Genomic DNA, 144,179 nt, shown 5'->3' with positions numbered 1-144,179 from the left:
GAATGTGTCTCTGTGATTTATGGTTTTCTCTGGGTAAATGCCCAGAAGTGGGATTGCTGGATCCTATGGTAATTCTCTTTTTAGTTTTTTAAAGGAACCTCCATACTGTTCTCCATAGTGACTGTATCAATTTACATTCCGACCAATAGCGGAAGAGGGTTCCTTTTGTCCACACCCTCCCCAGAATTTGTTGTTTGTAGATTATCTGATGATGCCGATTCTAACAGGTGTGAGGTCTTACCTCATTGTAGTTTGGATTTGCATTTCTCTAATAATTAGTGATGTTGAGCAGCTTGTCATGTGCGTCTTGGCCATCTCTGTGTCTTCTTTGAAGAAACGTCTATTTAGATCTTCTGCCCATTTTTGTATTGGGTTGTTTGTTTTATTAATATTAAGCTGCATGAGCTGTTTATATATATTGGAGATTAAACCTTTGTCCATTGATTCGTTTGTGAACGTTTTCGCCCATTCTGAGGGTTGCCTTTTTCCATTCCCGTTTTTTTAACAAAGAAAGCAAGCAAGCAAAAGAAGCAGAACACTAATGTGCGTGAAATATGCCTCTTGAAACTGTCGTTTTGAAATATGGACGTCTTTTGAATTTTTTGGTCGATATATGACCCCAGGATTTGTTTTCAGGGCAGGTGTCATTTACAGGCCTGTAATGATTTGGAATATCCACTGACCATTAGCGCTGGGATTAAAGCTGCTGTTGTGTGAAACGGCCACAAGGTGGCAGCAGTTCTCCCTTACCAAATCTGGTTACTAGGGCAGCAGAGCCTCAATGGAAGTCGCCTTCTAGATTGGAATGTAGAACGGAATGTGCCAGGAGAAAGCCCCTCAAGTTTGTCTCACTACTTCTTGTTCGTGTTTTTAATTTATTTTTTTATTTTTTATTACAGCAAGTTTGAGTACAACGTTTAGCTTGTTGTAGGTGTGCAAGAGGTGGTTCTTTTACACATATACATATGTCTGTTCTTCCTGGGATCCTTTTCCCATGTACGTTATGACAGAATGTTGAGTAGTCTTCTCTTGGTACTCCGTAGGTCTTTGGTGATTATATACGTCTACTGTGTTTGTATATGTCTGTTAACCCCAATATCGTAATGAATTCAATCCTAACACCTTTCCTTTGGTTAACCATAAGTTTGTTTAATGAATCTGTGATTGCCCTTCTCCGTGGAAATATCTGCCCTGGTATCTATTTATACGTAACACCTATAAGTGATATGATATGATATATGTCTTTCACTTTCTGACTTACTCCAAGTCACGTGATTACCTCTAGACTCATCTATGGTGCTGCAAATGGCATTGTGTCCTTTTTTTCCTTGGCGAATATTCTGTCTTAGCGAGGTCCATTTTCCGCAATGTGATTCCCTGAGGGCTGAGGATTAGCTGACCTGGGCAGCCTGACCCTGCCGGCAAGCCCTCCCCAGGTGTGCCTGTGTTGAGGTCAATATAAACAGCACTCCAGGCAGCAATAGCCCCTGCAGCTGTGCCTGACTCCATATTCTCTGCCCCGTCAGAAGTCACGGGGCTGTGCTGGTGTGAGGGTGTGAGTGTCCAGGGCTTTGTGGGTGGCCCGGTGTGAGTGGGGCTCTGCTGGACTTTCTGCAGGAGTTGCCAGGCTGCCACCTGTAAAGAAGAGGATGTGTCACCCATAACTTCCACTGGAATATCTCTCCGGGCTGAGGTGAGGAAGGAAATAAAGGAGTGGGTTCTGGGACAGGAGGGGTATCTCAGGCAGGGCAATGGAAAGCTTCCAGAAGAGCGCCCGTGGCCAGGACCATCCTGGCTGACCTGCAGGCACCAAGTTGGCCTGCGTGCTGTCGCTGGTGTGGCTCCACGGCCCTTCCTCTAGGCTTTCAAGCCCTTGTACATATTCAGGTGTTTCACCTGGGAAGGGTGGGAACAGTTCAGCAGCAGCTGGCCTGGGGCTCAGCTCACGTTTACTCACAGAGGCCACGGCATGGTCCCACAGCTTTGCAATAAGGACGCTCCTTGCGTGGGCGGGCGGGGCTGCTGGCTGTATGGGGGATGATTCCCCACCTCTGACCAATTCCAGAATTGTTTACCACTGGAGCAAGTGCCTTGGTTGTGTTTCCCTCTGTATAACTGTTAGGTTCAGATTTTTTTTTCTTTTTTGGTTCAAGTTAGATTTTATTCCTCTTTTATGTATTTATGGATATAAGCATGGAAATAATTCATTCTTATAAATACATCAGTGTGAATGGAAGAACTTTTTTTCTGTTTTATTTTTACATTTTATTTTTAAAAATTTTGAAATTTAATTTTATTTATTTTTTTATACAGTAGGTTATTATTAGTTATCTATTTTATGCATAGACATGTATACAGGTCAATCCCAATCTCCCAACTCATCCCACCACCACCACCCCATGGCTTCCCCCACTTTGTGTCCATACGTTTGTTGTCTACCTCTGTGTCTCTATTTCTGCCCTGCAAACCAGTTCATCTGTACCATTTTTCTAGGTTCCACATATAGGCATTAATATACAATATTTGTTTTTCTCTTTCTGACTTACTTCACTCTGTATGACAGTCTCTAGGTCCATCAACTTCTCTACAAATGACCCAGTTTCATTCCTTTTTATGGCTGAGTAATATTCCATTTTATATATGTACCACATCTTTATCCATTCGTCTGTCTGTGGCCATTTAAGTAGCTTCCATTACCTGGCTATTGTAAATAGTGCTGCAATGAACATTGTGGTGAATGTGTCTCTGTGATTTATGGTTTTCCCTGGGTAAATGCCCAGAAGTGGGATTGCTGGATCCTATGGTAATTCTCTTTTTAGTTTTTTAAAGGAAGCTCCATACTGTTCTCCATAGTGACTGTATCAATTTACATTCCCACCAATAGCGGAAGAGGGTTCCTTTTGTCCACACCCTCCCCAGAATTTGTTGTTTGTAGATTATGTGATGATGCCGATTCTAACAGGTGTGAGGTCTTACCTCATTGTAGTTTTGATTTGCATTTCTCTAATAATTAGTGATGTTGAGCAGCTTGTCATGTGCGTCTTGGCCACCTCTGTGTCTTCTTTGAAGAAACGTCTATTCAGATCTTCTGCCCATTTTTGTATTGGGTTGTTTGTTTTATTAATATTAAGCTGCATGTGCTGTTTATATATATTGGAGATTAAACCTTTGTCCATTGATTCGTTTGTGAACGTTTTCGCCCATTCTGAGGGTTGCCTTTTTCCATTCCCGTTTTTTTAACAAAGAAAGAAAGCAAGCAAAAGAAGCAGAACACTAATGTGCGTGAAATATGCCTCTTGAAACTGTCGTTTTGAAATATGGACGTCTTTTGAATTTTTTGGTCGATATATGACCCCAGGATTTGTTTTCAGGGCAGGTGTCATTTACAGGCCTGTAATGATTTGGAATATCCACTGACCATAAGCGCTGGGATTAAAGCTGCTGTTGTGTGAAACGGCCACAAGGTGGCAGCAGTTCTCCCTTACCAAATCTGGTTACTAGGGCAGCAGAGCCTCAATGGAAGTCGCGTTCTAGATTGGAATGTAGAACGGAATGTGCCAGGAGAAAGCCCCTCAAGTTTGTCTCACTACTTCTTGTTCGTGTTTTTAATTTAATTTTTTATTTTTTATTACAGCAAGTTTGAGTACAACGTTTAGCTTGTTGTAGGTGTGCAAGAGGTGGTTCTTTTACACATATACATATGTCTGTTCTTCCTGGGATCCTTTTCCCATGTACCTTATGACAGAATGTTTAGTAGTCTTCTCTTGGTACTCCGTAGGTCTCTGGTGATTATATACATCTACTGTGTTTGTATATGTCTGTTAACCCCAATATCGTAATGAATTCAATGCTCACAACTTTCCTTTGGTGAACCATAAGTTTGTTTAATGAATCTGTGATTGCCCTTCTCCGTGGAAATATCTGCCCTGGTATCAATTTATAGGTAACACCTATAAGTGATATGATATGATATGTGTCTTTCACTTTCTGACTTACTCCAAGTCACGTGATTACCTCTAGACTCATCTACGGTGCTGCAAATGGCATTGTGTCCTTTTTTTCCTTGGTGAATATTCTGTCTTAGCGAGGTCCATTTTCTGCAATGTGATTCCCTGAGGGCTGAGGATTAGCTGACCTGGGCAGCCTGACCCTGCAGGCAAGCCCTCCCCAGGTGTGCCTGGGTTGAGGTCAATATAAACAGCACTCCAGGCAGCAATAGCCCCTGCAGCTATGCCTGACTCCATATTCTCTGCCCCGTCAGAAGTCTCGGGGCTGTGCTGGTGGGAGGGTGTGAGGGTCCACGGCTTTGTGGGCGGCCCGGTGTGAGTGGGGCTCTGCTGGACTTTCTGCAGGAGTTGCCAGGCTGCCACCTGTAAAGAAGAGGATGTGTCACCCATAACTTCCACTGGAATATCTCTCCGGGCTGAGGTGAGGAAGGAAAAAAAGGAGTGGGGGCCGGGACAGGAGGGGTATCTCAGGCAGGGCAATGGAAAGCTTCCAGAAGAGCGCCCGTGGCCAGGACCATCCTGGCTGACCTGCAGGCACCAAGTTGGCCTGCGTGCTGTCGCTGGTGTGGCTCCACGACCCTTCCTCTAGGCTTTCAAGCCCTTGTACATATTCAGGTGTTTCACGTGGGAAGGGTGGGAACAGTTCAGCAGCAGCTGGCCTGGGGCTCAGCTCACGTTTACTCACAGAGGCCTCGGCACGGTCCCACAGCTTTGCAATAAGGACGCTCCTTGCGTGGGCGGGTGGTGTTGCTGGCTGTATGGGGGATGATTCCCCACCTCTGACCAATTTCAGAATTGTTTACCACTGGAGCAAGTGCCTTGGTTGTGTTTCCCTCTGTATAACTGTTAGGTTCAGCTTTTTTTTCTTTTTTGGTTCAAGTTAGATTTTATTCCTCTTTTATGTATTTATGGATATAAGCATGGAAATAATTCATTCTTATAAATACATCAGTGTGAATGGAAGAACTTTTTTTCTGTTTTATTTTTACATTTTATTTTTAAAAATGTTGAAATTTAATTTTATTTATTTTTTTATACAGTAGGTTATTATTAGATATCTATTTTATGCATAGACATGTATACAGATCAATCCCAATCTCCCAACTCATCCCACCACCACCACCCCATGGCTTCCCCCACTTTGTGTCCATACGTTTTTTGTCTACCTCTGTGTCTCTATTTCTGCCCTGCAAACCAGTTCATCTGTACCATTTTTCTAGGTTCCACATATAGGCATTAATATACAATATTTGTTTTTCTCTTTCTGACTTACTTCACTCTGTATGACAGTCTCTAGATCCATCAACTTCTCTACAAATGACCCAGTTTCATTCCTTTTTATGGCTGAGTAATATTCCATTTTATATATGTACAACATCTTTATCCATTCGTGTGTCTGTGGGCATTTAGGTTGCTTCCTTTACCTGGCTATTGTAAATAGTGCTGCAATGAACATTGTGGTGAATGTGTCTCTGTGATTTATGGTTTTCTCTGGGTAAATGCCCAGAAGTGGGATTGCTGGATCCTATGGTAATTCTCTTTTTAGTTTTTTAAAGGAACCTCCATACTGTTCTCCATAGTGACTGTATCAATTTACATTCCGACCAATAGCGGAAGAGGGTTCCTTTTGTCCACACCCTCCCCAGAATTTGTTGTTTGTAGATTATCTGATGATGCCGATTCTAACAGGTGTGAGGTCTTACCTCATTGTAGTTTGGATTTGCATTTCTCTAATAATTAGTGATGTTGAGCAGCTTGTCATGTGCGTCTTGGCCATCTCTGTGTCTTCTTTGAAGAAACGTCTATTTAGATCTTCTGCCCATTTTTGTATTGGGTTGTTTGTTTTATTAATATTAAGCTGCATGAGCTGTTTATATATATTGGAGATTAAACCTTTGTCCATTGATTCGTTTGTGAACGTTTTCGCACATTCTGAGGGTTGCCTTTTTCCATTCCCGTTTTTTTAACAAAGAAAGCAAGCAAGCAAAAGAAGCAGAACACTAATGTGCGTGAAATATGCCTCTTGAAACTGTCGTTTTGAAATATGGACGTCTTTTGAATTTTTTGGTCGATATATGACCCCAGGATTTGTTTTCAGGGCAGGTGTCATTTACAGGCCTGTAATGATTTGGAATATCCCCTGACCATTAGCGCTGGGATTAAAGCTGCTGTTGTGTGAAACGGCCACAAGGTGGCAGCAGTTCTCCCTTACCAAATCTGGTTACTAGGGCAGCAGAGCCTCAATGGAAGTCACGTTCTAGATTGGAATGTAGAACGGAATGTGCCAGGAGAAAGCCCCTCAAGTTTGTCTCACTACTTCTTGTTCGTGTTTTTAATTTATTTTTTTATTTTTTATTACAGCAAGTTTGAGTACAACGTTTAGCTTGTTGTAGGTGTGCAAGAGGTGGTTCTTTTACACATATACATATGTCTGTTCTTCCTGGGATCCTTTTCCCATGTACGTTATGACAGAATGTTGAGTAGTCTTCTCTTGGTACTCCGTAGGTCTTTGGTGATTATATACGTCTACTGTGTTTGTATATGTCTGTTAACCCCAATATCGTAATGAATTCAATCCTAACACCTTTCCTTTGGTGAACCATAAGTTTGTTTAATGAATCTGTGATTGCCCTTCTCCGTGGAAATATCTGCCCTGGTATCTATTTATACGTAACTCCTATAAGTGATATGATATGATATATGTCTTTCACTTTCTGACTTACTCCAAGTCACGTGATTACCTCTAGACTCATCTATGGTGCTGCAAATGGCATTGTGTCCTTTTTTTCCTTGGCGAATATTCTGTCTTAGCGAGGTCCATTTTCCGCAATGTGATTCCCTGAGGGCTGAGGATTAGCTGACCTGGGCAGCCTGACCCTGCCGGCAAGCCCTCCCCAGGTGTGCCTGTGTTGAGGTCAATATAAACAGCACTCCAGGCAGCAATAGCCCCTGCAGCTGTGCCTGACTCCATATTCTCTGCCCCGTCAGAAGTCACGGGGCTGTGCTGGTGTGAGGGTGTGAGTGTCCAGCGCTTTGTGGGTGGCCCGGTGTGAGTGGGGCTCTGCTGGACTTTCTGCAGGAGTTGCCAGGCTGCCACCTGTAAAGAAGAGGATGTGTCACCCATAACTTCCACTGGAATATCTCTCCGGGCTGAGGTGAGGAAGGAAATAAAGGAGTGGGTTCTGGGACAGGAGGGGTATCTCAGGCAGGGCAATGGAAAGCTTCCAGAAGAGCGCCCGTGGCCAGGACCATCCTGGCTGACCTGCAGGCACCAAGTTGGCCTGCGTGCTGTCGCTGGTGTGGCTCCACGGCCCTTCCTCTAGGCTTTCAAGCCCTTGTACATATTCAGGTGTTTCACCTGGGAAGGGTGGGAACAGTTCAGCAGCAGCTGGCCTGGGGCTCAGCTCACGTTTACTCACAGAGGCCACGGCATGGTCCCACAGCTTTGCAATAAGGACGCTCCTTGCGTGGGCGGGCGGGGCTGCTGGCTGTATGGGGGATGATTCCCCACCTCTGACCAATTCCAGAATTGTTTACCACTGGAGCAAGTGCCTTGGTTGTGTTTCCCTCTGTATAACTGTTAGGTTCAGATTTTTTTTTCTTTTTTGGTTCAAGTTAGATTTTATTCCTCTTTTATGTATTTATGGATATAAGCATGGAAATAATTCATTCTTATAAATACATCAGTGTGAATGGAAGAACTTTTTTTCTGTTTTATTTTTACATTTTATTTTTAAAAATTTTGAAATTTAATTTTATTTATTTTTTTATACAGTAGGTTATTATTAGTTATCTATTTTATGCATAGACATGTATACAGGTCAATCCCAATCTCCCAACTCATCCCACCACCACCACCCCATGGCTTCCCCCACTTTGTGTCCATACGTTTGTTGTCTACCTCTGTGTCTCTATTTCTGCCCTGCAAACCAGTTCATCTGTACCATTTTTCTAGGTTCCACATATAGGCATTAATATACAATATTTGTTTTTCTCTTTCTGACTTACTTCACTCTGTATGACAGTCTCTAGATCCATCAACTTCTCTACAAATGACCCAGTTTCATTCCTTTTTATGGCTGAGTAATATTCCATTTTATATATGTACCACATCTTTATCCATTCGTGTGTCTGTGGGCATTTAGGTTGCTTCCTTTACCTGGCTATTGTAAATAGTGCTGCAATGAACATTGTGGTGAATGTGTCTCTGTGATTTATGGTTTTCTCTGGGTAAATGCCCAGAAGTGGGATTGCTGGATCCTATGGTAATTCTCTTTTTAGTTTTTTAAAGGAACCTCCATACTGTTCTCCATAGTGACTGTATCAATTTACATTCCCACCAATAGCGGAAGAGGGTTCCTTTTGTCCACACCCTCCCCAGAATTTGTTGTTTGTAGATTATCTGATGATGCCGATTCTAACAGGTGTGAGGTCTTACCTCATTGTAGTTTGGATTTGCATTTCTCTAATAATTAGTGATGTTGAGCAGCTTGTCATGTGCGTCTTGGCCATCTCTGTGTCTTCTTTGAAGAAACGTCTATTTAGATCTTCTGCCCATTTTTGTATTGGGTTGTTTTATTAATATTAAGCTGCATGAGCTGTTTATATATATTGGAGATTAAACCTTTGTCCATTGATTCGTTTGTGAACCTTTTCGCCCATTCTGAGGGTTGCCTTTTTCCATTCCCGTTTTTTTAACAAAGACAGAATGAAAGCAAAAGAAGCAGAACACTAATGTGCGTGAAATATGCCTCTTGAAACTGTCGTTTTGAAATATGGACGTCTTTTGATTTTTTTGGTCGATATATGACCCCAGGATTTGTTTTCAGGGCAGGTGTCATTTACAGGCCTGTAATGATTTGGAATATCCACTGACCATTATCGCTGGGATTAAAGCTGCTGTTGTGTGAAACGGCCACAAGGTGGCAGCAGTTCTCCCTTACCAAATCTGGTTACTAGGGCAGCAGAGCCTCAATGGAAGTCGCCTTCTAGATTGGAATGTAGAACGGAATGTGCCAGGAGAAAGCCCCTCAAGTTTGTCTCACTACTTCTTGTTCGTGTTTTTAATTTAATTTTTTATTTTTTATTACAGCAAGTTTGAGTACAACGTTTAGCTTGTTGTAGGTGTGCAAGAGGTGGTTCTTTTACACATATACATATGTCTGTTCTTCCTGGGATCCTTTTCCCATGTACGTTATGACAGCATGTTGAGTAGTCTTCTCTTGGTACTCCGTAGGTCTTTGGTGATTATATACGTCTACTGTGTTTGTATATGTCTGTTAACCCCAATATCGTAATGAATTCAATGCTCACACCTTTCCTTTGGTGAACCATAAGTTTGTTTAATGAATCTGTGATTGCCCTTCTCCGTGGAAATATCTGCCCTGGTATTAATTTATAGGTAACACTTATAAGTGATATGATATGATATGTGTCTTTCACTTTCTGACTTACTCCAAGTCACGTGATTACCTCTAGACTCATCTACGGTGCTGCAAATGGCATTGTGTCCTTTTTTCCCTTGGCGAATATTCTGTCTTAGCGAGGTCCATTTTCTGCAATGTGATTCCCTGAGGGCTGAGGATTAGCTGACCTGGGCAGCCTGACCCTGCCGGCAAGCCCTCCCCAGGTGTGCCTGGGTTGAGGTCAATATAAACAGCACTCCAGGCAGCAATAGCCCCTGCAGCTATGCCTGACTCCATATTCTCTGCCCCGTCAGCAGTCTCGGGGCTGTGCTGGTGGGAGGGTGTGAGGGTCCACGGCTTTGTGGGCGGCCCGGTGTGAGTGGGGCTCTGCTGGACTTTCTGCAGGAGTTGCCAGGCTGCCACCTGTAAAGAAGAGGATGTGTCACCCATAACTTCAACTGGAATATCTCTCCGGGCTGAGGTTAGGAAGGAAAAAAAGGAGTGGGGGCCGGGACTGGAGGGGTATCTCAGGCAGGGCAATGGAAACTTCCAGAAGAGCGCCCGTGGCCAGGACCATCCTGGCTGACCTGCAGGCCCCAAGTTGGCCTGCGTGCTGTCCCTGGTGTGGCTCCACGGCCCTTCCTCTAGGCTTTCAAGCCCTTGTACATATTCAGGTGTTTCACCTGGGAAGGGTGGGAACAGTTCAGCAGCAGCTGGCCTGGGGCTCAGCTCACGTTTACTCACAGAGGCCTCGGCACGGTCCCACAGCTTTGCAATAAGGACGCTCCTTGCGTGGGCGGGTGGGGTTGCTGGCTGTATGGAGGATGATTCCCCACCTCTGACCAATTTCAGAATTGTTTACCACTGGAGCAAGTGCCTTGGTTGTGTTTCCCTCTGTATAACTGTTAGGTTCAGCTTTTTTTTTTCTTTTTTGGTTCAAGTTAGATTTTATTCCTCTTTTATGTATTTATGGATATAAGCATGGAAATAATTCATTCTTATAAATACATCAGTGTTAATGGAAGGACATTTTTTATGTTTTATTTTTACATTTTATTTTTAAAAATTTTGAAATTTAATTTTATTTATTTTTTTATACAGTAGGTTATTATTAGTTATCTATTTTATGCATAGACATGTATACAGGTCAATCCCAATCTCCCAACTCATCCCACCACCACCACCCCATGGCTTCCCCCACTTTGTGTCCATACGTTTGTTCTCTACCTCTGTGTCTCTATTTCTGCCCTGCAAACCAGTTCATCTGTACCATTTTTCTAGGTTCCACATATAGGCATTAATATACAATATTTGTTTTTCTCTTTCTGACTTACTTCACTCTGTATGACAGTCTCTAGATCCTTCAACTTCTCTACAAATGACCCAGTTTCATTCCTTTTTATGGCTGAGTAATATTCCATTTTATATATGTACCACATCTTTATCCTTTCGTCTGTCTGTGGCCATTTAGGTTGCTTCCATTACCTGGCTATTGTAAATAGTGCTGCAATGAACATTGTGGTGAATGTGTCTCTGTGATTTATGGTTTTCTCTGGGTAAATGCCCAGAAGTGGGATTGCTGGATCCTATGGTAATTCTCTTTTTAGTTCTTTAAAGGAACCTCCATACTGTTCTCCATAGTGAGTGTATCAATTTACATTCCCACCAATAGTGGAAGAGGGTTCCTTTTGTCCACACCCTCCCCAGAATTTGTTGTTTGTAGATTATCTGATGATGCCGATTCTAACAGGTGTGAGGTCTTACCTCATTGTAGTTTTGATTTGCATTTCTCTAATAATTAGTGATTTTGAGCAGCTTTTCATGTGCATCTTGGCCATCTCTGTGTCAGGTTTTAAGATTCTTACTAGTCAGATATATTCCTCTGCGGGAAATATGGGGTTATGAGTCCCTTTCAGTGAGGAAGGTGTAGGTCTTGTCTATTCCATAGTTGGTTTTTGGAACGGTACCTGTGCTTATATCAAACTCTGGTTTTATGCATCACCCCACCTCTCCATCCCCCTTAAGCAGGCATAAGAGTGTTTTCTAAAGGTGAGAGTCTGTTGTCTTCCCTAACTCAGATCAAGTGCAGCCATGTATACAGGATCTTTATAAGTGATATCTTATGATAAGTTTCTTTTTCTGTGTGACTTATTTCACTTAGAATCATCGTACCTGAATCCACTCATTTTGCTGCTACTGTTCTTATGACATTGATTTAATGGCTGAGGGATATTCCATCGTACGTAAGTACCAAAATTTTTTGAACCATTTTTATATTTCCTGGGATATTTATGGTGTATCCAAGTTGAGGTTCTTGTAAGCAGTGCAGCCCTAAATTTGGGGGTGGTACTGTCTTATTGATTTTCAGTTATCCCAACGTATATTCCCTTGACTGGAAGCGCCCTTGGCTCTGTAGCTCTGTTGTTTACTTGTTTTATGGAACACAATGCACACCTCCAGAGAGGCAGTTGGCAATTTACATCCCGCCCATCAGCATAACATGGCTCCCTTTTCTCCAGGGCCTGTCTTGCCTTTTTGGATTTTACCCATTTTGTGGATGTCCCATTTGACTGGAGGGAAGTGATACATCTTTGTAGTGCAGATTTGCATTGCCTGCTTGCTTGCTTGGCCAAAAAGGGCGTATGCGTTTTCTCCTGAATATATTCAGGGGAAAACACATACGCCGTTTTTGGCCAAGTGCATCATTGTCCAAGTTGTGCCTCTCGTCCTGTGCTTTAAAGGCACTTCCAACATACCTTATGAAATCTGTTTCCTGCTATTCTGCCTCTCTTTCAAGTCCACCTCGTTGCCTTCCCTCAACAGATATTTGGACGATCGTTGTCCTTTATTACTCTGACAGTTTGTGAATTGCTGTGCCCCTGAGCTCCATTTTTCAACTCGTTTTTTGTGACCTGAGTGCAAGTCCAAAATTTTGGTTCAGGATCCATACTGGTTCCCGGTGGGTGGCTGAGTCTTTGGTTAATTCTTCTTCCTGCCAGGAATTAGAGTGACATGTGCCCGTCCAAATGCCTAACAGCTACTCTCTCATTGGTTCTCACTCTTCCCTTTCATCCTCTGCCAAGTTGGCAACCTCTCCGAACCAGGAGGGTAAAGGGGCTTTCTCTCCATGTTGGGAGATTGATAGTAAGGTACTTGGAATGTCAAACCGGAGCACCAGGAGAGGGACTATTCGTTGAGTTTTAGAAATCTTTCATATTCACAGTGTGTCCGTCCTCTTAGTTTCCCATACATGTTATAGCTGTAGTAATATTCCCTTCAACCTGGAGAGTATGGACCCATGGATTGGGTGCCATGCATTATTGTTTTAAAGGGTCTGCATTTGCTCACCCAATCTCACCAATCCTCTCAGTCCCAAGTGTCCAGCCTTATGCCACATCCAGCTGTCATTGTAGATAGGGTCATTCCATGTTTCATCAGAGACCCTGAAGGAATTGTAAAGAATTTCCCTGGTGTTTTTAAATTTATTTTTTATTTTTTATTAGTTTCTGCTTTATAACAAAGTGAATCAGTCATACATATACATCTGTTCCCACATCCCTTCCCTCATACATCTCCCTCCCTCCCACCGTCCCCATCCCACCCCTCCAGGTGGTCACAATGCACCAAGCTGATCTCCCTGTGCTCTGCGGCTGCTTCCCCGTATCTATCTACCTTACGTTTGTTAGTGTATATATGTCCATGCCTCTCTTTCGCTTTGTCACAGCTTACCCTTACCCCTCCCCATATCCACTTGTCCATTCTCATGTAGGTCTGTGTCTTTATTCCCGTTTAACCCCTAGGTTCTTCATGACATTTCTTTTTTTTTAAATTCGTATATATGTGTTAGCATACGGTATTTCTCTTTCTCTTTCTGACTTACTTCACTCTGTATGACAGACTCTGGGTCTATCCACCTCATTACAAATAGCTCAGTTTCGTTTCTTTTTATGGGTGAGTAATATTCCATTGTATATATGTTCCACATATTCTTTTTCCATGCATCCGATGATGGACACTTAGGTTGTTTCCAGCTTCGGGCTATTGTGAATAGAGCTGCAATGAACATTTTGGTACATGTCTCTTTTGGAATTATGGTTTTCTCAGGGTATATGCCTAGTAGTGGGTTTGCTGGGTCATATGGTAGTTCTGTTTTTAGTTTTTTAAGGAACCTCCATACTGTTCTCCATAGTGGCTGTACCAATTCATATTCCCACCAGCAGTGCAAGAGTGTTCCCTTTTCTCCACACCCTCTCGAGCATTTATTGTTTCTAGATTTCTTGATGATGGCCATTCTGACTGGTGTGAGATGATATCTCATTGTAGTTTTGATTTGCATTTCTCTAATGATTAATGATGTTGAGCATTCTTTCATGTGTTTGTTGGCAGTCTGTATATCTTCCTTGGAGAAATGCCTATTCAAGTCTTCTGCCCATTTTTGGAATGGGTTGTTTGTTTTTTTGCTTTTGAGCTGCATGAGCTGTTTATAAATTTTGGAGATTAATCCTTTGTCAGTTGCTTCATTTGCAAATATTTTCTCCCATTCTGAGGGTTGTCTTTTGGTCTTGTTTATGGTTTCCTTTGCTGTGCAAAAGGTTTGAAGTTTCATTAGGTCCCTTTTGTTTATCTTTGTTTTTATTTCCATTTCTCTAGGAGGTGGGTCCAAAAGGATCTTGCTGTGATTTATGTCATACACTGTTCTACCTATGTTTTCCTCTAAGAGTTTGATAGTTTCTGGCCTTACATTTAAGTCTTTAATCCATTTTGAGCTTATTTTTGTGTATGGTGTTAGGGAATGATCTAATCTCAAACTTTTACATGTCCCTGTCCAGTTTTCCCAGCACCACTTACTGAAAAGGCTGTCCTTTCTCCACTGTACATTCCTGCCTCCTTTATCAAAGATAAGTTGGCCATATGTGTGTGTGTTTATCTCCGGGCTTTCTATCCTGATCCACTGATCTATCTTTCTGTTTTTATGCCAGTACCACACTGTCTTGATTACTGTAGCTTTGTAGTATAGTCTGAAGTCCGGGAGCCTGATTCCTCCAGCTCCGTTTTTCGTTCTCAAGGTTGCTTTGGCTATTCGGGGTCTTTTGTTTTGCCAAACAAATTTTGAAATTTTTTGTACTAGTTCTGTGAAAAATGCCAGTGGTAGTTTGATAGGGATTGCATTGAATCTGTAGATTGCTTTGGGTAGTAGAGTCATTTTCACAATATTGATTCTTCCAATCCAGGAGCATGGTATATCTCTCCATCTATTTGTATCATCTTTAATTTCTTTCATCAGTGTCTTATAATTTTCTGCATACAGGTCTTTTGTCTCCTTAGGTAGGTTTATTCCTAGATATTTTATTCTTTTTGTTGCGATGGTAAATGGGAGTGTTTTCTTGATTTCATTTTCAGATTTTTCATCATTAGTGTACAGGAATGCCAGAGATTTCTGTACATTAATTTTGTATCCTGCTACTTTACCAGATTCATTGATTAGCTCTAGTAGTTTTTCGGTAGCATCTTTAGGATTCTCTATGGATAGTATCATGTCATCTGCAAACAGTGACAGCTTGACTTCTTCTTTTCCAATTTGGATTCCTTTTATTTCCTTTTCCTCTCTGATTGCTGTGGCTAAAACTTCCAAAACTATGTTGAATAAGAGTGGTGAGAGTGGGCAGCCTTGTCTTGTTCCTGATCTTAGTGGAAATGGCTTCAATTTTTCACCATTGAGGACGATGCTGGCTGTGGGTTTGTCATACATGGCCTTTATTATGTTGAGGAAAGATCCCTCTATGCCTAATTTCTGCAGGGATTTTATCATAAATGGGTGTTGAATTTTGTCGAAAGCTTTCTCTGCATCTATTGAGATGATCATATGGTTTTTCTCCTTCAACTTGTTAATATGGTGTACCACATTGATTGATTTGTGTATATTGAAGAATCCTTGCATTCCTGGAATAAACCCCACTTGATCATGGTGTATGATCCTTTTAATGTGCTGTTGGATTCTGTTTGCTAGTATTTTGTTGAGGATTTTTGCATCTATGTTCATCAGTGATATTGGCTTGTAGTTTTCTTTCTTTGTGGCATCCTTGCCTGGTTTTGGTATCACGGTGATGGTGGCCTCGTAGAGTGAGTTTGTGAGTGTTCCTTCCTCTGATATTGTTTGGAAGAGTTTGAGAAGGACGGGTGTTAGCTCTTCTATAAATGTTTGATAGAATTCGCCTGTGAAGCCATCTGGTCCTTGGTTTTTGTTTGATGGAAGATTTTTAATCACAGTTTCAATTTCAGTGCTTGTGATTGGTCTGTTCATATTTTCTATTTCTTCCTGATTCAGTCTTGGCAGGTTGTGCATTTCTAAGAATTTCTCCGTTTCTTGCAGGTTGTCCATTTTTTTGGCATAGTGTTGCTTGTAGTAATCTCTCATGATCTTTTGTATTTCTGCAGTGTCAGTTGTTACTTCTCCTTTTTCATTTCTAATTCTATTGATTTGAGTCTTCTCCCTTTTTTTCTTGCTGAGTCTGGCTAATGGTTTATCAATTTTGTTTATCTTCTCAAAGAACCAGCTTTTAGTTTTATTGATCTTTGCTATCGTTTCCTTCATTTCTTTTTCATTTATTTCTGATCTGATTTTTATGATTTCTTTTCTTCTGCTAACTTTGGGATGTTTTTGTTCTTCTTTCTCTAATTGCTTTAGGTGCAAGGTTAGGTTGTTTATTCGAGATGTTTCCTGTTTCTTAAGGTGGGATTGTATTGCTATAAACTTCCCTCTTAGAACTGCTTTTGCTGCATCCCATAGGCTTAGGGTCGTCGTGTCTCCATTGTCATTTGTTTCTAGGTATTTTTTAATTTCCTCTTTGATTTCTTCAGTGATCACTTCGTTATTAAGTAGTGTATTGTTTAGCTTCCATGTGTTTGTATTTTTTACAGCTCTTTTCCTGTAATTGATATCTAGTCTCATAGCATTGTGGTCAGAAAAGATACTTGATACAATTTCAATTTTCTTAAATTTACCAAGGCTTGATTTGTGACCCAAGATATGATCTATCCTGGAGAATGTTCCATGAGTACTTGAGAAAAATGTGTATTCTGTTGTTTTTGGATGGAATGTCCTATAAATATCAATTAAGTCCATCTTGTTTAATGTATCATTTAAAGCTTGTGTTTCCTTATTTATTTTCATTTTGGATGATCTGTCCATTGGTGAAAGTGGGGTGTTAAAGTCCCCTACTATGATTGTGTTACTGTTGATTTCTCGTTTTATGGCTGTTAGTATTTGCCTTATGTATTGAGGTGCTCCTATGTTTGGTGCATAAATATTTACAATTGTTATATCTTCTTCTTAGATCGATCCCTTGATCATTATGTAGTGTCCTTCTTTGTCTCTTCTAGTAGTCTTTATTTTAAAGTTTATTTTGTCTGATATGAGAATTGCTACTCCAGCTTTCTTTTGGTTTCCATTTGCATGGAATATCTTTTTCCATCCCCTTACTTTCAGTCTGTATGTGTCTCTAGGTCTGAAGTGGGTCTCTTGTAGACAGCATATATATGGGTCTTGTTTTTGTATCCATTCAGCCAATCTGTGTCTTTTGGTGGGAGCATTTAGTCCATTTACATTTAAGGTAATTATCGATATGTATGTTCCTATTCCCATTTTCTTAATTGTTTTGGGTTCGTTATTGTAGGTCTTTTCCTTCTGTTGTGTTTCTTGCCTAGAGAAGTTCCTTTAGCATTTGTTGTAAAGCTGGTTTGGTGGTGCTGAACTCTCTCAGCTTTTGCTTGTCTGTAAACGTTTTAATTTCTCCATCAAATCTGAATGAGATCCTTGCTGGGTAGAGTAATCTTGGTTGCAGGTTTTTCTCCTTCATCATTTTAATTATGTCCTGCCACTCCCTTCTGGCTTGTAGAGTTTCTGCTGAGAGATCAGCTGTTATCCTGATGGGGATTCCCTTGTGTGTTATTTGTTGTTTTTGCCTGGCTGCTTTTAATATGATTTCTTTGTGTTTAATTTTTGACAGTTTGATTAATATGTGTCTTGGCGTATTTCTCCTTGGATGTATTCTGTATGGGACTCTCTGTGCCTCCTGGACTTGATTAACTATTTCCTTTCCCATATTAGGGAAGTTTTCAACTATAATCTCTTCAAATATTTTCTCAGTCCCTTTCTTTTACTCTTCTTCTTCTGAAACCCCTATAATTTGAATATTGGTGCGTTTAATGTTGTCCCAGAGGTCTCTGAGACTGTCCTCTGTTCTTTTCTTTTTTTTTTTTATTTTGCTCTGCAGCAGTTATTTCCACTATTTTATCTTCCACCTCACTTATCCGTTCTTCTGCCTCAGTTATTCTGCTATTGATCCCATCTAGAGTATTTTTTATTTCATTTATTGTGTTTTTAATCGATGCTTGATTCATCTTTAGTTCTTCTAGGTCCTTGTTAACTGTTTCTTGCATTTTGTCTATTCTATTTCCAAGATTTTGGATCTTGGAAATAGAATCTTGGATCATCTTTACCATCATTATTCTGAATTCTTTTTCAGGTAGACTGCCTATTTCCTCTTCATTTGTTAGGTCTGGTGGGTTTTTATCTTGCTCCTTCTCCTGCTGTGTGTTTTTCTGTCTTCTCATTTTGCTTATGTTACTGTGTTTGGGGTCTCCTTTTTGTAGGCTGCAGGTTCGTAGTTCCCGTTGTTTTTGGTGTCTGTCCCCAGTGGCTAAGGTTGGTTTAGTGGGTTGTGTAATCTTCCTGGTGGAAGGTACTAGTGCCTGTGTTCTGGTGGATGAGGCTGGATCTTGTCTTTCTGGTGGGCAGGTCCACGTCTGGTGGTGTGTTTTGGGGTATATGCGGACTTTTTATGATTTTAGGCCACCTCTCTGTTAATGGGTGGCGTTGTGTTCCTGTCTTGCTAGTTGTTTGGCATAGGTTGTCCAGCACTGTAGCTTGCTGGTCTTTGAGTGAAGCTGGGTGCTGGTGTTGAGATGGAGATCTCTGGAAGATTTTCGCCGTTTGATATTATGTGGAGCTGGGAGGTCTCTTGTGGACCAGTGTCCTGAAGTTGGCTCTCCCACCTCAGAGGCACAGCACTGACACCTGGCTCCTCAATTTGGGATGATTTTTTGTCTATTCATGTATTCCACAGATGCAGGGTACATCAAGTTGATTGTGGAGCTTTAATCCGCTGCTTCTGAGGCTGCTGGGAGAGGTTTCCCTTTCTCTTCTTTGTTCTCACAGCCCCTGGGTCTCAACTTTGGATTTGGCCCCGCCTCTGCGTGTAGGTCTCCGGAGGGCATCTGTTCTTCCCTCACACAGGACAGGGTTAAAGGAGCAGCCTCTTCGGTGACACTGGCTCACTCAGGCCGGGCAGGAGGGAGGGGCACGGAGTGCAGGGCGAGCCTGCAGCGGTAGAGTTCAGCGTGATGTTGCACCAGCCCGAAGTGCGCTGTGCGTTCTCCCAGGGAAGCCGCCCCTGGATCCCGGGACCCCGGCAGTGGCGGGCTGCACAGGCTCCCTGAAGGGCGGTGTGGACAGTGACCTGCACTCGCACACAGGCTACTTGGCGGTGGCAGCAGAAACGCCAGTGTCCCACGCCCGTCACTGGGCTTCACGATTTCAGTCGTGACTCGCGCCCGTCTGTGGAGCCCCTTTAAGCAGCGCCCTTAATCCCCTCTCCTCACGCACCAGGAAACCAAGAGGGAAGAAAAAGTCTCTTGCCTCTTTGGCAGCTCCTGAGTTTTCCTGGACTCACTGAGGGCTAGCTGTGGCACATTAGCCCCCTTCAGGCTGAGTTCTCGCCGCCAGGCCCAGTCCTCTCCCTGCGTTCTGACCGAAGCCCGAGCCTCAGCTTCCAGTGCCGCCCACCCTGGTGGGCGAGCAGAAAAGCCTCTCGGGCTGGTGAGTGCCGCTCGGCCCGATCCTCTGTGCGGGAATCTCTCCGCTTTGCCCTACCCAGGTATATGGGGAGTTTCTTGCCTTTTGGGAGGTCTGGGGTCTTCTGCCAGCATTCAGTAGGTGTTCTGTAGGAGTTGTTCCACGTGTAGCTGTATTTCTGGTGTATCCGTGGGGAGGAAGGTGATCGCCACGTCTTACTCTTCCGCCAATTTACCCGGAAGTGTTGTTTTGTTTTGAAATTCCTTTTTTTTTTTTTTTTTTTGCGTTATGCGGGCCTCTCACCGTTGTGGCCTCTCCCCTTGCGGAGCGCAGGCTCCGGACGCACAGGCTCAGCGGCCATGGCTCACGGGCCCAGCTGCTCTGTGGCATGTGGGATCTTCCCGGACCGGGGCACGAACCCGTGTCCCCTGCATCGGCAGGCGGACTCTCAACCACTGCACCACCAGGGAAGCTCTGAAATTCCTTTTTATGGTGGGTTTGAACTGCTTCTCTCTGTTATGTTTCCTAACTCAGTTCAAGTGTAACCATGTTTCCAGGATCTTCATAAGTGATATCTTATGATAATTTCCTTTTCTGTGTGACTTATTTCACTTAGAATCATTGTACCTGAATCCACTCATTTTGCTGCTACTGGTCTTATGGCATTGATTTCATGGCTGAGGGATATTCGATCGTACGTAAGTACCAAAATTTTTTGAACCATTTTTATATTTCCTGGGGTATTTAAGGTGTACCCAGTTTGAGGTTCTTGTAAGCAGTGCAGCCCTAAATATGGGGGTGGCTCTGTCTTATTGATTTTCAGTTTTTCCAAGGTATATTCCCTAGACTGGAAGAGACCTTGGCTCTTTAGCTCTGTTGTTTACTTGTTTTAGGGAACACAATGCACTCCTCCAGAGAGGCAGTTGGCAATTTATATCCCGCCCATCAGCATAACATGGCTCCCTGTTCTCCAGGGTCTATATAGCCGTTCTGGTTTTTACAAATTTTGCAGATGTCCCTTTTGACCAGTGGGAAGTGATACTTCTTTGTAGTGCAGATTTGCATTGCCCGCTTGCTTGCTTGGCCAAAAAGGGCATAGGCGTTTTCTCCTGAATATATTCAGGAGAAAACGCATACGCCCTTTGAGGCCAAATGCATAATTGTCGAAGTTGTGCCCCTCTTCCTGTGCTTTACAGGCGATTCCAACGTACCTCTTGAAATCTGTTTCCTGCTATTCTGCCTCGCTTTCAAGTCCGCCTCGTTGCCTTCCCTCAACAGATTTTTGGACGATAGTTGTCCTTTATTACTCTGCCAGTTTGTGAATTGCTTTGCCCCTGAGCTATATTTTTCAACTCGCTTTTTGTGAGCTGAACGCAAGTCCAAAATTTTGGTTCAGGAACTATACTGGTTCCAGGTGGCTGGCTGAGACTTCTGTTAATTCTTCTTCCTGCCGGGAAATTAGAGTGACATGTGCCTGTCCAAATGCCTAACAGCTACACCTTCATTGGTTCTCCCTCTTCCCTTTCACACTCTGCCAAATTGGCAACCTGAGCGAACAGGAGGTTAAAGGGGCTGTCTCCCAAGTTGTGTGATTGATAGTAAAGCAGTTGGAAAGTCAAACGTGAGTACCAGGAGAGGGACTGTTCGTTGAGTTTTAGAAACCTTTCATATTCACAGTTTGTCAATTCTCTAGGTTTCCCGTACATGATATAGCTGCAGTAATATTCCTTTCCACCTGGAGAGTTGGGACCCATGGAATGTGTGCCATGCATTATTGCTTTAAAGGGTCTGCTTTTGCTCACCCAATCTCACCAATCCTCTCAGTCCCAAGTGTCCAGCCTTATGCCACATCCAGCTGTCATTGTAGATAGGGTCATTCCAGGTTTCATCAGAGACCCTGAAGGAATTGTAAAGAATTTCCCTGTTTTTTTGTTTTGTTTTTGAAATTGCTTTTTATAGTGGGTTTGAGCTGATTCTCGCTGCCATGTTTATGCCAGTCTAGATACACTTGATTCCCTTACGGGGACATATCAATACATAGGTTTTAAGATTCTTACTAGTCAGATATATTCCTCTGTGGGAAATATGGGGTTTTGAGTCCCTTTCACTGAGGAAGGGGTAGGTCTTGTCTATTTCATTGTTGGTTTTTGGAACGGTACCTGTGCTTATATCAAAGTCTGGTTTTATGCATCACCCAACCTCTCCTTCCCCCTTAAGCAGTCATAAGTGTGTTTTCTAAATGTGAGACTCTGTTCTCTTTCCTAACTCAGTTCAAGTGTAGGCATGTTTACAGGATCTTCATAAGTGATATTTTAAGATAAGTTTCTTTTTCTGTGCGACTTATTTCACTTAGAATCATCGTACCTGAATCCACTCATTTTGCTGCTACTGGACTTATGACATTGATTTCATGGCTGAGGGATATTCCATCGTACGTAAGTATCACAATTTTTTGAACCATTTTTATATTTCCTGGGATATTTAAAGTGTACCCAAGTTGAGGTCCTTGTAAGCAGTGCAGCTCTAAATTTTGGGGTGGCTCTGTCTTACTGATTTTCAGTTTTCCCAAGGTATATTCCCTAGACGGGAAGCGCCCTTGGCTCTTTAGCTCTGTTGTTTACTTATTTTAGGGGACACAATGCACTCCTCCAGAGAGGCAGTTGGCAATTTACATCCCGCCCATCAGCATAACAAGGCTCCCTGTTCTCCAGGTCCTGTCTTGTCTTTCTGGTTTTTACCCATTTTGTGGATGTCCCTTTTGCCTGATGGGAAGTGATACTTCTTTGTAGTGCAGATTTGCATTGCCCGCTTGCTTGCTTGGCCAAAAAGGGTGTATCCAGTTTCTGCTGAATATATTCAGGGGAAAATGCATACGCCATTTTTGGCAAAGTGCATCATTGTCGAAGTTGTGCCTCTCGTCCTGTGCTTTAAAGGCAATTCCAATGTACCTCATGAAATCTGTTTCCTGCTATTCTGCCTCTCTTTCAAGTCCACCTCGTTGCATTCCCTCAACAGATATTTGGACGATAGTTGTCCTTTATTACTCTGACAGTTTGTGAATTGCTGTGCCCCTGAGCTCCATTTTTCTACTCGTATTTTGTGAGCTGAATGCAAGTCCAACATTTTGGTTCAGGAACTATACTGGTTCCCAGTGGGTGGCTGAGACTTTGGTTAATCCTTCTTCGGGCCGGGAAGTTAGAGTGACATGTGCCCGTCCAAATGCCTAACATCTACTCTCTCATTGGTTCTCCCTCTTCCCTTTCATCCTCTGCCAAATTGGCAACCTGTGCGAATCAGGAGGATAAGGGGCTTTCTCTCCAAGTTGGGAGATTGATAGTAAGGCAGTTGGAATGTCAAACTGGAGCACTAGGAGAGGGACTATTCGTTGAGTTTTAGAAACCTATCCTCTTCACAGTGTGTCCATCATCTAGGTTTCCCACACATGTTATAGCTGTAGTAATATTCCCTTCAACCTGGAGAGTTGGGATCCATGGAATGGGTGCCATGCATTATTGCTTTAAAGGGTCTGCATTTGCTCATCCAATCTCACCAATCCATTCAGTCCCAAGTATCCAGCCTTATGCCACATCCAGCTGTCATTGTAGATAGGGTCATTCCAGGTTTCATCAGAGACCCTGAAGGAATTGAAAATAATTTCCCTGTTTTTTTGGTTTGTTTTTGAAGTTCCTTTTTATGGTGGGTTTGAACTGATTTTCGCTGCCATGTTTATGCCAGTCTAGACACACTTGATTCCCTTATGCAGACATATCAATACATAGGTTTTAAGATTCTTACTAGTCAGATATATTCCTCTGTGGGAAATATCGGTATTGAGTCCCTTTCACTGAGGAAGGTGTAGGTCTTATCTATTCCATAGTTGGGTTTTGGTATGGTACCTTTGCTTATATCAACTCTGGTTTTATGCATCACCCAACCTCTCCATCCCCCTTAAGCAGGTATTAGAGTGTTTTCTAAATGTGAGACTCTGTTCTCTTTCCTAACTCAGTTCAAGTGTAGCCATGTTTACAGGATCTTCATAAGTGATATCTTATGATAAGTTTCTTTTTCTGTGTGACTTATTTCACTTAGAATCATCGTACCTGAATCCACTCATTTTGCTGCTACTGGTCTTATGACATTGATTTCATGGCTGAGGGATATTCCATCGTACGTAAGTACCACAATTTTTTGAACCATTTTTATTTTTCATGGGATATTTAAGGTGTACCCAAGTTGAGGTTCTTGTAAGCAGTGCAGCCCTAAATTTGGGGCAGGCTCTGTCTTTTTGATTTTCAGTTTTCCCAAGGTACATTCCCTAGACTGGAAGCGCCCCTGGCTCTGTAGCTCTGTTGTTTACTTGTTTTTGGGAACACAATGCACTCCTGCAGAGAGGCAGTTGGCAATTTACATCCCACCCATCAGCATAACAAGGCTCCCTGTTCTCCAGGGCCTGTCTTGCCTTTCTGGTTTTTACCCATTTTGTGGATGTCCCTTTTGCCTGATGGGAAGTGATACTTCTTTGTAGTGCAGATTTACATTGCCTGCTTGCTTGACCAAAAAGTGCATATGCGTTTTCTCCTGAATATATTCAGGAGAAAACACATACGCCCTTTTTGGCCAAGTGCATCATTGTCGAAGTTGTGCCCCTCTTCCTGTGCTTTAAAGGCCTTTCCAACGTACCTCTGGAAATCTGTTTCCTGCTATTCTGCCTGCTTTCAAGTCCGCCTCGTTGCCTTCCCTCAACAGATTTTTGGACGATAGTTGTCCTTTATTACTCTTCCAGTTTGTGAATTGCTGTGCCCCTGAGCTCCATTTTTCAACTCGTTTTTTGTGAGCTGAACGCAAGTCCGAAATTTTGGATGAGGACCTATACTGGTTCCCGGTGAGTGGCTGAGAGTTTGGTTAATTCTTCTTCCTGCCCGGAAATTAGAGTGATATGTGCCTGTCCAAATGCCTAACAGCTACTCTCTCATTGGTTCTCCCTCTTTCCTTTCATCATCTGCCAAATTGGCCACCTGTGCGAACAGAAGGTTAAAGGGGCTGTCTCTCCAAGTTGGGAGATTGACAGTAAAGCAGTTGCAAAGTCAAACCAGAGCACCAGGAGAGGGACTACTCGTTGAGTTTTAGAAAACTTTCGTATTCACAGTGTGTCCATTCTCTAGGTTTCCCGTACCTGTTATAGCTGTAGTAATATTCCCTTCTATCTGGAGAGTTGGAACCCATGGAATGTTTGCCACGTGTTTTTGCTTTAAATAGTCTGCATTTGCTCACCCAAGCTCACCAATCCTCTGTGTCCCAAGTGTCCAGCCTTATGCTACAGTCAGCTGGCATTGTAGATAGGGTCATTCCTGGTATCATCAGAGCCCCTGAAGGAATTGTAAAGAATTTCCCTGTTTTTTGGTTTTGTTTTTGAAATTCCATTTTATAGTGGGTTTGAGCTGATTCTACCTGCCATGTTTATGCCAGTGTAGACACACTTGATTCCCTTACGGAGGCATATCCATACATAGGTTTTAAGATTCTTACTAGTCAGATAAATTCCTCTGCGGGAATCATGGGGTGTTGAGTCCTTTTCACTGATGAATGTGTAGGTCTTGTCTATTCCGTATTTTGTTTTAGGAACGGTACCTGTACTAATACGAATCTCTAGTTTTATGCATCACCCCACCTCTCCTTCCCTCTTAAGCAGGCATAAGAGTGTTTTTATAAATTGGAGACTCTGTTTTTTTTCTAACTCAGTTCAAGTGTAGCCATGTTTACAGGACCTTCATAAGTGATACCTTATGATAAGTTTCTTTTTCTTTGTGACTTATTTCACTTACAATCATCGTACCTGAATCCACTCATTTTGCTGCTACTGGCCTTATGACACTGATTTCAAGGATGAGGGATACCATCGTACGTAAGTACCACAATTTCTTGAACAATTTTTTTCTTTCCTGGGATATTTAAGGTGTACCCAATTTCAGGTTCTTGAAAACACTGCAGCCCTAAATTTTGGTGTGGCTCTCTCTTATTCATTTTCAGTTTTCCCAAGGTATATTCCCTAGACTGGAAGTGCCCTTGGCTCTGTAGCTCTGTTGTTTACTTGTTTTAGGGAACACAATGCACTCATCCAGAGAGGCAGTTGGCGATTTACATCCCACCAATCAGCATAACAATGCTCCCTCTTCTCCAGGGCCTGTCTTGCCTTTCTGGTTTTAACACATTTTGCGGATGTCCCTTATGACCGGTGGGAAGTGATACTTCTTTGTAGTGCAGATTTGCATTGCCCACTTGCTGCTTGGCCAAAAAGGGCATAAGTGTTTTCTCCTGAATATATTCAGGAGAAAACGCATACGCACGTTATGGCCAAGTGCATCATTGTTGAAGTTGTGCCCCTCTTCCTGTGCTTTAAAGGTGATTCCAACCTACTTCTTGAAATCTGTTTCCTGCTATTCTGCCTCGCTTTCAAGTCTGCCTCATTGCCTTCCCTCAACAGATTTTTGGAAGATAGTTGTCTTTTATTACTCTGCCAGTTTGTGAAATGCTGTGCCCCTGAGCTCCATTTTTCAACTCATTTTTGTGAGCTGAACGCAAGTCCAAAATTTTGGTTCAGGACCCATACTGGTTCCCGCCGGGAGGCTGAGCCTTTGTTTAATTCTTCTACCTGCCGGGAATTTAGAGTGACATGTGCCAATCCAAATACCTAACAGCTACTCTCTCATTGGTTCTCCCTCTTCTCCTTTAATCCTCTACCAAATTGGCAACCTGTGCGAACCAGCAGGTTAAAGGGGCTGTCTCTCCAAGTTGGGAGATTGATAGTAAAGCAGTTGGAAAGTCAAATCGGAGCACCAGGAGAGGGACTATTAGTTGAGGTTTAGAAACCTTTCGTATTCACAGTGTGTCCATTCTCTAAGTTTCCCGTACATCTTATAGCTGTAGTAATATTCCCTTCAACTGGGAGAGTTGGGACCCATGGAATGGGTGCCACACATTATTGCTTTAAAGGGTCTGCATTTGCTCACCCAATTTCACCAGTATTCTCAGTCCCAAGTGTCCAGCCTTATGCCACATCCAGCTGTCGTTCTAGATAGGGTCATTCCAGGTTTCATCAGAGACCCTGAAGGAATTGTAAAGCATTTCCCTGTTTTTTTTTGTTTTGTTTTTGAAATTCCTTTTTATTGTGCGTTTGAGCTTATTCTCACTGTCATGTTTATGCCAGTCTAGACACACTTGATTCCTTATGGAGACATATCAATACATAGGTTTTAAGATTCTTACTATTCAGATATCTTCCTCTGCGGGAAATATGGGGTTTTGAGTCCCTTTCACTGAGGAAGTTGTAGGTCTTGTCTATTCCGTATTTAGTTTTTGGAACTGTACCTGTACTAATATCAAACTCTGGTTTTATGCATCACCCCACCTCTCCATACCCCTTAAGCAGGCCTAAGATTGTTTTCTAAATGTGAGACTCTCTTCTCTTTCCTAACTCAGTTCATGTATAGCCATGTTTACAGGACCTTCATAAGCGATATCTAATGATAAGTTTCTTTTTCTCTGTGACTTATGTCACTTAGAATCATTGTACCTGAATCCACTCATTTTGTTGCTACTGGACTTATGACATTGATTTCATGGCTGAGTGATATTCCATCGTACTTAAGTACCAACATTTGTTGAACCAATTTTGTCTTAACTGGGATATTTAAGGTGTACCCAAGTTGAGGTTCTTGTAAGCAGTGCAGCCCTAAATATTGGGGTTGCTCTGGATTATTGAATTTCAGTTTTTCCAAGGTATATTCCCTAAACTGGTAGTGCCCTTGGCTCTGTAGCTCTGTTGTTTACTTGTTTTAGGGAACACAATGCACTTCTCCAGTGAGGCAGTTGGCAATTTACATCTCGCCCATCAGCATAACAAGGCTCCCTGTTCTCCAGGGCCTGTTTTGCCTTTCTGGTTTTTACACATTTAGTGGATGTCCCTTTTGACCGGTGGGAAGTGATACTTCTTTGTAGTGCAGATTTGCATTGCCCGCTTGCTTGCTTGGCCAAAAAGGGCGTAGGCGTTTTCTCCTGAATATATTCAGGAGAAAACGCATACGCCCTTTGAGGCCAAATGCATAATTGTCGAAGTTGTGCCCCTCTTCCTGTGCTTTACAGGCGATTCCAACGTACCTCTTGAAATCTGTTTCCTGCTATTCTGCCTCGCTTTCAAGTCCGCCTCGTTGCCTTCCCTCAACAGATTTTTGGACGATAGTTGTCCTTTATTACTCTGCCAGTTTGTGAATTGCTTTGCCCCTGAGCTATATTTTTCAACTCGCTTTTTGTGAGCTGAACGCAAGTCCAAAATTTTGGTTCAGGAACTATACTGGTTCCAGGTGGCTGGCTGAGACTTCTGTTAATTCTTCTTCCTGCCGGGAAATTAGAGTGACATGTGCCTGTCCAAATGCCTAACAGCTACACCTTCATTGGTTCTCCCTCTTCCCTTTCACACTCTGCCAAATTGGCAACCTGAGCGAACAGGAGGTTAAAGGGGCTGTCTCCCAAGTTGTGTGATTGATAGTAAAGCAGTTGGAAAGTCAAACGTGAGTACCAGGAGAGGGACTGTTCGTTGAGTTTTAGAAACCTTTCATATTCACAGTTTGTCAATTCTCTAGGTTTCCCGTACATGATATAGCTGCAGTAATATTCCTTTCCACCTGGAGAGTTGGGACCCATGGAATGTGTGCCATGCATTATTGCTTTAAAGGGTCTGCTTTTGCTCACCCAATCTCACCAATCCTCTCAGTCCCAAGTGTCCAGCCTTATGCCACATCCAGCTGTCATTGTAGATAGGGTCATTCCAGGTTTCATCAGAGACCCTGAAGGAATTGTAAAGAATTTCCCTGTTTTTTTGTTTTGTTTTTGAAATTGCTTTTTATAGTGGGTTTGAGCTGATTCTCGCTGCCATGTTTATGCCAGTCTAGATACACTTGATTCCCTTACGGGGACATATCAATACATAGGTTTTAAGATTCTTACTAGTCAGATATATTCCTCTGTGGGAAATATGGGGTTTTGAGTCCCTTTCACTGAGGAAGGGGTAGGTCTTGTCTATTTCATTGTTGGTTTTTGGAACGGTACCTGTGCTTATATCAAAGTCTGGTTTTATGCATCACCCAACCTCTCCTTCCCCCTTAAGCAGTCATAAGTGTGTTTTCTAAGTGTGAGACTCTGTTCTCTTTCCTAACTCAGTTCAAGTGTAGGCATGTTTACAAGATCTTCATAAGTGATATTTTAAGATAAGTTTCTTTTTCTGTGCGACTTATTTCACTTAGAATCATCGTACCTGAATCCACTCATTTTGCTGCTACTGGACTTATGACATTGATTTCATGGCTGAGGGATATTCCATCGTACGTAAGTATAACAATTTTTTGAACCATTTTTATATTTCCTGGGATATTTAAAGTGTACCCAAGTTGAGGTCCTTGTAAGCAGTGCAGCTCTAAATTTTGGGGTGGCTCTGTCTTATTGATTTTCAGTTTTCCCAAGGTATATTCCCTAGACGGGAAGCGCCCTTGGCTCTTTAGCTCTGTTGTTTACTTATTTTAGGGGACACAATGCACTCCTCCAGAGAGGCAGTTGGCAATTTACATCCCGCCCATCAGCATAACAAGGCTCCCTGTTCTCCAGGTCCTGTCTTGTCTTTCTGGTTTTTACCCATTTTGTGGATGTCCCTTTTGCCTGATGGGAAGTGATACTTCTTTGTAGTGCAGATTTGCATTGCCCGCTTGCTTGCTTGGCCAAAAAGGGTGTATCCAGTTTCTGCTGAATATATTCAGGGGAAAATGCATACGCCATTTTTGGCAAAGTGCATCATTGTCGAAGTTGTGCCTCTCGTCCTGTGCTTTAAAGGCAATTCCAATGTACCTCATGAAATCTGTTTCCTGCTATTCTGCCTCTCTTTCAAGTCCACCTCGTTGCATTCCCTCAACAGATATTTGGACGATAGTTGTCCTTTATTACTCTGACAGTTTGTGAATTGCTGTGCCCCTGAGCTCCATTTTTCTACTCGTATTTTGTGAGCTGAATGCAAGTCCAACATTTTGGTTCAGGAACTATACTGGTTCCCAGTGGGTGGCTGAGACTTTGGTTAATCCTTCTTCGGGCCGGGAAGTTAGAGTGACATGTGCCCGTCCAAATGCCTAACATCTACTCTCTCATTGGTTCTCCCTCTTCCCTTTCATCCTCTGCCAAATTGGCAACCTGTGCGAATCAGGAGGATAAGGGGCTTTCTCTCCAAGTTGGGAGATTGATAGTAAGGCAGTTGGAATGTCAAACTGGAGCACTAGGAGAGGGACTATTCGTTGAGTTTTAGAAACCTATCCTCTTCACAGTGTGTCCATCATCTAGGTTTCCCACACATGTTATAGCTGTAGTAATATTCCCTTCAACCTGGAGAGTTGGGATCCATGGAATGGGTGCCATGCATTATTGCTTTAAAGGGTCTGCATTTGCTCATCCAATCTCACCAATCCATTCAGTCCCAAGTATCCAGCCTTATGCCACATCCAGCTGTCATTGTAGATAGGGTCATTCCAGGTTTCATCAGAGACCCTGAAGGAATTGAAAATAATTTCCCTGTTTTTTTGGTTTGTTTTTGAAGTTCCTTTTTATGGTGGGTTTGAACTGATTTTCGCTGCCATGTTTATGCCAGTCTAGACACACTTGATTCCCTTATGCAGACATATCAATACATAGGTTTTAAGATTCTTACTAGTCAGATATATTCCTCTGTGGGAAATATCGGTATTGAGTCCCTTTCACTGAGGAAGGTGTAGGTCTTATCTATTCCATAGTTGGGTTTTGGTATGGTACCTTTGCTTATATCAACTCTGGTTTTATGCATCACCCAACCTCTCCATCCCCCTTAAGCAGGCATTAGAGTGTTTTCTAAATGTGAGACTCTGTTCTCTTTCCTAACTCAGTTCAAGTGTAGCCATGTTTACAGGATCTTCATAAGTGATATCTTATGATAAGTTTCTTTTTCTGTGTGACTTATTTCACTTAGAATCATCGTACCTGAATCCACTCATTTTGCTGCTACTGGTCTTATGACATTGATTTCATGGCTGAGGGATATTCCATCGTACGTAAGTACCACAATTTTTTGAACCATTTTTATTTTTCATGGGATATTTAAGGTGTACCCAAGTTGAGGTTCTTGTAAGCAGTGCAGCCCTAAATTTGGGGCAGGCTCTGTCTTTTTGATTTTCAGTTTTCCCAAGGTACATTCCCTAGACTGGAAGCGCCCCTGGCTCTGTAGCTCTGTTGTTTACTTGTTTTTGGGAACACAATGCACTCCTGCAGAGAGGCAGTTGGCAATTTACATCCCACCCATCAGCATAACAAGGCTCCCTGTTCTCCAGGGCCTGTCTTGCCTTTCTGGTTTTTACCCATTTTGTGGATGTCCCTTTTGCCTGATGGGAAGTGATACTTCTTTGTAGTGCAGATTTACATTGCCTGCTTGCTTGACCAAAAAGTGCATATGCGTTTTCTCCTGAATATATTCAGGAGAAAACACATACGCCCTTTTTGGCCAAGTGCATCATTGTCGAAGTTGTGCCCCTCTTCCTGTGCTTTAAAGGCCTTTCCAACGTACCTCTGGAAATCTGTTTCCTGCTATTCTGCCTGCTTTCAAGTCCGCCTCGTTGCCTTCCCTCAACAGGTTTTTGGACGATAGTTGTCCTTTATTACTCTTCCAGTTTGTGAATTGCTGTGCCCCTGAGCTCCATTTTTCAACTCGTTTTTTGTGAGCTGAACGCAAGTCCGAAATTTTGGATGAGGACCTATACTGGTTCCCGGTGAGTGGCTGAGAGTTTGGTTAATTCTTCTTCCTGCCTGGAAATTAGAGTGATATGTGCCTGTCCAAATGCCTAACAGCTACTCTCTCATTGGTTCTCCCTCTTTCCTTTCATCATCTGCCAAATTGGCCACCTGTGCGAACAGAAGGTTAAAGGGGCTGTCTCTCCAAGTTGGGAGATTGACAGTAAAGCAGTTGCAAAGTCAAACCAGAGCACCAGGAGAGGGACTACTCGTTGAGTTTTAGAAAACTTTCGTATTCACAGTGTGTCCATTCTCTAGGTTTCCCGTACCTGTTATAGCTGTAGTAATATTCCCTTCTATCTGGAGAGTTGGAACCCATGGAATGTTTGCCACGTGTTTTTGCTTTAAATAGTCTGCATTTGCTCACCCAAGCTCACCAATCCTCTGTGTCCCAAGTGTCCAGCCTTATGCTACAGTCAGCTGGCATTGTAGATAGGGTCATTCCTGGTATCATCAGAGCCCCTGAAGGAATTGTAAAGAATTTCCCTGTTTTTTGGTTTTGTTTTTGAAATTCCATTTTATAGTGGGTTTGAGCTGATTCTACCTGCCATGTTTATGCCAGTGTAGACACACTTGATTCCCTTACGGAGGCATATCCATACATAGGTTTTAAGATTCTTACTAGTCAGATAAATTCCTCTGCGGGAATCATGGGGTGTTGAGTCCTTTTCACTGATGAATGTGTAGGTCTTGTCTATTCCGTATTTTGTTTTAGGAACGGTACCTGTACTAATACGAATCTCTAGTTTTATGCATCACCCCACCTCTCCTTCCCTCTTAAGCAGGCATAAGAGTGTTTTTATAAATTGGAGACTCTGTTTTTTTTCTAACTCAGTTCAAGTGTAGCCATGTTTACAGGACCTTCATAAGTGATACCTTATGATAAGTTTCTTTTTCTTTGTGACTTATTTCACTTACAATCATCGTACCTGAATCCACTCATTTTGCTGCTACTGGCCTTATGACACTGATTTCAAGGATGAGGGATACCATCGTACGTAAGTACCACAATTTCTTGAACAATTTTTTTCTTTCCTGGGATATTTAAGGTGTACCCAATTTCAGGTTCTTGAAAACACTGCAGCCCTAAATTTCGGTGTGGCTCTCTCTTATTCATTTTCAGTTTTCCCAAGGTATATTCCCTAGACTGGAAGTGCCCTTGGCTCTGTAGCTCTGTTGTTTACTTGTTTTAGGGAACACAATGCACTCATCCAGAGAGGCAGTTGGCGATTTACATCCCACCAATCAGCATAACAATGCTCCCTCTTCTCCAGGGCCTGTCTTGCCTTTCTGGTTTTAACACATTTTGCGGATGTCCCTTATGACCGGTGGGAAGTGATACTTCTTTGTAGTGCAGATTTGCATTGCCCGCTTGCTGCTTGGCCAAAAAGGGCATAAGTGTTTTCTCCTGAATATATTCAGGAGAAAACGCATACGCACGTTATGGCCAAGTGCATCATTGTTGAAGTTGTGCCCCTCTTCCTGTGCTTTAAAGGTGATTCCAACCTACTTCTTGAAATCTGTTTCCTGCTATTCTGCCTCGCTTTCAAGTCTGCCTCATTGCCTTCCCTCAACAGATTTTTGGAAGATAGTTGTCTTTTATTACTCTGCCAGTTTGTGAAATGCTGTGCCCCTGAGCTCCATTTTTCAACTCATTTTTGTGAGCTGAACGCAAGTCCAAAATTTTGGTTCAGGACCCATACTGGTTCCCGCCGGGAGGCTGAGCCTTTGTTTAATTCTTCTACCTGCCGGGAATTTAGAGTGACATGTGCCAATCCAAATACCTAACAGCTACTCTCTCATTGGTTCTCCCTCTTCTCCTTTAATCCTCTACCAAATTGGCAACCTGTGCGAACCAGCAGGTTAAAGGGGCTGTCTCTCCAAGTTGGGAGATTGATAGTAAAGCAGTTGGAAAGTCAAATCGGAGCACCAGGAGAGGGACTATTAGTTGAGGTTTAGAAACCTTTCGTATTCACAGTGTGTCCATTCTCTAAGTTTCCCGTACATCTTATAGCTGTAGTAATATTCCCTTCAACTGGGAGAGTTGGGACCCATGGAATGGGTGCCACACATTATTGCTTTAAAGGGTCTGCATTTGCTCACCCAATTTCACCAGTATTCTCAGTCCCAAGTGTCCAGCCTTATGCCACATCCAGCTGTCGTTCTAGATAGGGTCATTCCAGGTTTCATCAGAGACCCTGAAGGAATTGTAAAGCATTTCCCTGTTTTTTTTTGTTTTGTTTTTGAAATTCCTTTTTATTGTGCGTTTGAGCTTATTCTCACTGTCATGTTTATGCCAGTCTAGACACACTTGATTCCTTATGGAGACATATCAATACATAGGTTTTAAGATTCTTACTATTCAGATATCTTCCTCTGCGGGAAATATGGGGTTTTGAGTCCCTTTCACTGAGGAAGTTGTAGGTCTTGTCTATTCCGTATTTAGTTTTTGGAACTGTACCTGTACTAATATCAAACTCTGGTTTTATGCATCACCCCACCTCTCCATACCCCTTAAGCAGGCCTAAGATTGTTTTCTAAATGTGAGACTCTCTTCTCTTTCCTAACTCAGTTCATGTATAGCCATGTTTACAGGACCTTCATAAGCGATATCTAATGATAAGTTTCTTTTTCTCTGTGACTTATGTCACTTAGAATCATTGTACCTGAATCCACTCATTTTGTTGCTACTGGACTTATGACATTGATTTCATGGCTGAGTGATATTCCATCGTACTTAAGTACCAACATTTGTTGAACCAATTTTGTCTTAACTGGGATATTTAAGGTGTACCCAAGTTGAGGTTCTTGTAAGCAGTGCAGCCCTAAATATTGGGGTTGCTCTGGATTATTGAATTTCAGTTTTTCCAAGGTATATTCCCTAAACTGGTAGTGCCCTTGGCTCTGTAGCTCTGTTGTTTACTTGTTTTAGGGAACACAATGCACTTCTCCAGTGAGGCAGTTGGCAATTTACATCTCGCCCATCAGCATAACAAGGCTCCCTGTTCTCCAGGGCCTGTTTTGCCTTTCTGGTTTTTACACATTTAGTGGATGTCCCTTTTGACCGGTGGGAAGTGATACTTCTTTGTAGTGCAGATTTGCATTGCCCGCTTGCTTGCTTGGCCAAAAAGGGCATATGCGTTTTCTCCTGAATATATTCAGGAGAAAACGCATACGCCCTTTGAGGCCAAATGCATAATTGTCGAAGTTGTGCCCCTCTTCCTGTGCTTTACAGGCGATTCCAACGTACCTCTTGAAATCTGTTTCCTGCTATTCTGCCTCGCTTTCAAGTCCGCCTCGTTGCCTTCCCTCAACAGATTTTTGGACGATAGTTGTCCTTTATTACTCTGCCAGTTTGTGAATTGCTTTGCCCCTGAGCTACATTTTTCAACTCGCTTTTTGTGAGCTGAACGCAAGTCCAAAATTTTGGTTCAGGAACTATACTGGTTCCAGGTGGCTGGCTGAGACTTCTGTTAATTCTTCTTCCTGCCGGGAAATTAGAGTGACATGTGCCTGTCCAAATGCCTAACAGCTACACCTTCATTGGTTCTCCCTCTTCCCTTTCACACTCTGCCAAATTGGCAACCTGAGCGAACAGGAGGTTAAAGGGGCTGTCTCCCAAGTTGTGTGATTGATAGTAAAGCAGTTGGAAAGTCAAACGTGAGTACCAGGAGAGGGACTGTTCGTTGAGTTTTAGAAACCTTTCATATTCACAGTTTGTCAATTCTCTAGGTTTCCCGTACATGATATAGCTGCAGTAATATTCCTTTCCACCTGGAGAGTTGGGACCCATGGAATGTGTGCCATGCATTATTGCTTTAAAGGGTCTGCTTTTGCTCACCCAATCTCACCAATCCTCTCAGTCCCAAGTGTCCAGCCTTATGCCACATCCAGCTGTCATTGTAGATAGGGTCATTCCAGGTTTCATCAGAGACCCTGAAGGAATTGTAAAGAATTTCCCTGTTTTTTTGTTTTGTTTTTGAAATTGCTTTTTATAGTGGGTTTGAGCTGATTCTCGCTGCCATGTTTATGCCAGTCTAGATACACTTGATTCCCTTACGGGGACATATCAATACATAGGTTTTAAGATTCTTACTAGTCAGATATATTCCTCTGTGGGAAATATGGGGTTTTGAGTCCCTTTCACTGAGGAAGGGGTAGGTCTTGTCTATTTCATTGTTGGTTTTTGGAACGGTACCTGTGCTTATATCAAAGTCTGGTTTTATGCATCACCCAACCTCTCCTTCCCCCTTAAGCAGTCATAAGTGTGTTTTCTAAGTGTGAGACTCTGTTCTCTTTCCTAACTCAGTTCAAGTGTAGGCATGTTTACAAGATCTTCATAAGTGATATTTTAAGATAAGTTTCTTTTTCTGTGCGACTTATTTCACTTAGAATCATCGTACCTGAATCCACTCATTTTGCTGCTACTGGACTTATGACATTGATTTCATGGCTGAGGGATATTCCATCGTACGTAAGTATCACAATTTTTTGAACCATTTTTATATTTCCTGGGATATTTAAAGTGTACCCAAGTTGAGGTCCTTGTAAGCAGTGCAGCTCTAAATTTTGGGGTGGCTCTGTCTTATTGATTTTCAGTTTTCCCAAGGTATATTCCCTAGACGGGAAGCGCCCTTGGCTCTTTAGCTCTGTTGTTTACTTATTTTAGGGGACACAATGCACTCCTCCAGAGAGGCAGTTGGCAATTTACATCCCGCCCATCAGCATAACAAGGCTCCCTGTTCTCCAGGTCCTGTCTTGTCTTTCTGGTTTTTACCCATTTTGTGGATGTCCCTTTTGCCTGATGGGAAGTGATACTTCTTTGTAGTGCAGATTTGCATTGCCCGCTTGCTTGCTTGGCCAAAAAGGGTGTATCCAGTTTCTGCTGAATATATTCAGGGGAAAATGCATACGCCATTTTTGGCAAAGTGCATCATTGTCGAAGTTGTGCCTCTCGTCCTGTGCTTTAAAGGCAATTCCAATGTACCTCATGAAATCTGTTTCCTGCTATTCTGCCTCTCTTTCAAGTCCACCTCGTTGCATTCCCTCAACAGATATTTGGACGATAGTTGTCCTTTATTACTCTGACAGTTTGTGAATTGCTGTGCCCCTGAGCTCCATTTTTCTACTCGTATTTTGTGAGCTGAATGCAAGTCCAACATTTTGGTTCAGGAACTATACTGGTTCCCAGTGGGTGGCTGAGACTTTGGTTAATCCTTCTTCGGGCCGGGAAGTTAGAGTGACATGTGCCCGTCCAAATGCCTAACATCTACTCTCTCATTGGTTCTCCCTCTTCCCTTTCATCCTCTGCCAAATTGGCAACCTGTGCGAATCAGGAGGATAAGGGGCTTTCTCTCCAAGTTGGGAGATTGATAGTAAGGCAGTTGGAATGTCAAACTGGAGCACTAGGAGAGGGACTATTCGTTGAGTTTTAGAAACCTATCCTCTTCACAGTGTGTCCATCATCTAGGTTTCCCACACATGTTATAGCTGTAGTAATATTCCCTTCAACCTGGAGAGTTGGGATCCATGGAATGGGTGCCATGCATTATTGCTTTAAAGGGTCTGCATTTGCTCATCCAATCTCACCAATCCATTCAGTCCCAAGTATCCAGCCTTATGCCACATCCAGCTGTCATTGTAGATAGGGTCATTCCAGGTTTCATCAGAGACCCTGAAGGAATTGAAAATAATTTCCCTGTTTTTTTGGTTTGTTTTTGAAGTTCCTTTTTATGGTGGGTTTGAACTGATTTTCGCTGCCATGTTTATGCCAGTCTAGACACACTTGATTCCCTTATGCAGACATATCAATACATAGGTTTTAAGATTCTTACTAGTCAGATATATTCCTCTGTGGGAAATATCGGTATTGAGTCCCTTTCACTGAGGAAGGTGTAGGTCTTATCTATTCCATAGTTGGGTTTTGGTATGGTACCTTTGCTTATATCAACTCTGGTTTTATGCATCACCCAACCTCTCCATCCCCCTTAAGCAGGCATTAGAGTGTTTTCTAAATGTGAGACTCTGTTCTCTTTCCTAACTCAGTTCAAGTGTAGCCATGTTTACAGGATCTTCATAAGTGATATCTTATGATAAGTTTCTTTTTCTGTGTGACTTATTTCACTTAGAATCATCGTACCTGAATCCACTCATTTTGCTGCTACTGGTCTTATGACATTGATTTCATGGCTGAGGGATATTCCATCGTACGTAAGTACCACAATTTTTTGAACCATTTTTATTTTTCATGGGATATTTAAGGTGTACCCAAGTTGAGGTTCTTGTAAGCAGTGCAGCCCTAAATTTGGGGCAGGCTCTGTCTTTTTGATTTTCAGTTTTCCCAAGGTACATTCCCTAGACTGGAAGCGCCCCTGGCTCTGTAGCTCTGTTGTTTACTTGTTTTTGGGAACACAATGCACTCCTGCAGAGAGGCAGTTGGCAATTTACATCCCACCCATCAGCATAACAAGGCTCCCTGTTCTCCAGGGCCTGTCTTGCCTTTCTGGTTTTTACCCATTTTGTGGATGTCCCTTTTGCCTGATGGGAAGTGATACTTCTTTGTAGTGCAGATTTACATTGCCTGCTTGCTTGACCAAAAAGTGCATATGCGTTTTCTCCTGAATATATTCAGGAGAAAACACATACGCCCTTTTTGGCCAAGTGCATCATTGTCGAAGTTGTGCCCCTCTTCCTGTGCTTTAAAGGCCTTTCCAACGTACCTCTGGAAATCTGTTTCCTGCTATTCTGCCTGCTTTCAAGTCCGCCTCGTTGCCTTCCCTCAACAGGTTTTTGGACGATAGTTGTCCTTTATTACTCTTCCAGTTTGTGAATTGCTGTGCCCCTGAGCTCCATTTTTCAACTCGTTTTTTGTGAGCTGAACGCAAGTCCGAAATTTTGGATGAGGACCTATACTGGTTCCCGGTGAGTGGCTGAGAGTTTGGTTAATTCTTCTTCCTGCCCGGAAATTAGAGTGATATGTGCCTGTCCAAATGCCTAACAGCTACTCTCTCATTGGTTCTCCCTCTTTCCTTTCATCATCTGCCAAATTGGCCACCTGTGCGAACAGAAGGTTAAAGGGGCTGTCTCTCCAAGTTGGGAGATTGACAGTAAAGCAGTTGCAAAGTCAAACCAGAGCACCAGGAGAGGGACTACTCGTTGAGTTTTAGAAAACTTTCGTATTCACAGTGTGTCCATTCTCTAGGTTTCCCGTACCTGTTATAGCTGTAGTAATATTCCCTTCTATCTGGAGAGTTGGAACCCATGGAATGTTTGCCACGTGTTTTTGCTTTAAATAGTCTGCATTTGCTCACCCAAGCTCACCAATCCTCTGTGTCCCAAGTGTCCAGCCTTATGCTACAGTCAGCTGGCATTGTAGATAGGGTCATTCCTGGTATCATCAGAGCCCCTGAAGGAATTGTAAAGAATTTCCCTGTTTTTTGGTTTTGTTTTTGAAATTCCATTTTATAGTGGGTTTGAGCTGATTCTACCTGCCATGTTTATGCCAGTGTAGACACACTTGATTCCCTTACGGAGGCATATCCATACATAGGTTTTAAGATTCTTACTAGTCAGATAAATTCCTCTGCGGGAATCATGGGGTGTTGAGTCCTTTTCACTGATGAATGTGTAGGTCTTGTCTATTCCGTATTTTGTTTTAGGAACGGTACCTGTACTAATACGAATCTCTAGTTTTATGCATCACCCCACCTCTCCTTCCCTCTTAAGCAGGCATAAGAGTGTTTTTATAAATTGGAGACTCTGTTTTTTTTCTAACTCAGTTCAAGTGTAGCCATGTTTACAGGACCTTCATAAGTGATACCTTATGATAAGTTTCTTTTTCTTTGTGACTTATTTCACTTACAATCATCGTACCTGAATCCACTCATTTTGCTGCTACTGGCCTTATGACACTGATTTCAAGGATGAGGGATACCATCGTACGTAAGTACCACAATTTCTTGAACAATTTTTTTCTTTCCTGGGATATTTAAGGTGTACCCAATTTCAGGTTCTTGAAAACACTGCAGCCCTAAATTTCGGTGTGGCTCTCTCTTATTCATTTTCAGTTTTCCCAAGGTATATTCCCTAGACTGGAAGTGCCCTTGGCTCTGTAGCTCTGTTGTTTACTTGTTTTAGGGAACACAATGCACTCATCCAGAGAGGCAGTTGGCGATTTACATCCCACCAATCAGCATAACAATGCTCCCTCTTCTCCAGGGCCTGTCTTGCCTTTCTGGTTTTAACACATTTTGCGGATGTCCCTTATGACCGGTGGGAAGTGATACTTCTTTGTAGTGCAGATTTGCATTGCCCGCTTGCTGCTTGGCCAAAAAGGGCATAAGTGTTTTCTCCTGAATATATTCAGGAGAAAACGCATACGCACGTTATGGCCAAGTGCATCATTGTTGAAGTTGTGCCCCTCTTCCTGTGCTTTAAAGGTGATTCCAACCTACTTCTTGAAATCTGTTTCCTGCTATTCTGCCTCGCTTTCAAGTCTGCCTCATTGCCTTCCCTCAACAGATTTTTGGAAGATAGTTGTCTTTTATTACTCTGCCAGTTTGTGAAATGCTGTGCCCCTGAGCTCCATTTTTCAACTCATTTTTGTGAGCTGAACGCAAGTCCAAAATTTTGGTTCAGGACCCATACTGGTTCCCGCCGGGAGGCTGAGCCTTTGTTTAATTCTTCTACCTGCCGGGAATTTAGAGTGACATGTGCCAATCCAAATACCTAACAGCTACTCTCTCATTGGTTCTCCCTCTTCTCCTTTAATCCTCTACCAAATTGGCAACCTGTGCAAACCAGCAGGTTAAAGGGGCTGTCTCTCCAAGTTGGGAGATTGATAGTAAAGCAGTTGGAAAGTCAAATCGGAGCACCAGGAGAGGGACTATTAGTTGAGGTTTAGAAACCTTTCGTATTCACAGTGTGTCCATTCTCTAAGTTTCCCGTACATCTTATAGCTGTAGTAATATTCCCTTCAACTGGGAGAGTTGGGACCCATGGAATGGGTGCCACACATTATTGCTTTAAAGGGTCTGCATTTGCTCACCCAATTTCACCAGTATTCTCAGTCCCAAGTGTCCAGCCTTATGCCACATCCAGCTGTCGTTCTAGATAGGGTCATTCCAGGTTTCATCAGAGACCCTGAAGGAATTGTAAAGCATTTCCCTGTTTTTTTTTGTTTTGTTTTTGAAATTCCTTTTTATTGTGCGTTTGAGCTTATTCTCACTGTCATGTTTATGCCAGTCTAGACACACTTGATTCCTTATGGAGACATATCAATACATAGGTTTTAAGATTCTTACTATTCAGATATCTTCCTCTGCGGGAAATATGGGGTTTTGAGTCCCTTTCACTGAGGAAGTTGTAGGTCTTGTCTATTCCGTATTTAGTTTTTGGAACTGTACCTGTACTAATATCAAACTCTGGTTTTATGCATCACCCCACCTCTCCATACCCCTTAAGCAGGCCTAAGATTGTTTTCTAAATGTGAGACTCTCTTCTCTTTCCTAACTCAGTTCATGTATAGCCATGTTTACAGGACCTTCATAAGCGATATCTAATGATAAGTTTCTTTTTCTCTGTGACTTATGTCACTTAGAATCATTGTACCTGAATCCACTCATTTTGTTGCTACTGGACTTATGACATTGATTTCATGGCTGAGTGATATTCCATCGTACTTAAGTACCAACATTTGTTGAACCAATTTTGTCTTAACTGGGATATTTAAGGTGTACCCAAGTTGAGGTTCTTGTAAGCAGTGCAGCCCTAAATATTGGGGTTGCTCTGGATTATTGAATTTCAGTTTTTCCAAGGTATATTCCCTAAACTGGTAGTGCCCTTGGCTCTGTAGCTCTGTTGTTTACTTGTTTTAGGGAACACAATGCACTTCTCCAGTGAGGCAGTTGGCAATTTACATCTCGCCCATCAGCATAACAAGGCTCCCTGTTCTCCAGGGCCTGTTTTGCCTTTCTGGTTTTTACACATTTAGTGGATGTCCCTTTTGACCGGTGGGAAGTGATACTTCTTTGTAGTGCAGATTTGCATTGCCCGCTTGCTTGCTTGGCCAAAAAGGGCATATGCGTTTTCTCCTGAATATATTTAGGAGAAAATGCATACGCCCTTTTTGGCCAACTGCATCATTGTCGAAGTTGTGCCCCTCTTCCTATCCTTTAAATGTGATTCCAGTGTGCCTCTTGAAATCTGTTTCTTGCTATTCTGCCTCGCTTTGAAGGCCGCCTTGTAGCCTTCCCTCAACAGATTTTTAGACGATAGTTGTCCTTTATTACTCTGCCAGTTTGTGAATTGCTGTGCCCCAGAGCTCCATGTTTAAACTAGTTTTTTGTCAGCTGACCGCAAATCCAATACTTTGGTTCAGGACCTATACTGGTTACCGGCGAGTGACTGAGATTTTGTTTGATTCTTCTTCCTGCCGGGCAATTATTGTGACATGTACCCGTCCAAATGCTTAACAGCTACTCTCTCATTGGTTCTACCTCTTCCCTTTCATCCTCTGCCAAATTGGAACGTGTGCAAACCAGGAGGTTAAAGGGGCTGTCATTCCAATTTGTCAGATTGATCGTAAAGCAGTTGGAAAGTCAAACTGGAGCACCAGGAGAGGGACTATTAGTTGAGTTTTAGAAACGTTTCGTATTCTCACTGTGTCCATTCTCTAGGATTCCTGTACATATTATAGCTGTAGTAATATTCCTTTCAACCTGGAGAGTTGGGACCCATGGAATTGGTACCATGCATTGTTGCTTTAAAAGGTCTGCATTTGCTCACCCAATCTCACCAAAACTCTCAGTCCCAAGTGTCCATCCTGATGCCACTTCCAGCTGTCGTTGTAGATAGAGTCATTCCAGGTTTCATCAAAGACCCTAAAGGAATTGTAAAGAATTTCCCTGTTTTTTTTGTTTTGTTTTTGAAATTCCCTTTTATACTGGTTTTGAGCTTATCCTCACTGCCATGTTTATGCCAGTCTAGACACACTTGATTCCCTTACGGTGACATATCAATACATAGTTTTTAAGATTCTTATTACTCAGATATATTCCTCTGCGGGGAATATGGGGTGTTGAGTCCCTTTCACTGAGGGATATGTAGGTCTTGTCTATTCCTTATTTGGTTTTTGGAACGGTACCTCTGCTTATATCAAACTATGGTTTTATGCATCAGCCCACCTCTCCTTCCCCTTAAGCAGGCATAAGAGTGTTTTCTAAGTGTGAGACTCTCTTCTCTTTCCTAACTCAGTTCATGTATAGTCATGTTTACTGGACCTTCATAAGTGATACCTTATGATAAGTTTCTTTTTCTCTGTGACTTATTTCACTTAGATGCATCGTACCTGAATCCACTCATTTTGCTGCTACTGGCCTTATGACATTTATTTCATGGCTGAGGGATATTCCATCGTACCTAAGTACCACAATTTCGTGAACCATTTTTCTCTTTCCTGGGATATTTAAGGTGTACCCAAATTGAGGTTCTTGTAAAGAGTGGAGCCCTAAATATTGGGGTGGCTCTGGCTTATTGATTTTCAGTTTTCCCAAGGTATATTCCCTAGACTGGAAGCGCCCTTGGCTCTGTAGCTCTGTTGTTTACTTGTTTTAGGGAACACAATGCACTCCTCCAGAGAGGCAGTTGGCAATTTACATCCCACCCATCAGCATAACAAGGCTCCCTGTTCTCCTGTTCCTGTCTTGCCTTTCTGGTTTTTACACATTTTGCGGATGTCCCTTTTGACCGGTTGGAAATGATACTTCTTTGGTGTGCGGATTTGTATTTCCCTCTTGCTGGCTTGGCCAAAAAGGGCGTATGCGTTTTCTCCTGATTATATTCAGGTGAAAATGCATACGTCCTTTATGGCCAATTTCATAATTGTTGAAGTTGTGATGCTTTTCCTGTATTTAAAAGCGATTCCAATGTACTTCTTGAAATCTGTTTCGTGCTATTCTTCCTCATTTTCAAGTCCTCCTCGTGGCTTTCCCTCAACAGATTTTTGGAAGTTAGTAGTCCTTTATAACTCTGCAAGTTAGTGAATTGCTGTGCCCCTGAGCTCCATTTTTCAACTCGCGTTTTTGTGAGCTGACGGCAAATCCACAGTTGTGCTTCAGGACCTATACTGGTTCCGGCTGGGGCAGGCTGAGAATTTGGTTAATTCTTCTTCGTGACGGGAAATTAGAGTGCCATGTTGCCTTCCAAATGCCTACAGCTACTCTCTCATTGGTTCTACCTCTTCCCTTATATCCTCTGCAAAATTTGCCAACTGTGCGAACCTGGAGGTTATAGGGGCTGACTCTCCAAATTGGGATATTGATAGTAAAGCAGTTGGAATGTCAAACTGGAGCACAATGAGAGAAAAAAAATAGTAGAGTTTTAGAAACATTTCATCATCAGAGGGTGTCCATTCTCTAGGTTTCCCATGCATGTTATAACTGTAGTGATATTCCCTTCTACGTTGAGAGTTGGGAACCATGGAATGGGTGGCAGGCACTATTGTTTTAAAAGGTCTGCATTTTCTCACCCTATCTCACCAATCCTCTCAGTCCCAAGTGACCAGGCTTATGCCACATCCAGCTGTCATTGTAGATAGGGTCATTCCAGGTTTCATCAGAACCCCTGAAGGTATTGTGTAAGAATTTCACTGTTTTTTTGTTTTGTTTTGAAATTCATTTTTATAGTGAGTTTGAGCTGATTCTCACTGCCATGTTTATGTCGTTCTACACACACTTGGTTCCCTTACGGAGACATATCAATATATAAGTTTTAAAATTTTTACAATCAGATATATTTCTCTGCGGGGAATATGGGTGTTGATTTCTGTTCACTGAGGAAGGAGTAGGGCTTGTCTCTCCTGTATTTGGGTTATGGAACGGTACCTGTACTAATATCATACTCTGGTTTTGGGCATCTCCCCACCTCTCCTTTCCCCTTAAGCAAACATAAGAGTTTTTTTCTAAATCTGAGACTCTATTCTCCTTCCTAATTCAGTTCATATGTAGCCATGTTTACATTCCCTTCTTAAGTGATACCTTATGTCAGAATGCACCATGGCCCTTGTCATAATAATGCTCCATAACCCCTGTCATCCCAATGCTCCATGCCCTGGTTATCACAATGCTCCATGTCCCTTGTCATCACAGTTCTTATCGTCCTTTTCATCACAATGCTACATGACACTTCTCATCACAATGTTACATGCACTTGTCATCACAGTTCTCCATTCACTTGTCATTGCAATGCTCCATGAACACTGTCATAGCAAGCTCCAAGTGTTTGTCATCACAATGCTACACGACCTTGTCATCAAAATTCTCAATGGCCCTTGTCATCACAATGCTCCATTCCCTTGTCATCACAATGCTCCATGCCCTTGTCATCACAATGCTCCATGACCCCTGTCATTACAATGCTCCCTTACACCTGTCATCACAATGCTTCATGCTCCTTGTCATTACACTGCTCCATGATGCTCGACATCACAATTACACAAGGTCTTCTCATCACAATGCTCCACGGTTTTGCCATCACAGTGCTCCATGCCTTGGTCATCTCAAAGCTCAATGTCCCTTGTCCTCACAATTCTCCACGTCCTTGTCATCACAATGCTCCATGGCACTACTCATCACAATGTTATATGCTCTTGTCATCACAATACTCCATGCAATTGTCATCGCACTGCTCCATGTCCCCTGACATAGGAAGCTCCATGCACTTCTCATCACAATGTTTCACGACCTGGTCATTAAAATTATCAATGGCCCTTGTCATCACAATGATCCATGCCCTTGTCATCACAAAGCTCCATGACGCATGTCATCAGAATGTTCCATTGCCTTCTCATCACAAGGCTCCATGCCTTTGTCATCACAATGCTCCACACCCATTTAATCACAATGCTCCATGCCCCTTTTCATCTCAATGCTCATGAACACTGTCATAACAATGCACCATGCCCATCATCATAATGCTTCAGGCTATTGTCATCACAATGAAATCAAAATGCTCCATGACATCTGTCATCATAATGCACCAGACCCTTGTGATCACAATGTTCCATAACACTTATCATCACAACACCCCAGGACGCTCATCATCACAATTATCCATGGTCTTCTCATCACAATGCTCCATGACCTTTGTCATCACAATGCTCAATACACTTGTCATCACAATGCTCCCTGACACTTGTCGTCAGTATGCTCCTTGAACCGTGACATGACAAGGCTCCATGCCGTTTTCATCGCAATGATCCATGCCCTTTTCATCACAATGCTACAAGTCCCATGTAATCACAATGCTCCATGACGTTGTCATCACAAAGCTCCATGATGCATGTCATCAGAGAGCTCCATGGCCTTCTCCTCACAATGCTCCAAGCCCTTGTTATCACAATGCTCCAAGACCCCTGTAATCACAATGATCCATGCCCATTTTCATCAGAATTCTCCATGAGAATTGTCATCACAAGTCTCCATGGTCTTCTCATCACAATGCTCCAGGATCTTGTCATCAGCATGCTCCATTCCCTTGTCATCACAATGCTCCATGAACACTGTCTTCACAATAATCCATGAACATTTTCAGCCCAATGCTCCATGACCTTCTCATCACAAAGCTCCATGACCAATATCATCAAAATGCTCCATGACCACTGTCATCACAAAACACCTTGACAGCTGACAACACAATGATACGGGACCCTTGTCATCACAGTGCTCCATTCCCTAGTCATCACAATGCTCCATGACCGTGTCATCACAATACTCCATGAACATTTTCAGCCCAATGCTCCATGACCCTTGTCATCAAAATGATCCATGCCCTTGTCATCCCAATGCTCCATGAACCCTGTATTCACAATGATCCGTGATGCTGGTCATCACAGTGCTCCATGACACCTCTCATCACAATGCTCCATGCCCTTGTCATCACAAAGCTCCATGACCCATGTCATCAGAATGTTCCATGGCCTTCTCATCGCAATGATCCATGCCCTTTTCATCACAATGCTCCAAGACACCTGTAATCACAATGCTCCATGCCCCTTTTCATCTCAAGGATCCATGAACCCTGTCATCACAATGCACCATGCCCATCATCATAATGCTTCATGCTATTGTCATCACAATGAAATAAAAATGCTCCATGACCTCTGTCATAACAATGCTCCAAACGCTTGTGATCACAATATTCCATAACCCTTGTCATCACAAGGCCCCATGACGTTCGTCATCACAGTTATCCACAGTATTCTCATCACAATGCTCCATGACCTTTGTCATCACAATGCTCAATACACTTGTCATTAAAATGCTCCCGGACCTTTGTTGTCTGTATGCTCCTTGAACCATGTCATGACAAGGCTCCATGCCTTTTTCATCACAGTGATCCAAGCCCTTTTCATCACAATGCTCCAAGACCCCTGTAATCACAATGCTCCATGCCTTTGTCATCACAAAGCTCAATGACGCATATCATTAGAATGTTCCTTGGCCTTCACTTCACAATGCTCCATGCCCTTGTCATCACAATGTTCCAAGACCCTTGTAATCACAGTGGTCCATGCCCCTTTTCATCAGTATGCTCCATGAGACATGTCATCACAAGGCTCCATGGATTTCTCATCACAATGCTCCAGGACCTTGTCATCACAATGCTTCACGACATTGTCATGAAAATTCTCAATAGCCCTTGTCATTATAATGCTCCAAGCCATAGTCATCAAAATGCACCTTTATATTTGTAATCACAATCCTGCATTACATTTGGCATCACAATGCTCCCTGCCATTGTCATCGCAATGGACCATGACATATGTCATCACAATGCTCCCTGACACCTGTCTTCACAATACTCCATGACATTCTCATCACAATCATCCATGCCCTTGTCATCAAAATGAATCATGTCCACTGTCATCACAATAATCTATGAAACTTGTCAGACCAATGCTCAAAGCCCCTGTCATAACAATGCTCCATGCCCTTGTCATCACAATGCTCCATTTCCCCTGTCATCACTATGCTCCGTGATTCCGGTCATCACAATTCTTCATAACATTTGTCATCACAATGGTCCATGCACGTGTCATCACAAGGCTCTGTGACCTTTGTAACCACGATGCTCCATGAAGTTTTCATCACAATGCTCCGTGACCATTGTCATCAAAATGCTCCATGCGTTTGTCAGAAAAATGCTCCATGACATTTGTCATCACAATGTGCCACTCGATTTTCATCACAACGGTCCACAAATTTGTCATCATAATGCTCCATACACATTGTAATCACAATGCTCCATGCCCTACTAATCACAATGCTCCATTACACTTGTCATAACAATGCTCCATGACCCCTGCCATCACAATGTTCCACGGCCTTGTCATCACAAGGCTCCATGACACTTGTCATCACAATGCTCCAAGACCCCTGTAATCACAATGCTCCATGCCTTTGTCATCAAAAAGCTCCATGCCACGTCATCAGAATGTTCCATGGACTTCCTATCAAAGTGCTACATGCCCTTGTGATCACAATGCTCCAGGACCCCTGTAATCACAATGCTCCATTCCCATTTTCATCTCAATGCTCCATGAACCCTGTCATCACAGTGCATCATGCCCATCATCATAATACTTCTGGCTATTGTCAGCACAATGAAATCAAAATTCTCCATGACCTCTGTCATCAAAATGATCCATGACAATTGTCATCATAATGATCCATGCCCTTGTCATCCCAATGCTCCATGAAACCTGTATTCACAGTGCTCCATGACTCTTGTCATCACAGTGCTCCATGACACCTGGCATCACAATGCTCCATGCCTTTGTCAGCAAAATGCTACATGACCTTGTCATTGCAATGCTCTATGTGCTTGTCATCACAGTACTCCATTACCATTTCATCACAATCCTCCATGAACCTTGGGATCACATTGCTTCATGCCCTTGTCATCACAGTGCTCCACGCTCCTTGAAATCAAAATGATCCATGACCTCTGTCATCACAATGCTCCAAACGCTTGTGATCACAGTGATCCATAAAACTTGTCATTACAAAGCTCCATGATGCCTGTCATCACAATACTCCATGCCCTTTTCATCACAATGCTCCATGACCTTTGTCATCACAATTCTCAATACACTTGTCATTACAATGCTCCCTGACACTTGTCGTCAGAATGCTTCTTGAACCCTGTCACGAAAAGGCTCCAAGCCTTTTTCATCACAATACCCATGCCGTTTTCATCACAATGCTTCATGCCATTGTCATCAAAATATTCCACAAGCTTGTCATCAGAATGCTCCATGACCCTTGTCATCACAATTCTCCATGCACTTGTCAGCACTATGCTCCCTGACCCTTGTCATCATAATGCTCCAAGCCATTGTCATCACAATGCTCCATGAACCCTCTCATCACATTGCTCCATCCCCTTGTCATCACAAAGCTCCATGACACTTGTCATCACAATGCTCGATGCTTTTCTCATCACAGTGCTCCATGCCCTTGTCATTACAATCCTCCATGACCCATGTATCACAGTGTTCCGAGCCCTTGTCCTCACAATGCTCCATGCCCACTCTCATCACAATAATCCATGAAACATTTCAGACCTATGCTCAATGCCCTTCTCATCACAATGCTCCATTACCCCTGTCATAACAATGCTCCATGAACCTTGCCATCACAATGTTCCACAGCCTTGTCATCACAAGGCTCCATGACACTTGTCATCACAATGCTCCAAGATCCCTGTAATCACAGTGCTCCATGCCCTTGTCATCACAAAGCTCCATGACACATGTCATCAGAATGTTCCATGGCCTTCTCATCACAATGCTCCATGCCGTTGTCATCACAATACTCCAAGACTGCTGTAGTCACAATGCTCCATGCCCCTTTTCATCTCAATGCTCCATAAACCCTGTCATCACAATGCACCATGCCCATCATCATAATGCTTCAGGCTATTTTCATCACAATGAAATCAAAATTCTCCATGATCTCTGTCATCATAATGCTCCAAACCCTTGTGATCACAATGTTCTATAACACTTATCATCACAACACCGCATGACGTTCATCATCACAATTATCCATGGTCTTCTCATCACAGTACTCCATGATCTTTGTCATCACAATGCTCAATACACTTGTCATCACAATGCTCCCTGACACTTGTCCTCAGTATGCTCCTTGAACCCTGTCATGACAAGGCTCCATGCCTTTTTCATCATAATGATCCATGCCCTTTTCATCACAATGTTCCAAGACCCCTGTAATCACAATGCTCCATGACCTTGTCATCACATAGCTCCATGAAGCATGTCATCAGAATGATCTATGGCCTTCTCCTCACAATTCTCCATGCCCTTGTCATCACAATGCTCCAAGACCCCTGTAATCACAGTGCTCCATGCCCCTTTTCATCAGAATGCTCCATGAGACTTGTCATCACAAGTCTCCATGGTCATCTCATCAAAATGCTCCAGGACCGTGTCATCATCATGCTCCATTACCTTGTCATCACAATGCTCCATGAATATTTTCAGCCCAATGCTCCATGACCTTCTCATCACAATGCTCCATGACCAATATCATCACAATGCTCCATGACCACTGTCATCACAACACTCCATGACACCTGACAACACAATGATCCGGGACTCTTGTCATCACAATGCTCCATGACCCCATCATTACAATAATCCATGAACATTTTCAGCCCAATGCTCCATGACCCTTGCCATCACAATGATCCATGCCCTTGTCATCCCAATGCTCCATCACCCTTTTATTCACAATGCTCTATGAGCCCTGTCATCAAAACACTCCGTGACTCCAGTCATCACAATGCTTCATAACGTTTGTCATCACAACTGTCCATGCCTGCGTCATCACAGGGCTCTGTGACCTTTGTAACCACAATGTTCCATGAACTTTTCATCACAAAGCTCCGTGACACTTGTCATCACAATGCTCCATGCCTTTGTCAGAAAAATGCTCCATGACCCTTGTCATCACAATGTGCCAGGTGCTTTTCATCAAAACGGTCCACAAATTTGTCATCGCAATGTTCCATTAAGCTTGTAATCACAGTGCTCCGTGCCCTTCTCATCACAATGCTCCATTACACCTGTAATAACAATGCTCCATGACCACTGCCATCACAATGTTCCACGGGGTTGTCATCACAAGGCTCCATGACACTTGTCATCACAATGCTCCAAAACCCCTGTAATCACAATGTTCCATGCCCTTGTCATCACAAAGCTCCATGACACATGTCATCAGAATGTTCCATGGACTTCTCATCAAAATGCTCCATGCCCTTGTCATCACAATGCTCCAAGACCCCTGTAATCACAATGCTCCATGCCACTTTTCATGTCAATGCTCCATGAACCCTGTCATCACAATGCGTCATGCCCATCATCATGATGCTTCCGGCTATGGTCAGCACAATGAAATCAAAATTCTCCAGGACCCCTGTTATCACAATACTCCATGAACATTTTCAGCCCAATGCTCCATAACCCTTGTCATCAAAATGATCCATGCCCTTGTCATCCCAATGCTCCATGAACCCTGTATACACAATGCTCCGTGACGCTTGTCATCACAGTGCCCAATGACACATGTCATCACAATGCTCCATGCCTTTGACAGCAAAATGCTACATGACCATGTCATTACAGTGCTCTATGCGCTTGTCATCACAATACTCCATTACCATGTCATCACAGTCCTCCATGAGACTTGGAGTCACATTGCTTCATGCCCTTGTCATCACAATGCTCCATGCTCCTTGAAATCAAAATGATGCATGACCTCTGTCATCACAATGCCCCAAAACCTTGTGATCACAATGTTCCATAACACTTGTCATCACAACGCTCCATGATGCGGGTCATCACAATACTCCATGCCCTTTTCATCAGAATGCTCCATGACCTTTGGCATCACAATTCTCAATACACTTGTCATCACAATGCTCCCTGACACTTGTCATCAGAATGCTCCTTGAACCCTGTCACAAAAAGGCTCTATGCCTTTTTCATCACAATGCCCCATGCCATTTTCATTACAATGCTCCATGCCATTGTCATCAAAATACCCCACAAGCTTGTCATCAGAATGCTCCATGACCCGTGTCATCACAATTCTCCATGCACTTGTCAGCACAATGATCCCTGACCCTTGTCATCACAATGCTCCAAGCCATTGTCATCAGAATGCTCCATTACCTTTGTCATCAGAATCCTCCATGACACTTGGCATCACAATGCTCCATGCCATTGTCATCACAATGGGCCATTACATATGTCATCACAATGCTCCCTGACACCTGTCTTCACAATACTGCATGACCTGGTCATCACAATGCTCCATGCCCTTGTCACCACAATGCACCATTCCAACTGTCATCGCAATAACCCATGAAACTTATTAGACCAATGCTCCATGCCCTTGTCATCACAATGCTCCATGCCCTTATTATAACAATGCTCCTTGACCCCTGTCATCACAATGTTCCATGCCCTTGTCATCACAAAGCTCCATGACACATGTCATCAGTATGTTCCATGGACTTCTCATCAAAATGCTCCATGCCTTTGTCATCACAATGCTCCAGGAACCCTGTAATCACAATGATCCATGCCCCTTTTCATCTCAATGCTCCATGACACCTGTCATCACAATACTCCATGAACATTTTCAGCCCAATGCTCCATGACCCTTGTCATCACAATGATCCATGCCCTTGTCATCACAATGCTCCATGACCCCTGTATTCACAATGTTCCATGACACTTGTCATCACAGTGCTCCATGACACCTGTCCTCAAAATGCTCCATGCATTTGTCAGCAAAGTGCCACATGACTTTGTCATTACAATGCTCTATGCGCTTGTCATCACAATACTCCATTACCATTGTCATCACAATCCTCCATGAACCTTGGGATCACATTGCTTCATGCCCTTGTCATCACAATGCTTCATGCTCCTTGAAATGAAAATGATCCATGACCTCTGTCATCACAGTGCTCCAAACCCTTGTGATCACAATGTTCCATAACACTTGTCATCACAACGCTCCATGATGCCGTTCATCACAATACTCCATGCCCTTTTCATCACAATGCTCCCTGACACTTGTCGTCAGAATGCTCCTTGAACACTCTCACAGAAAGGCTCCATGCCTTTTTCATCACAGTGCCCCATGCCGTTTTTATCACAATGCTCCATGTCATTTTCATCAGAATACTCCACAAGCTTGTCATCAGAATGCTCCATGACCCTTGTCATCACAATTCTCCATGCACTTCTCAGCACAATGCTCCCGGACCCTTGTCATCACAATGCTCCAAGCCATTGTCATCACAATGCTCCATTACATTTGTCATCAGAATCCTCCATGACACTTGGCATCACAATGCTCCATGCCATTATCAGCACAATGGGCCATTATATATGTCATCACAATGCTCCCTGACACCTGTCTTCACAATACTGCATGACCAGGTCATCACAATGCTCCATGCCCATGTCATCACAATGCACCATTCCAACTGTCATCGCAATAATCCATGAAACTTATTAGACCAATGCTCCATGCCCTTGTCATTACAATGCTCCATGCCCTTGTTATCACAATGCTCCATGACCTCTGTCATCATAATGCTCCAAACACTTGTGATCACAATGTTCCATAACACTTATCTTCACAACACCCTATGATTCTCGTCATCACAATTATCCGTGGTCTTCTCAGCACAATGCTCCATGACCTTTGTCATCACAATTCTCAATACACTTGTCATCACAATGCTCCTTGACACTTGTCATCAGTATGCTACCTGAACCCTGTCATGACAATTCTCCATGCCTTTTTCATCACAATGATCCATGCCTTTTTCAACACAAAGCTCCAAGAACCCTGTAATCAGAATTCACCATGCCCTTGTTATCGCAAAGCTCCATGACGCTTGTCATCAGAATGCATAATGGCCTTCTCATCCCAATATTCCAAGCCCTTGTCATCACAATGCTCCAAGACCACTGTTATTACAATGCACCATGCCCCTTTTCATCAGAATGCTCCATGAGATTTGTCATCACATGTCTCCATGTACTTCTCATCACAATGCTTCAGGACCTTGTCACCACAATGCTCCATTCCCTTGTCATCACAATGCTCCATGACCCCTGTCATCACAATACTCCATGAACATTTTCAGCCCAGTGCTCCATGACCTTCTCATCATAATGCTCCATGACCAATATAATCACAATTCTCCATTCCCACTGTCATCACAACACTCCAGGACACCTGACAACACAATGATCTGGGACACTTGTCATCACAATGCTCCATTCCCTAGTCCACCCAATGCTCCATGAACCCTGTATTCACAATGCTCTGTGTCGATTCTCATCACAGTGCTCCATGACACCTGTCATCACAATGCTCCATGCCTTTATCAGCAAAATGCTACATGACCATGTCGTTACAGTGCTCTATGCGCTTGTCATCACAATACTCCATTACCATGTCATCACAATCCTCCATGAGACTTGGAGTCACATTGCTTCATGCCCTTGTCATCACAATGCTCCATGCTTCTTGAAATCAAAATGATCCATGACCTCTGTCATCACAATGCTCCAAAACCTTGTGATCACAATGTTCCATAACACTTGTCATCACAACGCTCCATGATGCGGGTCATCACAATACTCCATGCCCTTTTCATCACAATGCTCCATGACCTTTGGCATCACAATTCTCAATACACTTGTCATCACAATGCTCCCTGACACTTGTCATCACAATGCTCCTTGAACCCTGTCACAAAAAGGCTCCATGCCTTTTTCATCACAATGCCCCATGCCATTTTCATTACAATGCTCCATGCCATTGTCATCAAAATACTCCACAAGCTTGTCATCAGAATGCTCCATGACCCTTGTCATCACAATTCTCCATGCACTTGTCAGCACAATGATCCCTGACCCTTGTCATCACAATGCTCCAAGCCATTGTCATCACAATGCTCCATTACCTTTGTCATCAAAATCCTCCATGACACTTAGCATCACAATGCTCCATGCCATTGTCATCACAATGGGCCATTACATATGTCATCACAATGCTCCCTGACACCTGTCTTCACAATACGGCATGACCTGGTCATCACAATGCTCCATGCCCTTGTCACCACAATGCACCATTCCAACTGTCCTCGCAATAACCCATGAAACTTATTAGACCAATGCTCCATGCCCTTGTCATCACAATGCTCCATGCCCTTGTTATCACAATGCTCCATTACCCCTGTCATCACAATGCTCCGTGACTCCAGTCATCACAATGCTTCATGACCTTTGTCATCACAATGGTCCATTCCCTCGTCATCAACAGCCTCTGTGACCTTTTTAACCACAATGCTCCATGAACTTTTCATCACAATGCTCTTTGACGCTTGTCATCACAATGCTCTATGCCATTCTCAACACAATGCTGCTCCATGACCCTTGTCATCACAATTCTCCATGTGCTTGTCTGCACATTGCTCCATGACACATGTCATCACAATGCACCATGCGCTTGTCATCACAGTGCTCCACAATATTGTCATCACAGTGCTCCATAAACCTTGACATCTTAATGCTCCATGCAATTCTCATGAAAATGCTCTCTCACCACTGATATCACAATGTTACATCACTATTCATCACAATACTCCGACACCCTTGTAATCATAATGTTCTATGATTCCTGTCTTCACATTGCTCCATGCCCTTGTCATCACAAAGCTCCATGACACATGTCATCAGAATGCTCCATGGCCTTCTCATCACAATGCTCCATGCCTTTGCGATCACAATGCTCCATTACACCTGTCGTAACAATGCCCCATGACCCCTACCATCACGATGTTCCATGGCCTTGTCATCACAAGGCTCCATGACCCTTTTCATCACAATGCCCCAAGACCCCTGTAATCACAATGTTCCATGCTCCTTTTCATCTCAATGATCCATGAACCCTGTCATCACAATGCACCATGCTCATTATCATAATGCTTCAGGCTATTGTCAGCACAATGAAATCAAAAATCTCCATGACCTCTGTCATCACAATGCTCCCTGCCCTTCTCATCACAATGCACAATGTCCTTGTGGTCAAAATGCTCCATGACATTTGTCATCACAAAGATCCATGACCCTTGGCATCACAATGCTCCATGACCTTGCCATCACAACGCTCCATTAGCCCTGTCATAACAATGCTCCGTGACCACTGCCATCACGATGATTCATGGCCTTGTCATCACAAGGCTCCATGACCCTTCTCATCACAATGCTCCAATACCCCTGTAATCACAATGCTCCATGCACCTTTTCATCTCGATGCTCCATGAACCCTGTCATCACAATGCACCATGCCCATCATCATAAAGCTTCAAGCTATTGTCATCACAATGAAATCAAAATTCTCCATGACCTCTGTCATCATAATACACCAAACCCTTAAGATCACAATGTTCCATAACACTTATCATCACAACACCCCATGACGCTCATCATCACAATTATCCATGGTCTTCTCATCACAATGCTCCATGACCTTTGTCATCACAATGCTCAATACACTTGTCATCACAATGCTCCCTGACACTTGTTGTCAGTATCCTCCTTGAACCCTGTTATGACCAGGCTCCATGCCTTTTTCATCACAATGATCCATGCCCTTTTCATCACAAAGCTCCAAGACCCCTGTTATCAGAATGCTCCATGTCCTTGTCATCGCAAAGCTCCATGACGCATGTCATCAGAATGCTCCATGGCCTTCTCATCACAATGCTCCATGCCCTTGACCTCACAATGCTCCAAGACCTCTGTAATCACAATGCACTATGCCCCTTTTCATCAGAATGCTCCATGAGAATTGTCATCACAACTCTCCATGGTCTTCTCATCACAATGCTCCAGGACCTTGTCACCACTATGCTCCATTCCCTTGTCATCACAATGCTCCATGAACACTGTCATCACAATACACCATGAACATTTTTAGCCCAATGCTCCATGACCTTCTCATCACAATGCTCCATGACCAATATCATCACAATGCTCCATGACCACTGTCATCACAACACTCCATGACACCTGACAACACAATGATCCGGGACTCTAGTCATCACAATGCTCCATTCCCTAGTCATCACAGTGCTCCATGACCTCTGTCATCACAATACTCCATGAACATTTTCAGCCCAATGCTCCATGACCTTCTCATCACAATGCTCCATGACCAATATCATCACAATGCTCCATGACCACTGTCATCACAACACTCCATGACACCTGATAACACAATGATCCGGGACTCTTGTCATCACAATGCTCCATTCCCTAGTCAGCACAATGCTCCATGACCCCCATCATTACAATAATCCATGAACATTTTCAGCCCAATGCTCCATGACCCTTGTCATCACAATGATCCATGCCCTTGTTATCCCAATGCTGCATCACCCTTTTATTCACAATGTTCTATGAGCCCTGTCATCAAAATGCTCCGTGACTCCAGTCATCACAATGCTTCATAACGTTTGTCATCACAACTGTCCATGCCGGCATCATCACAGGGCTCTGTGACCTTTGGAACCACAATGCTCCATGAACTTTTTATCACAATGCTCCATGACCCTTATCATCACAATGCTCCATGGCTTTGTAAGAAAAATGCTCCATGACCCTTGTCATCACAATGTGCTACACAATTTTCATCACAACGGTCCACAAATTTGTCATCACAATGCTCCACAAACATTGTTATCACAATGCTCCATACCCTTCTCATCACAATGCTCCATTACCCCTGTCATAACAATGCTCCAATACCACTGCCATCACAATGTTCCATCGCCTTGTCATCACAAGGCTCCATGACACTTGTCATCACAATGTTCCAAGACCCCTGTAATCACAATGCTCCATGCCCTTGTCATCACATAGGTCCATGAAGCATGTCATCAGAATGCTCCATGGCCTTCTCCTCACAATACTCCATGCCCTTGTCATCACAATGCTCCAAGACCCCTGTAATCACAATGCTCCATGCCCCTTTTCATCAGAATGCTCCATGAGACTTGTCATCACAAGTCTCCATGGTCATCTCATCACAATGCTCCAGGACCGTGTCATCATCATGCTCCATTCCCTTGTCATCACAGTGTTCCATGAATATTTTCAGCACAATGCTCCATGACCTTCTCATCACAATGCTCCATGACCAATATCATCACAATGCTCCATGACCACTGTCATCACAACACTCCATGACACCTGACAACACAATGATCCGGGACTCTTGTCATCACAATGCTCCATTCCCTAGTCATCACAATGCTCCATGACCCCATCATTACAATAATCCATGAACATTTTCAGCCCAATGTTCCATGAGCCTTCTCCTCAAAATGCTCCATGCCTTTGTTATCACAATTCTCCAAGACCCCTGTAATCACAATGCTCCATGCCGCTTTTCATCTCAATGCTTCATGAACCCTGTCATCACAATGCAGCATGAACGTCATCATAATGCTTCCGGCTATTGTCAGCGCAATGAAATCAAAATTCTCCATGACCTCTGTCATCACAATACTCCATGAACATTTTCAGCCCAATGCTCCATGACCCTTGTCATCAAAATGATAAATGACCTTGTCATCCCAATGCTCCATGACCCCTGTATTCACCATGTGCTCCGTGACTCTAGTCATCATAGTGCTCCATGACACCTCTCATCACATTGCTCCATGCCCTTGTCATTACAATCAGCCATGACCCATGTATCACAGTGTTCTGTGCCCTTGTCATAAAAATGCTGCATGCCCACTCTCATCACAATAATCCATGAAACATTTCAGACCTATGCTCAATGCCCTTCTCATCACAATGCTTCATTACCCCTTTCATAACAATACTCCATGACCCCTGCGATCATGATGTTCCATGGCCTTGTCATCACAAGTCTCCATGCCCTTCTCATCAGAATGCCCCAAGACCCCTGTAATCACAATGCTCCATGCCCCTTTTCATCTCAATGCTCCATGAACCCTGTCATCACAATGCACCATGCCCATCATCATAATGCTTCAGGCTATTGTCATCTCAGTGAAATCAAAATGCTCCATGACCTCTGGCATAACAATGCTCCAAACCCTTGTGATCACAATATTCCATAACACTTGTCATCACAATGCCCCATGATGCTCGTCATCACAATTATCCATGGTCTTCTCATCACAATGCTCCATGAGCTTTGTCATCACAATGCTCAATACACTTGTCATTAAAATCCTCCCTGACACTTGTTGTCTTTATGCTCCTTGAACCCTGTCATGACAAGGATCCATGCCTTTTTCATCACAATGATCCATGCCCTTTTCATCACAATGCTCCAAGACCCCTGTAATCACAATGCTCCATGCCCTTGTCATCACAAAGCTCAATGACGCATGTCATTAGAATGCTCCTTGGCCTTCTCCTCACAATGCTCCATGCCCTAGTCATCACAATGATCCAAGACCCCTGTAATCACAATGGTCCATGCCCCTTTTCATCAGTATGCTCCATGAGACTTGTCATCAGAAGGCTCCATGGTTTTCTCATCACAATGCTCCAGGAACTTGTCTTCACAATGCGTCACGACCTTGTTATGAAAATGCTCAATGGCCCTTGTCATCATAATGCTCCAAGCCCTAGTCATCACAATGCTCCATTATATTTGTCATTACAATCCTCCATTACATTTGGCATCACAATGCTCCCTACCATTGTCATCGCAATGGACCATGACATATGTCATCACAATGCTCCTTGACACCTGTCTTCACAAAACTCCATGACCTTCTCATCACAATGCTCCATGCCCTTGTCATCACAATGCACCATGTCCACTGTCATCACAGTAATCTATGAAACTTGTCAGACAAATGCTCCATGTCCCTGTCATCACAATGCTCCATGCCCTTGTCATCACAAAGCTCCATGACGCCTGTCCTCACACTGCTCCGTGACTCCAGTCATCACAATGCTTCACAACATTTCTCAGCACAATGGTCCATGCCCACATCATCACAAGGCTCTGTGACCTTTGAAACCACAATGCTCCGTGACCCTTATCATCACAATGCTCCGTGTCCCTTATCATCACAATGCTCCATGCCTTTGTGAGAAAAATACTCCATGACCCTTGTCATCACAATGTGCCACGCGATTTTCATCACAACGGTCCACAAATTTGTCATCGCAATGCTCCATAAACCTTGTAATCACAATGCTCCATGCCCTTCTCATCACAGTGCTCCATTACACCTGTCATAACAATGCTCCATGACCCCTCCCATCACAATGTTCCACGGCCTTTTCATCACAAGGTTCCATGACACTTGTCATCACAATGCTCCAAGACCCCTGTCATCACAAAGCTCCATGACACATGTCATCAGAATGTTCCGTGGCCTTCTCTTCAAAATGCTCCATGTCCTTGTCATCACAGTGCTCCAAGACCACTGTAATCACAATGCTCCATGCCCCTTTTCATCTCAATGATCCATGAACCCTGTCATCACAGTACATCATTCCCATCATCATAATGCTTCCGGCTATTGTCAGCACAATGAAATCAAAATTCTCCATGACCTTTGTCATCACAATGCTCCATGACCCCTGTCATCGCAATACTCCATGAACATTTTCAGCCCAATGCTCCATGCCCTTGTCATCACAGTGCTCCATGCCCTTGTTATCACAATGCTCCATGACCCCTGTCATCACAATGCTCCGTGACTCCAGTCATCACAATGCTTCATGACCTTTGTCACCACAATGGTCCATGCCCTCGTCATCAACAGTCTCTGTGAATTTTTAACCACAATGCTCTTTGAGCTTTTCATCACAATCTCTTTGACCCTTGTCATCACAATGTTCTATGTCTTTCTAAGCACAATGCTCCATGAACCTTGTCATCACAATGCTCCATGCGCTTGTCAGCACAATGCTCCATGACACATGTCATCACAATGCACCATGCACTTCTCATCAAAATGCTCTCTCACCACTGATATCACAATGTTACATCACTATTCGTCACAGAACTCCCTCACCCCTGTCATCATAATGTTCCATGACTCCTGTCATCACAATGCTACATGCACTTATCATCAAAAGTTCGATGACCCCTGACATCACAATGTTCCATAACCCGTGTCATCAAAATGCTCCATGACCCTTTTCATCAAAATGCCCCATGACCCCTGACATCAGAATGTTCCATAACCCATGTCATCAAAATTATTCATGACCCTTTTCATCAAATTGCTCCATGACCCTACCATCACAATGCTCCCTGCCCTTCTCATCACACTGCACAACACACTTCTCATCAAAATGCTCCATGACCTTTGTCATCACATAGATCCATGACCCTTGGCATCACAATGCTCCATATCATTGTCATCACATTGCCCCATGTGCTTGTCATCACAAAGCTCCATGACACATGACATCAGAATGCTCCATGGCCTTGTCATCACAATGCTCCATGCCCTTGCCATCACAATGCTCCATTACCCCTGTCATAACAATGCTCAATGACCCCTGCCATCACGATGTTCCATGGCCTTGTCATCACAAGGCTCAATGACCCTTCTCATCACAATGCTCCAAGACCCCTGAAATCACAATACTCCATGCCCCTTTTCATCTCAATGATCCATGAAACCTTTCTTCACAATGTACCATGCACATCATCATAATGCTTCATGCTATTGTCATCACAATGAAATCAATATGCTCCATGACCACTGTCATAACAATGCTACAAACCCTTGTGATCACAATATTCCTTAACACTTGTCATCACAATGCCCCATGACGCTCGTCATCACAATTATCCATGGTCTTCTCATCACAATGCTCCATGACTTTTGTCATCACAATGCTCAATACACTTGTCATTAAAATGCTCCATGACACTTGTTGTCTGTATGCTCCTTGAACCCTATCATGACAAGGCTCCATGCCTTTTTCATCACAGTGATCCATGCCCTTTTCATCACAATGCTCCAAGACCCCTGTAATCACAATGTTCCATGCCCTTTTCATCACAGAGCTCAATGACGCATGTCATTAGAATGGTAGTTGGCCTTCTCCTCACAATGCTCCATTCCCTTGTCATCACAATGTTCCAAGACCCCTGTAATCACAATGGTCCAGGCCCCTTTTCATCAGTATGCTCCATGAGACTTGTCATCACAAGGCTCCATGGTTTTCTCATCACAATGCTCCATGACCTTTGTCATCACAATGCTCAATACAGTTGTCATCATAATGCTCCCTGACTCTTGTCGTCAGTATGCTCCTTGAACCCTGTTATGACCAGGCTCCATGCCTTTTTCATCACAATGATCCATGCCCTTTTCATCACAATGCTCCAAGACCACTGTAATCAGAATGCTCCATGCCCTTGTCATCGCAAAGCTCCATGACGCATGTCATCAGAATGCTCCATGGTCTTCTCATCACAATGCTCCATGCCCTTGTACTCACAATGCTCCAAGACCCCTGTAATCACAATGCACCATGCCCCTTTTCATCAGAATGCTCCATGAGACTTGCCATCACACGTCTCCATGGTTTTCTCATCACAATGCTCCAGGACCTTGTCACCACAATGCTCCATTTCCTTGTCATCAAAATGCTCCATGAACCCTGTCATCACAATACACCATGAACATTTTCAGCCCAATGCTCCATGACCTTCTCATCACAATTCTCCATGACCAATATCATCACAATGCTCCATTCCCACTGTCATCACAACACTCCAGGACACCTGACAACACAATGATCCGGGACTCTTGTCATCACAATGCTCCATTCCCTAGTCATCACAATGCTCCATGACCTCTGTCATCACAATTCTCCATGAACATTTTCAGCCCAATGCTCCATGAACCTAGTCATCACAATGATCCATGCCCCCTGTATTCACAATGCTCCGTGACACTTGTCATCACAGTGCTCCATGACACATGTCATCACAATGCTCCGTGACTCCAGTCATCACAGTGCTTCATAACATTTGTCATCACAATGGTCCATTCCCGCGTCATCACAAGGCTCTGTGACATTTGTAACCAAAATGCTCCATGAACTTTTCATCACAATGTTCCGTGACCCTTCTCATCACAATGTTCCATGCCTTTGTAAGAAAAATGCTCCATGACCCTTGTCATCAAAATGTGCCACGCGCTTTTCATCACAACGGTCCACAAATTTGTCATCGCAATGCTCCATAAAGCTTGTAATCACAATGCTCCATGCCCTTCTCATCACAATGCTCCATTACCCCTGTCATAACAATGCTCCGTGACTCCAGTCATCACAATGCTTCATGACATTTGTCATCACAATGGTCCATGCCCTCATCATTAACAGTCTCTGTGACTTTTTTAATCACAATGCTCCATGAAATTTTTATCACAATGCTCTTTGACTCTTTTCATCACAATGCTCTATGCCTTTCTCAGCACAATGCTCCATGACCCTTGTCATCACAGTGCTCCATGCGCTTGTCAGCACAATGCTCCATGACACATGTCATCACAATTCACCATGCGCTTGTCATCACAGTGCTCCACAATCTTGTCATCACAGTGCTCCATAAATCTTGTCATCACAATGCTCCAGGCGCTTCTCATCAAAATGCTCTCTCACCACTGATATCACAATGTTACATCACTATTCGTCACAATACGCCCTCACCCCTGTCATCACAATGTTCCATGACTCCTGTCATCACAATGCTACAATCACTTATCATCACAATGTTCGATGACCCCTGACATCACAATGTTCCATATCCCCTGTCATTAAAATGCTCCATGACAATTTTCATCAAAATGCTCCATGACCCCTGACACCACAATGTTCCATAACCCCTGTCATCAAAATGTTCCATGACCATTTTCATCAAATTGCTCCATGACACCGTCATCACAATGCTCCCTGCCCTTCTCATCACAATGCACAACTCCCTTGTCATCAAAATGCTCCATGACCTTGTCATCACAAAGCTCCATGACGCATGTCATCACAATGCTCCATGCTCTTGTCATCACAAAGCTCCATGACACATGTCATCAGAATGTTCCATGACCTTCTCATCATAATGCTCCATGACCAATATAATCACAATTCTCCATTCCCACTGTCATCACAACACTCCAGGACACCTGACAACACAATGATCCGGGACACTTGTCATCACAATGCTCCATTCCCTACTCATCCCAATGCTCCATGAACCCTGTATTCACAATGCTCTGTGTCGATTCTCATCACAGTGCTCCATGACACCTGTCATCACAATGCTCCATGCCTTTATCAGCAAAATGCTACATGACCATGTCGTTACAGTGCTCTATGCGCTTGTCATCACAATACTCCATTACCATGTCATCACAATCCTCCATGAGATTTGGAGTCACATTGCTTCATGCCCTTGTCATCACAATGCTCCATGCTCCTTGAAATCAAAATGATGCATGACATCTGTCATCACAATGCTCCAAAACCTTGTGATCACAATGTTCCATAACACTTGTCATCACAACGCTCCATGATGCGGGTCATCACAACACTCCATGCCCTTTCCATCACAATGCTCCATGACCTTTGGCATCACAATTCTCAATACACTTGTCATCACAATGCTCCCTGACACTTGTCATCAGAATGCTCCTTGAACCCTGTCACAAAAAGGCTCCATGCCTTTTTCATCACAATGCCCCATGCCATTTTCATTACAACTCTCCATGCCATTGTCATCAAAATACTCCACCAGCTTGTCATCAGAATGCTCCATGACCCTTGTCATCACAATTCTCCATGCACTTGTCAGCACAATGATCCCTGACCCTTGTCATCACAATGCTCCAAGCCATTGTCATCACAATGCTCCATTACCTTTGTCATCAGAATCCTCCATGACACTTGGCATCACAGTGCTCCATGCCATTGTCATCACAATGGGCCATTACATATGTCATCACAATGCTCCCTGACACCTGTCTTCACAATACTGCATGACCTGGTCATCACAATGCTCCATGCCCTTGTCACCACAATGCACCATTCCAACTGTCATCGCAATAACCCATGAAACTTATTAGACCAATGCTCCATGCCCTTGTCATCACAATGCTCCATGAACCCTGTCATCACAATGCTCCGTGACTCCAGTCATCCCAATGCTTCATGACCTTTGTCATCACAATGTTCCATTCCCTCGACATCAACAGCCTCTGTGACCTTTTTAACCACAATGCTCCATGAACTTTTCATCACAATGCTCTTTGACGCTTGTCATCACAATGCTCTATGCCATTCTCAGCACAATGCTCCATGACCCTTGTCATCACAATTCTCCATGCGCTTGTCTGCACATTGCTCCATGACACATGTCATCACAATGCTCCATGCCCTTGTCATCACAAAGCTCCATGACACATGTCATCAGTATGTTCCATGGACTTCTCATCAAAATGCTCCATTCCTTTGTCATCACAATGCTCCAGGAACCCTGTAATCACAATGATCCATGCCCCTTTTCATCTCAATGCTCCATGACACCTGTCATCACAATACTCCATGAACATTTTCAGCCCAATGCTCCATGACCCTTGTCATCACAATGATCCATGCCCTTGTCATCACAATGCTCCATGACCCTTGTATTCACAATGTTCCATGACACTTGTCATCACAGTGCTCCATGACACCTGTCCTCAAAATGCTCCATGCATTTGTCAGCAAAGTGCTACATGACCTTGTCATTACATTGCTCTATGCGCCTGTCATCACAATACGCCATTACCATTGTCATCACAATCCTCCATGAACCTTGGGATCACATTGCTTCATGCCCTTGTCATCACAGTGCTCCATGCTCCTTGAAATCAAAATGATTGATGACCTCTGTCATCACAATTCTCCAAACCCTTGTGATCACAATGTTCCATAACACTTGTCATTACAAAGCTCCATGATGCCTGTCATCACAGTACTCCATGCCCTTTTCGTCACAATGCTCCATGACCTTTGTCATCACAATTCACAATACACTTGTCATCACAATGCTCCCTGACACTTGTCGTCAGAATGCTCCTTGAACCTTGTCACGTAAGGGCTACATGCTTTTTTAATCAAAATGTCCCATGCCATTTTCATCACAATGCCCCATGCCATTGTCATCAAAATACTCCACAAGCTTGTCAGCCGAATGCTCCATGACCCTTATCATCACAATTCTCCATGCACTTGTCAGCAAAATGCTCCCTGACCCTTGTCATCACAATGCTGCAAGCCATTGTCATCACAATGCTCCATGACCCTTCTCCTCAAAATGCCTTTGTTATCACAATGCTCCAAGACCCCTGTAATCACAATGCTCCATGCCGCTTTTCATCTCAATGCTTCATGAACCCTGTCATCACAATGCAGCATGCACATCATCATAATGCTTCCAGCTATTGTCAGCGCAATGAAATCAAAATTCTCCATGACCTCTGTCATCACAATACTCCATGAACATTTTCAGCCCAATGCTCCATGACCCTTGTCATCAAAATGATAAATGACCTTGTCATCCCAATGCTCCATGACCCCTGTATTCACCATGCTCTGTGACTCTAGTCATCATAGTGCTCCATGACACCTCTCATCACATTGCTCCATGCCCTTGTCATTACAATCAGCCATGACCCATGTATCACAGTGTTCTGTGCCCTTGTCATAAAAATGCTGCATGCCCACTCTCATCACAATAATCCATGAAACATTTCAGACCTATGCTCAATGCCCTTCTCATCACAATGCTTCATTACACCTTTCATAACAATACTCCATGACCCCTGCGATCATGATGTTCCATGGCCTTGTCATCACATGTCTCCATGCCCTTCTCTTCAGAATGCCCCAAGACCCCTGTAATCACAATGCTCCATGCCCCTTTTCATCTCAATGCTCCATGAACCCTGTCATCACAATGCACCATGCCCATCATCATAATGCTTCAGGCTATTGTCATCTCAGTGAAATCAAAATGCTCCATGACCTCTGGCATAACAATGCTCCAAACCCTTGTGATCACAATATTCCATAACACTTGTCATCACAATGCCCCATGATGCTCGTCATCACAATTATCCATGGTCTTCTCATCACAATGCTCCATGAACTTTGTCATCACAATGCTCAATACACTTGTCATTAAAATCCTCCCTGACACTTGTTGTCTTTATGCTCCTTGAACCCTGTCATGACAAGGATCCATGCCTTTTTCATCACAATGATCCATGCCCTTTTCATCACAATGCTCCAAGACCCCTGTAATCACAATGCTCCATGCCACTTTTCATCTCAATGCTCCATGAACCCTGTCATCACAATGCATCATGCCCATCATCATGATGCTTCCGGCTATGGTCAGCACAATGAAATCAAAATTCTCCATGACCTCTGTCATCACAATGCTCCATGACCCCTGTTATCACAATACTCCATGAACATTTTCAGCCCAATGCTCCATGACCCTTGTCATCACAATGATCCATGCCCTTGTCATCCCAATGCTCCATGAACCCTGTATACACAATGCTCCGTGACGCTTGTCATCACAGTGCCCAATGACACATGTCATCACAATGCTCCATGCCTTTGACAGCAAAATGCTACATGACCTTGTCATTACAATCCTCTATGCGCTTGTCATCATAATACACCATTACCATTGTCATCACAATCCTCCATGAACCTTGGGATCACATTGCTTCATGCCCTTGTCATCACAATGCTCCATGCTCTTTGAAATCAAAATGATTGATGACCTCTGTCATCACAATTCTCCAAATCCTTGTGATCACAATGTTCCATAACACTTGTCCTCACAACGCTCCATGATGTCTGTCATCACAATACTCCATGCGCTTTTCATCACAATGCTCCATGAACTTTGTCATCACAATTCTCAATACACTTGCCATCACAATGCTCCCTGACACTTGTCGTCAGAATGCTGCTTGTACGCTGTCACGAAAAGGCTCCATGTATTTTTCATCACAATGCCCCATGCCATTTTCATCACAATGCTCCATGCCTTTGTCATTAAAAACCTCCACAAGCTTGTCATCAGAATGCTCCATGACCCTTGTCATCACAATTCTCCATGCACTTTTCAGCACAATGCTCCCTGACCCTTGTCATCACAATACTCCAAGCCATTGTCATCACAATGCTCCATTAACTTTGTCATCAGAATCCTCCATGACACTTGGCATCACAATGCTCCATGCCATTGTCATCACAATGGGCCATTACATATGTCATCACAATGCTCCCTGACACCTGTCTTCACAATACTGCATGACCTGGTCATCACAATGCTCCATGCCCTTGTCATCACAATGCGCCATTCCAACTGTCATCACAATAATCCATGAAACATTTTAGACCAATGCTCCATGCCATTGTCATCACAATGCTCCATGCCCTTGTTATGACAATGCTCCATGACCCCTGTCATCACAATGCTCCGTGACTCCAGTCATCACAATGCTTCATGACATTTGTCATCACAGTGGTCCATGCCCGTGTCATCACAAGGCTCTGTGACCTTTGTAACCACAATGCTCCATGATCTTTTCATCACAATGCTCCATGACACTTGTCATCACAATGTGCCACGCGCATTTCATCACAACGGTCCACAAATTTGTCATCGCAATGCTCCATAAACCTTGTAATCACAATGCTCCATGCCTTTCTCATCACAATGCTCCATGACCCCTGTAATAACAATGCTCCATGACCCCTGCCATCACAATGTTCCACAGACTTGTCATCACAAGGCTCCATGACACTTGTCATCACAATGCTGCAAGACCCCTGTAATCACAATGTTCCATGCCCTTGTCATCACAAAGCTCCATGACACATGTCATCAGTATGTTCCATGGACTTCTCATCAAAATGCTCCATGCCTTTGTCATCACAATGCTCCAGGAACCCTGTAATCACAATGATCCATGCCCCTTTTCATCTCAATGCTCCATGACACCTGTCATCACAATACTCCATGAACATTTTCAGCCCAATGCTCCATGACCCTTGTCATCACAATGATCCATGCCCTTGTCATCACAATGCTCCATGACCCCTGTATTCACAATGTTCCATGACACTTGTCATCACAGTGCTCCATGACACCTGTCCTCAAAATGCTCCATGCATTTGTCAGCAAAGTGCCACATGACTTTGTCATTACAATGCTCTATGCGCTTGTCATCACAATACTCCATTACCATTGTCATCACAATCCTCCATGAACCTTGGGATCACATTGCTTCATGCCCTTGTCATCACAATGCTCCATGCTCCTTGAAATGAAAATGATCCATGACCTCTGTCATCACAGTGCTCCAAACCCTTGTGATCACAATGTTCCATAACACTTGTCATCACAACGCTCCATGATGCCGGTCATCACAATACTCCATGCCCTTTTCATCACAATGCTCCCTGACACTTGTCGTCAGAATGCTCCTTGAACCCTCTCACAGAAAGGCTCCATGCCTTTTTCATCACAGTGCCCCATGCCATTTTTATCACAATGCTCCATGCCATTTTCATCAGAATACTCCACAAGCTTGTCATCAGAATGCTCCATGACCCTTGTCATCACAATTCTCCATGCACTTCTCAGCACAATGCTCCCGGACCCTTGTCATCACAATGCTCCAAGCCATTGTCATCACAATGCTCCATTACATTTGTCATCAGAATCCTCCATGACACTTGGCATCACAATGCTCCATGCCATTGTCAGCACAATGGGCCATTATATATGTCATCACAATGCTCCCTGACACCTGTCTTCACAATACTGCATGACCAGGTCATCACAATGCTCCATGCCCATGTCATCACAATGCACCATTCCAACTGTCATCGCAATAATCCATGAAACTTATTAGACCAATGCTCCATGCCCTTGTCATTACAATGCTCCATGTCCTTGTTATCACAATGCTCCATGACCTCTGTCATCATAATGCTCCAAACACTTGTGATCACAATGTTCCATAACACTTATCTTCACAACACCCTATGATTCTCGTCATCACAATTATCCGTGGTCTTCTGATCACAATGCTCCATGACCTTTGTCATCACAATGCTCAATACACTTGTCATCACAATGCTCCTTGACAATTGTCATCAGTATGCTCCCTGAACCCTGTCATGACAAGTCTCCATGCCTTTTTCATCACAATGATCCATGCCTTTTTCAACACAAAGCTCCAAGAACCCTGTAATCAGAATTCACCATGCCCTTGTTATCGCAAAGCTCCATGACGCTTGTCATCAGAATGCATAATGGCCTTCTCATCCCAATATTCCAAGCCCTTGTCATCACAATGCTCCAAGACCACGGTTATTACAATGCACCATGCCCCTTTTCATCAGAATGCTCCATGAGATTTGTCATCACATGTCTCCATGTACTTCTCATCACAATGCTTCAGGACCTTGTCACCACAATGCTCCATTCCCTTGTCATCACAATGCTCCATGACCCCTGTCATCACAATACTCCATGAACATTTTCAGCCCAGTGCTCAATGACCTTCTCATCATAATGCTCCATGACCAATATAATCACAATTCTCCATTCCCACTGTCATCACAACACTCCAGGACACCTGACAACACAATGATCTGGGACACTTGTCATCACAATGCTCCATTCCCTAGTCCACCCAATGCTCCATGAACCCTGTATTCACAATGCTCTGTGTCGATTCTCATCACAGTGCTCCATGACACCTGTCATCACAATGCTCCATGCCTTTATCAGCAAAATGCTACATGACCATGTCATTACAGTGCTCTATGCTCTTGTCATCACAATACTCCATTACCATGTCATCACAATCCTCCATGAGACTTGGAGTCACATTGCTTCATGCCCTTGTCATCACAATGCTCCATGCTTCTTGAAATCAAAATGATCCATGACCTCTGTCATCACAATGCTCCAAAACCTTGTGATCACAATGTTCCATAACACTTGTCATCACAATGCTCCATGATGCGGGTCATCACAATACTCCATGCCCTTTTCATCACAATGCTCCATGACCTTTGGCATCACAATTCTCAATACACTTGTCATCACAATGCTCCCTGACACTTGTCATCAGAATGCTCCTTGAACCCTGTCACAAAAAGGCTCCATGCCTTTTTCATCACAATGCCCCATGCCATTTTCATTACAATGCTCCATGCCATTGTCATCAAAATACTCCACAAGCTTGTCATCAGAATGCTCCATGACCCTTGTCATCACAATTCTCCATGCACTTGTCAGCACAATGATCCCTGACCCTTGTCATCACAATGCTCCAAGCCATTGTCATCACAATGCTCCATTACCTTTGTCATCAAAATCCTCCATGACACTTGGCATCACAATGCTCCATGCCATTGTCATCACAATGGGCCATTACATATGTCATCACAATGCTCCCTGACACCTGTCTTCACAATACTGCATGACCTGGTCATCACAATGCTCCATGCCCTTGTCACCACAATGCACCATTCCAACTGTCATCGCAATAACCCATGAAACTTATTAGACCAATGCTCCATGCCCTTGTCATCACAATGCTCCATGCCCTTGTTATCACAATGCTCCATTACCCCTGTCATCACAATGCTCCGTGACTCCAGTCATCACAATGCTTCATGACCTTTGTCATCACAATGGTCCATTCCCTCGTCATCAACAGCCTCTGTGACCTTTTTAACCACAATGCTCCATGAACTTTTCATCACAATGCTCTTTGACGCTTGTCATCACAATGCTCTATGCCATTCTCAGCACAATGCTCCATGACCCTTGTCATCTCAATTCTCCATGTGCTTGTCTGCACATTGCTCCATGACACATGTCATCACAATGCACCATGCGCTTGTCATCACAGTGCTCCACAATATTGTCATCACAGTGCTCCATAAACCTTGACATCATAATGCTCCATGCAATTCTCATGAAAATGCTCTCTCACCACTGATATCACAATGTTACATCACTATTCATCACAATACTCCGACACCCTTGTAATCATAATGTTCTATGATTCCTGTCTTCACAATGCTACATGCACTTGTCATCACAATATTCGATGACCACTGACATCACAATGTTCCATAACCCCTGTCATCAAACTGCTCCATGACCCATTTCATCAAAATGCCCATGACCCATGACATCACAATGTTCCATAAACCCTGTCATCAAAATGTTCCATGACACTTTTCATCAAAATGCTCCAGGACCTTGTCATCACAATGCTCCCTGCCCTTCTCATCACAATGCACAACGCCCTTGTCATCAAAATGCTCTATGGTCTTTGTCTTCACAAAGATCCATGACCCTTGGCATCACAATGCTCCATGTCATTTTTATCACAATGCTCCATGAACGCTCTCATCACATTGCTCCATGCCCTTGTCATCACAAAGCTCCATGACACATGTCATCAGAATGCTCCATGGCCTTCTCATCACAATGCTCCATGCCCTTGCGATCACAATGCTCCATTACACCTGTCATAACAATGCTCCATGACCCCTACCATCACGATGTTCCATGGCCTTGTCATCACAAGGCTCCATGACCCTTTTCATCACAATGCCCCAAGACCCCTGTAATCACAATGCTCCATGCCCCTTTTCATCTCAATGATCCATGAACCCTGTCATCACAATGCACCATGCCCATCATCATAATGCTTCAGGCTATTGTCAGCACAATGAAATCAAAAATCTCCATGACCTCTGTCATCACAATGCTCCCTGCCCTTCTCATCACAATGCACAATGTCCTTGTGGTCAAAATGCTCCATGACATTTGTCATCACAAAGATCCATGACCCTTGGCATCACAATGCTCCATGACCTTGCCATCACAACGCTCCATTAGCCCTGTCATAACAATGCTCCGTGACCACTGCCATCACGATGATCCATGGCCTTGTCATCACAAGGCTCCATGACCCTTCACATCACAATGCTCCAATACCCCTGTAATCACAATGCTCCATGCACCTTTTCATCTCAATGCTCCATGAACCCTGTCATCACAATGCACCATGCCCATCATCATAAAGCTTCAAGCTATTGTCATCACAATGAAATCAAAATTCTCCATGACCTCTGTCATCATAATACACCAAACCCTTAAGATCACAATGTTCCATAACACTTATCATCACAACACCCCATGACGCTCATCATCACAATTATCCATGGTCTTCTCATCACAATGCTCCATGACCTTTGTCATCACAATGCTCAATACACTTGTCATCACAATGCTCCCTGACACTTGTCGTCAGTATCCTCCTTGAACCCTGTTATGACCAGGCTCCATGCCTTTTTCATCACAATGACCCATGCCCTTTTCATCACAATGCTCCAAGACCCCTGTTATCAGAATGCTCCATGTCCTTGTCATCGCAAAGCTCCATGACGCATGTCATCAGAATGCTCCATGGCCTTCTCATCACAATGCTCCATGCCCTTGACCTCACAATGCTCCAAGACCTCTGTAATCACAATGCACCATGCCCCTTTTCATCAGAATGCTCCATGAGAATTGTCATCACAACTCTCCATGGTCTTCTCATCACAATGCTCCAGGACCTTGTCACCACTATGCTCCATTCCCTTGTCATCACAATGCTCCATGAACACTGTCATCACAATACACCATGAACATTTTTAGCCCAATGCTCCATGACCTTCTCATCACAATGCTCCATGACCAATATCATCACAATGCTCCATGACCACTGTCATCACAACACTCCATGACACCTGACAACACAATGATCCGGGACTCTAGTCATCACAATGCTCCATTCCCTAGTCATCACAGTGCTCCATGACCTCTGTCATCACAATACTCCATGAACATTTTCAGCCCAATGCTCCATGACCTTCTCATCACAATGCTCCATGACCAATATCATCACAATGCTCCATGACCACTGTCATCACAACACTCCATGACACCTGATAACACAATGATCCGGGACTCTTGTCATCACAATGCTCCATTCCCTAGTCAGCACAATGCTCCATGACCCCCATCATTACAATAATCCATGAACATTTTCAGCCCAATGCTCCATGACCCTTGTCATCACAATGATCCATGCCCTTGTTATCCCAATGCTGCATCACCCTTTTATTCACAATGTTCTATGAGCCCTGTCATCAAAATGCTCCGTGACTCCAGTCATCACAATGCTTCATAACGTTTGTCATCACAACTGTCCATGCCGGCATCATCACAGGGCTCTGTGACCTTTGGAACCACAATGCTCCATGAACTTTTCATCACAATGCTCCATGACCCTTGTCATCACAATGCTCCATGGCTTTGTAAGAAAAATGCTCCATGACCCTTGTCATCACAATGTGCTACACAATTTTCATCACAACGGTCCACAAATTTGTCATCACAATGCTCCACAAACATTGTTATCACAATGCTCCATACCCTTCTCATCACAATGCTCCATTACCCCTGTCATAACAATGCTCCAATACCACTGCCATCACAATGTTCCATCGCCTTGTCATCACAAGGCTCCATGACACTTGTCATCACAATGTTCCAAGACCCCTGTAATCACAATGCTCCATGCCCTTGTCATCACATAGGTCCATGAAGCATGTCATCAGAATGCTCCATGGCCTTCTCCTCACAATACTCCATGCCCTTGTCATCACAATGCTCCAAGACCCCTGTAATCACAATGCTCCATGCCCCTTTTCATCAGAATGCTCCATGAGACTTGTCATCACAAGTCTCCATGGTCATCTCATCACAATGCTCCAGGACCGTGTCATCATCATGCTCCATTCCCTTGTCATCACAGTGTTCCATGAATATTTTCAGCCCAATGCTCCATGACCTTCTCATCACAATGCTCCATGACCAATATCATCACAATGCTCCATGACCACTGTCATCACAACACTCCATGACACCTGACAACACAATGATCCGGGACTCTTGTCATCACAATGCTCCATTCCCTAGTCATCACAATGCTCCATGACCCCATCATTACAATAATCCATGAACATTTTCAGCCCAATGTTCCATGAGCCTTCTCCTCAAAATGCTCCATGCCTTTGTTATCACAATTCTCCAAGACCCCTGTAATCACAATGCTCCATGCCGCTTTTCATCTCAATGCTTCATGAACCCTGTCATCACAATGCAGCATGAACGTCATCATAATGCTTCCGGCTATTGTCAGCGCAATGAAATCAAAATTCTCCATGACCTCTGTCATCACAATACTCCATGAACATTTTCAGCCCAATGCTCCATGACCCTTGTCATCAAAATGATAAATGACCTTGTCATCCCAATGCTCCATGACCCCTGTATTCACCATGTGCTCCGTGACTCTAGTCATCATAGTGCTCCATGACACCTCTCATCACATTGCTCCATGCCCTTGTCATTACAATCAGCCATGACCCATGTATCACAGTGTTCTGTGCCCTTGTCATAAAAATGCTGCATGCCCACTCTCATCACAATAATCCATGAAACATTTCAGACCTATGCTCAATGCCCTTCTCATCACAATGCTTCATTACCCCTTTCATAACAATACTCCATGACCCCTGCGATCATGATGTTCCATGGCCTTGTCATCACAAGTCTCCATGCCCTTCTCATCAGAATGCCCCAAGACCCCTGTAATCACAATGCTCCATGCCCCTTTTCATCTCAATGCTCCATGAACCCTGTCATCACAATGCACCATGCCCATCATCATAATGCTTCAGGCTATTGTCATCTCAGTGAAATCAAAATGCTCCATGACCTCTGGCATAACAATGCTCCAAACCCTTGTGATCACAATATTCCATAACACTTGTCATCACAATGCCCCATGATGCTCGTCATCACAATTATCCATGGTCTTCTCATCACAATGCTCCATGAGCTTTGTCATCACAATGCTCAATACACTTGTCATTAAAATCCTCCCTGACACTTGTTGTCTTTATGCTCCTTGAACCCTGTCATGACAAGGATCCATGCCTTTTTCATCACAATGATCCATGCCCTTTTCATCACAATGCTCCAAGACCCCTGTAATCACAATGCTCCATGCCCTTGTCATCACAAAGCTCAATGACGCATGTCATTAGAATGCTCCTTGGCCTTCTCCTCACAATGCTCCATGCCCTAGTCATCACAATGATCCAAGACCCCTGTAATCACAATGGTCCATGCCCCTTTTCATCAGTATGCTCCATGAGACTTGTCATCAGAAGGCTCCATGGTTTTCTCATCACAATGCTCCAGGAACTTGTCTTCACAATGCGTCACGACCTTGTTATGAAATGCTCAATGGCCCTTGTCATCATAATGCTCCAAGCCCTAGTCATCACAATGCTCCATTATATTTGTCATTACAATCCTCCATTACATTTGGCATCACAATGCTCCCTACCATTGTCATCGCAATGGACCATGACATATGTCATCACAATGCTCCTTGACACCTGTCTTCACAAAACTCCATGACCTTCTCATCACAATGCTCCATGCCCTTGTCATCACAATGCACCATGTCCACTGTCATCACAGTAATCTATGAAACTTGTCAGACAAATGCTCCATGTCCCTGTCATCACAATGCTCCATGCCCTTGTCATCACAAAGCTCCATGACGCCTGTCCTCACACTGCTCCGTGACTCCAGTCATCACAATGCTTCACAACATTTCTCAGCACAATGGTCCATGCCCACATCATCACAAGGCTCTGTGACCTTTGAAACCACAATGCTCCGTGACCCTTATCATCACAATGCTCCGTGTCCCTTATCATCACAATGCTCCATGCCTTTGTGAGAAAAATACTCCATGACCCTTGTCATCACAATGTGCCACGCGATTTTCATCACAACGGTCCACAAATTTGTCATCGCAATGCTCCATAAACCTTGTAATCACAATGCTCCATGCCCTTCTCATCACAGTGCTCCATTACACCTGTCATAACAATGCTCCATGACCCCTCCCATCACAATGTTCCACGGCCTTTTCATCACAAGGTTCCATGACACTTGTCATCACAATGCTCCAAGACCCCTGTCATCACAAAGCTCCATGACACATGTCATCAGAATGTTCCGTGGCCTTCTCTTCAAAATGCTCCATGTCCTTGTCATCACAGTGCTCCAAGACCACTGTAATCACAATGCTCCATGCCCCTTTTCATCTCAATGATCCATGAACCCTGTCATCACAGTACATCATTCCCATCATCATAATGCTTCCGGCTATTGTCAGCACAATGAAATCAAAATTCTCCATGACCTTTGTCATCACAATGCTCCATGACCCCTGTCATCGCAATACTCCATGAACATTTTCAGCCCAATGCTCCATGCCCTTGTCATCACAGTGCTCCATGCCCTTGTTATCACAATGCTCCATGACCCCTGTCATCACAATGCTCCGTGACTCCAGTCATCACAATGCTTCATGACCTTTGTCACCACAATGGTCCATGCCCTCGTCATCAACAGTCTCTGTGAATTTTTAACCACAATGCTCTTTGAGCTTTTCATCACAATCTCTTTGACCCTTGTCATCACAATGTTCTATGTCTTTCTAAGCACAATGCTCCATGAACCTTGTCATCACAATGCTCCATGCGCTTGTCAGCACAATGCTCCATGACACATGTCATCACAATGCACCATGCACTTCTCATCAAAATGCTCTCTCACCACTGATATCACAATGTTACATCACTATTCGTCACAGAACTCCCTCACCCCTGTCATCATAATGTTCCATGACTCCTGTCATCACAATGCTACATGCACTTATCATCAAAATGTTCGATGACCCCTGACATCACAATGTTCCATAACCCGTGTCATCAAAATGCTCCATGACCCTTTTCATCAAAATGCCCCATGACCCCTGACATCAGAATGTTCCATAACCCATGTCATCAAAATTATTCATGACCCTTTTCATCAAATTGCTCCATGACCCTACCATCACAATGCTCCCTGCCCTTCTCATCACACTGCACAACACACTTCTCATCAAAATGCTCCATGACCTTTGTCATCACATAGATCCATGACCCTTGGCATCACAATGCTCCATATCATTGTCATCACATTGCTCCATGTGCTTGTCATCACAAAGCTCCATGACACATGACATCAGAATGCTCCATGGCCTTGTCATCACAATGCTCCATGCCCTTGCCATCACAATGCTCCATTACCACTGTCATAACAATGCTCAATGACCCCTGCCATCACGATGTTCCATGGCCTTGTCATCACAAGGCTCAATGACCCTTCTCATCACAATGCTCCAAGACCCCTGAAATCACAATACTCCATGCCCCTTTTCATCTCAATGATCCATGAAACCTTTCTTCACAATGTACCATGCACATCATCATAATGCTTCATGCTATTGTCATCACAATGAAATCAATATGCTCCATGACCACTGTCATAACAATGCTACAAACCCTTGTGATCACAATATTCCTTAACACTTGTCATCACAATGCCCCATGACGCTCGTCATCACAATTATCCATGGTCTTCTCATCACAATGCTCCATGACTTTTGTCATCACAATGCTCAATACACTTGTCATTAAAATGCTCCATGACACTTGTTGTCTGTATGCTCCTTGAACCCTATCATGACAAGGCTCCATGCCTTTTTCATCACAGTGATCCATGCCCTTTTCATCACAATGCTCCAAGACCCCTGTAATCACAATGTTCCATGCCCTTTTCATCACAGAGCTCAATGACGCATGTCATTAGAATGGTAGTTGGCCTTCTCCTCACAATGCTCCATTCCCTTGTCATCACAATGTTCCAAGACCCCTGTAATCACAATGGTCCAGGCCCCTTTTCATCAGTATGCTCCATGAGACTTGTCATCACAAGGCTCCATGGTTTTCTCATCACAATGCTCCATGACCTTTGTCATCACAATGCTCAATACAGTTGTCATCATAATGCTCCCTGACTCTTGTCGTCAGTATGCTCCTTGAACCCTGTTATGACCAGGCTCCATGCCTTTTTCATCACAATGATCCATGCCCTTTTCATCACAATGCTCCAAGACCACTGTAATCAGAATGCTCCATGCCCTTGTCATCGCAAAGCTCCATGACGCATGTCATCAGAATGCTCCATGGTCTTCTCATCACAATGCTCCATGCCCTTGTACTCACAATGCTCCAAGACCCCTGTAATCACAATGCACCATGCCCCTTTTCATCAGAATGCTCCATGAGACTTGCCATCACACGTCTCCATGGTTTTCTCATCACAATGCTCCAGGACCTTGTCACCACAATGCTCCATTTCCTTGTCATCAAAATGCTCCATGAACCCTGTCATCACAATACACCATGAACATTTTCAGCCCAATGCTCCATGACCTTCTCATCACAATTCTCCATGACCAATATCATCACAATGCTCCATTCCCACTGTCATCACAACACTCCAGGACACCTGACAACACAATGATCCGGGACTCTTGTCATCACAATGCTCCATTCCCTAGTCATCACAATGCTCCATGACCTCTGTCATCACAATTCTCCATGAACATTTTCAGCCCAATGCTCCATGAACCTAGTCATCACAATGATCCATGCCCCCTGTATTCACAATGCTCCGTGACACTTGTCATCACAGTGCTCCATGACACATGTCATCACAATGCTCCGTGACTCCAGTCATCACAGTGCTTCATAACATTTGTCATCACAATGGTCCATTCCCGCGTCATCACAAGGCTCTGTGACATTTGTAACCAAAATGCTCCATGAACTTTTCATCACAATGTTCCGTGACCCTTCTCATCACAATGTTCCATGCCTTTGTAAGAAAAATGCTCCATGACCCTTGTCATCAAAATGTGCCACGTGCTTTTCATCACAACGGTCCACAAATTTGTCATCGCAATGCTCCATAAAGCTTGTAATCACAATGCTCCATGCCCTTCTCATCACAATGCTCCATTACCCCTGTCATAACAATGCTCCGTGACTCCAGTCATCACAATGCTTCATGACATTTGTCATCACAATGGTCCATGCCCTCATCATTAACAGTCTCTGTGACTTTTTTAATCACAATGCTCCATGAAATTTTTATCACAATGCTCTTTGACTCTTTTCATCACAATGCTCTATGTCTTTCTCAGCACAATGCTCCATGACCCTTGTCATCACAGTGCTCCATGCGCTTGTCAGCACAATGCTCCATGACACATGTCATCACAATTCACCATGCGCTTGTCATCACAGTGCTCCACAATCTTGTCATCACAGTGCTCCATAAATCTTGTCATCACAATGCTCCAGGCGCTTCTCATCAAAATGCTCTCTCACCACTGATATCACAATGTTACATCACTATTCGTCACAATACGCCCTCACCCCTGTCATCACAATGTTCCATGACTCCTGTCATCACAATGCTACAATCACTTATCATCACAATGTTCGATGACCCCTGACATCACAATGTTCCATATCCCCTGTCATTAAAATGCTCCATGACAATTTTCATCAAAATGCTCCATGACCCCTGACACCACAATGTTCCATAACCCCTGTCATCAAAATGTTCCATGACCATTTTCATCAAATTGCTCCATGACACCGTCATCACAATGCTCCCTGCCCTTCTCATCACAATGCACAACTCCCTTGTCATCAAAATGCTCCATGACCTTGTCATCACAAAGCTCCATGACGCATGTCATCACAATGCTCCATGCTCTTGTCATCACAAAGCTCCATGACACATGTCATCAGAATGTTCCATGACCTTCTCATCATAATGCTCCATGACCAATATAATCACAATTCTCCATTCCCACTGTCATCACAACACTCCAGGACACCTGACAACACAATGATCCGGGACACTTGTCATCACAATGCTCCATTCCCTACTCATCCCAATGCTCCATGAACCCTGTATTCACAATGCTCTGTGTCGATTCTCATCACAGTGCTCCATGACACCTGTCATCACAATGCTCCATGCCTTTATCAGCAAAATGCTACATGACCATGTCGTTACAGTGCTCTATGCGCTTGTCATCACAATACTCCATTACCATGTCATCACAATCCTCCATGAGATTTGGAGTCACATTGCTTCATGCCCTTGTCATCACAATGCTCCATGCTCCTTGAAATCAAAATGATGCATGACATCTGTCATCACAATGCTCCAAAACCTTGTGATCACAATGTTCCATAACACTTGTCATCACAACGCTCCATGATGCGGGTCATCACAACACTCCATGCCCTTTCCATCACAATGCTCCATGACCTTTGGCATCACAATTCTCAATACACTTGTCATCACAATGCTCCCTGACACTTGTCATCAGAATGCTCCTTGAACCCTGTCACAAAAAGGCTCCATGCCTTTTTCATCACAATGCCCCATGCCATTTTCATTACAACTCTCCATGCCATTGTCATCAAAATACTCCACCAGCTTGTCATCAGAATGCTCCATGACCCTTGTCATCACAATTCTCCATGCACTTGTCAGCACAATGATCCCTGACCCTTGTCATCACAATGCTCCAAGCCATTGTCATCACAATGCTCCATTACCTTTGTCATCAGAATCCTCCATGACACTTGGCATCACAATGCTCCATGCCATTGTCATCACAATGGGCCATTACATATGTCATCACAATGCTCCCTGACACCTGTCTTCACAATACTGCATGACCTGGTCATCACAATGCTCCATGCCCTTGTCACCACAATGCACCATTCCAACTGTCATCGCAATAACCCATGAAACTTATTAGACCAATGCTCCATGCCCTTGTCATCACAATGCTCCATGAACCCTGTCATCACAATGCTCCGTGACTCCAGTCATCCCAATGCTTCATGACCTTTGTCATCACAATGTTCCATTCCCTCGACATCAACAGCCTCTGTGACCTTTTTAACCACAATGCTCCATGAACTTTTCATCACAATGCTCTTTGACGCTTGTCATCACAATGCTCTATGCCATTCTCAGCACAATGCTCCATGACCCTTGTCATCACAATTCTCCATGCGCTTGTCTGCACATTGCTCCATGACACATGTCATCACAATGCTCCATGCCCTTGTCATCACAAAGCTCCATGACACATGTCATCAGTATGTTCCATGGACTTCTCATCAAAATGCTCCATTCCTTTGTCATCACAATGCTCCAGGAACCCTGTAATCACAATGATCCATGCCCCTTTTCATCTCAATGCTCCATGACACCTGTCATCACAATACTCCATGAACATTTTCAGCCCAATGCTCCATGACCCTTGTCATCACAATGATCCATGCCCTTGTCATCACAATGCTCCATGACCCTTGTATTCACAATGTTCCATGACACTTGTCATCACAGTGCTCCATGACACCTGTCCTCAAAATGCTCCATGCATTTGTCAGAAAAGTGCTACATGACCTTGTCATTACATTGCTCTATGCGCCTGTCATCACAATACGCCATTACCATTGTCATCACAATCCTCCATGAACCTTGGGATCACATTGCTTCATGCCCTTGTCATCACAGTGCTCCATGCTCCTTGAAATCAAAATGATTGATGACCTCTGTCATCACAATTCTCCAAACCCTTGTGATCACAATGTTCCATAACACTTGTCATTACAAAGCTCCATGATGCCTGTCATCACAGTACTCCATGCCCTTTTCGTCACAATGCTCCATGACCTTTGTCATCACAATTCACAATACACTTGTCATCACAATGCTCCCTGACACTTGTCGTCAGAATGCTCCTTGAACCTTGTCACGTAAGGGCTACATGCTTTTTTAATCAAAATGTCCCATGCCATTTTCATCACAATGCCCCATGCCATTGTCATCAAAATACTCCACAAGCTTGTCAGCCGAATGCTCCATGACCCTTATCATCACAATTCTCCATGCACTTGTCAGCAAAATGCTCCCTGACCCTTGTCATCACAATGCTGCAAGCCATTGTCATCACAATGCTCCATGACCCTTCTCCTCAAAATGCCTTTATCACAATGCTCCAAGACCCCTGTAATCACAATGCTCCATGCCGCTTTTCATCTCAATGCTTCATGAACCCTGTCATCACAATGCAGCATGCACATCATCATAATGCTTCCGGCTATTGTCAGCGCAATGAAATCAAAATTCTCCATGACCTCTGTCATCACAATACTCCATGAACATTTTCAGCCCAATGCTCCATGACCCTTGTCATCAAAATGATAAATGACCTTGTCATCCCAATGCTCCATGACCCCTGTATTCACCATGTGCTCCGTGACTCTAGTCATCATAGTGCTCCATGACACCTCTCATCACATTGCTCCATGCCCTTGTCATTACAATCAGCCATGACCCATGTATCACAGTGTTCTGTGCCCTTGTCATAAAAATGCTCCATGCCCACTCTCATCACAATAATCCATGAAACATTTCAGACCTATGCTCAATGCCCTTCTCATCACAATGCTTCATTACACCTTTCATAACAATACTCCATGACCCCTGCGATCATGATGTTCCATGGCCTTGTCATCACATGTCTCCATGCCCTTCTCATCAGAATGCCCCAAGACCCCTGTAATCACAATGCTCCATGCCCCTTTTCATCTCAATGCTCCATGAACCCTGTCATCACAATGCACCATGCCCATCATCATAATGCTTCAGGCTATTGTCATCTCAGTGAAATCAAAATGCTCCATGACCTCTGGCATAACAATGCTCCAAACCCTTGTGATCACAATATTCCATAACACTTGTCATCACAATGCCCCATGATGCTCGTCATCACAATTATCCATGGTCTTCTCATCACAATGCTCCATGAACTTTGTCATCACAATGCTCAATACACTTGTCATTAAAATCCTCCCTGACACTTGTTGTCTTTATGCTCCTTGAACCCTGTCATGACAAGGATCCATGCCTTTTTCATCACAATGATCCATGCCCTTTTCATCACAATGCTCCAAGACCCCTGTAATCACAATGCTCCATGCCACTTTTCATCTCAATGCTCCATGAACCCTGTCATCACAATGCATCATGCCCATCATCATGATTCTTCCGGCTATGGTCAGCACAATGAAATCAAAATTCTCCATGACCTCTGTCATCACAATGCTCCATGACCCCTGTTATCACAATACTCCATGAACATTTTCAGCCCAATGCTCCATGACCCTTGTCATCACAATGATCCATGCCCTTGTCATCCCAATGCTCCATGAACCCTGTATACACAATGCTCCGTGACGCTTGTCATCACAGTGCCCAATGACACATGTCATCACAATGCTCCATGCCTTTGACAGCAAAATGCTACATGACCTTGTCATTACAATCCTCTATGCGCTTGTCATCATAATACACCATTACCATTGTCATCACAATCCTCCATGAACCTTGGGATCACATTGCTTCATGCCCTTGTCATCACAATGCTCCATGCTCTTTGAAATCAAAATGATTGATGACCTCTGTCATCACAATTCTCCAAATCCTTGTGATCACAATGTTCCATAACACTTGTCCTCACAACGCTCCATGATGTCTGTCATCACAATACTCCATGCGCTTTTCATCACAATGCTCCATGAACTTTGTCATCACAATTCTCAATACACTTGCCATCACAATGCTCCCTGACACTTGTCGTCAGAATGCTGCTTGTACGCTGTCACGAAAAGGCTCCATGTATTTTTCATCACAATGCCCCATGCCATTTTCATCACAATGCTCCATGCCTTTGTCATTAAAAACCTCCACAAGCTTGTCATCAGAATGCTCCATGACCCTTGTCATCACAATTCTCCATGCACTTTTCAGCACAATGCTCCCTGACCCTTGTCATCACAATACTCCAAGCCATTGTCATCACAATGCTCCATTAACTTTGTCATCAGAATCCTCCATGACACTTGGCATCACAATGCTCCATGCCATTGTCATCACAATGGGCCATTACATATGTCATCACAATGCTCCCTGACACCTGTCTTCACAATACTGCATGACCTGGTCATCACAATGCTCCATGCCCTTGTCATCACAATGCGCCATTCCAACTGTCATCACAATAATCCATGAAACATTTTAGACCAATGCTCCATGCCATTGTCATCACAATGCTCCATGCCCTTGTTATGACAATGCTCCATGACCCCTGTCATCACAATGCTCCGTGACTCCAGTCATCACAATGCTTCATGACATTTGTCATCACAGTGGTCCATGCCCGTGTCATCACAAGGCTCTGTGACCTTTGTAACCACAATGCTCCATGATCTTTTCATCACAATGCTCCATGACACTTGTCATCACAATGTGCCACGCGCATTTCATCACAACGGTCCACAAATTTGTCATCGCAATGCTCCATAAACCTTGTAATCACAATGCTCCATGCCTTTCTCATCACAATGCTCCATGACCCCTGTAATAACAATGCTCCATGACCCCTGCCATCACAATGTTCCACAGACTTGTCATCACAAGGCTCCATGACACTTGTCATCACAATGCTGCAAGACCCCTGTAATCACAATGTTCCATGCCCTTGTCATCACAAAGCTCCATGACACATGTCATCAGTATGTTCCATGGACTTCTCATCAAAATGCTCCATGCCTTTGTCATCACAATGCTCCAGGAACCCTGTAATCACAATGATCCATGCCCCTTTTCATCTCAATGCTCCATGACACCTGTCATCACAATACTCCATGAACATTTTCAGCCCAATGCTCCATGACCCTTGTCATCACAATGATCCATGCCCTTGTCATCACAATGCTCCATGACCCCTGTATTCACAATGTTCCATGACACTTGTCATCACAGTGCTCCATGACACCTGTCCTCAAAATGCTCCATGCATTTGTCAGCAAAGTGCCACATGACTTTGTCATTACAATGCTCTATGCGCTTGTCATCACAATACTCCATTACCATTGTCATCACAATCCTCCATGAACCTTGGGATCACATTGCTTCATGCCCTTGTCATCACAATGCTCCATGCTCCTTGAAATGAAAATGATCCATGACCTCTGTCATCACAGTGCTCCAAACCCTTGTGATCACAATGTTCCATAACACTTGTCATCACAACGCTCCATGATGCCGGTCATCACAATACTCCATGCCCTTTTCATCACAATGCTCCCTGACACTTGTCGTCAGAATGCTCCTTGAACCCTCTCACAGAAAGGCTCCATGCCTTTTTCATCACAGTGCCCCATGCCGTTTTTATCACAATGCTCCATGCCATTTTCATCAGAATACTCCACAAGCTTGTCATCAGAATGCTCCATGACCCTTGTCATCACAATTCTCCATGCACTTCTCAGCACAATGCTCCCGGACCCTTGTCATCACAATGCTCCAAGCCATTGTCATCACAATGCTCCATTACATTTGTCATCAGAATCCTCCATGACACTTGGCATCACAATGCTCCATGCCATTGTCAGCACAATGGGCCATTATATATGTCATCACAATGCTCCCTGACACCTGTCTTCACAATACTGCATGACCAGGTCATCACAATGCTCCATGCCCATGTCATCACAATGCACCATTCCAACTGTCATCGCAATAATCCATGAAACTTATTAGACCAATGCTCCATGCCCTTGTCATTACAATGCTCCATGCCCTTGTTATCACAATGCTCCATGACCTCTGTCATCATAATGCTCCAAACACTTGTGATCACAATGTTCCATAACACTTATCTTCACAACACCCTATGATTCTCGTCATCACAATTATCCGTGGTCTTCTGATCACAATGCTCTATGACCTTTGTCATCACAATTCTCAATACACTTGTCATCACAATGCTCCTTGACAATTGTCATCAGTATGCTCCCTGAACCCTGTCATGACAAGTCTCCATGCCTTTTTCATCACAATGATCCATGCCTTTTTCAACACAAAGCTCCAAGAACCCTGTAATCAGAATTCACCATGCCCTTGTTATCGCAAAGCTCCATGACGCTTGTCATCAGAATGCATAATGGCCTTCTCATCCCAATATTCCAAGCCCTTGTCATCACAATGCTCCAAGACCACGGTTATTACAATGCACCATGCCCCTTTTCATCAGAATGCTCCATGAGATTTGTCATCACATGTCTCCATGTACTTCTCATCACAATGCTTCAGGACCTTGTCACCACAATGCTCCATTCCCTTGTCATCACAATGCTCCATGACCCCTGTCATCACAATACTCCATGAACATTTTCAGCCCAGTGCTCAATGACCTTCTCATCATAATGCTCCATGACCAATATAATCACAATTCTCCATTCCCACTGTCATCACAACACTCCAGGACACCTGACAACACAATGATCTGGGACACTTGTCATCACAGTGCTCCATTCCCTAGTCCACCCAATGCTCCATGAACCCTGTATTCACAATGCTCTGTGTCGATTCTCATCACAGTGCTCCATGACACCTGTCATCACAATGCTCCATGCCTTTATCAGCAAAATGCTACATGACCATGTCATTACAGTGCTCTATGCTCTTGTCATCACAATACTCCATTACCATGTCATCACAATCCTCCATGAGACTTGGAGTCACATTGCTTCATGCCCTTGTCATCACAATGCTCCATGCTTCTTGAAATCAAAATGATCCATGACCTCTGTCATCACAATGCTCCAAAACCTTGTGATCACAATGTTCCATAACACTTGTCATCACAATGCTCCATGATGCGGGTCATCACAATACTCCATGCCCTTTTCATCACAATGCTCCATGACCTTTGGCATCACAATTCTCAATACACTTGTCATCACAATGCTCCCTGACACTTGTCATCAGAATGCTCCTTGAACCCTGTCACAAAAAGGCTCCATGCCTTTTTCATCACAATGCCCCATGCCATTTTCATTACAATGCTCCATGCCATTGTCATCAAAATACTCCACAAGCTTGTCATCAGAATGCTCCATGACCCTTGTCATCACAATTCTCCATGCACTTGTCAGCACAATGATCCCTGACCCTTGTCATCACAATGCTCCAAGCCATTGTCATCACAATGCTCCATTACCTTTGTCATCAAAATCCTCCATGACACTTGGCATCACAATGCTCCATGCCATTGTCATCACAATGGGCCATTACATATGTCATCACAATGCTCCCTGACACCTGTCTTCACAATACTGCATGACCTGGTCATCACAATGCTCCATGCCCTTGTCACCACAATGCACTATTCCAACTGTCATCGCAATAACCCATGAAACTTATTAGACCAATGCTCCATGCCCTTGTCATCACAATGCTCCATGCCCTTGTTATCACAATGCTCCATTACCCCTGTCATCACAATGCTCCGTGACTCCAGTCATCACAATGCTTCATGACCTTTGTCATCACAATGGTCCATTCCCTCGTCATCAACAGCCTCTGTGACCTTTTTAACCACAATGCTCCATGAACTTTTCATCACAATGCTCTTTGACGCTTGTCATCACAATGCTCTATGCCATTCTCAGCACAATGCTCCATGACCCTTGTCATCACAATTCTCCATGTGCTTGTCTGCACATTGCTCCATGACACATGTCATCACAATGCACCATGCGCTTGTCATCACAGTGCTCCACAATATTGTCATCACAGTGCTCCATAAACCTTGACATCATAATGCTCCATGCAATTCTCATGAAAATGCTCTCTCACCACTGATATCACAATGTTACATCACTATTCATCACAATACTCCGACACCCTTGTAATCATAATGTTCTATGATTCCTGTCTTCACAATGCTACATGCACTTGTCATCACAATATTCGATGACCACTGACATCACAATGTTCCATAACCCCTGTCATCAAACTGCTCCATGACCCATTTCATCAAAATGCCCATGACCCATGACATCACAATGTTCCATAAACCCTGTCATCAAAATGTTCCATGACACTTTTCATCAAAATGCTCCAGGACCTTGTCATCACAATGCTCCCTGCCCTTCTCATCACAATGCACAACGCCCTTGTCATCAAAATGCTCTATGGTCTTTGTCTTCACAAAGATCCATGACCCTTGGCATCACAATGCTCCATGTCATTTTTATCACAATGCTCCATGAACGCTCTCATCACATTGCTCCATGCCCTTGTCATCACAAAGCTCCATGACACATGTCATCAGAATGCTCCATGGCCTTCTCATCACAATGCTCCATGCCCTTGCGATCACAATGCTCCATTACACCTGTCATAACAATGCTCCATGACCCCTACCATCACGATGTTCCATGGCCTTGTCATCACAAGTCTCCATGACCCTTTTCATCACAATGCCCCAAGACCCCTGTAATCACAATGCTCCATGCCCCTTTTCATCTCAATGATCCATGAACCCTGTCATCACAATGCACCATGCCCATCATCATAATGCTTCAGGCTATTGTCAGCACAATGAAATCAAAAATCTCCATGACCTCTGTCATCACAATGCTCCCTGCCCTTCTCATCACAATGCACAATGTCCTTGTGGTCAAAATGCTCCATGACATTTGTCATCACAAAGATCCATGACCCTTGGCATCACAATGCTCCATGACCTTGCCATCACAACGCTCCATTAGCCCTGTCATAACAATGCTCCGTGACCACTGCCATCACGATGATCCATGGCCTTGTCATCACAAGGCTCCATGACCCTTCTCATCACAATGCTCCAATACCCCTGTAATCACAATGCTCCATGCACCTTTTCATCTCAATGCTCCATGAACCCTGTCATCACAATGCACCATGCCCATCATCATAAAGCTTCAAGCTATTGTCATCACAATGAAATCAAAATTCTCCATGACCTCTGTCATCATAATACACCAAACCCTTAAGATCACAATGTTCCATAACACTTATCATCACAACACCCCATGACGCTCATCATCACAATTATCCATGGTCTTCTCATCACAATGCTCCATGACCTTTGTCATCACAATGCTCAATACACTTGTCATCACAATGCTCCCTGACACTTGTCGTCAGTATCCTCCTTGAACCCTGTTATGACCAGGCTCCATGCCTTTTTCATCACAATGACCCATGCCCTTTTCATCACAATGCTCCAAGACCCCTGTTATCAGAATGCTCCATGTCCTTGTCATCGCAAAGCTCCATGACGCATGTCATCAGAATGCTCCATGGCCTTCTCATCACAATGCTCCATGCCCTTGACCTCACAATGCTCCAAGACCTCTGTAATCACAATGCACCATGCCCCTTTTCATCAGAATGCTCCATGAGAATTGTCATCACAACTCTCCATGGTCTTCTCATCACAATGCTCCAGGACCTTGTCACCACTATGCTCCATTCCCTTGTCATCACAATGCTCCATGAACACTGTCATCACAATACACCATGAACATTTTTAGCCCAATGCTCCATGACCTTCTCATCACAATGCTCCATGACCAATATCATCACAATGCTCCATGACCACTGTCATCACAACACTCCATGACACCTGACAACACAATGATCCGGGACTCTAGTCATCACAATGCTCCATTCCCTAGTCATCACAGTGCTCCATGACCTCTGTCATCACAATACTCCATGAACATTTTCAGCCCAATGCTCCATGACCTTCTCATCACAATGCTCCATGACCAATATCATCACAATGCTCCATGACCACTGTCATCACAACACTCCATGACACCTGATAACACAATGATCCGGGACTCTTGTCATCACAATGCTCCATTCCCTAGTCAGCACAATGCTCCATGACACCCATCATTACAATACTCCATGAACATTTTCAGCCCAATGCTCCATGACCCTTGTCATCACAATGATCCATGCCCTTGTTATCCCAATGCTGCATCACCCTTTTATTCACAATGTTCTATGAGCCCTGTCATCAAAATGCTCCGTGACTCCAGTCATCACAATGCTTCATAACGTTTGTCATCACAACTGTCCATGCCGGCGTCATCACAGGGCTCTGTGACCTTTGGAACCACAATGCTCCATGAACTTTTCATCACAATGCTCCATGACCCTTGTCATCACAATGCTCCATGGCTTTGTAAGAAAAATGCTCCATGACCCTTGTCATCACAATGTGCTACACAATTTTCATCACAACGGTCCACAAATTTGTCATCACAATGCTCCACAAACATTGTTATCACAATGCTCCATACCCTTCTCATCACAATGCTCCATTACCCCTGTCATAACAATGCTCCAATACCACTGCCATCACAATGTTCCATCGCCTTTTCATCACATTGCTCCATGACACTTGTCATCACAATGTTCCAAGACCCCTGTAATCACAATGCTCCATGCCTTTGTCATCCCTTAGGTCCATGAAGCATGTCATCAGAATGCTCCATGGCCTTCTCCTCACAATACTCCATGCCCTTGTCATCACAGTGCTCCATGACCCCATCATTACAATAATCCATGAACATTTTCAGCCCAATGTTCCATGAGCCTTCTCCTCAAAATGCTCCATGCCTTTGTTATCACAATTCTCCAAGACCCCTGTAATCACAATGCTCCATGCCGCTTTTCATCTCAATGCTTCATGAACCCTGTCATCACAATGCAGCATGCACGTCATCATAATGCTTCCGGCTATTGTCAGCGCAATGAAATCAAAATTCTCCATGACCTCTGTCATCACAATACTCCATGAACATTTTCAGCCCAATGCTCCATGACCTTCTCATCACAATTCTCCATGACCAATATCATCACAATGCTCCATTCCCACTGTCATCACAACACTCCAGGACACCTGACAACACAATGATCCGGGACTCTTGTCATCACAATGCTCCATTCCCTAGTCATCACAATGCTCTATGACCTCTGTCATCACAATTCTCCATGAACATTTTCAGCCCAGTGCTCCATGAACCTAGTCATCACAATGATCCATGCCCCCTGTATTCACAATGCTCCGTGACACTTGTCATCACAGTGCTCCATGACACATGTCATCACAATGCTCCGTGACTCCAGTCATCACAGTGCTTCATAACATTTGTCATCACAATGGTCCATTCCCGCGTCATCACAAGGCTCTGTGACATTTGTAACCAAAATGCTCCATGAACTTTTCATCACAATGTTCCGTGACCCTTCTCATCACAATGTTCCATGCCTTTGTAAGAAAAATGCTCCATGACCCTTGTCATCAAAATGTGCCACGCGCTTTTCATCACAACGGTCCACAAATTTGTCATCGCAATGCTCCATAAAGCTTGTAATCACAATGCTCCATGCCCTTCTCATCACAATGCTCCATTACCCCTGTCATAACAATGCTCCGTGACTCCAGTCATCACAATGCTTCATGACATTTGTCATCACAATGGTCCATGCCCTCATCATTAACAGTCTCTGTGACTTTTTTAATCACAATGCTCCATGAAATTTTTATCACAATGCTCTTTGACTCTTTTCATCACAGTGCTCTATGCCTTTCTCAGCACAATGCTCCATGACCCTTGTCATCACAGTGCTCCATGCGCTTGTCAGCACAATGCTCCATGACACATGTCATCACAATTCACCATGCGCTTGTCATCACAGTGCTCCACAATCTTGTCATCACAGTGCTCCATAAATCTTGTCATCACAATGCTCCAGGCGCTTCTCATCAAAATGCTCTCTCACCACTGATATCACAATGTTACATCACTATTCGTCACAATACGCCCTCACCCCTGTCATCACAATGTTCCATGACTCCTGTCATCACAATGCTACAATCACTTATCATCACAATGTTCGATGACCCCTGACATCACAATGTTCCATATCCCCTGTCATTAAAATGCTCCATGACAATTTTCATCAAAATGCTCCATGACCCCTGACACCACAATGTTCCATAACCCCTGTCATCAAAATGTTCCATGACCATTTTCATCAAATTGCTCCATGACACCGTCATCACAATGCTCCCTGCCCTTCTCATCACAATGCACAACTCCCTTGTCATCAAAATGCTCCATGACCTTGTCATCACAAAGCTCCATGACGCATGTCATCACAATGCTCCATGCTCTTGTCATCACAAAGCTCCATGACACATGTCATCAGAATGTTCCATGACCTTCTCATCATAATGCTCCATGACCAATATAATCACAATTCTCCATTCCCACTGTCATCACAACACTCCAGGACACCTGACAACACAATGATCCGGGACACTTGTCATCACAATGCTCCATTCCCTAGTCAACCCAATGCTCCATGAACCCTGTATTCACAATGCTCTGTGTCGATTGTCATCACAGTGCTCCATGACACCTGTCATCACAATGCTCCATGCCTTTATCAGCAAAATGCTACATGACCATGTCGTTACAGTGCTCTATGCGCTTGTCATCACAATACTCCATTACCATGTCATCACAATCCTCCATGAGATTTGCAGTCACATTGCTTCATGCCCTTGTCATCACAATGTTCCATGCTCCTTGAAATCAAAATGATCCATGACCTCTGTCATCACAATGCTCCAAAACCTTGTGATCACAATGTTCCATAACACTTGTCATCACAACGCTCCATGATGCGGGTCATCACAATAATCCATGCCCTTTCCATCACAATGCTCCATGACCTTTGGCATCACAATTCTCAATACACTTGTCATCACAATGCTCCCTGACACTTGTCATCAGAATGCTCCTTGAACCCTGTCACAAAAAGGCTCCATGCCTTTTTCATCACAATGCCCCATGCCATTTTCACTACAACTCTCCATGCCGTGGTCATCAAAATACTCCACCAGCTTGTCATCAGAATGCTCCATGACCCTTGTCATCACAATTCTCCATGCACTTGTCAGCACAATGATCCCTGACCCTTGTCATCACAATGCTCCAAGCCATTGTCATCACAATGCTCCATTACCTTTGTCATCAGAATCCTCCATGACACTTGGCATCACAATCCTCCATGCCATTGTCATCACAATGGGCCATTACATATGTCATCACAATGCTCCCTGACACCTGTCTTCACAATACTGCATGACCTGGTCATCACAATGCTCCATGCCCTTGTCACCACAATGCACCATTCCAACTGTCATCGCAATAACCCATGAAACTTATTAGACCAATGCTCCATGCCCTTGTCATCACAATGCTCCATGACCCCTGTCATCACAATGCTCCGTGACTCCAGTCATCCCAATGCTTCATGACCTTTGTCATCACAATGGTCCATTCCCTTGTCATCAACAGCCTCTGTGACCTTTTTAACCACAATGCTCCATGAACTTTTCATCACAATGCTCTTTGACGCTTGTCATCACAATGCTCTATGCCATTCTCAGCACAATGCTCCATGACCCTTGTCATCACAATTCTCCATGCGCTTGTCTGCACATTGCTCCATGACACATGTCATCACAATGCTCCATGCCCTTGTCATCACAAAGCTCCATGACACATGTCATCAGTATGTTCCATGGACTTCTCATCAAAATGCTCCATTCCTTTGTCATCACAATGCTCCAGGAACCCTGTAATCACAATGATCCATGCCCCTTTTCATCTCAATGCTGCATGACACCTGTCATCACAGTACTCCATGAACATTTTCAGCCCAATGCTCCATGACCCTTGTCATCACAATGATCCATGCCCTTGTCATCCCAATGCTCCATGAACCATGTATACACAATGCTCCATGACACTTGTCATCACAGTGCTCCATGACACCTGTCCTCAAAATGCTCCATGCATTTGTCAGCAAAGTGCTACATGACCTTTTCATTACATTGCTCTATGCGCCTGTCATCACAATACGCCATTACCATTGTCATCACAATCCTCCATGAACCTTGGGATCACATTGCTTCATGCCCTTGTCATCACAGTGCTCCATGCTCCTTGAAATCAAAATGATTGATGACCTCTGTCATCACAATTCTCCAAACCCTTGTGATCACAATGTTCCATAACACTTGTCATTACAAAGCTCCATGATGCCTGTCATCACAGTACTCCATGCCCTTTTCGTCACAATGCTCCATGACCTTTGTCATCACAATTCACAATACACTTGTCATCACAATGCTCCCTGACACTTGTCGTCAGAATGCTCCTTGAACCTTGTCACGTAAGGGCTACATGCTTTTTTAATCAAAATGTCCCATGCCATTTTCATCACAATGCCCCATGCCATTGTCATCAAAATACTCCACAAGCTTGTCATCCGAATGCTCCATGACCCTTGTCATCACAATTCTCCATGCACTTGTCAGCACAATGCTCCCTGACCCTTGTCATCACAATGCTGCAAGCCATTGTCATCACAATGCTCCATGACCCTTCTCCTCAAAATGCCTTTGTTATCACAATGCTCCAAGACCCCTGTAATCACAATGCTCCATGCCGCTTTTCATCTCAATGCTTCATGAACCCTGTCATCACAATGCAGCATGCACATCATCATAATGCTTCCGGCTATTGTCAGCGCAATGAAATCAAAATTCTCCATGACCTCTGTCATCACAATACTCCATGAACATTTTCAGCCCAATGCTCCATGACCCTTGTCATCAAAATGATAAATGACCTTGTCATCCCAATGCTCCATGACCCCTGTATTCACCATGTGCTCCGTGACTCTAGTCATCATAGTGCTCCATGACACCTCTCATCACATTGCTCCATGCCCTTGTCATTACAATCAGCCATGACCCATGTATCACAGTGTTCTGTGCCCTTGTCATAAAAATGCTCCATGCCCACTCTCATCACAATAATCCATGAAACATTTCAGAACTATGCTCAATGCCCTTCTCATCACAATGCTTCATTACCCCTTTCATAACAATACTCCATGACCCCTGCGATCATGATGTTCCATGGCCTTGTCATCACAAGTCTCCATGCCCTTCTCATCAGAATGCCCCAAGACCCCTGTAATCACAATGCTCCATGCCCCTTTTCATCTCAATGCTCCATGAACCCTGTCATCACAATGCACCATGCCCATCATCATAATGCTTCAGGCTATTGTCATCTCAGTGAAATCAAAATGCTCCATGACCTCTGGCATAACAATGCTCCAAACCCTTGTGATCACAATATTCCATAACACTTGTCATCACAATGCCCCATGATGCTCGTCATCACAATTATCCATGGTCTTCTCATCACAATGCTCCATGAACTTTGTCATCACAATGCTCAATACACTTGTCATTAAAATCCTCCCTGACACTTGTTGTCTTTATGCTCCTTGAACCCTGTCATGACAAGGATCCATGCCTTTTTCATCACAATGATCCATGCCCTTTTCATCACAATGCTCCAAGACCCCTGTAATCACAATGCTCCATGCCACTTTTCATCTCAATGCTCCATGAACCCTGTCATCACAATGCATCATGCCCATCATCATGATGCTTCCGGCTATGGTCAGCACAATGAAATCAAAATTCTCCATGACCTCTGTCATCACAATGCTCCATGACCCCTGTTATCACAATACTCCATGAACATTTTCAGCCCAATGCTCCATGACCATTGTCATCACAATGATCCATGCCCTTGTCATCCCAATGCTCCATGAACCATGTATACACAATGCTCCATGACACTTGTCATCACAGTGCTCCATGACACCTGTCCTCAAAATGCTCCATGCATTTGTCAGCAAAGTGCTACATGACCTTGTCATTACATTGCTCTATGCGCCTGTCATCACAATACGCCATTACCATTGTCATCACAATCCTCCATGAACCTTGGGATCACATTGCTTCATGCCCTTGTCATCACAGTGCTCCATGCTCCTTGAAATCAAAATGATTGATGACCTCTGTCATCACAATTCTCCAAACCCTTGTGATCACAATGTTCCATAACACTTGTCATTACAAAGCTCCATGATGCCTGTCATCACAGTACTCCATGCCCTTTTCGTCACAATGCTCCATGACCTTTGTCATCACAATTCACAATACACTTGTCATCACAATGCTCCCTGACACTTGTCGTCAGAATGCTCCTTGAACCTTGTCACGTAAGGGCTACATGCTTTTTTAATCAAAATGTCCCATGCCATTTTCATCACAATGCCCCATGCCATTGTCATCAAAATACTCCACAAGCTTGTCATCCGAATGCTCCATGACCCTTGTCATCACAATTCCCCATGCACTTGTCAGCACAATGCTCCCTGACCCTTGTCATCACAATGCTGCAAGCCATTGTCATCACAATGCTCCATGACCCTTCTCCTCTAAATGCCTTTGTTATCACAATGCTCCAAGACCCCTGTAATCACAATGCTCCATGCCGCTTTTCATCTCAATGCTTCATGAACCCTGTCATCACAATGCAGCATGCACATCATCATAATGCTTCCGGCTATTGTCAGCGCAATGAAATCAAAATTCTCCATGACCTCTGTCATCACAATACTCCATGAACATTTTCAGCCCAATGCTCCATGACCCTTGTCATCAAAATGATAAATGACCTTGTCATCCCAATGCTCCATGACCCCTGTATTCACCATGTGCTCCGTGACTCTAGTCATCATAGTGCTCCATGACACCTCTCATCACATTGCTCCATGCCCTTGTCATTACAATCAGCCATGACCCATGTATCACAGTGTTCTGTGCCCTTGTCATAAAAATGCTGCATGCCCACTCTCATCACAATAATCCATGAAACATTTCAGACCTATGCTCAATGCCCTTCTCATCACAATGCTTCATTACCCCTTTCATAACAATACTCCATGACCCCTGCGATCATGATGTTCCATGGCCTTGTCATCACAAGTCTCCATGCCCTTCTCATCAGAATGCCCCAAGACCCCTGTAATCACAATGCTCCATGCCCCTTTTCATCTCAATGCTCCATGAACCCTGTCATCACAATGCACCATGCCCATCATCATAATGCTTCAGGCTATTGTCATCTCAGTGAAATCAAAATGCTCCATGACCTCTGGCATAACAATGCTCCAAACCCTTGTGATCACAATATTCCATAACACTTGTCATCACAATGCCCCATGATGCTCGTCATCACAATTATCCATGGTCTTCTCATCACAATGCTCCATGAACTTTGTCATCACAATGCTCAATACACTTGTCATTAAAATCCTCCCTGACACTTGTTGTCTTTATGCTCCTTGAACCCTGTCATGACAAGGATCCATGCCTTTTTCATCACAATGATCCATGCCCTTTTCATCACAATGCTCCAAGACCCCTGTAATCACAATGCTCCATGCCACTTTTCATCTCAATGCTCCATGAACCCTGTCATCACAATGCATCATGCCCATCATCATGATGCTTCCGGCTATGGTCAGCACAATGAAATCAAAATTCTCCATGACCTCTGTCATCATAATACACCAAACCCTTAAGATCACAATGTTCCATAACACTTATCATCACAACACCCCATGACGCTCATCATCACAATTATCCATGGTCTTCTCATCACAATGCTCCATGACCTTTGTCATCACAATGCTCAATACACTTGTCATCACAATGCTCCCTGACACTTGTTGTCAGTATCCTCCTTGAACCCTGTTATGACCAGGCTCCATGCCTTTTTCATCACAATGATCCATGCCCTTTTCATCACAAAGCTCCAAGACCCCTGTTATCAGAATGCTCCATGTCCTTGTCATCGCAAAGCTCCATGACGCATGTCATCAGAATGCTCCATGGCCTTCTCATCACAATGCTCCATGCCCTTGACCTCACAATGCTCCAAGACCTCTGTAATCACAATGCACTATGCCCCTTTTCATCAGAATGCTCCATGAGAATTGTCATCACAACTCTCCATGGTCTTCTCATCACAATGCTCCAGGACCTTGTCACCACTATGCTCCATTCCCTTGTCATCACAATGCTCCATGAACACTGTCATCACAATACACCATGAACATTTTTAGCCCAATGCTCCATGACCTTCTCATCACAATGCTCCATGACCAATATCATCACAATGCTCCATGACCACTGTCATCACAACACTCCATGACACCTGACAACACAATGATCCGGGACTCTAGTCATCACAATGCTCCATTCCCTAGTCATCACAGTGCTCCATGACCTCTGTCATCACAATACTCCATGAACATTTTCAGCCCAATGCTCCATGACCTTCTCATCACAATGCTCCATGACCAATATCATCACAATGCTCCATGACCACTGTCATCACAACACTCCATGACACCTGATAACACAATGATCCGGGACTCTTGTCATCACAATGCTCCATTCCCTAGTCAGCACAATGCTCCATGACCCCCATCATTACAATACTCCATGAACATTTTCAGCCCAATGCTCCATGACCCTTGTCATCACAATGATCCATGCCCTTGTTATCCCAATGCTGCATCACCCTTTTATTCACAATGTTCTATGAGCCCTGTCATCAAAATGCTCCGTGACTCCAGTCATCACAATGCTTCATAACGTTTGTCATCACAACTGTCCATGCCGGCATCATCACAGGGCTCTGTGACCTTTGGAACCACAATGCTCCATGAACTTTTCATCACAATGCTCCATGACCCTTGTCATCACAATGCTCCATGGCTTTGTAAGAAAAATGCTCCATGACCCTTGTCATCACAATGTGCTACACAATTTTCATCACAACGGTCCACAAATTTGTCATCACAATGCTCCACAAACATTGTTATCACAATGCTCCATACCCTTCTCATCACAATGCTCCATTACCCCTGTCATAACAATGCTCCAATACCACTGCCATCACAATGTTCCATCGCCTTGTCATCACAAGGCTCCATGACACTTGTCATCACAATGTTCCAAGACCCCTGTAATCACAATGCTCCATGCCCTTGTCATCACATAGGTCCATGAAGCATGTCATCAGAATGCTCCATGGCCTTCTCCTCACAATACTCCATGCCCTTGTCATCACAATGCTCCAAGACCCCTGTAATCACAATGCTCCATGCCCCTTTTCATCAGAATGCTCCATGAGACTTGTCATCACAAGTCTCCATGGTCATCTCATCACAATGCTCCAGGACCGTGTCATCATCATGCTCCATTCCCTTGTCATCACAGTGTTCCATGAATATTTTCAGCCCAATGCTCCATGACCTTCTCATCACAATGCTCCATGACCAATATCATCACAATGCTCCATGACCACTGTCATCACAACACTCCATGACACCTGACAACACAATGATCCGGGACTCTTGTCATCACAATGCTCCATTCCCTAGTCATCACAATGCTCCATGACCCCATCATTACAATAATCCATGAACATTTTCAGCCCAATGTTCCATGAGCCTTCTCCTCAAAATGCTCCATGCCTTTGTTATCACAATTCTCCAAGACCCCTGTAATCACAATGCTCCATGCCGCTTTTCATCTCAATGCTTCATGAACCCTGTCATCACAATGCAGCATGAACGTCATCATAATGCTTCCGGCTATTGTCAGCGCAATGAAATCAAAATTCTCCATGACCTCTGTCATCACAATACTCCATGAACATTTTCAGCCCAATGCTCCATGACCCTTGTCATCAAAATGATAAATGACCTTGTCATCCCAATGCTCCATGACCCCTGTATTCACCATGTGCTCCGTGACTCTAGTCATCATAGTGCTCCATGACACCTCTCATCACATTGCTCCATGCCCTTGTCATTACAATCAGCCATGACCCATGTATCACAGTGTTCTGTGCCCTTGTCATAAAAATGCTGCATGCCCACTCTCATCACAATAATCCATGAAACATTTCAGACCTATGCTCAATGCCCTTCTCATCACAATGCTTCATTACCCCTTTCATAACAATACTCCATGACCCCTGCGATCATGATGTTCCATGGCCTTGTCATCACAAGTCTCCATGCCCTTCTCATCAGAATGCCCCAAGACCCCTGTAATCACAATGCTCCATGCCCCTTTTCATCTCAATGCTCCATGAACCCTGTCATCACAATGCACCATGCCCATCATCATAATGCTTCAGGCTATTGTCATCTCAGTGAAATCAAAATGCTCCATGACCTCTGGCATAACAATGCTCCAAACCCTTGTGATCACAATATTCCATAACACTTGTCATCACAATGCCCCATGATGCTCGTCATCACAATTATCCATGGTCTTCTCATCACAATGCTCCATGAGCTTTGTCATCACAATGCTCAATACACTTGTCATTAAAATCCTCCCTGACACTTGTTGTCTTTATGCTCCTTGAACCCTGTCATGACAAGGATCCATGCCTTTTTCATCACAATGATCCATGCCCTTTTCATCACAATGCTCCAAGACCCCTGTAATCACAATGCTCCATGCCCTTGTCATCACAAAGCTCAATGACGCATGTCATTAGAATGCTCCTTGGCCTTCTCCTCACAATGCTCCATGCCCTAGTCATCACAATGATCCAAGACCCCTGTAATCACAATGGTCCATGCCCCTTTTCATCAGTATGCTCCATGAGACTTGTCATCAGAAGGCTCCATGGTTTTCTCATCACAATGCTCCAGGAACTTGTCTTCACAATGCGTCACGACCTTGTTATGAAAATGCTCAATGGCCCTTGTCATCATAATGCTCCAAGCCCTAGTCATCACAATGCTCCATTATATTTGTCATTACAATCCTCCATTACATTTGGCATCACAATGCTCCCTACCATTGTCATCGCAATGGACCATGACATATGTCATCACAATGCTCCTTGACACCTGTCTTCACAAAACTCCATGACCTTCTCATCACAATGCTCCATGCCCTTGTCATCACAATGCACCATGTCCACTGTCATCACAGTAATCTATGAAACTTGTCAGACAAATGCTCCATGTCCCTGTCATCACAATGCTCCATGCCCTTGTCATCACAAAGCTCCATGACGCCTGTCCTCACACTGCTCCGTGACTCCAGTCATCACAATGCTTCACAACATTTCTCAGCACAATGGTCCATGCCCACATCATCACAAGGCTCTGTGACCTTTGAAACCACAATGCTCCGTGACCCTTATCATCACAATGCTCCGTGTCCCTTATCATCACAATGCTCCATGCCTTTGTGAGAAAAATACTCCATGACCCTTGTCATCACAATGTGCCACGCGATTTTCATCACAACGGTCCACAAATTTGTCATCGCAATGCTCCATAAACCTTGTAATCACAATGCTCCATGCCCTTCTCATCACAGTGCTCCATTACACCTGTCATAACAATGCTCCATGACCCCTCCCATCACAATGTTCCACGGCCTTTTCATCACAAGGTTCCATGACACTTGTCATCACAATGCTCCAAGACCCCTGTCATCACAAAGCTCCATGACACATGTCATCAGAATGTTCCGTGGCCTTCTCTTCAAAATGCTCCATGTCCTTGTCATCACAGTGCTCCAAGACCACTGTAATCACAATGCTCCATGCCCCTTTTCATCTCAATGATCCATGAACCCTGTCATCACAGTACATCATTCCCATCATCATAATGCTTCCGGCTATTGTCAGCACAATGAAATCAAAATTCTCCATGACCTTTGTCATCACAATGCTCCATGACCCCTGTCATCGCAATACTCCATGAACATTTTCAGCCCAATGCTCCATGCCCTTGTCATCACAGTGCTCCATGCCCTTGTTATCACAATGCTCCATGACCCCTGTCATCACAATGCTCCGTGACTCCAGTCATCACAATGCTTCATGACCTTTGTCACCACAATGGTCCATGCCCTCGTCATCAACAGTCTCTGTGAATTTTTAACCACAATGCTCTTTGAGCTTTTCATCACAATCTCTTTGACCCTTGTCATCACAATGTTCTATGTCTTTCTAAGCACAATGCTCCATGAACCTTGTCATCACAATGCTCCATGCGCTTGTCAGCACAATGCTCCATGACACATGTCATCACAATGCACCATGCACTTCTCATCAAAATGCTCTCTCACCACTGATATCACAATGTTACATCACTATTCGTCACAGAACTCCCTCACCCCTGTCATCATAATGTTCCATGACTCCTGTCATCACAATGCTACATGCACTTATCATCAAAATGTTCGATGACCCCTGACATCACAATGTTCCATAACCCGTGTCATCAAAATGCTCCATGACCCTTTTCATCAAAATGCCCCATGACCCCTGACATCAGAATGTTCCATAACCCATGTCATCAAAATTATTCATGACCCTTTTCATCAAATTGCTCCATGACCCTACCATCACAATGCTCCCTGCCCTTCTCATCACACTGCACAACACACTTCTCATCAAAATGCTCCATGACCTTTGTCATCACATAGATCCATGACCCTTGGCATCACAATGCTCCATATCATTGTCATCACATTGCTCCATGTGCTTGTCATCACAAAGCTCCATGACACATGACATCAGAATGCTCCATGGCCTTGTCATCACAATGCTCCATGCCCTTGCCATCACAATGCTCCATTACCCCTGTCATAACAATGCTCAATGACCCCTGCCATCACGATGTTCCATGGCCTTGTCATCACAAGGCTCAATGACCCTTCTCATCACAATGCTCCAAGACCCCTGAAATCACAATACTCCATGCCCCTTTTCATCTCAATGATCCATGAAACCTTTCTTCACAATGTACCATGCACATCATCATAATGCTTCATGCTATTGTCATCACAATGAAATCAATATGCTCCATGACCACTGTCATAACAATGCTACAAACCCTTGTGATCACAATATTCCTTAACACTTGTCATCACAATGCCCCATGACGCTCGTCATCACAATTATCCATGGTCTTCTCATCACAATGCTCCATGACTTTTGTCATCACAATGCTCAATACACTTGTCATTAAAATGCTCCATGACACTTGTTGTCTGTATGCTCCTTGAACCCTATCATGACAAGGCTCCATGCCTTTTTCATCACAGTGATCCATGCCCTTTTCATCACAATGCTCCAAGACCCCTGTAATCACAATGTTCCATGCCCTTTTCATCACAGAGCTCAATGACGCATGTCATTAGAATGGTAGTTGGCCTTCTCCTCACAATGCTCCATTCCCTTGTCATCACAATGTTCCAAGACCCCTGTAATCACAATGGTCCAGGCCCCTTTTCATCAGTATGCTCCATGAGACTTGTCATCACAAGGCTCCATGGTTTTCTCATCACAATGCTCCATGACCTTTGTCATCACAATGCTCAATACAGTTGTCATCATAATGCTCCCTGACTCTTGTCGTCAGTATGCTCCTTGAACCCTGTTATGACCAGGCTCCATGCCTTTTTCATCACAATGATCCATGCCCTTTTCATCACAATGCTCCAAGACCACTGTAATCAGAATGCTCCATGCCCTTGTCATCGCAAAGCTCCATGACGCATGTCATCAGAATGCTCCATGGTCTTCTCATCACAATGCTCCATGCCCTTGTACTCACAATGCTCCAAGACCCCTGTAATCACAATGCACCATGCCCCTTTTCATCAGAATGCTCCATGAGACTTGCCATCACACGTCTCCATGGTTTTCTCATCACAATGCTCCAGGACCTTGTCACCACAATGCTCCATTTCCTTGTCATCAAAATGCTCCATGAACCCTGTCATCACAATACACCATGAACATTTTCAGCCCAATGCTCCATGACCTTCTCATCACAATTCTCCATGACCAATATCATCACAATGCTCCATTCCCACTGTCATCACAACACTCCAGGACACCTGACAACACAATGATCCGGGACTCTTGTCATCACAATGCTCCATTCCCTAGTCATCACAATGCTCCATGACCTCTGTCATCACAATTCTCCATGAACATTTTCAGCCCAATGCTCCATGAACCTAGTCATCACAATGATCCATGCCCCCTGTATTCACAATGCTCCGTGACACTTGTCATCACAGTGCTCCATGACACATGTCATCACAATGCTCCGTGACTCCAGTCATCACAGTGCTTCATAACATTTGTCATCACAATGGTCCATTCCCGCGTCATCACAAGGCTCTGTGACATTTGTAACCAAAATGCTCCATGAACTTTTCATCACAATGTTCCGTGACCCTTCTCATCACAATGTTCCATGCCTTTGTAAGAAAAATGCTCCATGACCCTTGTCATCAAAATGTGCCACGTGCTTTTCATCACAACGGTCCACAAATTTGTCATCGCAATGCTCCATAAAGCTTGTAATCACAATGCTCCATGCCCTTCTCATCACAATGCTCCATTACCCCTGTCATAACAATGCTCCGTGACTCCAGTCATCACAATGCTTCATGACATTTGTCATCACAATGGTCCATGCCCTCATCATTAACAGTCTCTGTGACTTTTTTAATCACAATGCTCCATGAAATTTTTATCACAATGCTCTTTGACTCTTTTCATCACAATGCTCTATGCCTTTCTCAGCACAATGCTCCATGACCCTTGTCATCACAGTGCTCCATGCGCTTGTCAGCACAATGCTCCATGACACATGTCATCACAATTCACCATGCGCTTGTCATCACAGTGCTCCACAATCTTGTCATCACAGTGCTCCATAAATCTTGTCATCACAATGCTCCAGGCGCTTCTCATCAAAATGCTCTCTCACCACTGATATCACAATGTTACATCACTATTCGTCACAATACGCCCTCACCCCTGTCATCACAATGTTCCATGACTCCTGTCATCACAATGCTACAATCACTTATCATCACAATGTTCGATGACCCCTGACATCACAATGTTCCATATCCCCTGTCATTAAAATGCTCCATGACAATTTTCATCAAAATGCTCCATGACCCCTGACACCACAATGTTCCATAACCCCTGTCATCAAAATGTTCCATGACCATTTTCATCAAATTGCTCCATGACACCGTCATCACAATGCTCCCTGCCCTTCTCATCACAATGCACAACTCCCTTGTCATCAAAATGCTCCATGACCTTGTCATCACAAAGCTCCATGACGCATGTCATCACAATGCTCCATGCTCTTGTCATCACAAAGCTCCATGACACATGTCATCAGAATGTTCCATGACCTTCTCATCATAATGCTCCATGACCAATATAATCACAATTCTCCATTCCCACTGTCATCACAACACTCCAGGACACCTGACAACACAATGATCCGGGACACTTGTCATCACAATGCTCCATTCCCTACTCATCCCAATGCTCCATGAACCCTGTATTCACAATGCTCTGTGTCGATTCTCATCACAGTGCTCCATGACACCTGTCATCACAATGCTCCATGCCTTTATCAGCAAAATGCTACATGACCATGTCGTTACAGTGCTCTATGCGCTTGTCATCACAATACTCCATTACCATGTCATCACAATCCTCCATGAGATTTGGAGTCACATTGCTTCATGCCCTTGTCATCACAATGCTCCATGCTCCTTGAAATCAAAATGATGCATGACATCTGTCATCACAATGCTCCAAAACCTTGTGATCACAATGTTCCATAACACTTGTCATCACAACGCTCCATGATGCGGGTCATCACAACACTCCATGCCCTTTCCATCACAATGCTCCATGACCTTTGGCATCACAATTCTCAATACACTTGTCATCACAATGCTCCCTGACACTTGTCATCAGAATGCTCCTTGAACCCTGTCACAAAAAGGCTCCATGCCTTTTTCATCACAATGCCCCATGCCATTTTCATTACAACTCTCCATGCCATTGTCATCAAAATACTCCACCAGCTTGTCATCAGAATGCTCCATGACCCTTGTCATCACAATTCTCCATGCACTTGTCAGCACAATGATCCCTGACCCTTGTCATCACAATGCTCCAAGCCATTGTCATCACAATGCTCCATTACCTTTGTCATCAGAATCCTCCATGACACTTGGCATCACAGTGCTCCATGCCATTGTCATCACAATGGGCCATTACATATGTCATCACAATGCTCCCTGACACCTGTCTTCACAATACTGCATGACCTGGTCATCACAATGCTCCATGCCCTTGTCACCACAATGCACCATTCCAACTGTCATCGCAATAACCCATGAAACTTATTAGACCAATGCTCCATGCCCTTGTCATCACAATGCTCCATGAACCCTGTCATCACAATGCTCCGTGACTCCAGTCATCCCAATGCTTCATGACCTTTGTCATCACAATGTTCCATTCCCTCGACATCAACAGCCTCTGTGACCTTTTTAACCACAATGCTCCATGAACTTTTCATCACAATGCTCTTTGACGCTTGTCATCACAATGCTCTATGCCATTCTCAGCACAATGCTCCATGACCCTTGTCATCACAATTCTCCATGCGCTTGTCTGCACATTGCTCCATGACACATGTCATCACAATGCTCCATGCCCTTGTCATCACAAAGCTCCATGACACATGTCATCAGTATGTTCCATGGACTTCTCATCAAAATGCTCCATTCCTTTGTCATCACAATGCTCCAGGAACCCTGTAATCACAATGATCCATGCCCCTTTTCATCTCAATGCTCCATGACACCTGTCATCACAATACTCCATGAACATTTTCAGCCCAATGCTCCATGACCCTTGTCATCACAATGATCCATGCCCTTGTCATCACAATGCTCCATGACCCTTGTATTCACAATGTTCCATGACACTTGTCATCACAGTGCTCCATGACACCTGTCCTCAAAATGCTCCATGCATTTGTCAGAAAAGTGCTACATGACCTTGTCATTACATTGCTCTATGCGCCTGTCATCACAATACGCCATTACCATTGTCATCACAATCCTCCATGAACCTTGGGATCACATTGCTTCATGCCCTTGTCATCACAGTGCTCCATGCTCCTTGAAATCAAAATGATTGATGACCTCTGTCATCACAATTCTCCAAACCCTTGTGATCACAATGTTCCATAACACTTGTCATTACAAAGCTCCATGATGCCTGTCATCACAGTACTCCATGCCCTTTTCGTCACAATGCTCCATGACCTTTGTCATCACAATTCACAATACACTTGTCATCACAATGCTCCCTGACACTTGTCGTCAGAATGCTCCTTGAACCTTGTCACGTAAGGGCTACATGCTTTTTTAATCAAAATGTCCCATGCCATTTTCATCACAATGCCCCATGCCATTGTCATCAAAATACTCCACAAGCTTGTCAGCCGAATGCTCCATGACCCTTATCATCACAATTCTCCATGCACTTGTCAGCAAAATGCTCCCTGACCCTTGTCATCACAATGCTGCAAGCCATTGTCATCACAATGCTCCATGACCCTTCTCCTCAAAATGCCTTTGTTATCACAATGCTCCAAGACCCCTGTAATCACAATGCTCCATGCCGCTTTTCATCTCAATGCTTCATGAACCCTGTCATCACAATGCAGCATGCACATCATCATAATGCTTCCGGCTATTGTCAGCGCAATGAAATCAAAATTCTCCATGACCTCTGTCATCACAATACTCCATGAACATTTTCAGCCCAATGCTCCATGACCCTTGTCATCAAAATGATAAATGACCTTGTCATCCCAATGCTCCATGACCCCTGTATTCACCATGTGCTCCGTGACTCTAGTCATCATAGTGCTCCATGACACCTCTCATCACATTGCTCCATGCCCTTGTCATTACAATCAGCCATGACCCATGTATCACAGTGTTCTGTGCCCTTGTCATAAAAATGCTCCATGCCCACTCTCATCACAATAATCCATGAAACATTTCAGACCTATGCTCAATGCCCTTCTCATCACAATGCTTCATTACACCTTTCATAACAATACTCCATGACCCCTGCGATCATGATGTTCCATGGCCTTGTCATCACATGTCTCCATGCCCTTCTCATCAGAATGCCCCAAGACCCCTGTAATCACAATGCTCCATGCCCCTTTTCATCTCAATGCTCCATGAACCCTGTCATCACAATGCACCATGCCCATCATCATAATGCTTCAGGCTATTGTCATCTCAGTGAAATCAAAATGCTCCATGACCTCTGGCATAACAATGCTCCAAACCCTTGTGATCACAATATTCCATAACACTTGTCATCACAATGCCCCATGATGCTCGTCATCACAATTATCCATGGTCTTCTCATCACAATGCTCCATGAACTTTGTCATCACAATGCTCAATACACTTGTCATTAAAATCCTCCCTGACACTTGTTGTCTTTATGCTCCTTGAACCCTGTCATGACAAGGATCCATGCCTTTTTCATCACAATGATCCATGCCCTTTTCATCACAATGCTCCAAGACCCCTGTAATCACAATGCTCCATGCCACTTTTCATCTCAATGCTCCATGAACCCTGTCATCACAATGCATCATGCCCATCATCATGATGCTTCCGGCTATGGTCAGCACAATGAAATCAAAATTCTCCATGACCTCTGTCATCACAATGCTCCATGACCCCTGTTATCACAATACTCCATGAACATTTTCAGCCCAATGCTCCATGACCCTTGTCATCACAATGATCCATGCCCTTGTCATCCCAATGCTCCATGAACCCTGTATACACAATGCTCCGTGACGCTTGTCATCACAGTGCCCAATGACACGTCATCACAATGCTCCATGCCTTTGACAGCAAAATGCTACATGACCTTGTCATTACAATCCTCTATGCGCTTGTCATCATAATACACCATTACCATTGTCATCACAATCCTCCATGAACCTTGGGATCACATTGCTTCATGCCCTTGTCATCACAATGCTCCATGCTCTTTGAAATCAAAATGATTGATGACCTCTGTCATCACAATTCTCCAAATCCTTGTGATCACAATGTTCCATAACACTTGTCCTCACAACGCTCCATGATGTCTGTCATCACAATACTCCATGCGCTTTTCATCACAATGCTCCATGAACTTTGTCATCACAATTCTCAATACACTTGCCATCACAATGCTCCCTGACACTTGTCGTCAGAATGCTGCTTGTACGCTGTCACGAAAAGGCTCCATGTATTTTTCATCACAATGCCCCATGCCATTTTCATCACAATGCTCCATGCCTTTGTCATTAAAAACCTCCACAAGCTTGTCATCAGAATGCTCCATGACCCTTGTCATCACAATTCTCCATGCACTTTTCAGCACAATGCTCCCTGACCCTTGTCATCACAATACTCCAAGCCATTGTCATCACAATGCTCCATTAACTTTGTCATCAGAATCCTCCATGACACTTGGCATCACAATGCTCCTTGCCATTGTCATCACAATGGGCCATTACATATGTCATCACAATGCTCCCTGACACCTGTCTTCACAATACTGCATGACCTGGTCATCACAATGCTCCATGCCCTTGTCATCACAATGCGCCATTCCAACTGTCATCACAATAATCCATGAAACATTTTAGACCAATGCTCCATGCCATTGTCATCACAATGCTCCATGCCCTTGTTATGACAATGCTCCATGACCCCTGTCATCACAATGCTCCGTGACTCCAGTCATCACAATGCTTCATGACATTTGTCATCACAGTGGTCCATGCCCGTGTCATCACAAGGCTCTGTGACCTTTGTAACCACAATGCTCCATGATCTTTTCATCACAATGCTCCATGACACTTGTCATCACAATGTGCCACGCGCATTTCATCACAACGGTCCACAAATTTGTCATCGCAATGCTCCATAAACCTTGTAATCACAATGCTCCATGCCTTTCTCATCACAATGCTCCATGACCCCTGTAATAACAATGCTCCATGACCCCTGCCATCACAATGTTCCACAGACTTGTCATCACAAGGCTCCATGACACTTGTCATCACAATGCTGCAAGACCCCTGTAATCACAATGTTCCATGCCCTTGTCATCACAAAGCTCCATGACACATGTCATCAGTATGTTCCATGGACTTCTCATCAAAATGCTCCATGCCTTTGTCATCACAATACTCCAGGAACCCTGTAATCACAATGATCCATGCCCCTTTTCATCTCAATGCTCCATGACACCTGTCATCACAATACTCCATGAACATTTTCAGCCCAATGCTCCATGACCCTTGTCATCACAATGATCCATGCCCTTGTCATCACAATGCTCCATGACCCCTGTATTCACAATGTTCCATGACACTTGTCATCACAGTGCTCCATGACACCTGTCCTCAAAATGCTCCATGCATTTGTCAGCAAAGTGCCACATGACTTTGTCATTACAATGCTCTATGCGCTTGTCATCACAATACTCCATTACCATTGTCATCACAATCCTCCATGAACCTTGGGATCACATTGCTTCATGCCCTTGTCATCACAATGCTCCATGCTCCTTGAAATGAAAATGATCCATGACCTCTGTCATCACAGTGCTCCAAACCCTTGTGATCACAATGTTCCATAACACTTGTCATCACAACGCTCCATGATGCCGGTCATCACAATACTCCATGCCCTTTTCATCACAATGCTCCCTGACACTTGTCGTCAGAATGCTCCTTGAACCCTCTCACAGAAAGGCTCCATGCCTTTTTCATCACAGTGCCCCATGCCGTTTTTATCACAATGCTCCATGCCATTTTCATCAGAATACTCCACAAGCTTGTCATCAGAATTCTCCATGACCCTTGTCATCACAATTCTCCATGCACTTCTCAGCACAATGCTCCCGGACCCTTGTCATCACAATGCTCCAAGCCATTGTCATCACAATGCTCCATTACATTTGTCATCAGAATCCTCCATGACACTTGGCATCACAATGCTCCATGCCATTGTCAGCACAATGGGTCATTATATATGTCATCACAATGCTCCCTGACACCTGTCTTCACAATACTGCATGACCAGGTCATCACAATGCTCCATGCCCATGTCATCACAATGCACCATTCCAACTGTCATCGCAATAATCCATGAAACTTATTAGACCAATGCTCCATGCCCTTGTCATTACAATGCTCCATGTCCTTGTTATCACAATGCTCCATGACCTCTGTCATCATAATGCTCCAAACACTTGTGATCACAATGTTCCATAACACTTATCTTCACAACACCCTATGATTCTCGTCATCACAATTATCCGTGGTCTTCTGATCACAATGCTCCATGACCTTTGTCATCACAATGCTCAATACACTTGTCATCACAATGCTCCTTGACAATTGTCATCAGTATGCTCCCTGAACACTGTCATGACAAGTCTCCATGCCTTTTTCATCACAATGATCCATGCCTTTTTCAACACAAAGCTCCAAGAACCCTGTAATCAGAATTCACCATGCCCTTGTTATCGCAAAGCTCCATGACGCTTGTCATCAGAATGCATAATGGCCTTCTCATCCCAATATTCCAAGCCCTTGTCATCACAATGCTCCAAGACCACGGTTATTACAATGCACCATGCCCCTTTTCATCAGAATGCTCCATGAGATTTGTCATCACATGTCTCCATGTACTTCTCATCACAATGCTTCAGGACCTTGTCACCACAATGCTCCATTCCCTTGTCATCACAATGCTCCATGACCCCTGTCATCACAATACTCCATGAACATTTTCAGCCCAGTGCTCAATGACCTTCTCATCATAATGCTCCATGACCAATATAATCACAATTCTCCATTCCCACTGTCATCACAACACTCCAGGACACCTGACAACACAATGATCTGGGACACTTGTCATCACAATGCTCCATTCCCTAGTCCACCCAATGCTCCATGAACCCTGTATTCACAATGCTCTGTGTCGATTCTCATCACAGTGCTCCATGACACCTGTCATCACAATGCTCCATGCCTTTATCAGCAAAATGCTACATGACCATGTCATTACAGTGCTCTATGCTCTTGTCATCACAATACTCCATTACCATGTCATCACAATCCTCCATGAGACTTGGAGTCACATTGCTTCATGCCCTTGTCATCACAATGCTCCATGCTTCTTGAAATCAAAATGATCCATGACCTCTGTCATCACAATGCTCCAAAACCTTGTGATCACAATGTTCCATAACACTTGTCATCACAATGCTCCATGATGCGGGTCATCACAATACTCCATGCCCTTTTCATCACAATGCTCCATGACCTTTGGCATCACAATTCTCAATACACTTGTCATCACAATGCTCCCTGACACTTGTCATCAGAATGCTCCTTGAACCCTGTCACAAAAAGGCTCCATGCCTTTTTCATCACAATGCCCCATGCCATTTTCATTACAATGCTCCATGCCATTGTCATCAAAATACTCCACAAGCTTGTCATCAGAATGCTCCATGACCCTTGTCATCACAATTCTCCATGCACTTGTCAGCACAATGATCCCTGACCCTTGTCATCACAATGCTCCAAGCCATTGTCATCACAATGCTCCATTACCTTTGTCATCAAAATCCTCCATGACACTTGGCATCACAATGCTCCATGCCATTGTCATCACAATGGGCCATTACATATGTCATCACAATGCTCCCTGACACCTGTCTTCACAATACTGCATGACCTGTTCATCACAATGCTCCATGCCCTTGTCACCACAATGCACCATTCCAACTGTCATCGCAATAACCCATGAAACTTATTAGACCAATGCTCCATGCCCTTGTCATCACAATGCTCCATGCCCTTGTTATCACAATGCTCCATTACCCCTGTCATCACAATGCTCCGTGACTCCAGTCATCACAATGCTTCATGACCTTTGTCATCACAATGGTCCATTCCCTCGTCATCAACAGCCTCTGTGACCTTTTTAACCACAATGCTCCATGAACTTTTCATCACAATGCTCTTTGACGCTTGTCATCACAATGCTCTATGCCATTCTCAGCACAATGCTCCATGACCCTTGTCATCACAATTCTCCATGTGCTTGTCTGCACATTGCTCCATGACACATGTCATCACAATGCACCATGCGCTTGTCATCACAGTGCTCCACAATATTGTCATCACAGTGCTCCATAAACCTTGACATCATAATGCTCCATGCAATTCTCATGAAAATGCTCTCTCACCACTGATATCACAATGTTACATCACTATTCATCACAATACTCCGACACCCTTGTAATCATAATGTTCTATGATTCCTGTCTTCACAATGCTACATGCACTTGTCATCACAATATTCGATGACCACTGACATCACAATGTTCCATAACCCCTGTCATCAAACTGCTCCATGACCCATTTCATCAAAATGCCCATGACCCATGACATCACAATGTTCCATAAACCCTGTCATCAAAATGTTCCATGACACTTTTCATCAAAATGCTCCAGGACCTTGTCATCACAATGCTCCCTGCCCTTCTCATCACAATGCACAACGCCCTTGTCATCAAAATGCTCTATGGTCTTTGTCTTCACAAAGATCCATGACCCTTGGCATCACAATGCTCCATGTCATTTTTATCACAATGCTCCATGAACGCTCTCATCACATTGCTCCATGCCCTTGTCATCACAAAGCTCCATGACACATGTCATCAGAATGCTCCATGGCCTTCTCATCACAATGCTCCATGCCCTTGCGATCACAATGCTCCATTACACCTGTCATAACAATGCTCCATGACCCCTACCATCACGATGTTCCATGGCCTTGTCATCACAAGGCTCCATGACCCTTTTCATCACAATGCCCCAAGACCCCTGTAATCACAATGCTCCATGCCCCTTTTCATCTCAATGATCCATGAACCCTGTCATCACAATGCACCATGCCCATCATCATAATGCTTCAGGCTATTGTCAGCACAATGAAATCAAAAATCTCCATGACCTCTGTCATCACAATGCTCCCTGCCCTTCTCATCACAATGCACAATGTCCTTGTGGTCAAAATGCTCCATGACATTTGTCATCACAAAGATCCATGACCCTTGGCATCACAATGCTCCATGACCTTGCCATCACAACGCTCCATTAGCCCTGTCATAACAATGCTCCGTGACCACTGCCATCACGATGATCCATGGCCTTGTCATCACAAGGCTCCATGACCCTTCTCATCACAATGCTCCAATACCCCTGTAATCACAATGCTCCATGCACCTTTTCATCTCAATGCTCCATGAACCCTGTCATCACAATGCACCATGCCCATCATCATAAAGCTTCAAGCTATTGTCATCACAATGAAATCAAAATTCTCCATGACCTCTGTCATCATAATACACCAAACCCTTAAGATCACAATGTTCCATAACACTTATCATCACAACACCCCATGACGCTCATCATCACAATTATCCATGGTCTTCTCATCACAATGCTCCATGACCTTTGTCATCACAATGCTCAATACACTTGTCATCACAATGCTCCCTGACACTTGTCGTCAGTATCCTCCTTGAACCCTGTTATGACCAGGCTCCATGCCTTTTTCATCACAATGACCCATGCCCTTTTCATCACAATGCTCCAAGACCCCTGTTATCAGAATGCTCCATGTCCTTGTCATCGCAAAGCTCCATGACGCATGTCATCAGAATGCTCCATGGCCTTCTCATCACAATGCTCCATGCCCTTGACCTCACAATGCTCCAAGACCTCTGTAATCACAATGCACCATGCCCCTTTTCATCAGAATGCTCCATGAGAATTGTCATCACAACTCTCCATGGTCTTCTCATCACAATGCTCCAGGACCTTGTCACCACTATGCTCCATTCCCTTGTCATCACAATGCTCCATGAACACTGTCATCACAATACACCATGAACATTTTTAGCCCAATGCTCCATGACCTTCTCATCACAATGCTCCATGACCAATATCATCACAATGCTCCATGACCACTGTCATCACAACACTCCATGACACCTGACAACACAGTGATCCGGGACTCTAGTCATCACAATGCTCCATTCCCTAGTCATCACAGTGCTCCATGACCTCTGTCATCACAATACTCCATGAACATTTTCAGCCCAATGCTCCATGACCTTCTCATCACAATGCTCCATGACCAATATCATCACAATGCTCCATGACCACTGTCATCACAACACTCCATGACACCTGATAACACAATGATCCGGGACTCTTGTCATCACAATGCTCCATTCCCTAGTCAGCACAATGCTCCATGACACCCATCATTACAATACTCCATGAACATTTTCAGCCCAATGCTCCATGACCCTTGTCATCACAATGATCCATGCCCTTGTTATCCCAATGCTGCATCACCCTTTTATTCACAATGTTCTATGAGCCCTGTCATCAAAATGCTCCGTGACTCCAGTCATCACAATGCTTCATAACGTTTGTCATCACAACTGTCCATGCCGGCGTCATCACAGGGCTCTGTGACCTTTGGAACCACAATGCTCCATGAACTTTTCATCACAATGCTCCATGACCCTTGTCATCACAATGCTCCATGGCTTTGTAAGAAAAATGCTCCATGACCCTTGTCATCACAATGTGCTACACAATTTTCATCACAACGGTCCACAAATTTGTCATCACAATGCTCCACAAACATTGTTATCACAATGCTCCATACCCTTCTCATCACAATGCTCCATTACCCCTGTCATAACAATGCTCCAATACCACTGCCATCACAATGTTCCATCGCCTTTTCATCACATTGCTCCATGACACTTGTCATCACAATGTTCCAAGACCCCTGTAATCACAATGCTCCATGCCTTTGTCATCCCTTAGGTCCATGAAGCATGTCATCAGAATGCTCCATGGCCTTCTCCTCACAATACTCCATGCCCTTGTCATCACAGTGCTCCATGACCCCATCATTACAATAATCCATGAACATTTTCAGCCCAATGTTCCATGAGCCTTCTCCTCAAAATGCTCCATGCCTTTGTTATCACAATTCTCCAAGACCCCTGTAATCACAATGCTCCATGCCGCTTTTCATCTCAATGCTTCATGAACCCTGTCATCACAATGCAGCATGCACGTCATCATAATGCTTCCGGCTATTGTCAGCGCAATGAAATCAAAATTCTCCATGACCTCTGTCATCACAATACTCCATGAACATTTTCAGCCCAATGCTCCATGACCTTCTCATCACAATTCTCCATGACCAATATCATCACAATGCTCCATTCCCACTGTCATCACAACACTCCAGGACACCTGACAACACAATGATCCGGGACTCTTGTCATCACAATGCTCCATTCCCTAGTCATCACAATGCTCCATGACCTCTGTCATCACAATTCTCCATGAACATTTTCAGCCCAGTGCTCCATGAACCTAGTCATCACAATGATCCATGCCCCCTGTATTCACAATGCTCCGTGACACTTGTCATCACAGTGCTCCATGACACATGTCATCACAATGCTCCGTGACTCCAGTCATCACAGTGCTTCATAACATTTGTCATCACAATGGTCCATTCCCGCGTCATCACAAGGCTCTGTGACATTTGTAACCAAAATGCTCCATGAACTTTTCATCACAATGTTCCGTGACCCTTCTCATCACAATGTTCCATGCCTTTGTAAGAAAAATGCTCCATGACCCTTGTCATCAAAATGTGCCACGCGCTTTTCATCACAACGGTCCACAAATTTGTCATCGCAATGCTCCATAAAGCTTGTAATCACAATGCTCCATGCCCTTCTCATCACAATGCTCCATTACCCCTGTCATAACAATGCTCCGTGACTCCAGTCATCACAATGCTTCATGACATTTGTCATCACAATGGTCCATGCCCTCATCATTAACAGTCTCTGTGACTTTTTTAATCACAATGCTCCATGAAATTTTTATCACAATGCTCTTTGACTCTTTTCATCACAGTGCTCTATGCCTTTCTCAGCACAATGCTCCATGACCCTTGTCATCACAGTGCTCCATGCGCTTGTCAGCACAATGCTCCATGACACATGTCATCACAATTCACCATGCGCTTGTCATCACAGTGCTCCACAATCTTGTCATCACAGTGCTCCATAAATCTTGTCATCACAATGCTCCAGGCGCTTCTCATCAAAATGCTCTCTCACCACTGATATCACAATGTTACATCACTATTCGTCACAATACGCCCTCACCCCTGTCATCACAATGTTCCATGACTCCTGTCATCACAATGCTACAATCACTTATCATCACAATGTTCGATGACCCCTGACATCACAATGTTCCATATCCCCTGTCATTAAAATGCTCCATGACAATTTTCATCAAAATGCTCCATGACCCCTGACACCACAATGTTCCATAACCCCTGTCATCAAAATGTTCCATGACCATTTTCATCAAATTGCTCCATGACACCGTCATCACAATGCTCCCTGCCCTTCTCATCACAATGCACAACTCCCTTGTCATCAAAATGCTCCATGACCTTGTCATCACAAAGCTCCATGACGCATGTCATCACAATGCTCCATGCTCTTGTCATCACAAAGCTCCATGACACATGTCATCAGAATGTTCCATGACCTTCTCATCATAATGCTCCATGACCAATATAATCACAATTCTCCATTCCCACTGTCATCACAACACTCCAGGACACCTGACAACACAATGATCCGGGACACTTGTCATCACAATGCTCCATTCCCTAGTCAACCCAATGCTCCATGAACCCTGTATTCACAATGCTCTGTGTCGATTGTCATCACAGTGCTCCATGACACCTGTCATCACAATGCTCCATGCCTTTATCAGCAAAATGCTACATGACCATGTCGTTACAGTGCTCTATGCGCTTGTCATCACAATACTCCATTACCATGTCATCACAATCCTCCATGAGATTTGCAGTCACATTGCTTCATGCCCTTGTCATCACAATGTTCCATGCTCCTTGAAATCAAAATGATCCATGACCTCTGTCATCACAATGCTCCAAAACCTTGTGATCACAATGTTCCATAACACTTGTCATCACAACGCTCCATGATGCGGGTCATCACAATAATCCATGCCCTTTCCATCACAATGCTCCATGACCTTTGGCATCACAATTCTCAATACACTTGTCATCACAATGCTCCCTGACACTTGTCATCAGAATGCTCCTTGAACCCTGTCACAAAAAGGCTCCATGCCTTTTTCATCACAATGCCCCATGCCATTTTCACTACAACTCTCCATGCCGTGGTCATCAAAATACTCCACCAGCTTGTCATCAGAATGCTCCATGACCCTTGTCATCACAATTCTCCATGCACTTGTCAGCACAATGATCCCTGACCCTTGTCATCACAATGCTCCAAGCCATTGTCATCACAATGCTCCATTACCTTTGTCATCAGAATCCTCCATGACACTTGGCATCACAATCCTCCATGCCATTGTCATCACAATGGGCCATTACATATGTCATCACAATGCTCCCTGACACCTGTCTTCACAATACTGCATGACCTGGTCATCACAATGCTCCATGCCCTTGTCACCACAATGCACCATTCCAACTGTCATCGCAATAACCCATGAAACTTATTAGACCAATGCTCCATGCCCTTGTCATCACAATGCTCCATGACCCCTGTCATCACAATGCTCCGTGACTCCAGTCATCCCAATGCTTCATGACCTTTGTCATCACAATGGTCCATTCCCTTGTCATCAACAGCCTCTGTGACCTTTTTAACCACAATGCTCCATGAACTTTTCATCACAATGCTCTTTGACGCTTGTCATCACAATGCTCTATGCCATTCTCAGCACAATGCTCCATGACCCTTGTCATCACAATTCTCCATGCGCTTGTCTGCACATTGCTCCATGACACATGTCATCACAATGCTCCATGCCCTTGTCATCACAAAGCTCCATGACACATGTCATCAGTATGTTCCATGGACTTCTCATCAAAATGCTCCATTCCTTTGTCATCACAATGCTCCAGGAACCCTGCAATCACAATGATCCATGCCCCTTTTCATCTCAATGCTGCATGACACCTGTCATCACAGTACTCCATGAACATTTTCAGCCCAATGCTCCATGACCCTTGTCATCACAATGATCCATGCCCTTGTCATCACAATGCTCCATGAACCATGTATACACAATGCTCCATGACACTTGTCATCACAGTGCTCCATGACACCTGTCCTCAAAATGCTCCATGCATTTGTCAGCAAAGTGCTACATGACCTTTTCATTACATTGCTCTATGCGCCTGTCATCACAATACGCCATTACCATTGTCATCACAATCCTCCATGAACCTTGGGATCACATTGCTTCATGCCCTTGTCATCACAGTGCTCCATGCTCCTTGAAATCAAAATGATTGATGACCTCTGTCATCACAATTCTCCAAACCCTTGTGATCACAATGTTCCATAACACTTGTCATTACAAAGCTCCATGATGCCTGTCATCACAGTACTCCATGCCCTTTTCGTCACAATGCTCCATGACCTTTGTCATCACAATTCACAATACACTTGTCATCACAATGCTCCCTGACACTTGTCGTCAGAATGCTCCTTGAACCTTGTCACGTAAGGGCTACATGCTTTTTTAATCAAAATGTCCCATGCCATTTTCATCACAATGCCCCATGCCATTGTCATCAAAATACTCCACAAGCTTGTCATCCGAATGCTCCATGACCCTTGTCATCACAATTCTCCATGCACTTGTCAGCACAATGCTCCCTGACCCTTGTCATCACAATGCTGCAAGCCATTGTCATCACAATGCTCCATGACCCTTCTCCTCAAAATGCCTTTGTTATCACAATGCTCCAAGACCCCTGTAATCACAATGCTCCATGCCGCTTTTCATCTCAATGCTTCATGAACCCTGTCATCACAATGCAGCATGCACATCATCATAATGCTTCCGGCTATTGTCAGCGCAATGAAATCAAAATTCTCCATGACCTCTGTCATCACAATACTCCATGAACATTTTCAGCCCAATGCTCCATGACCCTTGTCATCAAAATGATAAATGACCTTGTCATCCCAATGCTCCATGACCCCTGTATTCACCATGTGCTCCGTGACTCTAGTCATCATAGTGCTCCATGACACCTCTCATCACATTGCTCCATGCCCTTGTCATTACAATCAGCCATGACCCATGTATCACAGTGTTCTGTGCCCTTGTCATAAAAATGCTCCATGCCCACTCTCATCACAATAATCCATGAAACATTTCAGAACTATGCTCAATGCCCTTCTCATCACAATGCTTCATTACCCCTTTCATAACAATACTCCATGACCCCTGCGATCATGATGTTCCATGGCCTTGTCATCACAAGTCTCCATGCCCTTCTCATCAGAATGCCCCAAGACCCCTGTAATCACAATGCTCCATGCCCCTTTTCATCTCAATGCTCCATGAACCCTGTCATCACAATGCACCATGCCCATCATCATAATGCTTCAGGCTATTGTCATCTCAGTGAAATCAAAATGCTCCATGACCTCTGGCATAACAATGCTCCAAACCCTTGTGATCACAATATTCCATAACACTTGTCATCACAATGCCCCATGATGCTCGTCATCACAATTATCCATGGTCTTCTCATCACAATGCTCCATGAACTTTGTCATCACAATGCTCAATACACTTGTCATTAAAATCCTCCCTGACACTTGTTGTCTTTATGCTCCTTGAACCCTGTCATGACAAGGATCCATGCCTTTTTCATCACAATGATCCATGCCCTTTTCATCACAATGCTCCAAGACCCCTGTAATCACAATGCTCCATGCCACTTTTCATCTCAATGCTCCATGAACCCTGTCATCACAATGCATCATGCCCATCATCATGATGCTTCCGGCTATGGTCAGCACAATGAAATCAAAATTCTCCATGACCTCTGTCATCACAATGCTCCATGACCCCTGTTATCACAATACTCCATGAACATTTTCAGCCCAATGCTCCATGACCCTTGTCATCACAATGATCCATGCCCTTGTCATCCCAATGCTCCATGAACCCTGTATACACAATGCTCCGTGACGCTTGTCATCACAGTGCCCAATGACACATGTCATCACAATGCTCCATGCCTTTGACAGCAAAATGCTACATGACCTTGTCATTACAATCCTCTATGCGCTTGTCATCATAATACACCATTACCATTGTCATCACAATCCTCCATGAACCTTGGGATCACATTGCTTCATGCCCTTGTCATCACAGTGCTCCATGCTCCTTGAAATCAAAATGATTGATGACCTCTGTCATCACAATTCTCCAAACCCTTGTGATCACAATGTTCCATAACACTTGTCATTACAAAGCTCCATGATGCCTGTCATCACAGTACTCCATGCCCTTTTCGTCACAATGCTCCATGACCTTTGTCATCACAATTCACAATACACTTGTCATCACAATGCTCCCTGACACTTGTCGTCAGAATGCTCCTTGAACCTTGTCACGTAAGGGCTACATGCTTTTTTAATCAAAATGTCCCATGCCATTTTCATCACAATGCCCCATGCCATTGTCTTCAAAATACTCCACAAGCTTGTCATCCGAATGCTCCATGACCCTTGTCATCACAATTCTCCATGCACTTGTCAGCACAATGCTCCCTGACCCTTGTCATCACAATGCTGCAAGCCATTGTCATCACAATGCTCCATGACCCTTCTCCTCAAAATGCCTTTGTTATCACAATGCTCCAAGACCCCTGTAATCACAATGCTCCATGCCGCTTTTCATCTCAATGCTTCATGAACCCTGTCATCACAATGCAGCATGCACATCATCATAATGCTTCCGGCTATTGTCAGCGCAATGAAATCAAAATTCTCCATGACCTCTGTCATCACAATACTCCATGAACATTTTCAGCCCAATGCTCCATGACCCTTGTCATCAAAATGATAAATGACCTTGTCATCCCAATGCTCCATGACCCCTGTATTCACCATGTGCTCCGTGACTCTAGTCATCATAGTGCTCCATGACACCTCTCATCACATTGCTCCATGCCCTTGTCATTACAATCAGCCATGACCCATGTATCACAGTGTTCTGTGCCCTTGTCATAAAAATGCTCCATGCCCACTCTCATCACAATAATCCATGAAACATTTCAGAACTATGCTCAATGCCCTTCTCATCACAATGCTTCATTACCCCTTTCATAACAATACTCCATGACCCCTGCGATCATGATGTTCCATGGCCTTGTCATCACAAGTCTCCATGCCCTTCTCATCAGAATGCCCCAAGACCCCTGTAATCACAATGCTCCATGCCCCTTTTCATCTCAATGCTCCATGAACCCTGTCATCACAATGCACCATGCCCATCATCATAATGCTTCAGGCTATTGTCATCTCAGTGAAATCAAAATGCTCCATGACCTCTGGCATAACAATGCTCCAAACCCTTGTGATCACAATATTCCATAACACTTGTCATCACAATGCCCCATGATGCTCGTCATCACAATTATCCATGGTCTTCTCATCACAATGCTCCATGAACTTTGTCATCACAATGCTCAATACACTTGTCATTAAAATCCTCCCTGACACTTGTTGTCTTTATGCTCCTTGAACCCTGTCATGACAAGGATCCATGCCTTTTTCATCACAATGATCCATGCCCTTTTCATCACAATGCTCCAAGACCCCTGTAATCACAATGCTCCATGCCACTTTTCATCTCAATGCTCCATGAACCCTGTCATCACAATGCATCATGCCCATCATCATGATGCTTCCGGCTATGGTCAGCACAATGAAATCAAAATTCTCCATGACCTCTGTCATCACAATGCTCCATGACACCTGTCATCACAATACTCCATGAACATTTTCAGCCCAATGCTCCATGACCCTTGTCATCACAATGATCCATGCCCTTGTCATCCCAATGCTCCATGAACCCTGTATACACAATGCTCCGTGACGCTTGTCATCACAGTGCCCAATGACACATGTCATCACAATGCTCCATGCCTTTGACAGCAAAATGCTACATGACCTTGTCATTACAATCCTCTATGCGCTTGTCATCATAATACACCATTACCATTGTCATCACAATCCTCCATGAACCTTGGGATCACATTGCTTCATGCCCTTGTCATCACAATGCTCCATGCTCCTTGAAATGAAAATGATCCATGACCTCTGTCATCACAGTGCTCCAAACCCTTGTGATCACAATGTTCCATAACACTTGTCATCACAACGCTCCATGATGCCGGTCATCACAATACTCCATGCCCTTTTCATCACAATGCTCCCTGACACTTGTCGTCAGATTGCTCCTTGAACCCTCTCACGGAAAGGCTCCATGCCTTTTTCATCACAGTGCCCCATGCCGTTTTTATCACAATGCTCCATGCCATTTTCATCAGAATACTCCACAAGCTTGTCATCAGAATGCTCCATGACCCTTGTCATCACAATTCTCCATGCACTTCTCAGCACAATGCTTCCGGACCCTTGTCATCACAATGCTCCAAGCCATTGTCATCACAATGCTCCATTACATTTTTCATCAGAATCCTCCATGACACTTGGCATCACAATGCTCCATGCCATTGTCAGCACAAGGGGCCATTATATATGTCATCACAATGCTCCCTGACACCTGTCTTCACAATACTGCATGACCAGGTCATCACAATGCTCCATGCCCATGTCATCACAATGCACCATTCCAACTGTTATCGCAATAATCCATGAAACTTATTAGACCAATGCTCCATGCCCTTGTCATTACAATGCTCCATGCCCTTGTTATCACAATGCTCCATGACCTCTGTCATCATAATGCTCCAAACACTTGTGATCACAATGTTCCATAACACTTATCTTCACAACACCCCATGATTCTCGTCATCACAATTATCCGTAGACTTCTCAGCACAATGCTCCATGACCTTTGTCATCACAATGCTCAATACACTTGTCATCACAATGCTCCTTGACACTTGTCATGAGTATGCTCCCTGAACCCTGTCATGACAAGTCTCCATGCCTTTTTCATCACAGTTATCCATGCCTTTTTCAACACAAAGCTCCAAGAACCCTGTAATCAGAATTCACCATGCCCTTGTTATCGCAAAGCTCCATGACGCTTGTCATCAGAATGCATAATGGCCTTCTCATCCCAATATTCCAAGCCCTTGTCATCACAATGCTCCAAGACCATTGTTATTACAATGCACCATGCCCCTTTTCATCAGAATGCTCCATGAGATTTGTCATCACATGTCTCCATGTACTTCTCATCACAATGCTTCAGGACCTTGTCACCACAATGCTCCATTCCCTTGTCATCACAATGCTCCATGACCCCTGTCATCACAATACTCCATGAACATTTTCAGCCCAGTGCTCAATGACCTTCTCATCATAATGCTCCATGACCAATATAATCACAATTCTCCATTCCCACTGTCATCACAACACTCCAGGACCCCTGACAACACAATGATCTGGGACACTTGTCATCACGATGCTCCATTCCCTAGTCAACCCAATGCTCCATGAACCCTGTATTCACAATGCTCTGTGTCGATTGTCATCACAGTGCTCCATGACACCTGTCATCACAATGCTCCATGCCTTTATCAGCAAAATGCTACATGACCATGTCATTACAGTGCTCTATGCGCTTGTCATCACAATACTCCATTACCATGTCATCACAATCCTCCATGAGACTTGGAGTCACATTGCTTCATGCCCTTGTCATCACAATGCTCCATGCTCCTTGAAATCAAAATGATCCATGACCTCTGTCATCACAATGCTCCAAAACCTTGTGATCACAATGTTCCATAACACTTGTCATCACAACGCTCCATGATGCGGGTCATCACAATACCTCATGCCCTTTTCATCACAATGCTCCATGACCTTTGGCATCACAATTCTCAATACACTTGTCATCACAATGCTCCCTGACACTTGTCATCACAATGCTCCTTGAACCCTGTCACAAAAAGGCTCCATGCCTTTTTCATCACAATGCCCCATGCCATTTTCATTACAATGCTCCATGCCATTGTCATCAAAATACTCCACAAGCTTGTCATCAGAATGCTCCATGACCCTTGTCATCACAATTCTCCATGCACTTGTCAGCACAATGATCCCTGACCCTTGTCATCACAATGCTCCAAGCCATTGTCATCACAATGCTCCATTACCTTTGTCATCAAAATCCTCCATGACACTTGGCATCACAATGCTCCATGCCATTGTCATCACAATGGGCCATTACATATGTCATCACAATGCTCCCTGACACCTGTCTTCACAATACTGCATGACCTGGTCATCACAATGCTCCATGCCCTTGTCACCACAATGCACCATTCCAACTGTCATCGCAATAACCCATGAAACTTATTAGACCAATGCTCCATGCCCTTGTCATCACAATGCTCCATGCCCTTGTTATCACAATGCTCCATTACCCCTGTCATAACAATGCTCCGTGACTCCAGTCATCACAATGCTTCATGACCTTTGTCATCACAATGGTCCATTCCCTCGTCATCAACAGCCTCTGTGACTTTTTAACCACAATGCTCCATGAACTTTTCATCACAATGCTCTTTGACGCTTGTCATCACAATGCTCTATGCCATTCTCAGCACAATGCTCCATGACCCTTGTCATCACAATTCTCCATGTGCTTGTCTGCACATTGCTCCATGACACATGTCATCACAATGCACCATGCGCTTGTCATCACAGTGCTCCACAATATTGTCATCACAGTGCTCCATAAACCTTGACATCATAATGCTCCATGCAATTCTCATGAAAATGCTCTCTCACCACTGATATCACAATGTTACATCACTATTCATCACAATACTCCGACACCCTTGTAATCATAATGTTCTATGATTCCTGTCTTCACAATGCTACATGCACTTGTCATCACAATATTCGATGACCACTGACATCACAATGTTCCATAACCCCTGTCATCAAACTGCTCCATGACCCATTTCATCAAAATGCCCATGACCCATGACATCACAATGTTCCATAAACCCTGTCATCAAAATGTTCCATGACACTTTTCATCAAAATGCTCCAGGACCTTGTCATCACAATGCTCCCTGCCCTTCTCATCACAATGCACAACGCCCTTGTCATCAAAATGCTCTATGGTCTTTGTCTTCACAAAGATCCATGACCCTTGGCATCACAATGCTCCATGTCATTTTTATCACAATGCTCCATGAACGCTCTCATCACATTGCTCCATGCCCTTGTCATCACAAAGCTCCATGACACATGTCATCAGAATGCTCCATGGCCTTCTCATCACAATGCTCCATGCCCTTGCGATCACAATGCTCCATTACACCTGTCATAACAATGCTCCATGACCCCTACCATCACGATGTTCCATGGCCTTGTCATCACAAGGCTCCATGACCCTTTTCATCACAATGCCCCAAGACCCCTGTAATCACAATGCTCCATGCCCCTTTTCATCTCAATGATCCATGAACCCTGTCATCACAATGCACCATGCCCATCATCATAATGCTTCAGGCTATTGTCAGCACAATGAAATCAAAAATCTCCATGACCTCTGTCATCACAATGCTCCCTGCCCTTCTCATCACAATGCACAATGTCCTTGTGGTCAAAATGCTCCATGACATTTGTCATCACAAAGATCCATGAACCTTGGCATCACAATGCTCCATGACCTTGCCATCACAACGCTCCATTAGCCCTGTCATAACAATGCTCCGTGACCACTGCCATCACGATGATCCATGGCCTTGTCATCACAAGGCTCCATGACCCTTCTCATCACAATGCTCCAATACCCCTGTAATCACAATGCTCCATGCACCTTTTCATCTCAATGCTCCATGAACCCTGTCATCACAATGCACCATGCCCATCATCATAAAGCTTCAAGCTATTGTCATCACAATGAAATCAAAATTCTCCATGACCTCTGTCATCATAATACACCAAACCCTTAAGATCACAATGTTCCATAACACTTATCATCACAACACCCCATGACGCTCATCATCACAATTATCCATGGTCTTCTCATCACAATGCTCCATGACCTTTGTCATCACAATGCTCAATACACTTGTCATCACAATGCTCCCTGACACTTGTCGTCAGTATCCTCCTTGAACCCTGTTATGACCAGGCTCCATGCCTTTTTCATCACAATGATCCATGCCCTTTTCATCACAATGCTCCAAGACCCCTGTTATCAGAATGCTCCATGTCCTTGTCATCGCAAAGCTCCATGACGCATGTCATCAGAATGCTCCATGGCCTTCTCATCACAATGCTCCATGCCCTTGACCTCACAATGCTCCAAGACCTCTGTAATCACAATGCACCATGCCCCTTTTCATCAGAATGCTCCATGAGAATTGTCATCACAACTCTCCATGGTCTTCTCATCACAATGCTCCAGGACCTTGTCACCACTATGCTCCATTCCCTTGTCATCACAATGCTCCATGAACACTGTCATCACAATACACCATGAACATTTTTAGCCCAATGCTCCATGACCTTCTCATCACAATGCTCCATGACCAATATCATCACAATGCTCCATGACCACTGTCATCACAACACTCCATGACACCTGACAACACAATGATCCGGGACTCTAGTCATCACAATGCTCCATTCCCTAGTCATCACAGTGCTCCATGACCTCTGTCATCACAATACTCCATGAACATTTTCAGCCCAATGCTCCATGACCTTCTCATCACAATGCTCCATGACCAATATCATCACAATGCTCCATGACCACTGTCATCACAACACTCCATGACACCTGATAACACAATGATCCGGGACTCTTGTCATCACAATGCTCCATTCCCTAGTCAGCTCAATGCTCCATGCCCCCCATCATTACAATAATCCATGAACATTTTCAGCCCCATGCTCCATGACCCTTGTCATCAAAATGATAAATGACCTTGTCATCCCAATGCTCCATGACCCCTGTATTCACCATGTGCTCCGTGACTCTAGTCATCATAGTGCTCCATGACACCTCTCATCACATTGCTCCATGCCCTTGTCATTACAATCAGCCATGACCCATGTATCACAGTGTTCTGTGCCCTTGTCATAAAAATGCTCCATGCCCACTCTCATCACAATAATCCATGAAACATTTCAGAACTATGCTCAATGCCCTTCTCATCACAATGCTTCATTACCCCTTTCATAACAATACTCCATGACCCCTGCGATCATGATGTTCCATGGCCTTGTCATCACAAGTCTCCATGCCCTTCTCATCAGAATGCCCCAAGACCCCTGTAATCACAATGCTCCATGCCCCTTTTCATCTCAATGCTCCATGAACCCTGTCATCACAATGCACCATGCCCATCATCATAATGCTTCAGGCTATTGTCATCTCAGTGAAATCAAAATGCTCCATGACCTCTGGCATAACAATGCTCCAAACCCTTGTGATCACAATATTCCATAACACTTGTCATCACAATGCCCCATGATGCTCGTCATCACAATTATCCATGGTCTTCTCATCACAATGCTCCATGAACTTTGTCATCACAATGCTCAATACACTTGTCATTAAAATCCTCCCTGACACTTGTTGTCTTTATGCTCCTTGAACCCTGTCATGACAAGGATCCATGCCTTTTTCATCACAATGATCCATGTCCTTTTCATCACAATGCTCCAAGACCCCTGTAATCACAATGCTCCATGCCACTTTTCATCTCAATGCTCCATGAACCCTGTCATCACAATGCATCATGCCCATCATCATGATGCTTCTGGCTATGGTCAGCACAATGAAATCAAAATTCTCCATGACCTCTGTCATCACAATGCTCCATGACCCCTGTTATCACAATACTCCATGAACATTTTCAGCCCAATGCTCCATGACCTTGTCATCACAATGATCCATGCCCTTGTCATCCCAATGCTCCATGAACCCTGTATACACAATGCTCCGTGACGCTTGTCATCACAGTGCCCAATGACACATGTCATCACAATGCTCCATGCCTTTGACAGCAAAATGCTACATGACCTTGTCATTACAATCCTCTATGCGCTTGTCATCATAATACACCATTACCATTGTCATCACAATCCTCCATGAACCTTGGGATCACATTGCTTCATGCCCTTGTCATCACAATGCTCCATGCTCTTTGAAATCAAAATGATTGATGACCTCTGTCATCACAATTCTCCAAATCCTTGTGATCACAATGTTCCATAACACTTGTCCTCACAACGCTCCATGATGTCTGTCATCACAATACTCCATGCGCTTTTCATCACAATGCTCCATGAACTTTGTCATCACAATTCTCAATACACTTGCCATCACAATGCTCCCTGACACTTGTCGTCAGAATGCTGCTTGTACGCTGTCACGAAAAGGCTCCATGTCTTTTTCATCACAATGCCCCATGCCATTTTCATCACAATGCTCCATGCTTTGTCATTAAAAACCTCCACAAGCTTGTCATCAGAATGCTCCATGACCCTTGTCATCACAATTCTCCATGCACTTTTCAGCACAATGCTCCCTGACCCTTGTCATCACAATGCTCCAAGCCATTGTCATCACAATGCTCCATTAACTTTGTCATCAGAATCCTCCATGACACTTGGCATCACAATGCTCCATGCCATTGTCATCACAATGGGCCATTACATATGTCATCACAATGCTCCCTGACACCTGTCTTCACAATACTGCATGACCTGGTCATCACAATGCTCCATGCCCTTGTCATCACAATGCGCCATTCCAACTGTCATCACAATAATCCATGAAACATTTTAGACCAATGCTCCATGCCATTGTCATCACAATGCTCCATGCCCTTGTTATGACAATGCTCCATGACCCCTGTCATCACAATGCTCCGTGACTCCAGTCATCACAATGCTTCATGACATTTGTCATCACAGTGGTCCATGCCCGTGTCATCACAAGGCTCTGTGACCTTTGTAACCACAATGCTCCATGATCGTTTCATCACAATGCTCCATGACACTTGTCATCACAATGTGCCACGCGCTTTTCATCACAACGGTCCACAAATTTGTCATCGCAATGCTCCATAAACCTTGTAATCACAATGCTCCATGCCTTTCTCATCACAATGCTCCATTACCCCTGTCATAACAATGCTCCATGACCCCTGCCATCACAATGTTCCACAGACTTGTCATCACAAGGCTCCATGACACTTGTCATCACAATGCTGCAAGACCCCTGTCATCACAATGCTCCATGCCCTTGTCATCACAAAGCTCCATGACACATGTCATCAGTATGTTCCATGGACTTCTCATCAAAATGCTCCATGCCTTTGTCATCACAATGCTCCAGGAACCCTGTAATCACAATGATCCATGCCCCTTTTCATCTCAATGCTCCATGACACCTGTCATCACAATACTCCATGAACATTTTCAGCCCAATGCTCCATGACCCTTGTCATCACAATGATCCATGCCCTTGTCATCACAATGCTCCATGACCCCTGTATTCACAATGTTCCATGACACTTGTCATCACAGTGCTCCATGACACCTGTCCTCAAAATGCTCCATGCATTTGTCAGCAAAGTGCCACATGACTTTGTCATTACAATGCTCTATGCGCTTGTCATCACAATACTCCATTACCATTGTCATCACAATCCTCCATGAACCTTGGGATCACATTGCTTCATGCCCTTGTCATCACAATGCTCCATGCTCCTTGAAATGAAAATGATCCATGACCTCTGTCATCACAGTGCTCCAAACCCTTGTGATCACAATGTTCCATAACACTTGTCATCACAACGCTCCATGATGCCGGTCATCACAATACTCCATGCCCTTTTCATCACAATGCTCCCTGACACTTGTCATCAGAATGCTCCTTGAACCCTCTCACGGAAAGGCTCCATGCCTTTTTCATCACAGTGCCCCATGACGTTTTTATCACAATGCTCCATGCCATTTTCATCAGAATACTCCACAAGCTTGTCATCAGAATGCTCCATGACCCTTGTCATCACAATTCTCCATGCACTTCTCAGCACAATGCTCCCGGACCCTTGTCATCACAATGCTCCAAGCCATTGTCATCACAATGCTCCATTACATTTGTCATCAGAATCCTCCATGACACTTGGCATCACAATGCTCCATGCCATTGTCAGCACAATGGGCCATTATATATGTCATCACAATGCTCCCTGACACCTGTCTTCACAATACTGCATGACCAGGTCATCACAATGCTCCATGCCCTTGTCATCACAATGCACCATTCCAACTGTCATCGCAATAATCCATGAAACTTATTAGACCAATGCTCCATGCCCTTGTCATTACAATGCTCCCTGCCCTTGTTATCACAATGCTCCATGACTTGTGTCATCATAATGCTCCAAACACTTGTGATCACAATGTTCCATAACACTTATCTTCACAACACCCCATGATTCTCGTCATCACAATTATCCGTGGTCTTCTCAGCACAATGCTCCATGACCTTTGTCATCACAATGCTCAATACACTTGTCATCACAATGCTCCTTGACACTTGTCATGAGTATGCTCCCTGAACCCTGTCATGACAAGTCTCCATGCCTTTTTCATCACAGTTATCCATGCCTTTTTCAACACAAAGCTCCAAGAACCCTGTAATCAGAATTCACCATGCCCTTGTTATCGCAAAGCTCCATGACGCTTGTCATCAGAATGCATAATGGCCTTCTCATCCCAATATTCCAAGCCCTTGTCATCACAATGCTCCAAGACCACTGTTATTACAATGCACCATGCCCCTTTTCATCAGAATGCTCCATGAGATTTGTCATCACATGTCTCCATGTACTTCTCATCACAATGCTTCAGGACCTTGTCACCACAATGCTCCATTGCCTTGTCATCACAATGCTCCATGACCCCTGTCATCACAATACTCCATGAACATTTTCAGCCCAGTGCTCAATGACCTTCTCATCATAATGCTCCATGACCAATATAATCACAATTCTCCATTCCCACTGTCATCACAACACTCCAGGACCCCTGACAACACAATGATCTGGGACACTTGTCATCACGATGCTCCATTCCCTAGTCAACCCAATGCTCCATGAACCCTGTATTCACAATGCTCTGTGTCGATTGTCATCACAGTGCTCCATGACACCTGTCATCACAATGCTCCATGCCTTTATCAGCAAAATGCTACATGACCATGTCATTACAGTGCTCTATGCGCTTGTCATCACAATACTCCATTACCATGTCATCACAATCCTCCATGAGACTTGGAGTCACATTGCTTCATGCCCTTGTCATCACAATGCTCCATGCTCCTTGAAATCAAAATGATCCATGACCTCTGTCATCACAATGCTCCAAAACCTTGTGATCACAATGTTCCATAACACTTGTCATCACAACGCTCCATGATGCGGGTCATCACAATACCTCATGCCCTTTTCATCACAATGCTCCATGACCTTTGGCATCACAATTCTCAATACACTTGTCATCACAATGCTCCCTGACACTTGTCATCACAATGCTCCTTGAACCCTGTCACAAAAAGGCTCCATGCCTTTTTCATCACAATGCCCCATGCCATTTTCATTACAATGCTCCATGCCATTGTCATCAAAATACTCCACAAGCTTGTCATCAGAATGCTCCATGACCCTTGTCATCACAGTTCTCCATGCACTTGTCAGCACAATGATCCCTGACCCTTGTCATCACAATGCTCCAAGCCATTGTCATCACAATGCTCCATTACCTTTGTCATCAAAATCCTCCATGACACTTGGCATCACAATGCTCCATGCCATTGTCATCACAATGGGCCATTACATATGTCATCACAATGCTCCCTGACACCTGTCTTCACAATACTGCATGACCTGGTCATCACAATGCTCCATGCCCTTGTCACCACAATGCACCATTCCAACTGTCATCGCAATAACCCATGAAACTTATTAGACCAATGCTCCATGCCCTTGTCATCACAATGCTCCATGAACCCTGTCATCACAATGCTCCGTGACTCCAGTCATCCCAATGCTTCATGACCTTTGTCATCACAATGGTCCATTCCCTTGTCACCACAATGCACCATTCCAACTGTCATCGCAATAACCCATGAAACTTATTAGACCAATGCTCCATGCCCTTGTCATCACAATGCTCCATGCCCTTGTTATCACAATGCTCCATTACCCCTGTCATCACAATGCTCCGTGACTCCAGTCATCACAATGCTTCATGACCTTTGTCATCAAAATGGTCCATTCCCTCGTCATCAACAGCCTCTGTGACTTTTTAACCACAATGCTCCATGAACTTTTCATCACAATGCTCTTTGACGCTTGTCATCACAATGCTCTATGCCATTCTCAGCACAATGCTCCATGACCCTTGTCATCACAATTCTCCATGTGCTTGTCTGCACATTGCTCCATGACACATGTCATCACAATGTACCATGCGCTTGTCATCACAGTGCTCCAAAATATTGTCATCACAGTGCTCCATAAACCTTGACATCATAATGCTCCATGCAATTCTCATGAAAATGCTCTCTCACCACTGATATCACAATGTTACATCACTATTCATCACAATACTCCGACACCCTTGTAATCATAATGTTCTATGATTCCTGTCTTCACAATGCTACATGCACTTGTCATCACAATATTCGATGACCACTGACATCACAATGTTCCATAACCCCTGTCATCAAACTGCTCCATGACCCATTTCATCAAAATGCCCATGACCCATGACATCACAATGTTCCATAAACCCTGTCATCAAAATGTTCCATGACACTTTTCATCAAAATGCTCCAGGACCTTGTCATCACAATGCTCCCTGCCCTTCTCATCACAATGCACAACGCCCTTGTCATCAAAATGCTCTATGGTCTTTGTCTTCACAAAGATCCATGACCCTTGGCATCACAATGCTCCATGTCATTTTTATCACAATGCTCCATGAACGCTCTCATCACATTGCTCCATGCCCTTGTCATCACAAAGCTCCATGACACATGTCATCAGAATGCTCCATGGATTTCTCATCACAATGCTCCATGCCCTTGCGATCACAATGCTCCATTACACCTGTCGTAACAATGCTCCATGACCCCTACCATCACGATGTTCCATGGCCTTGTCATCACAAGGCTCCATGACCCTTTTCATCACAATGCCCCAAGACCCCTGTAATCACAATGCTCCATGCCCCTTTTCATCTCAATGATCCATGAACCCTGTCATCACAATGCACCATGCCCATCATCATAATGCTTCAGGCTATTGTCAGCACAATGAAATCAAAAATCTCCATGACCTCTGTCATCACAATGCTCCCTGCCCTTCTCATCACAATGCACAATGTCCTTGTGGTCAAAATGCTCCATGACATTTGTCATCACAAAGATCCATGACCCTTGGCATCACAATGCTCCATGACCTTGCCATCACAACGCTCCATTAGCCCTGTCATAACAATGCTCCGTGACCACTGCCATCACGATGATCCATGGCCTTGTCATCACAAGGCTCCATGACCCTTCTCATCACAATGCTCCAATACCCCTGTAATCACAATGCTCCATGCACCTTTTCATCTCAATGCTCCATGAACCCTGTCATCACAATGCACCATGCCCATCATCATAAAGCTTCAAGCTATTGTCATCACAATGAAATCAAAATTCTCCATGACCTCTGTCATCATAATACACCAAACCCTTAAGATCACAATGTTCCATAACACTTATCATCACAACACCCCATGACGCTCATCATCACAATTATCCATGGTCTTCTCATCACAATGCTCCATGACCTTTGTCATCACAATGCTCAATACACTTGTCATCACAATGCTCCCTGACACTTGTTGTCAGTATCCTCCTTGAACCCTGTTATGACCAGGCTCCATGCCTTTTTCATCACAATGATCCATGCCCTTTTCATCACAATGCTCCAAGACCCCTGTTATCAGAATGCTCCATGTCCTTGTCATCGCAAAGCTCCATGACGCATGTCATCAGAATGCTCCATGGCCTTCTCATCACAATGCTCCATGCCCTTGACCTCACAATGCTCCAAGACCTCTGTAATCACAATGCACCATGCCCCTTTTCATCAGAATGCTCCATGAGAATTGTCATCACAACTCTCCATGGTCTTCTCATCACAATGCTCCAGGACCTTGTCACCACTATGCTCCATTCCCTTGTCATCACAATGCTCCATGAACACTGTCATCACAATACACCATGAACATTTTTAGCCCAATGCTCCATGACCTTCTCATCACAATGCTCCATGACCAATATCATCACAATGCTCCATGACCACTGTCATCACAACACTCCATGACACCTGACAACACAATGATCCGGGACTCTAGTCATCACAATGATCCATTCCCTAGTCATCACAGTGCTCCATGACCTCTGTCATCACAATACTCCATGAACATTTTCAGCCCAATGCTCCATGACCTTCTCATCACAATGCTCCATGACCAATATCATCACAATGCTCCATGACCACTGTCATCACAACACTCCATGACACCTGATAACACAATGATCCGGGACTCTTGTCATCACAATGCTCCATTCCCTAGTCAGCACAATGCTCCATGACCCCCATCATTACAATAATTCATGAACATTTTCAGCCCCATGCTCCATGACCCTTGTCATCACAATGATCCATGCACTTGTCATCCCAATGCTGCATCACCCTTTTATTCACAATGCTCTATGAGCCCTGTCATCAAAATGCTCCGTGACTCCAGTCATCACAATGCTTCATAACGTTTGTCATCACAACTGTCCATGCCGGCGTCATCACAGGGCTCTGTGACCTTTGGAACCACAATGCTCCATGAACTTTTCATCACAATGCTCCATGACCCTTGTCATCACAATGCTCCATGGCTTTGTAAGAAAAATGCTCCATGACCCTTGTCATCACAATGTGCTACACAATTTTCATCACAATGGTCCACAAATTTGTCATCACAATGCTCCACAAACATTGTTATCACAATGCTCCATACCCTTCTCATCACAATGCTCCATTATCCCTGTCATAACAATGCTCCAATACCGCTGCCATCACAATGTTCCATCGCCTTGTCATCACAAGTCTCCATGACACTTGTCATCACAATGTTCCAAGACCCCTGTAATCACAATGCTCCATGCCCTTGTCATCACATAGGTCCATGAAGCATGTCATCAGAATGCTCCATGGCCTTCTCCTCACAATACTCCATGCCCTTGTCATCACAATGCTCCAAGACCTCTGTAATCACAATGCTCCATGCCCCTTTTCATCAGAATGCTCCATGAGACTTGTCATCACAAGTATCCATGGTCATCTCATCACAATGCTCCAGGACCGTGTCATCATCATGCTCCATTCCCTTGTCATCACAATGTTCCATGAATATTTTCAGCCCAATGCTCCATGACCTTCTCATCACAATGCTCCATGACCAATATCATCACAATGCTCCATGACCACTGTCATCACAACACTCCATGACACCTGACAATACAATGATCCGGGACTCTAGTCATCACAATGCTCCATTCCCTAGTCATCACAGTGCTCCATGACCTCTGTCATCACAATACTCCATGAACATTTTCAGCCCAATGCTCCATGACCTTCTCATCACAATGCTCCATGACCAATATCATCACAGTGCTCCATGACCACTGTCATCACAACACTCCATGACACCTGATAACACAATGATCCGGGACTCTTGTCATCACAATGCTCCATTCCCTAGTCAGCACAATGCTCCATGACACCCATCATTACAATACTCCATGAACATTTTCAGCCCAATGCTCCATGACCCTTGTCATCACAATGATCCATGCCCTTGTCATCCCAATGCTGCATCACCCTTTTATTCACAATGCTCTATGAGCCCTGTCATCAAAATGCTCCGTGACTCCAGTCATCACAATGCTTCATAACGTTTGTCATCACAACTGTCCATGCCGGCGTCATCACAGGGCTCTGTGACCTTTGGAACCACAATGCTCCATGAACTTTTCATCACAATGCTCCATGACCCTTGTCATCACAATGCTCCATGGCTTTGTAAGAAAAATGCTCCATGACCCTTGTCATCACAATGTGCTACACAATTTTCATCACAACGGTCCACAAATTTGTCATCACAATGCTCCACAAACATTGTTTTCACAATGCTCCATACCCTTCTCATCACAATGCTCCATTACCCCTGTCATAACAATGCTCCAATACCACTGCCATCACAATGTTCCATCGCCTTGTCATCACAAGGCTCCATGACACTTGTCATCACAATGTTCCAAGACCCCTGTAATCACAATGCTCCATGCCCTTGTCATCACATAGGTCCATGAAGCATGTCATCAGAATGCTCCATGGCCTTCTCCTCACAATACTCCATGCCCTTGTCATCACAATGCTCCAAGACCCCTGTAATCACAATGCTCCATGCCCCTTTTCATCAGAATGCTCCATGAGACTTGTCATCACAAGTCTCCATGGTCATCTCATCACAATGCTCCAGGACCGTGTCATCATCATGCTCCATTCCCTTGTCATCACAATGTTCCATGAATATTTTCAGCCCAATGCTCCATGACCTTCTCATCACAATGCTCCATGACCAATATCATCACAATGCTCCATGACCACTGTCATCACAGCACTCCATGACACCTGACAACACAATGATCCGGGACTCTTGTCATCACAATGCTCCATTCCCTAGTCATCACAATGCTCCATGACCCCATCATTACAATAATCCATGAACATTTTCAGCCCAATGTTCCATGAGCCTTCTCCTCAAAATGCTCCATGCCTTTGTTATCACAATTCTCCAAGACCCCTGTAATCACAATGCTCCATGCCGCTTTTCATCTCAATGCTTCATGAACCCTGTCATCACAATGCAGCATGCACATCATCATAATGCTTCCGGCTATTGTCAGCGCAATGAAATCAAAATTCTCCATGACCTCTGTCATCACAATACTCCATGAACATTTTCAGCCCAATGCTCCATGACCCTTGTCATCAAAATGTTAAATGACCTTGTCATCCCAATGCTCCATGACCCCTGTATTCACCATGTGCTCCGTGACTCTAGTCATCATAGTGCTCCATGACACCTCTCATCACATTGCTCCATGCCCTTGTCATTACAATCAGCCATGACCCATGTATCACAGTGTTCTGTGCCCTTGTCATAAAAATGCTGCATGCCCACTCTCATCACAATAATCCATGAAACATTTCAGACCTATGCTCAATGCCCTTCTCATCACAATGCTTCATTACCCCTTTCATAACAATACTCCATGACCCCTGCGATCATGATGTTCCATGGCCTTGTCATCACAAGTCTCCATGCCCTTCTCATCAGAATGCCCCAAGACCCCTGTAATCACAATGCTCCATGCCCCTTTTCATCTCAATGCTCCATGAACCCTGTCATCACAATGCACCATGCCCATCATCATAATGCTTCAGGCTATTGTCATCTCAGTGAAATCAAAATGCTCCATGACCTCTGGCATAACAATGCTCCAAACCCTTGTGATCACAATATTCCATAACACTTGTCATCACAATGCCCCATGATGCTCGTCATCACAATTATCCATGGTCTTCTCATCACAATGCTCCATGAGCTTTGTCATCACAATGCTCAATACACTTGTCATTAAAATCCTCCCTGACACTTGTTGTCTTTATGCTCCTTGAACCCTGTCATGACAAGGATCCATGCCTTTTTCATCACAATGATCCATGCCCTTTTCATCACAATGCTCCAAGACCCCTGTAATCACAATGCTCCATGCCCTTGTCATCACAAAGCTCAATGACGCATGTCATTAGAATGCTCCTTGGCCTTCTCCTCACAATGCTCCATGCCCTAGTCATCACAATGATCCAAGACCCCTGTAATCACAATGGTCCATGCCCCTTTTCATCAGTATGCTCCATGAGACTTGTCATCAGAAGGCTCCATGGTTTTCTCATCACAATGCTCCAGGAACTTGTCTTCACAATGCGTCACGACCTTGTTATGAAAATGCTCAATGGCCCTTGTCATCATAATGCTCCAAGCCCTAGTCATCACAATGCTCCATTATATTTGTCATTACAATCCTCCATTACATTTGGCATCACAATGCTCCCTACCATTGTCATCGCAATGGACCATGACATATGTCATCACAATGCTCCTTGACACCTGTCTTCACAAAACTCCATGACCTTCTCATCACAATGCTCCATGCCCTTGTCATCACAATGCACCATGTCCACTGTCATCACAGTAATCTATGAAACTTGTCAGACAAATGCTCCATGTCCCTGTCATCACAATGCTCCATGCCCTTGTCATCACAAAGCTCCATGACGCCTGTCCTCACACTGCTCCGTGACTCCAGTCATCACAATGCTTCACAACATTTCTCAGCACAATGGTCCATGCCCACATCATCACAAGGCTCTGTGACCTTTGAAACCACAATGCTCCGTGACCCTTATCATCACAATGCTCCGTGTCTCTTATCATCACAATGCTCCATGCCTTTGTGAGAAAAATACTCCATGACCCTTGTCATCACAATGTGCCACGCGATTTTCATCACAACGGTCCACAAATTTGTCATCGCAATGCTCCATAAACCTTGTAATCACAATGCTCCATGCCCTTCTCATCACAATGCTCCATTACACCTGTCATAACAATGCTCCATGACCCCTCCCATCACAATGTTCCACGGCCTTTTCATCACAAGGCTCCATGACACTTGTCATCACAATGCTCCAAGACCCCTGTCATCACAATGCTCCATGCTCTTGTCATCACAAAGCTCCATGACACATGTCATCAGAATGTTCCATGGCTATCTCTTCAAAATGCTCCATGTCCTTGTCATCACAGTGCTCCAAGACCACTGTAATCACAGTGCTTCATGCCCCTTTTCATCTCAATGATCCATGAACCCTGTCATCACAGTACATCATTCCCATCATCATAATGCTTCCGGCTATTGTCAGCACAATGAAATCAAAATTCTCCATGACCTCTGTCATCACAATGCTCCATGACCCCTGTCATCACAATACTCCATGAACATTTTCAGCCCAATGCTCCATGCCCTTGTCATCACAGTGCTCCATGCCCTTGTTATCACAATGCTCCATGACCCCTGTCATCACAATGCTCCGTGACTCCAGTCATCACAATGCTTCATGACCTTTGTCACCACAATGGTCCATGCCCTCGTCATCAACAGTCTCTGTGACTTTTTAACCACAATGCTCTTTGAGCTTTTCATCACAATCTCTTTGACCCTTGTCATCACAATGTTCTATGTCTTTCTAAGCACAATGCTCCATGAACCTTGTCATCACAATGCTCCATGCGCTTGTCAGCACAATGCTCCATGACACATGTCATCACAATGCACCATGCACTTCTCATCAAAATGCTCTCTCACCACTGATATCACAATGTTACATCACTATTCGTCACAGAACTCCCTCACCCCTGTCATCATAATGTTCCATGACTCCTGTCATCACAATGCTACATGCACTTATCATCAAAATGTTCGATGACCCCTGACATCACAATGTTCCATAACCCGTGTCATCAAAATGCTCCATGACCCTTTTCATCAAAATGCCACATGACCCCTGACATCAGAATGTTCCATAACCCCTGTCATCAAAATTATTCATGACCCTTTTCATCAAATTGCTCCATGACCCTACCATCACAATGCTCCCTGCCCTTCTCATCACACTGCACAACACACTTCTCATCAAAATGCTCCATGACCTTTGTCATCACATAGATCCATGACCCTTGGCATCACAATGCTCCATATCATTGTCATCACATTGCTCCATGTGCTTGTCATCACAAAGCTCCATGACACATGACATCAGAATGCTCCATGGCCTTGTCATCACAATGCTCCATGCCCTTGCCATCACAATGCTCCATTACCCCTGTCATAACAATGCTCAATGACCCCTGCCATCACGATGTTCCATGGCCTTGTCATCACAAGGCTCAATGACCCTTCTCATCACAATGCTCCAAGACCCCTGAAATCACAATACTCCATGCCCCTTTTCATCTCAATGATCCATGAAACCTTTCTTCACAATGTACCATGCACATCATCATAATGCTTCATGCTATTGTCATCACAATGAAATCAATATGCTCCATGACCACTGTCATAACAATGCTACAAACCCTTGTGATCACAATATTCCTTAACACTTGTCATCACAATGCCCCATGACGCTCGTCATCACAATTATCCATGGTCTTCTCATCACAATGCTCCATGACTTTTGTCATCACAGTGCTCAATACACTTGTCATTAAAATGCTCCATGACACTTGTTGTCTGTATGCTCCTTGAACCCTATCATGACAAGGCTCCATGCCTTTTTCATCATAGTGATCCATGCCCTTTTCATCACAATGCTCCAAGACCCCTGTAATCACAATGTTCCATGCCCTTGTCATCACAGAGCTCAATGACGCATGTCATTAGAATGGTAGTTGGCCTTCTCCTCACAATGCTCCATTCCCTTGTCATCACAATGTTCCAAGACCCCTGTAATCACAATGGTCCAGGCCCCTTTTCATCAGTATGCTCCATGAGACTTGTCATCACAAGGCTCCATGGTTTTCTCATCACAATGCTCCATGACCTTTGTCATCACAATGCTCAATACAGTTGTCATCATAATGCTCCCTGACTCTTGTCGTCAGTATGCTCCTTGAACCCTGTTATGACCAGGCTCCATGCCTTTTTCATCACAATGATCCATGCCCTTTTCATCACAATGCTCCAAGACCACTGTAATCAGAATGTTCCATGCCCTTGTCATCGCAAAGCTCCATGACGCATGTCATCAGAATGCTCCATGGTCTTCTCATCACAATGCTCCATGCCCTTGTACTCACAATGCTCCAAGACCCCTGTAATCACAATGCACCATGCCCCTTTTCATCAGAATGCTCCATGAGACTTGCCATCACACGTCTCCATGGTTTTCTCATCACAATGCTCCAGGACCTTGTCACCACAATGCTCCATTTCCTTGTCATCAAAATGCTCCATGAACCCTGTCATCACAATACACCATGAACATTTTCAGCCCAATGCTCCATGACCTTCTCATCACAATTCTCCATGACCAATATCATCACAATGCTCCATTCCCACTGTCATCACAACACTCCAGGACACCTGACAACACAATGATCCGGGACTCTTGTCATCACAATGCTCCATTCCCTAGTCATCACAATGCTCCATGACCTCTGTCATCACAATTCTCCATGAACATTTTCAGCCCAATGCTCCATGAACCTAGTCATCACAATGATACATGCCCCCTGTATTCACAATGCTCCGTGACACTTGTCATCACAGTGCTCCATGACACATGTCATCACAATGCTCCGTGACTCCAGTCATCACAGTGCTTCATAACATTTGTCATCACAATGGTCCATTCCCGCGTCATCACAAGGCTCTGTGACATTTGTAACCAAAATACTCCATGAACTTTTCATAACAATGTTCCGTGACCCTTCTCATCACAATGTTCCATGCCTTTGTAAGAAAAATGCTCCATGACCCTTGTCATCAAAATGTGCCACGTGCTTTTCATCACAACGGTCCACAAATTTGTCATCGCAATGCTCCATAAAGCTTGTAATCACAATGCTCCATGCCCTTCTCATCACAATGCTCCATTACCCCTGTCATAACAATGCTCCGTGACTCCAGTCATCACAATGCTTCATGACATTTGTCATCACAATGGTCCATGCCCTCATCATTAACAGTCTCTGTGACTTTTTTAATCACAATGCTCCATGAAATTTTTATCACAATGCTCTTTGACTCTTTTCATCACAATGCTCTATGCCTTTCTCAGCACAATGCTCCATGACCCTTGTCATCACAGTGCTCCATGCGCTTGTCAGCACAATGCTCCATGACACATGTCATCACAATTCACCATGCGCTTGTCATCACAGTGCTCCACAATCTTGTCATCACAGTGCTCCATAAATCTTGTCATCACAATGCTCCAGGCACTTCTCATCAAAATGCTCTCTCACCACTGATATCACAATGTTACATCACTATTCGTCACAATACGCCCTCACCCCTGTCATCACAATGTTCCATGACTCCTGTCATCACAATGCTACAATCACTTATCATCACAATGTTCGATGACCCCTGACATCACAATGTTCCATATCCCCTGTCATTAAAATGCTCCATGACAATTTTCATCAAAATGCTCCATGACCCCTGACACCACAATGTTCCATAACCCCTGTCATCAAAATGTTCCATGACCATTTTCATCAAATTGCTCCATGACACCGTCATCACAATGCTCCCTGCCCTTCTCATCACAATGCACAACTCCCTTGTCATCAAAATGCTCCATGACCTTGTCATCACAAAGCTCCATGACGCA

This window comes from Mesoplodon bidens (genome assembly GCF_964165515.1).
Source record: "Mesoplodon bidens genome assembly, contig: HAP1_SCAFFOLD_58, whole genome shotgun sequence".
Classification (NCBI taxonomy): Eukaryota; Metazoa; Chordata; class Mammalia; order Artiodactyla; family Ziphiidae; genus Mesoplodon; species Mesoplodon bidens.
This window is presented reverse-complemented; position numbering follows the sequence as displayed.